Source organism: Tachyglossus aculeatus, chromosome 26 (genome assembly GCF_015852505.1).
Source record: "Tachyglossus aculeatus isolate mTacAcu1 chromosome 26, mTacAcu1.pri, whole genome shotgun sequence".
Taxonomy (NCBI): Eukaryota; Metazoa; Chordata; class Mammalia; order Monotremata; family Tachyglossidae; genus Tachyglossus; species Tachyglossus aculeatus.
Window position 1 is genome coordinate 15,166,356 of NC_052091.1, and position 139,097 is coordinate 15,305,452.

The 139,097-nt window shown below is 48.2% G+C and overlaps 3 protein-coding genes and 1 non-coding gene across 9 annotated transcripts in view; 2 read left to right on the forward strand and 2 right to left on the reverse strand.

Moving 5' to 3' along the window:
* Positions 1-16,420: 16,420 nt before the first annotated feature.
* On the forward strand, positions 16,421-16,558 carry LOC119946256. Its single transcript, XR_005456362.1, has one exon. It is a non-coding gene; the product is annotated as a small nucleolar RNA SNORA7 (small nucleolar RNA).
* Positions 16,559-59,505: 42,947 nt separating this feature from the next.
* On the reverse strand, positions 59,506-91,237 carry PPCDC (phosphopantothenoylcysteine decarboxylase). Of its 4 annotated transcripts, none has more exons than XM_038767316.1 (6): positions 91,227-91,237; positions 75,717-75,926; positions 66,083-66,178; positions 65,135-65,263; positions 61,034-61,202; positions 59,506-60,183 (listed from the first exon to the last, which is right to left on the reverse strand). In XM_038767316.1, the coding sequence occupies exons 2-6, from the start codon at positions 75,873-75,875 to the stop codon at positions 60,098-60,100; spliced, it is 639 nt and encodes a 212-aa protein (XP_038623244.1). In that variant the 5' UTR covers positions 75,876-75,926; positions 91,227-91,237; the 3' UTR covers positions 59,506-60,097. The 4 variants fall into 4 exon arrangements, with proteins under 4 accessions (XP_038623244.1, XP_038623242.1, XP_038623243.1 ...); XM_038767314.1 differs by lacking the exon at positions 91,227-91,237 and adding an exon at positions 78,588-78,640; XM_038767315.1 differs by lacking the exon at positions 91,227-91,237 and adding an exon at positions 77,509-77,526.
* A 3,451-nt stretch (positions 91,238-94,688) lies between these two features.
* On the reverse strand, positions 94,689-121,504 carry SCAMP5 (secretory carrier membrane protein 5). 3 transcript variants are annotated; one of them, XM_038767153.1, is made up of 9 exons: positions 121,383-121,504; positions 119,860-119,928; positions 116,742-116,754; positions 109,796-109,868; positions 108,959-109,087; positions 104,571-104,727; positions 103,338-103,439; positions 101,322-101,439; positions 94,689-98,751 (listed from the first exon to the last, which is right to left on the reverse strand). In XM_038767153.1, the coding sequence occupies exons 4-9, from the start codon at positions 109,800-109,802 to the stop codon at positions 98,557-98,559; spliced, it is 708 nt and encodes a 235-aa protein (XP_038623081.1). In that variant the 5' UTR covers positions 109,803-109,868; positions 116,742-116,754; positions 119,860-119,928; positions 121,383-121,504; the 3' UTR covers positions 94,689-98,556. The 3 variants fall into 3 exon arrangements, with proteins under 3 accessions (XP_038623081.1, XP_038623080.1, XP_038623082.1); XM_038767152.1 differs by lacking the exon at positions 116,742-116,754; XM_038767154.1 differs by lacking the exons at positions 116,742-116,754; positions 119,860-119,928.
* Positions 121,505-137,919: 16,415 nt separating this feature from the next.
* LOC119946140 (cytochrome c oxidase subunit 5A, mitochondrial) overlaps positions 137,920-139,097 on the forward strand; it is a 14,263-nt gene continuing 13,085 nt past the window's right edge. Inside the window, exon 1 of the mRNA XM_038767570.1 lies at positions 137,920-138,079. Coding sequence (XP_038623498.1) covers positions 137,992-138,079 — 88 coding nt within the window. The 5' untranslated portion in view covers positions 137,920-137,991. The remainder of the gene's footprint in view (positions 138,080-139,097) is intronic.

Here is a 139,097-nt window from a genome sequence, read left to right on the forward strand (position 1 = left end):
CCCTGGAAGTGTTCTGTGATTCCTGGCCAGATGGAATGCAATATCCGTACCCTCTCTTTCGGTCCTTGAAGGAAATGGGCAGCAGAAAGAGGAAATAATGAGAGTAGTGATAACAAGTGGGAGATTCAGTGTATCGACAAGTAGGGTGCGAAATAGGTTAGCTCGGTGTAAATCGGCCTATTAATTCTCGTTAATAGGGAGGTAAATTCTCGTTAATAGGGAGGTAAATTCTCGTTAATAGGGAGGTAAATTCTCGTTATCTATGGATGGGTGTTCCTTGATGGCCTTGAAGGTATCTGATGCAGACTTGTTCTCTCAGCCTGCACAAATGGAGGGTTACTGTCAGCATACACAAAATGGAGTCAGTCATGTCAAGTCTGCTAGTGGACAACATTCAGAAATACATCTGCCTGACTGATTATCAGGGTGAGGTCCAGCCCCCTGGTCCTTTGTCTTATCAATCTTAAAAACTAAAACTAACAAGCGTCCTTGTGGACAGCCATAAGAGGAGGAACCGGAAGAATGCTGGTTTCCTTGACCCTATTCCCCTACCTCCCTACCAGACTGTCTCTTTCTGAGGTTAAATGACCAATTCTGTTGTATTGCACTCTCCCACATACTTAGTACAGTGCTCTGCACGCAGTAAATGTTCAACAAATACCACTGATTGATTGGATGAATCTTTCACCTCCTTGAGTACCAAGGACTGGATGAAGAGCTCATTGTGGGCAGGGAATGTGTCTGTTCTATTGTGTTGTACTCTCCCAAGTGCTTAGTCCAGTGCTCTGCACACAGAAAGTGTTGAATAAATACAATTGACTGCTGACATTTCTGAATGGGGACAGGCAGCAGCCCCAGAAAGAAACCTGAGCAGTGGGGATTAAAAAAAAATGATGGCCAAGACTGGGAACGGGAAGTTGGAAGGGGAAAAAGAGGGAGGGAATCATCTGGCCAGAAGCAAGGCAAAGGACTCCAGGCTAGGTGAAATTTCCCTTGCAAAGTGAATTCAAATGGGCCTGGGGCAGGAGCAGGCTCTGACCCATGAAGAGAAACAGAAAGATTGATGGGACGGATGAGGGTAAGGCCTGGGGGCCAATAATGGGCCACTGCACTAGGCTGAGCTAGATGCGCAGACCCTGGAGTCCAGTCCTCTGTGGTCAGGGTCTTCCTTGGTGGGGCTCCCCACTTCTAGGGCAGGCAAGGGAGGTGAGAGCAGGTGAGAGAAGGCCCCCTGGGAGGCTAAGCAGTAAGATGTGGCCCGGTGCGGCCACGTCCAGATGATGAACTTGGTTGGGATTGACTTGGGAGGGGCCCTGTGGCTGGGCTCACCTTTGTTTTTCCAGAATCCTTTTCCCTCCTGGCTGCCGGAGACCCAGACTCTCCCTGAAGGCTGGGATCCTGCAGGGAAGAGAGATGGGGCACAGACATGGAACATCAGGCTATGAGCAGAACCTTGATGAGAAGGGAGGACGGGAGATGTCAGGAGGAGGTAAAGGGGACAGGAGGGAGAGGGCAGGGGCGGAAAGGGCCAGCTGAGACAAAGAACAAGTTCCAAAGCCCACCTGGGGAACAGGGAGCTGCTGGACCCACTCCCAGGATAAGCTGGCAGCGGATGCCAGTCGATACCATAGCCCTGATTAAAGAGAACAGCAAACAGCACTGGGGCGTGGTGGCTGGGAGTGTTTCTGCTATAGCCGAAGCAGTCGAGCCCGACCCCTGGGGCGATGGCAGCAAAGGCAAAGGCCAAGTTAAACCCAGGTCTCGGGCACCCCAGCAACAAGACTGGCACCCAGCGTGAAAGCAGAGGTGGTGGCCTGGGAAGGGGCTGTCCGGCCTGGTGGGCAGAGTGGAGAGGGAGAGCGGTACAGGTTGTAGGCTCCATCTGCCAGAACCACAGAAGAGGGGAGTCTTTGCTTCCCGGGCTGGGGGGTCTGGGTAATAACAATAATAATAATGGCATTTGTTAAGCGCTTACTATGTGCAAAGCACTGTTCTAAGGGCTGGGGGGATACAAGGTGATCAGGTTGTCCCACGTGGGGCTCACAGTCTTAATCCCCATTTTCCAGATGAGGTAACTGAGGCCCAGAGAAGTTATATGACTTGCCCAAAGTCACACAAGAGACAAGTGGCAGAGCTGGGATTTGAATCCACAACCTCTGACTCCCAAGCTCGTGCTCTTTCCACTGAGCTACGCTGCAGTAGATAGAAGATGTTAGGATTGGACAGAGTCCATGTCATTCATTCATTCATTCAATCGTATTTATTGAGCGCTTACTGTGTGCAGAGCACTGTACTAAGTGCTCGGGAAGTACAATTGGCGGGGCCGGGATTTGAACCCATGACCTCATGGGACAACCTAATCACCTTGTATCCCCCCAGCAGTTAGAACAGTGCTTTGCACATAGTAAGCACTTAACAAATACCATTATTATTATTGCAATTCCTTGCATATTCATTCATTCAATCGTATTTATTGAGTGCTTACTGTGTGCAGAGCATCCTAAGCGCATAACAAATACCATTTAAAAAGTATTATGATAATAGTAATTATTAAGTATTATTATATCTGTGATTTATGTTTTAATACCTGTGTCCTTGTGCACAGGGATCGTTCTACCAACTTTATTGTATTGTCCTCTCCTTGTGCTTAGTACAGGGTTCTGCATAAGGTAAGCACTCAATAAATACCATTCATTGATTGATTCTCCAGGTAAGATGAAATTGCCCCCAGATTGAAAAAGAGCAGCTTCTTCTAGATGCGGGGGGAGGGAGGGAATGGAGTGGGTTGTGGGGTTGTGGGGATGTGGGGTTGTGGAGTTTTTACGTCCAGGGTTCTCTCTAGGTTTGCAAGCCACTGGTTTTAGCCTAATCGAAGCTAGTGGATCTGTCCTCGTGGAAGGTGAAACCTCCATCCAGCTCTTTATCAGGGCAGGTCTGCAGAAATACACATCCTTTCCCTCCTGCAAGTTAACCTTGACAAGCCGGTGAGGAAATCCCTTTATCTGAGTCGTCAGATAGCGCTGTGCTCTGAGGCAGGAAGAATTGGGCTCTAAGGCTGTTGACCTGCCGCGTGACCTTGGGTTAATGTAAATTTCCTGGGCCTCATCTGCACAATGGGAGTAATAATCCTCGTTCCTTCTAGCCTCCGGGTACGCCGTGAGGATAAAAATAACAACAGAGATAATAACAATAATAATACCACGATAACAATAGCATTTGTGAAGTGCTAATCATGTGCCACCCACTGGGGTAGATGCAAAATAATGAATCCATCAGTGGTATTTATTGAGCACTTACAGTCTAGAGGTGGCAGTCTAAAGGTTGAATGCTCCGTGTCGAGGATGGCCAAACCCTTGAAATTTCAGCATTTAAATAGTAATAATTTCGGTATTTGTTAAGCGCTTACTATGTGCCAAGCACTGCTTTAAGCGCTGGGGGAGATACAAGGTAATCAGGTTGTCCTACGTGGAGCTCACAGTCTTAATCCCCATTTTCCAGATGAGGTAACCGAGGCACAGAGAAGTTAAGTGACTTGGCCCAAGTCACACAGCTGACAAGTGGCGGAGCCGGGATTTGAACCCATGACCTCCGACTCCAAAGCCCGGGCTCTTTCCACTGAGACAAGCTGCTCTTAAATCTTGGCTGACTTTCAGGATGAGCCCCCAGCAAAGTTCTGGGCAACTAGACCGTAAGCTCGTTGTGAGCAATCAATCAATCAAGGTCAATCAATTGTATTTATTGAGCTCTGCCTATATTCAGAGCACTGTACTAAGCACTTGGGAGAGTACAATATAACAATATAACAGATTCCCTGCCCACAACGAGCTAATAGTCTAGAGGGGGACACAGACATTAATATAAATGAAGTTACAGATATGTAAATAAGTGCAAGAAATATGTCTACCAACTCTGTTGCATTGTCTTCTTCTAAGCATTTAGTACAGTCCTCTGCACCGGGTAAGTATTCAATAAACACCGTTGATCCTGGCTGTCATCACCTCTTGTTGTCAGCCAATCTTATTGGGACGCGGCTTCTCTTCTCATTGAGGTCCCATTATCAACCTGAAAGCCATTTACTTGACTTCTTCCCCCAAGGGTTTTGATGCAGTCACTCAGCCTTTTCCATGGATGAAGGACTTGATAGTCACCCCTGAAGGACTTAATTAATTAATGTTGGTATTCGTTGAGTGCTTACTATGTGCAAAGCACTATTCTAAGCGCTGGGGAGGTTACAAGGTGATCAGGTTGACCCACGAGGGGCTCACAATTTTAATCCCCATTTTACAGATGAGGTAACTGAGGCACAGAGAAGTTAAGTGACTTGCCCAAAGTCACACAGCTGACAGTTGGCGGAGCCGGGATTTGAACCCATGACCTCTGACTCCAAAGCCCTTGCTCTTTCCACTGAGCCAATAGTCACCCCACCCTCAGCACTTACTTATCTCTGTAGTTTATGTATTTGTATTAATGTCTGTGTCCCCCTCAAGACTGTCAGTTCCTTGTGTGCAGGGAATATGTCTGTCGATTCTGTTGTATAATAAGAATAATTTTGGTATTTGTTAAGCGCTTACTATATACCAAACACTGTTCTAAGCACTGGGGTAGATACAAGGTAATCAGGTTGTCCCACGTGGGGCTCACAGTCTTAATCCCCATTTTACAGATGACGTAACTGAGGCCCAGAGAAGTGAACTGAATTTGGGTAGCTCCACAGGTTGAGTCATCCTGTTTTTAAGACAACAACAACAGAGCACTGTGCACATACTAATCAGATCAGACTGACATCTTAGATAACAAACGTGGCACCCAGGAAGTTTGAAGCAGTAAGCCATCCACTCCCTAAGAAGACAATAAGGACAGGAAGAAAGATCTATTTTCTGAGGACCCACTATCTTAAGCTAGTCTATAAAAAGACAATAGACCCAGGAAGTAAACTGTTTACCTTGGCAAACTTTCCCAGTGCTATGCTCATTATCCAAGGATGACACTCACTCATAATGCCCTCTCTCAAGGGGAAAGTCAATCACCTAGGGGATATTCCATTAGGGAAGCAGCCAACAGGAGGAGGTTCAGGACAAGGGGTGTGGTTAGCACACAGGAAAGACACGCTTTAAAAGAGGGGGGACCTTCTTCATTCAATTCATTCCATCTATTTATTAAGCACTTACTGTGTGCAGAGCACTGTACTAAGCACTTGGGAAAGTGCAATGCAAGAAACAATAAACAGTGACAATCCCTGCCCACGGCGAGCTCACAGTCTTGGGGTTGGGGGTAGGGGGGACGACAGACATCAGTAAAAATAAATAAAATTACAGATCTATACATATGTGCTGGGGGCTGTGAGGTGGGTGGAAGAGAAAAGAACGCGTGGAAGAGAAAAGAACGCAAGTTAGGGCAACACAGAAGGGTGTGGGAGATGAGGAAAAGTGGGCCTTAGCCTGGGAAGGCCTCTTGGATAAGGCTCTGAAGCAGGGGGAAGAGTAATTGTCTGGCGGATTTGAGGAGAAAGGACATTCCGGGCCAGAGGCAGGACGTGGGCCTGGGTCAGTGGTGAGGCAGGGAAGAACGAGGGACATGGAGAAGGTTAGCCCCAGAGGAGCTACGTATGTGGACTGAGTTGTAGCAGGAGAGAAGCGAGGTGAGATAGGAAGGGGCAAGGTGATGGGGTGCTTTAAAGCCAATGGTGATGAGTTTTTGTTTGATACAGAGGTGGTGGGCAACCACTGGAGATTTTGAGGAGGGGGGACATGTCCTGAACCTTTCTGTAGAAAGGCAATCCGGGCAGCAGAGTGAAATTTGGACCGAAGTGGGAGAGGCAGGATGTTGGGAGGTCAGAAAGGAGGCTAATGCGGTAATCTAGGCGGGATAGGATGAGTGATTGTACTAATAAGGTAGTATTTGGATGGAGAAGAAAGAGTGGGGTCGTGGGGACAGCACGGGCTTGGGGGTCAGAAGGTCATGGGTACTAATCCCAACTCCACCACGTGTCTGCTGTGTGACCTTGGGCAAGTCTCTTCAATTCTCTATGCCTCAGTTACCTCATCTGTACAATGGGGATTAAGACTGTGAGCCCCACTTGGGACAACCTGATTACTTTGTATCCACTTCAGCGCTTAGAACAGTGCTTGGCACATAGTAAGCACTTAACAAATACCATCATCATTATTATTATAATTATAGGAAATGGGGGCTGAGTTGCTGATTCAAAGAGAGTAGATGCTCATTTGTTGATTATTTTGGATGTCATTGAATTTAAAGGGAATTTTAAAGGGATTTTAAATATCCCTTCTATTATCTACCCCCAAACCTTCCATCCCCACCGCCAGCTTCAGCCTTGTCAAGTTGAGTTGGCTTGGTGGTGTTAGGAATAAAATGATCTCCGCGTGACCAACGGTGGCTGGGTGACTACGGCGGGCGGAGTGAGGCAAAGGTTCGTACCCATGACTGGGTCAGGAACGACTCGAAGACAGTGAGTCATAGATCAGCGAAAGGAGGAAAGGTGGCTGTCTGTTCACCCCGGGATGGGGTACGAGTGACAAAACAGCCCTGTTGCCAGCCGCTTCTTCCTCTTTTATTTGATTCCCCCTCCGTGCTACACAAAGGATTCCCACGCAGGCAAAACCTTGGCATTCCTAGATCCTGAGTTAAGTTAACCCTCCTTTGTTTATCACGGTCTGGTTAGTGTCAGAGTCCCTGTTATCAGGATGTTATCGGAGATAACGGCCCGCACAGGATGGAGGCATCCCAGGCAGAGTGGAGCCGCGTTGATTAATATAGGCCCTCTTCCCTGTGGCCAGCGCCTATTCCTCAACAGCAGGAAGTAATTTCTGACGATCTATCAATCAACCAATGGTATTTGTGACATGTTTACTGTGTGCAGACCACTGTACTAAGTTCTTGGGAGAGAACAATATAATAGAGTTGGTAGACATGATCCCCACCCACAAGGAACTTGCAGTCCAGAGAGTGAGGCAGAAGCTAACAGAAGCAAGACTCTTCAATCCATCAATTGCATTTGTCTCTATATGTTGCCAACTTATACTTCCCAAGCGCTTAGTAATAATAATAATAAGAAGAAGAATGGCATTTGTTAAGCGCTTACTATGTGCAAAGCACTGTTCTAAGCGCTGGGGAGGATACAAGGTGATCAGGTACAGTGCTCTGCACTCAGTAAGCACTCAATAAATACGATTGATTGATTGATTGATCAATCAATAGTATTTATTTGTATATTATAAATATACTAATTATAAATTATACTAATTATAAATATAATATATACAGATATAATAAATACATAGTATTTATTACTCTATTTTACTTGTACATATTTACTATTCTATTTATTTTATTTTGTTTATATATTTTGTTTTGTTGTCTGTCTCCCCCTTCTAGACTGTGAGTCCGTTGTTGGGTAGGGACCATCTGTATATGCTCTATATAGCTTCTTTGCTGTGTGACTGTGGGCAAATCACTTGAGAAGCAGCGTGGCTCCGTGGAAAGAGCACAGGCTTTGGAGTCAGAGGTCATGGGTTCAAATCCCGGCTCCGCCACTTAGCTGTGTGACTTTGGGCAAGTCACTTCACTGGGCCTCAGTTACCTCATCTGTAAAATGGGGATTAAGACTGTGAGCCTCCGGGGGGACAACCTGATTACCTTGTAACCTCCCCAGCGCTTAGAACAGTGCTTTGCACATAGTAAGCGCTTAATAAATGCCATCGTCATCAAATCACTTCACGTCTCTGTGCCTCAGTTACCTCATCTGTAAAATGGGGATTGAGACTGTGAGCCCCATGTGGGACAGGGCTGTGTCCAACTCGATTTGCTTGTATCCACCCCAGCACGTAGTACAGCGGTTGGCACATAGTAAGCGCTTAACAAATACCATCATTTACATGAAACTGTGAGCCCTATGTGGGACAGGGACTCTGTCCAACCCAACGATCTTGTATCTACCCCAGCGCTTAGAACAGTGCCTGGCATGTAGTAAGTGCTTAACAGATTTCATAGTTATTATTATATTATAAATTATTCATGTATATTCATGTCTGTCTCCCCTGGACGTAATCAGTAAATACTGTTGATTGATTGACTGACAGACTCTCTTTTTTAGGCAACAAAAATAGTGATATGTGGGCTGGGGGGAGAGGTGTGATGATAGCACCTGCCTATTCTTTGCATTTCAGGTGTGTACCCTCCATGGAGGCCCCTGCCTTATATGAGGCTAATTTGACATGTAAATGTACAAACCCACTGGTGGAGAGCTAGCTGAGATAAACTCCCCCTGCTTGGGGTCACTAGGGTGACTGCCGATAACAATTGCTGCAGGCCAGCCCTCCAAAGCTGTCTTAGCTGTGGACCCAGATAGCATCATCATCATCATCAATCGTATTTATTGAGCGCTTACTAGGGGCCCATTCCTGTTTGAGGTTTCCCTGGAGACCCCAATGTATAGGAGACCTGCCCCAAGCAGAACATCACAGACAAACCTACAAAACACACCCACCTTGGCTCTTTGGGCCCATTTTCTAACCAGGGAAAGCATAATCCATTGGGTGACCTCCCCATCAAACCACCCCCAATAATAATAATAATGGTACTTGTTAAGGGCTTACTATGTACCAAGCACTGTTCTAAGCAATGGTTCAGATACAAGTTCATCAGGTTGAACACAGTGCCTGTCATTCATTCATTCATTCATTCAATCGTATTTATTGAGCGCTTACTTTGTGCAGAGCATTGGACTAAGCGCTTGGGAAGTACAAGTTGGCAACATATAGAGATGGTCCCTACCCAACAACAGGCTCACAGTCTAGCTTGTTCTTACTCCTTGAAATTTCCTGAATCAGTCCCTTTCTCTCCACCCTTACAGCCGGCTGTATGGTTCACCATGGTGCATCAGCCTCCTTACTGGCCTCCCTGCCTCCAGCCTTTCCCCTCTTCATTCTTTCCTTCCCTCTGCTTCCTGGATCTCCCTCCTACTTAGACTGTGATCTCCAGGTGGGAGGGACTGAATCTGACATGATTATCTTTTCTCTACCTTTTGGAGTGCTTGGCACGAAATAAGTACTTTACAAATGATGCTATTATTAATAATAATAATAAGCATGGTAGTCAGGTGCCCTGCCCACCTCAACCTCTGGCTCTAAAAAATTGTGGGCCACTGCTTAAGCACTTTTGGGTCACCTAATCAATCTGTAGTATTTATTGAGCACTTACTGGGTGAAGAACACTACACTAAGCACATAAGTACTCCACCCCTCTTCCTGTTTCCCCCCACTCCACATTGCTTTACACTCTATTATTACTCCTTGTAATGTATTTTTGTGTCTGTCTTCCCCACTAGATTATAAGCTCCTTGATGGGAGGATTGTGTATACTAACCCCGTTGCATGCTCCCAAACACTTAGTACAGTAGGCAATCAATCAATACTATTGATCAGTTTTGCTCTCTCACTTCTCAGAACATGATCCTGGCTACCTGGAAGACTCTAAGAACCCCAGCCACCTGAGTCAATCAATCAATCCATTGCCTTTATTGATTGTTTACTTGACGCAGAGCACTGTACTAAGGGCTTGGGAAAGTACAATAGAGTTCATAGAAAAGATACCTACCCTTGAGGATCTTAGAGTTTAGCGGGGGGGAGGCAGATACTAAAATAAATGATCAGGAGGGGAAGCAGCCAAATTAAAAGACCTGAACTCACCAATTAATTCATCAATTAAATGTATTTATGGAGTACTCACTATGTGACTTATTGTACTTTCCCAAGCCCACTGTTGGGTAGGGACTGTCTCTATATGTTACCAACTTGTACTTCCTAAGTGCTTAGTACAGTGCTCTGCACACAGTAAGCGCTCAATAAATACAATTTATTGATTGATTGCAGAAATGGGATTAGAACCCAGCTACATTCTATCTCCTCCAAGAGGCCTTCCCTGCTTCCCTGCCCCCTTATTTATTGAACGCTTACACTAAATCAGACATTGGACGAGTTTACTAGACTTGGTAGACATGATCCCTGCCCTCAGGACCTTTCAATCTAACAGAAGAGAAAGATGCTACAATACATTACAGATATGGGAAGTAGCAGAGTTTAAAGATCTGTACATAAATGCTGTGGGGCTTGGGGCAAGTACCTAAAGGCTTCGTTGACACAGAAATGCCATGGCAGCTAAAGTTGGGGAATGGAGAAGAGGAGAGAGGTTAACCAGGGAAGGCCTCTTGGAGGAGATGGAATTTCTAAAGGACTTTGAAGTTGGGAAGAGAGATGGGAGAGAAAAAAGTGGGAGTGAGCTGGGAGAAGGAAAAGAAGGGCCTGGGAAGAAAGGGGTGGAGGTTGCCCTTCCCATGGGCATGTCCCGTGACCACTCCTAACAAGGTAAAGTGAGGATCCAGGATGGGAAGGTTGTCTATCTCTCCATCAACCCATAGCTCACATCCTGCCTCTGACCTGGAATATCCACCCTCCTCAAATCTGACAGACAATTAGTCTCTCCTGCTTCAAAGTCCTACAGAAGGCACAGGTCCTCCAAGAGGCCTTCCCAGACTAAGCCCCTTCTTTTCCCTTCTCCCACTCCCTTCTACATCACTCTGACTTACCCCCTTTTCTCTTCCCCCCTCCCAGCCCCACAGCACTTATATACATATCTGTAATTTATTTATTTGTTCTGATATCTGTCTCCCTCCCGCTAGACTGTAACCAATTGTGGGCAGGGAATGTGTCAGTTTATTGTTGTACTGTACTCTCCAGAGTGCTTAGTACAGTGCTCTGCACACAGTAAACACTCAGTAAATACGACTGAATGAATAAACGAATGATGGTAGGACCTGGTGACTGAGTCGACCAAGGAAGTCCTGTCGGCAGCGTCGCACTTGGGTGTCAGCTGTTGGAGATACCTGCAGAGCGGAAGCTGACCGCCCCTCCGAGCTCACGAGGCAAGGCTGTCCCTGGACCGCAGGGCGATCGGCTGCCCCTCTGAGGGTAGCCCGGGCTGGAAGCCCTGCACCAACTCTAATCTTTCCCCAGGGCTGGCACCAAAGGTACCTCTGTCCACCCAACTGCTCATCCTCTGGGGGCAGAAAGGACTTCCCAAACAGGGACTGTGTCTGACCTGATCATCTTGTAACTACCCCAGTGCTTGGCACACAATAAGCGCTAAACAAATGCTGGGGGAATAACAAAGGATTATTAACAAACAAATGATTCTAAAATGATTGAAAAGCATCACGGCCTAGTTCATTCATTCATTCAGTCAGTCAGCTGTATTTATTAAGGCTTACTGTGTGCATTCATTCAATCGGATTTATTGAGTGCTTACTGTGTGCAGAGCATTGCACTAAGCCTTGGGAAAGTACAATACAACAATAAACAGTGACTTTCCCTACCTTCAGCGAGCTCACAGTCTGGGGGAGGGAGAGGAGTAATAGGACCAATCCTTTCTTCACCATTTTCCACCACTTGCCAGCTATATGACCTTGGGTGAGTCACTTCAGTTCTCTGGGCCTCATTTCCTCAACTGTAAAATGGGGATCCAATAACCGTTCTCCCTCTTTCTTTGACTGTGAGCCCCTTGAGACCTGATGAACCCCAGCACTTAGTACAGTGTTTGGCACATAGTAAGTGCTTAACAAATTCCACAATTATTTTTATTTATCGTCATGATTCCCACAGCAAAATTGACCCTCACATGGGTCGACTCTGTCTCAGTTACTTTCTCTTCGTCTCTCACTTCTTCTGGTGCTCTAGCCAGCAGGTGAGGTTGCTTTGCCCAAGGTGGTGGGGTCCAATGCCTCTTATTCCAAACCCTCTCTCCCGCCCGGCAGGAATCTTGGAACAGCCCCCAAACTGGAGGCAACAGGCAGAGTCATTCTGGGAATAATAGTTGTGGTATTTGTTCAGAGCTAACTATGTGCCAAGCACTGGGCTAAGTGCCAAGGGAGATAGAAGATAAATCCATTGGACACAGTCCCTGTCCCACCCAGTGTTCACAGCCTCCAGGGCAGGGAGAACAGGTATTTTTAATCCTCATTTTAGTGATGAGAGAACTGAGGCCCAGAGAAGTGAAGTGACTTACCCAGGGTCATATAGCTGGCAAGTGGTGGGCCAACGATTATAACCAGGCCACCTGACGCCCAGGCCCACTAGATTGTAAACTCCTAGAAGGCAGGATCTAAACTACTCTCCCTCTCTACACTGAAAACTCATTGTGGGCAGGAGACATTTCTACCACCTCTGTTGTGTTGTACTCTCCCAAGAGTTTAGTACAGTGCTCTACACAAGTAAGCGCTCAGTAATAATAGTAATAACAATTGTGGTATTTGTTAAGTGCTTACTCTGTGCCAAACACTGTTCTAAGCGTTGGGGTGGATAGAAGGTAAACAGGTTGTCTTACATGGGGCTCACAGTCTTAATCCCCATTTTAGTGACGAGCCCACTTTTAGACTGTGAGCCCACTGTTGGGTAGGGACTGTCTCTATATGTTGCCAACTTGTACTTCCCAAGTGCTTAGTACAGTGCTCTGCACACAGTAAGTGCTCAATAAATATGATTGATTGATTGATTGAGGAAACAGAGGCAGAGAGAAGTTAAGGGACTTACCCAAGGTCAAACAGCAGACAAGTGGTAGAGCTGGGATTGGAACCCATGTCCTTTGACTCCCAAGCCCAAGCTCTTGCCACTAGGGCATACTGCTTCTATTGATTGATTTGATTGATTATTGTACTCTCCCAAGTGCACAATATAGTGTTCTGCCCGTACTATTTTCTCAACTAATACTGTATACTGACTAATACCATGGGAATAAACTGAGAAGGAGGGGGAGAGAGGTACGAGGAGAAGTATGAAAGGACTATATTGCTGTAAAACCAAGGTTAGAAAGCGTTCCGGGAGAAGTGGTCCACAGTATCAGAGGCAGCAGAGGTCAAGGGGGACTTGTAGAGAATAAAGTCCATTAAATTTGTCCAAGATGAGATCCTGGAGATGTAGGAGAGAGTGGTCTCAGTGGAGTGGAGCGGGTGGAAACCAACTATGAGTCAAGAAATGAGTTGGGAAAAAGGAGGCAGCGGACATAAAAATCTCATTGGAGGAGTTTGGATAGGAATGGGAGATGGGACATGGGCGATAACTGAAAGGTTATGAAGCAGTGTGGGCTAGTGGATAGAACATGGGCCTGGGAATCATAGGACCTTGGCAGAGACCTTGGCACAGTCTTCTAGACTGTGAGCCCACTGTTGGGTAGGGACCGTCTCTATATGTTGCCAACTTGTACTTCCAAGTGCTTAGTACAGTGCTCTGCACACAGTAAGCGCTCAATAAATACGATTGATTGATTGATAGAGAAGCAGTGTGGCTTAGGGGAAAGAGCATGGGTTTGGGAGTCAGAGGTCATGGGTTCCAATCCCCGCTCCGCCACTTGTCTGCTGTGTGACCTTGGGCAAGCCATTTAACTTCTCTGGGCCTAAGTGACCTCATCTGTAAAATGGGGATTAAGACTGTGAGCCCCAGGTGGGAAAACCTGCTTACCTTGTATCTACCTCAGTGCTTAGAACAGTGCTTGGCACATAGTAAGTGCCTAACCAATACCATAATTATTATTATTCTAATACCAGCTTCACCATTTGTCTACTGGGTGATCTTGGGTGAGTCATTTAACTTCTCTGTGCCTCAGTTTCCTCATCTGTAAAATGGGGATTAAATCCTACTGCCTCTATTTAGACTGGGAACCCCATGAGGGACAGGGACTGTGTCCAATCTGAATATTTTGTATCTACCCCAATGCTCAGTATGGTGGTTGGCACATAGTAGCGTGGCTCAGTGGAAAGAGCTCGGGTTTAGGAGTCAGAAGTCATAGGTTCTAATCCCGGCTCTGCCGCTTGTCAGCAGTGTGACTTTGGGCAAACCACTTAACTTTTCTGTGCCTCAGTTACCTCATCTGTAAAATGGGGATTAAGACTTTGAGCCCCCCGTGGGACAACCTGATCACCTTGTATCCACCCCAGAGCTTAGAACAATGCTTTGCACATAAGCGCTTAACAAATGCCATTATTATTATTATTTTTAGTAAGTGCTTAACAAATGCCTTTCAAACTAAAAGAGGAGCTAGTGGGATCCAGGGAAGACTCTTATGATAAGGAAGGCTTGAATATGTTGAAGGGAATGCATCTACCCACTCTGCTGTATTGCACTCTCCCAAGTATTTAGTACAGTGCTCTGCACACAGGAAGCACTCAACAAATATGATTGTTTGGAAGGGGCCACTGGAGTGCAAGCGATTAACGATGGTCATTGGGAAGGCAGAAGCAGCAGCAGAGAAGCAGCATGGCCTAGTGGCTAGAGCAAGGGCCCAAGAGTCAGAAGGACCTGGGTTCTAAACCTGACTCCTCCACTTCTCTGCTATGTAACCTTGGGCAAGTTACTTAGCTTCTGTGCGCCTCGGTTCCCTCATCTGTAAAATGGGATTAAGACTGTGAGCGCCACGTGAGACAGGGACTGTGTCCAATTCTTGTATTTACAAGAATACAAGAATAGCTTGTATTTACCCCTTAGGGCTTAGAACAGTGCCTGGAACATGAGTAAGTGCTTAACAAATACCACAATTATTATTATTGTTTTATTCACCTTTAGACTGTGAGCTCCTTATGGGAGTGAGAATGTGTCAGCATTATCATCATCAATGGTTTTTATTGCGCATTTACCATGTGCAGAGCACCATTCTAAATGCTTGGGAGAGTTCAGTACAAGAGTTGATAGATACATTCCCTGCCCACATCGAGCTTACAGTCTAGTGGTTAGAGACAGATATTAATATAAATAACTCATTATATATAGTTTATAGATATGTACCTAAGTACTGCATCCCATCTGATCTACCCCAGTGCTTAGATCAGGGCTTGGCACATAGTAAGAGCTTAACAAATGCCTCAATTATTGTTTTTTGGATTCTTTTTTTTAACCAAGCCCCCCAAGACTCTATTATTCTGGGGTCCTGTGACTCTAAGGCCTGATTCTGCCTTAAAGAAGGTTAACCCAGGGCACAGGAAAGAATCAATCCCTGGTATTTATCGAGTGCTTACAGTGGTCTGCACATAGTTCTGAGCACTGTACTAAGGGCTTGGGAGAGTACAAAACACAAGCTTAAAGTCTGTAGGGAAAAGGAGAGTCAAATCACCTCTTTCAATCTCCCTTTACAGTATTGCTCGTGGCTTAGAGGAAAGAGCACGGGCTTGGGAGTCAGAGGTTATGGGTTCTAATCCCGGCTTTGCCGCTAGTCAGCTGTGTGACTTTGGGCAAGTCACTTAACTTCTCTGTGCCTCAGTTATCTCGTCTGTAAAATGGGGATTAAGACTGTGAGCCCCATGTGGGACAACCTGGTTACCTTGTAATTACCCCAGTGCTTAGAACAGTGCTTGGCATATAGTAAGCACTTAACAAATACCATCATTGCTGTTATTATTCCAGATGGGTTTTACCTCAATCCCTTCTGCTGCGATGGAAGCCATTTCCCTCAGGTTTTGACTTCAGTGGAGGCGGAGGCACAAGCTGCTTCTTGTCCAGCAGTGGTCAGAAAGCTCTGAATCTCTCTGACCCTTGTCTCCCCCAGGGCAGCTGGATGGCCTGGCCTGGAGAAAAATGCCTGGTGGGAATCTCCTTCTGGGCGAGGTGACTGAAGAAGAAAAGAGGATAATTATTATTCCTATTAATGTATGCTCCCTAGTCTATTCTGTAAGCAGGGAAGGAGTCTACCAACTCTACTGTATTCTCCCAGGTCCTTAGGAGAGTGCTCTGCACACAGTAGCTCTCAATAAATACCACCGAAGATCATGATGATGATGATGATGAGAAGCAGGTGAGGGGACTCTCATTGCTTTGGCTAGATGAAGGAGAGCAGGATAGCTTTCCTGAGAGGATCTGCCTGAAGATGGTCTTCTCCTTATATGTCAGCACAGTGGCTTCCCCATGAACAGTAAAATGCAGGCTTGGGAATGTCTCTCTGCACATCTCTTGCCAACACGGGGGTTTCCCAGCATCTGTTCATATGTGGGGCAGGAAAATCCCCGCTGTTTGAGATTGATCTTATCTTTCGGAAAGTTGCTGGGAATTTGGACTCTAAAACAGGATAAAACACCACCTGCCTCCTCACACTGCCTCTCCATCCCTCCGCCCCCTCAAAACTCCTCTAAAACCCGTCCAGGTTCATCTCAACCTACCTCACCCTCCACCCCCCAAACTCTCCAGCGACTTGGTGGTATTCATATTTACCTCTGCAAATTGCATGCTCACATATTTCTGTTTGGGCTCTCATGGGTCTTTCATATGTTTTATGTTTCTATCACCATTCTACATTTATTTGTAGGGTTGCAAGTTTGTGTCTGACTTTCTCTAGTAGTAGTAGCAGCAGCAGTAGTAATAACAATAGCATCCTCTCAGGGTCACACCTGGAGAGTTTCCGGTACTCTACCAGTCACAAGTACAGGAGGGAGAGTCAAGGAGAGGCCTACGTATTCCATTCCTAGCTTGGGCAGTGGCTAGTGAGTGGAAGGCAATCTGCTACAGGTCAAAACTCACCTCGCCGGGCAGCTGTGGCACTGGAGAGAGTCGAGAGCAGAGACTCATTGACTGCGAGGAAGGAGGCAGTGGTAAACCACCTCCATATCTGTACCATGAAAACTGAATGTGCTACCAGAACAATTGCAGATGGAAGTGGGGCGTTCTGGAAGAGATGTGTCTATGGCATCGCTGTGGGTTGGATATGACTCGACAGCCTAAGACAACAACAACAAGTAACAATAGCAGTAGTAGTAATAGTTACAGAAGTGTGGCAGACCTAACATTTGGGCCTAAGTAGTAAGCCAGGCCCCCCGGCCTTCCGTGCTCACAGGAAGACCTACAAGGAACAACGAAGGAAGTCAGGCTGCTAGATAAATAACTTGGTGCTGTTCTGAGAATTGCCTTAGGAACATGCCAATCTAAGCATGAGCTCAGCCTTGCTGATAAGCTCAGCCTTGCTGATAAGTTTGCAGTCATCCGCCTGTCACCTGACTCCCTTGAAGCTCCTCACTGTATAAAATCCTCCACGGTGTGCTGAATAAACAGTCTCCTTGTCCACCTTGAGACTCGCCTGGCCTGTGTTCTTCCATTGCGGTGCCCATCTCCCCACAGCGCCGGACGCGTAGAGACAGACGGCAACACAGAAGCAGAAGTAGTAATAATAATAATAATAATAGCAACAGCAGCCCTTGTTGAGCTCCCACTTGGTGATGTGCACTGTACTAGGAACTTGAGAAGTAGAGAATAAAGAACTAACCTGTTCCCTGACTCCAAGAAGGTTTACTATCAGTGAATTGACACCCTCCCCACCAATTATATAATTATAATTATATAATAATTGGATAGCCTATGGCTGAACTTCAAGAATGTTTCATCTACAGAAGGAATAGTCTAATTAGTACTGGGGACACTCAGCTTCTGTGGTGATGGGAGGCAGAGAGGGCATGGATAATTGAAACCAACAATTCACAAGCTTCATTTTAACCAGAAATTTAGCCAGAAATTACAGGGTAACCAAGAAGGTTACACCCTAACGGGAGAGACAAACCTAAAAATATTCACAACTCAAGTGTTCTAAATAAATAAGTTTGGCTGACATATAGGCATGAGAGCTGAGGAAGGTGAAAATGAGCTCAAAAGTGTTAGGGATAGCTGAATGGAGGATTGTACTTTCCAAGCGCTTAGTACAGTGCTCTGCACATAGTATTTGCTCAATAAATACTATTGAATGAATTAATATAGCTCAGGGGGCTGGGAAATCGATCAGGGCAGACTTTATTAGAGGAGGTGGGAGTTTAAGAGGGCTTTGAATCTAGGAGATTGCAAACTTCTTGAAGGCAGGGAGTTTATCTTGCTCCTGCTTTGAGGCTGCTTTATTCCTTCCTGGCTGATGACTAATCTGGACCCTGCCATGCTTTCACAGCTGGGCTGGTAGGGAAATCATAATTAGTAGTAGTAATAATAATAATACTAATAGCATTAGTCAAGCACTTACTGTGTGCTAAGCACTGGGATAGATATAAGATAGTCAGATCAAACACATTCCTTATACCACATGGGTGAGGGTCACTGTCTAAGCAGGAGGGAGAGTGGGATTTAATTCCCATTACTTATTTATTCATTCAATCATATTTTTTAAGCACTCACTGAGTGCAGAGCAATGTACTGAGCACTTGAGAAAGTACAATACAGCAATAAAGAGTGGTAATCCCTGCCCACATGGAGCTCACAGTCCCCATGGGGTGCGGGGGTTCAGGAAGAAAGACATCTATAAAAATAAACAGACATCAATATGAATAAATTAATTATACAGAAGAGGAAACACTAAACTTGTTGTGGGCAAGGAACAAATCTACTAACTCTGCCGTACTGTGCTTTTCCAAGCCCTTAGTTCGAAGCTATGCACACAGTAAGCGCTCAGTAAATACCAATGATTCATCAATTGATGGAAACTGAAGCATAGAGAAATGGAATGATTTTCCCTAGGTCACGGAGCAGGTAAGGGACTGAGCCATGATTAAAATCTAGGTCCCCTGACTCCTGGACATGGGCTTTTTCAACTAGGCCAAGTAAACAGCCCAGATGTTTCCAAACAGATCCAAACAAGAAGGGGGCATTTTCCCTCCTTTCTCTGTGCACCTGCCTCTGGGCTGGGAGGTAGCGATTTCTGTCCTCAGGGAGTGGCACCAATTCACATAGGCCTCGCCATAACTTCTTCCCAACAATCCGACAGCAGCAAGGGCTCAGAACTCCAGGTGTGCTACAGAATACAGCATAGTCTAAAGGAAAGAGCACATGCCTGGGAATCAGAGGTCCTGGGTTCTGACGACTTGACACCCGTCCACGTGTTTTGTTTTGTTGTCTGTCTCCCCCTTCTAGACTGTGAGCCACTGTTGGGTAGGGACTGTCTCTAGATGTTGCCAACTTGTACTTCCCAAGTGCTTAGTACAGTGCTCTGCACACAGTAAGCGCTCAATAAATACAATTGATTGATTGATTGCTTGAATGCCCACTGTTTGCGATGCATTGTGCAACGCACTGCACTAAGTACATGAACTTCCCCAGGAGACTGTCAACTCTCCCCTGAGGGACTTTATGAACAAGAGAGGTTGTCATTTGCCTGTGATAGTCTAGGAATGTTCTTGATTGGAAACAGAGGGACAGAGGAAATGACCTCATCCTCCAGTCCTTTCAAGTTACTGTGGGAACTGAATTAGCTAATAGTAATAACTGTGGTATTTGTTAAGTGCTTACTACATGCCAAGCACTGTACTAAGCACGGGGGTAGGTACAAGCTAATCAGCTCCCACATGAGGCTCACAGAGAGAGTCTTGTCTTGTCTTATGCCAGGTATTGAAACCTCATTTTTGCAGACAGAGAAGTTAAGCGACTTACCCAAAATCACCCAGCAGACTTTGGGCAGGGATTAGAACCCAGGACCTCTGATTTCCAGGCATGTGCTCTTTCCTTTAGACTACACTGTATTCTGTAGCACACCTGGAGTTCTGAGCCCTTGCTGCTGTCAGATGGATTGTTGGGAAGAAGTTATGGTGAGGCCTATGTGACTTGGTGACACTCCCTGAGGACAGAAATCGCTACCCCCCAGCCCAGAGGCAGGTGCACAGAGAAGGGAGCCCCCTTCAGCCCCCACAAAGTCAGCTGTGTGACCTTGGGCAAGTCACTTCACTTCTCGGTGCCTCAGTTGCCTCATCTGTAAAATGGGGATTAAGACTGTGAGCCCCCCGTGGGACAACCTCATCCCCTTGTATCCTCCCCAGTGCTTAGAACAGTGCTTTGCACATAGTAAGCACTTAATAAATGCTATCATTATTATTATTATCCTCAGCAGGTTCCTGGGGGCCATGGGAGAAGAGTGGGACTCATTCAGGAGGCTCCTGACATCTTCACATGGAGCAACTCCACCGGTGAAAACATGGGGCCGACTGCTGGTTTGGTCTCCCCACTCTCAGCGCCCAGCTGGGTGGACGATCACCTACCCCTTTTGAAATAATAATAATAATAATAACTGGCATTTATTTGCTAAGGACTACGTGCCAAGCGCTGAACTAAGGACTGGGACAGTTGGATGATAACCAAGTCAGATCTTTCCTCTCCCCCTCGTCCCCCTCTCCATCCCCCCCATCTTACCTCCTTCCCTTCCCCACAGCACCTGTATATATGTATATATGTTTGTACATATTTATTACTCTATTTATTTATTTATCTTATTTGTTCATATCTATTCTATTCATTTTATTTTGTTAGTATGTTTGGTTTTGTTCTCTGTCTCCCCCTTTTAGACTGTGAGCCCACTGTTGGGTAGGGACTGTCTCTATATGTTGCCAATTTGTACTTCCCAAGTGCTTAGTACAGTGCTCTGCACGTAGTAAGCGCTCAATAAATACGATTGATGATGATGATGATAATCCAATCTCTGCCCCGCATGGGGCTCACAGTCTGAAGAGGAGGGAGAACAGGTATTAAATCCTCATTTTACAGAGGAGGAAGCTGAGGCACAGAGAAGTGACTTGGCCAAAGGTGCATAACAGGCGAGTTGCAGAGCTGGATTAGAACCCAGGTCCTCTGCCCGTGCTCTTTTCACTAGGCCATGCTGTCTCCTGGTGGATAGCGTTTTAGGACCTGGGGGCAGGAAGGGGTTTAGAGGGAGACCAAGAGCCCTGGTTCTTACCCTGGGCCCCCCAAGCCTCCTTTGAGCTCCCTGGGATTGTGAGCCCACTGTTGGGTAGGGACTGTCTCTATATGTTGCCAATTTGTACTTCCCAAGCGCTTAGTACAGTGCTCTGCACACAGTAAGCGCTCAATAAATACGATTGATGATGATGATGGGAAGAACAGAGTGAGCAGGCTGGGTTGGCTGAGATCTCCTCCCCTCCCCGCCCTCCTCAAAGAGGAAGCAGCTTGGGGCTACCAGTCGGGTGCAGGGGTCTCCTGGCGGTCTCAGTGATGGGGACCCAGAAACCTCCTCTCATCATTCTCTTGGCTGCTGCTTCTTCGTCTTTGAGCTTAAGAACAACTCTACTACCTCTAACAATAGTACTAAATTGAGGTATTTGTTAGACACCACATGGAACTTACAGTCTGAGAGGGAAGGGAGACCCAGGCCCCATCTTACAGGTGAGGAAACCAAGGCTCAGAAAAATGAAGTGACTTCCCCAAGGTTTCACAGCAGGCAACCTTGTAACCTCCCCAGCACTTAGAACAGTGCTTTGCACATAGTAAGCGCTTAATAAATGCCATTATTAGTAGAGAAGCAGCGTGGCTCAGTGGGAAGAGCACGGGCTTTGGAGTCAGAGGCCATGGGTTCAAACCCCGGCTCCTCCAACTGTCAGCTGTGTGACTTTGGGCAAGTCACTTCACTTCTCTGGGCCTCAGTTCCCTCATCTGTAAAATGGGGATTAAGACTGTGAGCCCCCTGTGGGACAACCTGATCACCTTGTAACCTCTCCAGCACTTAGAACAGTGCTTTGCACATAGTAAGCACTTAACAAATACCATCATTATTATTATTATTATTAAGGGGCAGAATCAGGATTGGAACCCAGGTCTCCTGATTGTCAGGCCTGAGTATTTCCCACTAGTCCATGCCGCATCTTCTGCTGCTTCCAGATCCAGTTGCCTTTATGAAGTAGGCTGGCCCAGAGCAAACCTGATCGGTCACCAGACCCAAGGGCTTCCTGGGACACTTATCAAAACAGGTAGCGACTCGCCAGGACCTGCCACAAAATTATCTCTCATATGTCCAATTTCTCATTCCAGAGCTGGGGGGAAGGAGGCTGGAGACAGAAACGGGAGGCAGTCTGGCTGGAAAGATTTTCCCGGCTTGTTTTTTATTGTTTTTTCTTAGCAGATGCCTTTAAATAAATTCATTTATTTATTTATTTTACTTGTACATATCTATTCTATTTATTTTATTTTGTTAGTATGTTTGGTTTTGTTATCTGTCTCCCCCTTTTAGACTGTGAGCCCACTGTTGGGTAGGGACTGTCTCTATATGTTGCCAAGCGCTTAGTACAGTGCTCTGCACACAGTAAGCGCTCAATAAATACGATTGATTGATTGATTTACCGTTTGCTCAAGTTAGAAGGGGAGTAAAAAGCCACAATAGAACAATGACTCCCTGCTTAAGTGGAAGAAGCCAGGACCAGTGGTGAGCCCCATGTGGGACAGGAAGTGAGTCTGATCTAATTAACTTTTATCTACTCCCAGAGCTTAGAACAGTCCTTGGCACAAAGTAAGCGCTTATCAAATACAATAATAATAATAATAATAACAATGGCAATAATGATAAAAGGAAGGCTGACATCATTCCTAGCTGGAAGTTAATCCCCCTGATCCCTTCTGTACCCAAATCCCTCAACCTCTTCTCTATTCCTCTGGCTCGCCCCCGCCCCCCCAACTCCCACACCTCCTTTTAAGCATGTGGATTTGACTCTTCAGGAAGGGGTGTGAGGGCAGAAGCCAGAAAGCCGAGGGGCTGTCAGACAGAAGCGGGCAACCTCAAGTTCTCCGAAGCTGAGCACTGCTCACTTTCAGCATAGCTAGAAAATCAGCACAGGAGGCTGGTCAGTGTGTTCAAAAATTGACTTTCCCTCTAAGCCGCCAACTCTATTCTCCTAATTCTAAGTCAATCAATCAATCGATTGAATTGATTTAACACTTACTGTGTGCAGAACACTGTACTAAATGCTTGGAAATACATAAATATACATATATATGTATATATATATAGAATCTCGATGGACAACTATATATTTCATATATAGCTAGGTATAATTTAATATATAAAATATATAGTTGTCCTTCAGGATTATAAATATATTTTATATATGATTTCGTAATTTATTTTAATGTCTGCTTTCCCTTCTAGACTGTAAGATTTCTGAGGACAGGGAACTTATTATTATTATTACTTTTTCATCAAAGTGCCTACCTACTGTGTGTTTAGCATTGCTCTAAGCATTGTTTCCCAAGTGCTTAGTACAGTGCTCTGCACACAGTAAGCGCTCAATAAATACTATTGATTGATTGATTGATTGGGGTAGATACAAGTTTATCAAATTGGACATAATCCCTGCCCCACAGACATTTCAAACTTAACCTGTCCAAAACAGAACTCTTCATTTTTCCACCCAAACCTTCCCATCAGACTACGCCACCATCCTCCCTGTCTCACAAGCCTGGCGTTATCTACAATTCATGTCTCTCATCAACCCACATATTCAGTCTTACCAAATCCTGTAGGTTCTACCTTTGCAACATCTCTGGAATCAGCCTCCTCTTCTCCATTCAAAGTGCTATTACGCTGATCCAAGCACATATCACATCCCACTGATCTAAGCGTTTATCATATCCTGCCTGGATTACTGTATCAGCCCCCTCACTGACCTCCCTACCTCCTGCCTTTCCCCACGCTAGCCTTGCTGCCCAGATCATTTTTCTTAAAAAAAAAATTCAGCCCACATCTTCCCACTCCTCACAAACCTCCAAAACCTTCAATGGTTGCCCACATACCTCAGCATAAAACAGAAACTCCTTACCATTGGCTTTAGGGTACTCAATCAGCTCTCCCTTTCCTACTTCACTCTGCCGATCTACTACATCCCAGCATGCACACTCCACTCCTCTACCACCACCAACTCTACCTCGATTTCGACTTTTTTGCCACCGTCCCCTTTGCCATACCCTCCCTCTGGCCCAAACTCTCTCTCTTTTCATACACAGCAGATCATCACTCTTCCTACCTTCCTAAAATCACACCTCCCTCAAAGCCCTCATTTCCCCATCTTCCGGTTCCCTTCTGCATCACTTATGCACTTGACTGTATGCCATTTAAGCACTTGATATTCATTCCATCCTCAGCCCCAAGCACTTATGTGCTGAACAGAGGAAGTGAAGTCAGGAAAGGATTCTTGGAGGAGACATGATTTTAGCAGGACTTTCAAGTTAGAGAGAACAGTAATCTACTGGATATGAAGGGAAAGGGTGTTCCAGAAAAGAAAGAGGGTGTGCTCAAGGGATCGCCGATGACAGAGACAGGGTGTCCCACACAAGGCTCCCAGTGTAAGAGGGAGGGAGAACAGGTATTTTCTCCCCATTTTACAAATGAGAAAACTGGGGCACAACCATGGAAACCCAAACAAAGTGAAACTTTTGCCAGCGCCTCTGTTCCCCAGACCTCAGGCTGTGTCCCACATGACTCTTACAACATCTGGTTGCTTCAGGCTGGAAGACCAACAGAATTGGCATTTATCAGATAGGAGATAAGGCCTGGTCATAAAGGTCAGAGGTGAAATGGAGGTTGCTTTTTAGACAACTAATCGTTATCTGACCGAGAGAAGGTCCTTGCCCTGGGACTGTTGTGAGGACCTTCGGTTTGATCTTAGGCAAACATGGGTGGCTATGCTGTGGCTCCATATTGTCAACTTTGGAAGTCCGGAGATACGGGGATGATTGGGCAATCCTGTTTCCTAAGAGTTCCGGGATGGCTCCTGGATGCCAGAGGACAGGGCAAAGACCGGTCAGTGGATGCACCTTCCAGTTCACCCTCTGGCTTCTCTTGTCCACCTGGGTTACCGTGGCTTTAATAAGGTCTCTGCCCCCAGGAGACCTTATGCATGGGGTGGGGCATGCAACTATCAGAAGCAACAACGGGCAGCAGGAGGAGGAGCCGATTGGGAGCTCAGAAAAAGCAGCTCATGTCCCCTCGTTTGGGGGGCAGCCAGGTTACCCAATCGCATTGGGGGCTGTCCACCTCTGACAGAGCAGGGAGGAAGCAGGAAGGTGCTAGGGAGAGGGGGAAGTTGGGCTGACCCTTCTACTCTTCCTCGGGGGTCAGGGCAGGTCAGGTGATGAGGTGTGCCCTGAAGTCTCTGATAACAAGCCAGCCAACATCCTTGTTCTACTAGCGAAGCAGCTGCGGAGCCCTCTTCTCTCCACCACACAGCTAGAGAGGATACTGGGGATACCGGACTTTGAGACGGACAGGATGGGCCGCGCATGTAGCGAGACGTGACTTCGTCGTTCGCACAGTTTGGCGGAAGGACGTTGAGAGCACCCAAACTCCTGGGGGATCTCTGTTCCTCTCTGGCTTGCTCCAGAGACTGGCGGGGGGGCCCTTCCCAGGTCCTGAGAACCGAGGCACTGCGTCCAAACCAGGAATCTCAGCAGCAAGAGCTGAGGCAGCTGGAGGCTGGGGTTGGAAAGCAGAAAAATATTTGCTGTATCCAAACCAGACGGGGGCAGGCTGGTCGGCAGCTGGACTATGCAGTTTCAAACAGGGTGACTGGTCACCGTAACTGCCGCTGCTGCTTCCGTGGTTACACTGTGTGTCCAGGCTGAGACCGATGTGGGCAGGGATTGTCTCTCTTTATTGCTGAATTGTATTTTCCAAGCGCTTAGTACAGTTCTCTGCACACAGTAAGCGCTCAGTAAAAATGATTGAATGAAAGAATGGATGGAGATGGAGGCAGGCTCTCTGCTGCAGCACTCATCCTGGCATTAAGCAAACCGCTGTCCTCTGCCCAAAGGGTCTGACAGCTGGTACTTCTGAGCCTACCCAACAACACCTGCCTAGTCCGACTGACAGAGATGGCTGCTTCTACCACACAGTAATATCCTGAATTTCCTAGTGTTTTTTCCTCCAGAGAAACTGGAAATGCCCCTTCATCTGTCATCTCCTTTATCATCCCTGAGGGGAGGGATGACCTCAAGGGTCATCTGACCCGATCCTCTGCCTCAGGACAAATGGTTGATGCCCCATATTTATAGATCTCTAAGTACCAAGACTTCCTAACCTCCGGCAACTAGGTTATAAGTTCCTTGAGGGTAGGGATCGTACCTACTCATTCTACTGTTTTCTCCCAAGCACTTAGCACGGCGCTCTCCACAAAAACTCCTCACTATTGGCTTCAAAGCTCTCCATCACTTTGCCCCTTCTTACCTCACTCCCCTTCTCTCCTCCTACATCCCAGCCCGCACACTCTGCTCCTCTGCCACTAACCTCTGTGCCTCAATCTTGCCCTTCTCGCCTGTCCCGCCGTCCACCCCTGGCCTACATCCTACCTCTGGCCTGGAACACCCTCCCTCCTCAAATCTGCCAAACAATCACTCTTCCCCACTTCAAAGCCCTACTGAAGGCTCACCTCCTCCAGGAGGCCTTCCCTGATTAAACCCTCTTTTCACTAGCTCACTCTCCCTCATGCGTTTTCTATGCACTTCAATCTGTGACATTTGGACACTTGATATTCCCTCTCCTCCAACCCCTCAGCCCTTATGTACGTATCTTTAACTTGCATATTATAAATTGTTTATTTACTCATATTAATATCTGTCTCCCCCTCTACATTGCAAGCCCGTTACGGGCAGGGAACGTATCTGCTAATTCTGTTGTATGGTACAGCACTCTGCACATAGTAAGTGCTCAATAAATACCATTGATTGATTGATTTAAGGAGCTTACAGCCTAATAAGGGAAATGAGCCAGGCCCACCTACCAGTAACATAGATACGTCCAGGAGTAGTAAGGTAACATAAATACTGGACGGGGCGAGCGGGGGCCAGGGGGCACTTATAGATTGTGCTGGCAGTGAGGAGAAAATGTGGCATTAGTTGGAAGCTTAAGGGAGGAGATGGAGATGGTTGGGCTCTCTATCCCCACTTCCTCATCATCATCATCATCATCAATCGCATTTATTGAGCGCTTACTGTGTGCAGAGCACTGTACTAAGCGCTTGGGAAGTACATCTGCCCCTCCCCAGGACAGAGAGCCCCCAAGCCTGGGAACTACAGGTGACAGGGTCGGCTCTTTCACCCCGATCACCGCCCTGCACCGCCAGGCTGACCGGGGCAAAAATGGGATGGCTTGGCAGCACAGGCTGGCCAAAGCCTCCAGCTTGCCAAAGAACACAAGCCCGGCGGGAGACATCACAAGACACCAACGGCCGGATACCGCTGCCAGGGGCCCGGTCGTCTTGGCCCTGGAAGCCCCGGAGTTTCACGGGACGGGTCACCCGCAGCGTCGAGGGGGAAGGGCAGTGTTTCATATTGGAGAGCAACCGCAGGTGGCTCAGAAACCGGACACGCCACGGCCTGGGCTTATAGAGGCAGGAGTGGCTCACTCTGCAGATATCACTGCACACCGCACTGTATATATGTATATATGTTTGTACATATTTATTACTCTATTTATTTATTTATTTATTTTACTGGTACATATCTATTCTATTTATTTTATTTTGTTAGTATGTTTGGTTTTGTTCTCCGTCTCCCCGTTTTAGACTGTGAGCCCACTGTTGGGTAGGGACTGTCTCTATATGTTGCCTTCTTGTACTTCCCAAGCGCATAGTACAGTGCTCTGCACACAGTAAGCGCTCAATAAATACGACTGATGATGATGATGGCGATTACGTTCTGTCAGCCCCGCGCCTCCTGGCTAGCTGGAGAAAGGTTTGTTTGGGAACTCACTGCCCCCCTAAATATTCAATCAATAACGGTATTTGTTTCGCACTTGCTAGGTGCAGAACATCGTACTAAGCACTTGGGAGAGTACAACACAACAAAGCCGGTAGATACGCTCCCTGCCTACAACAAACTTGGAGTGTAGAGAAGCATTCAGAACAATTTGCTTGCTCAAGGCCTCCCTTAAGAGAAATCCTCGCCCCAGCAAAGACACAATTAAGTCCTTTCCTAACATAAAGAGCTCCCCGGACTCAGTTGCTGCCTATGAACTGGAACTTCCTCCCCACCAACCAGGGTTTGTGTAGCTAGGAGGTTAACTGCCTAACATCAAAGCCAGCAGAGCAAACACCAGTAAAGAATTATAAAGCCCGGGAAACAAACAAGACCTGAAATAAATCTCTCTGAGACCTAAATAAACCTCCCTGGGGAATATCCGTCCTTTGGGGAAGGATATGCTGTCCAGGTCTTTGACCCAGGCTCCTTGACCTACAAAGTCAATCTCTGCCTTGCCTTTCCCTTCTCTGCTGCCCTTGCTAACTTGGCTGTGCTTGTGGGGAGTCAGAGCTAGGGCCGGAGGGCTGGGAACCACGGTTCTTTGAGCCTATGACTCAGTTGCCAATCTCCCTGTAATAATAATAATAATGATAATGGCATTTGTTAAGCTCTTACTATGTGCCAAACACTGTTCCAAGCGTTGGGGTAAATACTAGGTAATCAGGTTGTCCCACGTGGGGCTCGCAGAATTAATCCCCATTTTACAGATTAGGTAACTGAAGCACAGAGAAGTTAAGTGGCTTGCCCAAGGTCACCCAGCAGACAAATGGCGGATCCGGGGTTAGAACCCACATCCTCTTAGTCCCAAGTTGGTGCTCTTTCCACTAAGCTACAAGCGGGCACTACCCACACTCCCTCTCAGCATAAGTGCTTAGTACAGTGCTCTGCACACAGTTAAGTGCTCAATAAATACGATTGAATGAATAATGGGACCCAGAATCACTGCCATTGTCCCAGAAGCTGAGCGCCATCCTAGCTAGCATCTGGGGCCATTATGGTGTATCCATCTTCCAAGAACCTAGGGGAGATGAGTGAGGATGTGGTGGAGTGATTTTTTAAAAAAATGGTATTCTTTTCAGTGGTTGCTTTGTGCCAGGCACTGTACTAAGTGCTGGGGTAGATATAAGCAGCGTGGCTCAGTGGAAAGCGCACGGCCTTGGGAGTCAGAAGTCATGGGTTCTAATTCCGGCTCTACCAGCCATGGCGCTTCGGTGAGGTGGAGGTGAAGAGTGAGAGGAAGTGGGTAGGTTGCAGGAATAATCTATGTTTTTTTCTATAAAACTGGGTTCAGTTTGCACACACACACACACACACAGACACACACACAGACACACACACACACACCACACACACACACACACACACACACACACACACACACACCCCCTACACAACTCACAAGAGACTGAGATGGTGTCTAATACCCACTTGCGTATTTTGTCCCGGCACATAATACAGCGCTCTGCACAAAGTAAATGCTTAATAAATATTATTACTGCTATCAATCAATAAGTCAATGTCATATTTATTGAGTGCTTACTGTGTGTACAGCACTGTACTAAGCACTTGGAAGAGTACAACAAGCTATATATACAACAAATACTGGTACTACTATACACATACGTACATGCACGCACATGCTTGCACTTGATCTAAATTGACAGGATCAGGTTAATAATACTAATAATGGTGTTTGTTAAGCGCTTACTATGTGCAAAGCACTGTTCTAAGTGCTGGGGAGGTTACAAGGTGATCAGGTTGTCCCACAGGGGGCTCACAGTTTTAATCCCCATTTTCCAGATGAGGGAACTGAGGCCCAGAGAGGTTAAGTGACTTGCCCAAAGTCACACAGCTGACAGCTGGGATTTGAACGCGTGACCTCTGATTCCAAATCAATCAATCAATCAATCGTATTTAGTGAGCGCTTACTGTGTGCAGAGCACTGTACTAAGTGCTTGGGAAGTACAAGTTGGCAACATATAGAGACAGTCCCTACCCAACAGTGGGCTCACAGTCTAAAAGGGGGAAACAGAGAATAAAACCAAACATACTAACAAAATAAAATAAATAGAATAGATATGTACAAGCAAAATAAATAAATAAATAAATAGAGTAGAGTGAGCCACACTACTTAACTCCAGTAGTGGGAGAAAGTGATCTGAGGAGACAGAGGACTGAGAGGGAAATCCCACAGAACTGCTCCCTTGATAACTCGGTAAGAATTGGGGCTGTCAAATCACTGAAATCAGAAAGGGAAAGAAAGCAGGGGGAGGAGGGGAACAACCCTCTTCTTTCTTCTGAATAGATAACAGATAATGCACTGTAAATACAGATAAGGGGGAGCCCACTAGGACATTCAAGGTTCTTTTTTTCTTTCTTTCTTTCTTTAAGCATTGGGGAGTAAAAGCTTCAGCTGTCTGTGGCAGTGACAAGGATTCTGTCAAGTTGCTAGGGCAGCCAAGCCCAAGACTCAAGTAGTTTACAGGAGAACTCCCCTCTTGACCTTCCGCGGCCCTCCCCCTGCACTGAAACTTATGGATCAAGAATATCATTCCCCCAACCCAAGCGCCAATCTCCAATCAATCATTTTTACAAAGCCCTTACTTTGTGCAGAGCTCTGTACTAAGCACTTAGGATTCTACTATACAGTTGGTAGGCACCACCCCTACCAACCAGATACCAGATAAACAGCACGGCTCAGTGGAAAGAGCCCGGGCTTTGGAGTCAGAGGTCATGGGTTCAAATCCCAGCTCCGCCAATTGTCAGCTGTGTGACTTAACTTCTCTGTGCCTCAGTTACCTCGTTTGTAAAATGGGGATGAAGACTTTGAGCCCCCCGTGGGACAACCTGATCACTTTGTAACTCCCCCAGTGCTTAGAACAGTGCTTTGCACATAGTAAGCACTTAGTACATGCCATCATTATTAGTCATTCATTCATTCAATCGTATTTATTGAGCGCTTACTGTGTGCAGAGCACTGTACTAAGCGCTTGGGAAGTACAAGTTGGCAACATATAGAGATGGCCCCTACCCAACAGCGGGCTCACAGTCTAGAAGACTATTATTATTATAAGTGATTGGATTAATGTTGTAGCAGTTTGGATAGAGAAGAAAGGACACATTTTAACACTGTTGTGAAAGTTGAACCAACAGGAATTAGTGAAAGCTTAGAAAAATGGATTAAATGAGAGAGAGGAGTCAAGGATAATGCCAAGATTATGGGCTTGTGAGGCAGGAAGGATGGTGGTGCTGTCTACAGTGATGGGGAAGTCTAAGCTCGTTATGGGCGGGGACTGTATCTGTTTGTTGTTATACTGTACTTTCCCAAGCACTTAGTACAGTGCTCTGCACACAGTAAGCACTCAATAAATTCAATTTATTGAATAATAATAATAGTAATGCTGGTATTTGTTAAGCACTTACTATGTGCCAAGCACTGTTCTAAGCACTGGGGTAGATACAAGGTAATCAGGTTGTCCCATGTGGGGCTCACAGTCTTCAACCCCATTTTACAAATGTGAGAACTGAGGCCCAGAGAAGTTAAGTGACTTGCCCAAGGTCACACAGCTGACAAGGGGTGGATCCGGGATTAGAACCCATGACCTCTGGCTCCCCAGCCCGTGCTTTTTCCCTTGAGCCACGCTGAATGAATGAATGAATGAATGAATGAATGAAAGTCAGTGGGAGGACAGAGTTTGAGGGAGAAGATAAGGAGTTCTGATTTGAATATGTTAAGTTTGAGACTGAACATTCAAGTAGAGATGAACAGCTGAACATTCAAGTAGAGATGTCTTGAGGGCAGAAGGCAGAGGTAAAGAGGTCAGGGCTGGAGTTGTGGATTTGGGAATCATCTGCATAGAAGTGGTAGTTGAAGCCATGGGAGCAAATGAGTTCTCCAAGGGAGTGGGTGTAGATGGAGAATAGAAGGGGATCCAGAACTGAACCTTGAAGGACACCTGTAGTTAGGGGGTGGGAGGCAAAGGAGGAGCCCACCCAAGAGATCGAGAATGAGCGGCTAGAGAGATAGGAGGAGAACCAGGAGAGGACAGTGTCAGTGAAGCCGAAGTTGGATAATATTTCCAGGAGAAGGGGGTGGTTGAAAGTGTTGGAAGGACCTAAGAGGTTGAGGAGGGTTTGGATGGAGTATTGGCTGATGGATTTGTCAAGAAGGAGATTATTGGTGAACTTTGAGATGGTGGTTTCTGTGGAGTGAAGGGACGGAAGACAGATTGGAGGGGGTCAAGGAGAGAGATGGAGGAGAGGAACTTGGGACAGCAGGTGTAGACAACTTGCTCAAGCAGTTTGGAGAGAATAGTAGGAGGGAGATGGGGCGATAACTGTAGGGACCCGTGGGGTCAAGGGAGGGTCTTTTTTAGGATAGGAGACACATGAGCATGTTTGAAAGCCATGAAGAAGCCAATTGAGATTGAACAGTTTAAGATGGTGGTCAGGGAAGGAAGAAGGGAGGGGTAAGTGTTGTGATAAGGTGCAAAGTGATGGGGTCAGATAAGCAGGGGGAGGGGGAGGATTTTGAAAGGATGCAGAAGATTTCTTCTTGAGATACTGCTGGGAAGGATGGGAGAGTTGAAGAAGGGGAAGGAGAGGGGAGGGACTGAAGAGGAGCAGGGGAGATTTTAGGGAGATCATGCCTGATAGTTTCAATTGTTTCAATAAAGTAAGAGGCCAGGTCATTAGGGGCAAGGAATGGGGGGAGGCAGGGAGTTTGAGGAGGGAGGTGTCATATGGACCAACTGGTGAGGACAATAGGCATGGGCATCATTAAGGATCATTGTTATTATTGTAATAATTGTTATTCTTGTTAAGCTCTTACTATATCCCAAGGACATTATTAAGCACTGTGCTGGATAAAAGCTAATCAAGTTGGACTCAGTCCCTGTCTAATTCCCAGTCTAAATCCCCACTTTACAGATGAGGTAAAAGAGGCACAGAGAATTTAAATTAAGGGATTACAACCCGGGTCTTCTGATCTGATAGTATTGTATTTACCTCAGCACTTAACGCATAGTAAGTGCTTAACAAATACCAGCATTATTATTATTACTAGTAGTAGTAATAGTAGTAGTAGTATTTATGGTGATGCTCATGGCTTGTGTGTGGCCTTACCTGATGTGGTTCCCCAGGAAACCTCCATATTCTGAGTTTTGGGGAGGGGAGAGGATGTCCCACTTAGGCTGCAAAGTTGTAGCTATGCCCTTTACAAAGGCAGACTCAAACTCATCGATGACAGTAAGACTCCTCATAACCCACTGTCTTTTTGCTATTTTTAGTGTCAGCTTTGAAGTGAATCTTCAAAAATTCCTTCAGCTCAACCTCTTTCTTAGCCTTTCTCTCATTCCCAGACTCCCAGCGAAAATGTGTCTGAAGGCAGAGAACATCAGAAACCCAGAGAAAGGCAGCCTCTGGGCCTTGGAATGAACATTCAATTCTCAGCCAGATCTTTTTTCTCACCCATAGCCTGATTTTTTTATTTTTGATCCTGAGGTGCACCCTTGTTTTCTTGGCCTGTGGAGTTCTGCAAGCCCAGCAGATTCAACTGGAGAAGCAGAGTAGCCTAATGAAAAGAGCATGGTCCTTGGAATCAGAGGACGTGGGTTCTTATCCCAGCTCCACCACTTGCCTACTGTGTGACCTTGGGCAAGTCACTTGACTTTTCTGTGCCTCAATTCCCTCATCTGTAAAATAAGGACTCAATCCCTGTTCACTAAGTCCCTTGTGTCCGATATGCTTACTTTGTGTATACCGTAGCATGTGGAACAGTGCTTGACATCTAGTGTTTAACAAATACCACAGTTCTTATTATCGAGACTGTTATTATTTGCAGCAATGTCATTTCTCCAGTTGGTGATTCCCAAGAGCGAGACCATGTAGGGGAGAGGTTAGAGTTTAGAGGTTAGAGTCAGGCCGCCAGCGATGGGAGAGCCCACCAGCTGTTTCACATCTGCAATTTTCACAATCACGACTCTCACTTCTCCCTCCTCCTCCTCCTGCCTCCTCCTCTGGTTCCCCTGAGCTTGGCTCTTGGTTCCTCTCCCAGGGCCAGCGCTTCCCCAGTGGTTGAGGGCTGTCTGGTCATCTCCTGCATCCCTCCCGTCCCTCGTGTCTGGCCTCACGGGCCCCGGCCAGGGTATGACTGCTTGCCACCCAGAGTGGCTCTCTGCGGAAATTCGTGGTGACTTGGAGCCCCTCTCAGGGGGATGGACAGAGGGGCCTGTGGGCTGAACCTAGCGGGAAGCAGAACCCCAGGAGCGGAAAGTCCCAAGGCTTCTGGAGTCCAGAAGCAGCTGGTCCCCAAAACCAGTCTGGGAAGTTTGCCAAGTTCCCCAAAGCACTGGGCACCATCGGGGAGGGCAAAGAAAATCAAAGCGAGGGTGGACTTTTGCCAAAATCAGAAGCCGCTACAGGGAACTAGAATGGCCATTTACCCAGTGTTATTCTGGGCAATCTCATTTCCAGCAGGCCTGTTAGCTGCCTGTTAGTAGTAGCAGTAGTGGTCATCATAATAGTAACAGTAGTAGAAGTAGTACTATTTATTAAGTGCCTCCTGTGAGCAGAGCACTGTACTAAACACTGGGAAAAATTACAGGGGAGAGAAGCAGCATGGCCTAGTGGATAGAACATGGGCCTGAATAACAGAAGGACCTGGTTTCTAACCCTTGGCTCTGCCACTTGTCTGCTGTGTGACCTTCGGCAAGTCACTTTACTTCTCTGTGTCTCAGTTACTTCATATGCAAATTTGTAAGACATGAGTCCTATGTGGGACAGGGACTATATCCAGCCTGATTAGTTTATATCTACCCCAGTGCTTAATTCAGTGCCTGGCACATAGTAAGTGCTTAACAAATAAAGTTAAAAAAATTAAACGGGTTCTTGGCCACCCAGGAGCTCACGATCTCAGAATAAGATGGGTGGAGGAGATGGGGAGAGTTTGGTGACAGACACCTAAGGGAAAGATGAAAACAAAAGAAACGTAAAACCAAGATAAACAGCATTAACACAGCTGTAGGTCAAACAGATCTGGTGGCAAGGGGGCCAATAGGGGCTTCAGGCTGCTGTCCCCCAACTCACCTGTGCCTTCCCACCCTCCCATCCCCACTGTCCACTCTAACACTTAAATACATATCTCTGTTCCTTCCCACTATCGTTATTTCATATCTGTATCCTCTGCTAGACTGTAAGCTCTTTGAGACCAGAGATCATAAGCATGGCCTAGTGGCAAGAGCCCGGGTTTGGGAATCAGAGGACATGTGTTCTAATCCTGGCTCTGCCACCTGTCTGCTGTGTGACTTTGGGCAAGTCACTTAACTTCTCTGGGCCTCAGTTACCTCATCTGTAAAATGGGGATTAAGACTGTGAGCCCGACGTGGGACAACCTGATCATGTTGTATCCCCCCAGGGCATAGAACAGTGCTTTGCACATAAGCACTTAATAAATGCCATAATTATTAGCACTCCTTAAATACCACTGATTGATTGATTGATTGACTGACAGAGCCATCCCTTGAGGGCTTTCAGCAGCAAAGAGTCAGGACTACTGCCGGGAATGGTTACTTGCCCAACTCATCTCTCAGCTGGAGGGTTGTGGTGGGAGTACCGTTGTAACACACACAAGAAAGAGAGCTTTCCTTCCAAAAAAACTTCCCTTGCCACACTCCTGTTAGGAGGTGCCAACTTTTCATTTTGAGCTTGATTTGGGGTTCAGGGGTGCAGATTAGGACTGCGACGGGTAGACTATAGAGAGTCAATGAGCAGAAAGCCAACATTTGGGTCCATTTCAGCCCCAAATGGAAATCCTCACATGTCAGCTCAACTGCTTGGCTGACTACAGAGAGGCATGAAGGAAGAGGAGGGCAGGAAGCAGGAGAGCGGCAGGAAGCAAGAAGCAGAAGATGGCAGGAAGTAGGGGAGAGGCAGGAAGCATGAGAAGGCAGAAAGTGGGGGAGAGGCAGGAAGGAGGAGATGGCAGGAAGTGGGATAGAAGTGTGAAGTGGGAAGCAGGAGATGGCAGGAAGTGGGGGAGATATGTGAAGCAGGAGGCAGGAAGCAGGAAAGAGCCTGGAGACAGGACAGAAGCTGTAGGATGTTTGCTCCTCTCTCAGGACCCTTCTGGCCATTTCCCTAACCATCGCCGTAACATCTGCAGTTCAGCCCAGTGCACCAGGAGCAGAACTGCAGTAGAGGGAGAGTCTCTGCCTCAGGTTAAAAGACTTAAGGTTCACATCCCAGAACCAGCATAAATCCAGCTCTAGAGGTGTACCACAGAGACCAGACACAGGATCCCAAATCAGGCCCTGTGAGGTTCTTCCTCCTATTCGAAGGACAGGACTCAGCGTCGGTGCCTCAAAGTGTAGCCTTCCCCACCCACAGTCATCATCCCCGCGGCCCCCGTCTCCCGAGAGCTCAACAACTTCCAGACTTCTGTGCAGCCAAGCCAGGCCTCACAGGGGGATCGTCTAGCTCAGAGCCCCATGTCCGCTAGGCAACAGCCAGCAAGACAGCCTGCAGTGCCAAGGAGGAATCAAAGGGCAGCTTGGAGAGACGTGAGGAGCCTGGGGGTGGTGGCGAGGAACAAGGAAACAAGAAACCACCACACAGAGAAAGAAGGTCCAGCAGACCACTTGGGCTTCCCCAGTCTGGGACATAGCCTTAGGCATAAAACCTCCTATCCTCTTGGCAGATAAGGATTGTGATATTTGTTATGTGCTTACTATGTGCCAATCAATCAATCAATCGTATTTATTGAGCACTTACTGTGTGCAGAGCACTGTACTAAGCGCTTGGGAAGTACAAGTTGGCAACATATAGAGACAGTCCCTACCCAACAGTGGGCTCACAGTCTAAAAGAGTGGGCTCACAGTCTAAAAGCACTGTAATAAGCGCTGAGGTAGTGGACACAGCCCAGGATTGGAAGTCAGAAGGTCATGGGTTCTAATGCCAGCTCCGCCACTTGTTTCCTGTGTGACCTTGAGCAAGTCACTTCACTTCTCTGGGCCTCAGTTACGTCATCTTTAAAATGGGGATGAAGATTGTGAGCCCCTTGTGGGACAACCTGATCACCTTGTAACCTCCCCAGTGCTTAGAACAGTGCTTTGCACATAGTAAGCACTTAATAAATGCCACTATTATTATTATTATTATTCTCTGGGCCTCAGTTACCTCAGCTGAAAAATGGGGATTGAGATTGTGAGTCCCATGTGGGACAGGAACTGTGTCCAACCTGATTTTCTTGTATCCACCCCAGCGCTTAGAACAGTGCCTGGCACATAGTAAGCGCTTAACAAATACCATCATTATTATTATTAAGTTAATCAGGTCCCACATGGGGCTTACAGTTTAAGTAGGAGGGAGAACAGGCACTGAATCCCCATTTTACAGATAGAGAATTGAGGCACAGAGAAGTGACTTGCCCAAGGTCACACAGCAGGTAAGTGGCAGAGACAGGATTAGATCTCGGGTCCTCTGACTGCAGGCCCATGCTCTTTCCACCGGGCCATGCTACTTCCCTGATCAATCAATCCATCAATCAGTGGTATTTATTGAGCACTTACTCACTGCAGATCATTGTACTAAGCTCTTGGAAAAGTACAATCAGAGACCCATCTGTAGCTGGGGCAGGCTCCCATGTTCCCCCGACTGAACTGGGGCCGAAAGCCAGGCCAAATGTTGGCAGTTCTCTGGCTCCTAGAAGGCAGGTCCCCATGAGAGCGTTGGAGTGTAATCTCCCTGTGGGCAAGGAACACGGATGGATTGCCTGCTCCTAAGCGCTCAGTGCAGGGCTCTGTATTCAGGCTGGTTGAGAACAGCCCTGGGTGACAGAAGAACCAGTGGAAACAGAACTTCAGCTTCAAGCGTACTGGCCTCCTGTTAGTGGTCCAATGCCCACACAAGTCATGATGCCTCAGAGGTCCTCCATGCCCTTATGCCAGCCCCTCTTACTTCCCTCCCCACCTCAGCAGACATGCAGCTGGCAGAGATGGGAGAGTAAAAGTGGCACCACACAAACCACCACTATTAAATTCAGGACAGTATAGACTGGGATGCACGGGTGTGCCAGCACCCTGGGGCAGATCTCTGTCCATTCTGTACCTCAGTTTCCCTCCCTCAAGATCCTGGTGATTGTTGTCTTTGGCCCCTATGGTACTGGCATGCACTTGACCACCCTCTGAAGCCAGAAACTCTCCACAGACTGAAGCACGGAGGCTACCAACATCCCAGTCCCAGCTCCACGAGGTCCCTGGCAGGGAGAAAGGAGGCACGTGGAGGGGAACGGGAAACAATAGGGAGCCTGACATGCTCTGAGTACACAGCCCAGGCTGGTGCTACTTAGGTTCACTGACCTTTGACTCTCCCCCCTGGCCACCCCAGAGTCGGCTTGACCTCTCCTGGTTTCCTTCCCAGTGCTGCTTTGCGGACAACATGTCCTGTAATCTCTAAAGAAAAAGCAGAGCTGGGAGAAAACTGCTGCATCGGAGGATGACTGTCTGAGGGGGTCACTCTGGGTGCAGAAATTAAAGCTCTCTGCTTTCCAACGACCTGGGCCTAGTTCAGAAATGGGATCACATTCCAATGCCGAGAACCATGAGAATTCCCAGGCCAGGAGGTCATTTCTCCCATCCCTCTGCTTGCGGCCAGAATAATAATAATAATGATAATAATAATAATAATAATAATAGTAATAATAATAATAGCATTTGTTAAGCACTTACTATGTGCGAAGCACTGTTCTAAGCACTGGGGCGATACAAGGTGATCAGGTTGTCCCATGTGGGGCTCACAGTCTTAATTCCCATTTTACAGATGAGGTAACTGAGGCCCAGACAAGTTAAGTGACTTGCCCAAAGTCACACAGCTGACAAGTGGCGGAGCTGGGATTAGAACCCATGACCTCTGACTCCCAAGCCCATGCTTTTTCCATGGAGCCACACATGCACATGCATGCACACAAATGCACACTCACACACACACACATATACACACACATACACCCTTCCCCTACCCCCCATCATCCCAGACAGATATCCATCTCTCCTGTTTCTAAACGTCTTTATAATCTCCCTTAGATCACCCATTTCATGGTCTGTTAGCATTCACGGTCTGGAGCTAAGTCCTTACGTCTAGCCTAAATCCCTCCTGCTGTAGCTTCAGATATTTCCCCTTGTTCTGTCCTGATTAGAAACGGAGAGCCACTGGTCACCCGCCTCCGCTCTCAGCCCAGATCCTCTTGAAGATCGTGGCAGTTGGCCCACAGCCTTCTCTTTCCCACGCTAGAGGAGTCCAGTTCCTCTCGCTTTTCCTCCGAGAATCTGTTTCCTAACCATTTATTCATCTTTCTGCCTCTCCTCTCACTTCTCTAAATTCTCCATGTCTCTTCACAATTGGGGACTAAGATGGAGATCTGCCAAGACAGCAAGGCTGTTGGCTGGTTATCAGAAGCAGTCCCTGACCAGTGAACTCGCACCCAGGCAGAAGGGAGGAAAGAGACTCAGCCAGGGCCGGGGTGCCCAAGGGAGGCAGTGGCCAGAAGAGCCTCAGAAACCTCTGGCTGACTGGGGCAGTGATTAGCTCACACCAGCTCTCCTGCCTACTTCTTCCAAGGCTGATTCTTTCCTGCCCGCTCACTTTGACTCCCACAATTTCTGCCATCAGGATCCTGGCTCCCTCCTCTTCTTTCTTCCACTTTTCTTCTTTCCCTCCTCTCATTCCTTCATTCCCTCCTTCCTTTCCTTTATTTCTTCCTTCTTTCTCTCTGTCCTCTCTTTCCCTCTTCATCAATCGTATTTATTGAGCGCTTACTGTGTGCAGAGCACTGTACTAAGTGCTTTCCCTCCTTTCCCTCCATCCTCTTTCTCTTCCTCTCTCCCTCCTTTCCTTCTTCCCTCTCTTCTCTTTCCCTCCCTCTCTCCCTGCCTCCCTCTCTTCACTCTCTCCTTCATCGTCTCTTTCCCTCCTTCCCTCATTTTTTCCTTCCTTCTCTCCTTCTTCCCTTCCTCCTTCCCTCCTCCCTGTGCCCCTCCTCCTTCCTTCCCACCTCTGGCGGGGATCTCTGGACTAGTCTAACCTGAAAGTCTATTTACATTTATTTATAGCTCACGTTGGACAGAGTCAGCACACATCACTCTTTCGCCTGTGGAAAAATGATCTTATCTTCATTAAAATCTGAAAAGAGGGATGGGAGAGCCCTGAGGCGGGGGCTGGCCTGCTTCAGTAGACTGTAAGGGGAGGTAGTGTCCAGAGGGACTCTCCTTCACTGCTGCCCTGGCCTCCCAGCTGTGCCCGTGCCCATCCAGTCGGACACCGGGGTCCAGGGTGCCGAGGCCTCCGCTTTCATCTCATCTGGTGCCCCCCCGCCCCGACTTCCCTGGTTCTGCAGGCCCAGAATCAACATCCACCCATTTCAGGCCCTCCTGAAATGCATGATTTGCATGCGGTGTTGCTATTTGCAAGCGCAAGTTTCCCCTGCGTGTCAGACCTGGGGCGCTTGCATCCTGGGACCGATATAAAACCTCATCCCACCCCCGCTCTGCTCAGTCTGACTCTGCAGCTGCTGCCCAGCCCACTGAGGTTTGGCTCAAAAAAGCTTCAGGTGGACTGATTAGTGCTTCTCCCCGTCCCCCCACACCTCAGGGTCTTACATTAGAAGAGCAGGGTTGTCTTCTCCTTCCTACCTCGTTCCAGGCCTGGGGAAAGCACCAGCAGGGTCCCTTGGAAGGACAAGGAAGAAAAGCATAGGAAATGGTGGGATTCTTCAGAGCCAAGAAATAAGTCAGCTCGCCCTGGGGGATCCAAGGGGGTGCTGGAACATCCTGGCTCATCCTGTACCCAGGAGGCCCCCGACCCCAGATCAGCCTCGGAGGAAGACCACATCTGAAAGCCCCTCCTTCCCCTTCCTCTGAGCAGCGTCCCACCAACCTACCCCTCCCACACTCCTGTCCACCCTGACTCTTGCCTGTCTCCAGACAGGGAACACAGAGAGGGAGGCAGCAGGGCCTGGCAGATAGAACCTGGGCACGGGATTCAAAGGATCTGGGCTCTAATGCTGGCTCTGCCACTTTCCCGCCACGTGACCTTGGACAAGTCACTTCACTTCCCTGGGCCTTGATTTCTTCAGCTATGAAATGGGAATTCAATACCTGTTCTCCCTCCCCCTTAGACTGGGAGCCCCATGTGGGGCTGTGTTCGATTTGACTAGCTTGTATATACCCCAGCGCTGGACATATAGTGCTTAATAAATGCCAAAATTAATAGTGTTATTATCATCGACTCTGCAGCATCCCTTGGGAATGCATTACCCCGGGAAATTCTTCCTAAGATCCCACCTTTCCTTGGGCACCTCTTTATCCTTGTCTCCTTCCCTCTAGAAGTTCTGGGCTCTCACCTGGCTCAGACCCTCCCTAGCCTCTTCAGCTGATGTTTACTGTGCCCGAGCAAGGTAGCGGTGCTGAAGAGGGAATATAAAAGGGAAGATGCCAACCTTCTCAAAGACTGGGGGCTCGGCTCCAGACACAGGAGTGAGGGTTGTCAGGGTTGGCTCAATTACCCATGAGATCCATCGTAAGGCTGCATCTGAGTCAGCCCCAAAACGTCCGCACTGGGGTAGTTTCAAGGTAATCAGGTCGGACACTGTCCCTACCCCATGTGGGGCTCACGGTCTAAGGGGGAAGCCTGCTGAACCCCCATTTAACAGATGAGGAATCTGCAGCCCAGAGAAGACAAGCGACTTGCCCAAGATCACACAGCAGGCAAGTGGCTCTTTCCAGTAGACCTCCCTGCTTGTCAAAGCAGAGCCACAGCATGGCAGTTTCTCAGCTGGCCTAGAGGCCCAGGCAGGGATCAGCAGGCACTGTGTAGCTTGCTTTCTGGACTCCCAGACATCACTCAGCCCCAAGAAACCCTGAATCATCTCATTCCTATGAGCTTGCTCTTGATAAAAATGACAACTTAAGCATGTATAAGCTCCTTGTCTACCCGCTCTGTTGCACTGTACTCCACCAAGCACTTAGTACAGTGCCCTGCATACAGTAAGCGTTCAGTAGTTACCAATGACTGATGTGAAGCTTCCTTGCTCCTGCCCGCCATGCCATCTACCTGAAAAATCAATAACACAAGGTCACCTCCTTCCCAGAGTACTCCTTAATGCATTCTCCATTCATTCATTCATTCATTCAATCGTATTTATTGAGCGCTTACTGTGTGCAGAGCACTGTACTAAGAGCTTGGGAAGTACAAGTACATATAGAGACGGTCCCTACCCAACAGTGGGCTCACAGTCTAGAAGTCCAGGGCCAGACTCAGACCTTTAATCGGATCACTGCCTCCATTCCCCTGTCCCATCCAACCCCTTGGACCCTCTACCCTCAGCGCTTAGAACAGTGCATGGCACATAGTAAGCGCTTATAATCTGCTTCACTCTGACCATGCTAAGCATTGGTCTGATCTCTTCCTACACATTTAAGCAGGGCCCATTTCCTATATCTGTCAGCTCGAGATGGGGAAATCTGCCACCCCGCCAGTCTGGTCCTAACGGCATCACCATGTAAAAGCTGCACCTACCTGTGCTGTGTTCCAAATGGCATCACCCAGTGACCCTGCGTGCCCCTGAAGAATGACTTGTTGAGTTCATCCCCGAAGACTGGTGTTTCTCCAGGGGACCCTAACCCACTCTGGCCCCCCTACTCCCCATTACTCCAAAGCCATGCCAGACCCTTTCCATCCATGCTAAAACAGTTGCCTCTTCTCGCCCTGGCTGTGCCCCTTGCCATGACTTCCTATCTGCCCTTCCCAAGCGCTTAGTACAGTGCTCTGCACACAGTAAGCGCTCAATAAATACGATTGATTGATTTAGCTCTGAGCTGGTGGCTCACCTCACATACCACCTGAAACCAGCTCTGAGGTTGTCCACCATAAAAAGAGTCAGTTCTCTTTTTTTACTACAAACAGTAGCATTTGTTAAGCACTTACTACTACTAATAATAATGGCATTTATTAAGCGCTTACTATGTGCAAAGCACTGTTCTAAGCGCTGTGGAGGTTACAGGGTTATCAGGTTGTCCCACGGGGGGCTCACAGTCTTAATCCCCATTTGACAGATGAGGTAACTAAGGTACAGAGAAGTTAAGTGACTTGCCCAAATTCACACAGCTGACAATTGGCAGAGCTGGGATTTGAACCCATGACCTCTGACCCCAAAGTCTGTCCTCTTTCCACTGAGCCACGCTGCTTCTACTATGTACTAAGCACTGGATAACAATCAGTGCTCACAACCTATCCTATCCCTATTTTACACAAGAGGAAACTGAGGCCCAGAGAGACTAAGTGATTTGCCGAAAGTCCCACAGCAGTCAGATGCTGGAGCTGGAAGCGAGGCCTTGGGTTCGCGATTCCCAGCCCCAGGCTCTCTCCGCGAGACCATGCTGCCTTTCTTCACTCTCACCTCGCCTTCACTCTCATCTCCCAACTCTCCCGATATCCTCCCCCTGAAAACTGCTAGAAACAGAACGCTTTGATCCGCTCCTTACCCAACGTCTTCCTGGGGAGAGCGTTTTTCTGAGTGTGCTGAGTACTCCAGGAATCTTGAGCCACAGATTGAGTCCTTGGTGGAAAACAACAGAAGGAATCCATGACTGTGGAAGAAAAGAGGCTGGGGCCAGTGTTATGGGAAAATCCTTGGGGCGGCAACTGGAAGCCCGAAGTTCTGAATGGGGGAGCAGCCAAAGGGGAGTCCCATTTCCAGGCCCTGATCCTCTAGACTGTAAGCTCGTGGTGGGCACAGAATATGTCTGTTACATTGTTGTACTGCACTATCCCAAGTGCTCACTAAATATGATTGACTGACTCACCTATTCAAGCTGAATCATCATCATCATCATCATCAATCGTATTTATTGAGCGCTTACTATGTGCAGAGCACTGTACTAAGCGCTTGGGAAGTACAAATTGGCAACATATAGAGACAGTCCCTACCCAACAGTGGGCTCACAGTCTCAAAGGAGTCACAAGGTTTGCTGCCACTTGTCTGCTGCATGGGAAATGGGTCTGACCTGATCAATCAGTCAATCAATCGTATTTATTGAGCGCTTACTAAGAGCACTGCAGAGCACTGTACTAAGCGCTTGGGAAGTACAAGTTAGCTGAATGATTCAAGCCATGCAGCTTCGGTGCCTTGCTAACCTGGGACCAGCTCTAGATCCCCACTAGTCAACTCAATCCCTCTAGAGAGAATCTAGAGGCTGGATTTCCCACTTGTGGGAAAGACACGTGGCCTCGTGAGGACCTGGGTTCTAATCCCGGCTCTACCACTTGTCTGCTGTGTGACCTTGGGAAGGTCATTTAACCTCTCTATGCCTCAGGTACCTCCTCTATAAAATGGGGACGAAGGTTGTGAGCCTTATGTGGGACAGGGACTGTGTCTGACCCGATTATCTTGCATCTACCCTGGCGCTTAGTGCAGTGCCTGGCACATAGTAAGCACTTAATAAATACTCTTGTTATTATTAGTGGTTAGAGCTTGGGCCCAGGAGTCAGAAGGACCTTGGTTCTAATCCTGGTTCCACTATTTGTCTGCTGTGCATTCTTTGGAAAGTCACTTAACTTCTCTCTGTCTTAGTTACCCCATCTGTGAAATGGGGATTAAAACTGTGAGCCCCTTGGCAGGGAATGTGTCTATTTATTGTTATATTGAGCTCTCCCAAGTGCTTAGTACAGTGCTCTGCACACAGTAAATACTCAATAAATACAATTGAATGAATGACTGAATGAATGAGGGACATGGACTGTGTCCTACCTCCTTATCTTGTATCTATACCAGTGCTTAGATACCTGGCTCACAGTTAAGTGCTTAACAAATACCACAAAAAACCAAAACAGAACCAGACAAAAAAAAACTTGCGCAACTGCAGAAGTCCAGTCTCCCTCGGCAGTGTAGATGCAGACCAGACTGCTGCTTTGTGACGCAACTGCCCCTTCTAAGGCAACACACTGGAAGATTGGAGTCACCTCTTCAAAGAGAAGCCAAAATGCTGACGGAGGAGCTGGCAAAGGAAATGTCTGGGGGACATCTCCCAGTCCCTCGGGCCCCGGATTCCTCCAGGCCCAGCCCCCACCTAGTTCCCTCATTCCCGTTTCCCTTGGTATCCTGAGATGACGTTCGGGCTGTCCCTCCCACCAGAAGAACCAATCCCTCGCTGCTCTCTGAGAGGTCAACGATGGGAAGTCTTAGTTTCCAGGTGGGGAACGTGAACTGCAGACAGGCACAGACGCTAAACTCCAAGGCCACAGGCTCGCGCCAGTCAGTCCAGAGCTGTCCTTCCCTGGCTGACCCCATTATCCCTTTGCTCACCTGCTGGCCTCTCCCACCCCACGGTCTGAGGCTCCTCTGGGCTCCTCCCCGTGACCCCGGGGAGCCTGGGAGCTCAGGGGAGGTCCCCACCCACTGTGTCCGGTCCTTCCTTCTCCCTCCCTCAGGGGTGGCCTCCTCGGGGCTGGGCAGGAGGCCAAGGTTGGCCAAAGGACAGGCTCTCCCTGTCCGGGGGCCGGGGAACAGGGGCCAGGCCCGAGTTCCCAGATGAATGGGGAAGATCTCAGGGGCAGGGTGGCCCGTTCTGGTTTCAGAGCATTCTGTACCATCTGGACCAAGATCAAAGGCCTGCAGAGAGTTGGCGGATATCTTCTGGCTTTCAGAAAAGCCGCTTTATCCCGGCGCACACTGCACGTTTCCCACCATGGGCAGTTCAGCCTGCCCTCCCCCCGGACCGGAGACACATCCCCCACCACCCCGGCGACTCCTACGTCGGCCCTCCCATCTCCGGTCTATCTGGCCTCACATCTCTGGCATGTCCAGTGGGCACCCCCAAAGGACAGGCGGCTGGGCTGGGCGTTCCTCCCCGTGCAATAGGAGTTTCAGTCAACTCTCATTCAGGTCTCCAAGGGCAGAGTGTCCTTCTCTCAGGCCTTCTTTTGAGAATGCTTAACCGTCCATCCAGACTGGGGGCTTTGGGTGGCTCCCTGCCAGCTGGAGGAAGACTGCCAGGAGAGGTGGCCTGGATGCCACCCCCTTCTTCCGAAAGACTAGAACAGTCTCAATCTCTCAGGATGTGCCGGTCTGCAGGCTTGGGGCTGGACAGCAATGTGGCTTAGTGGAAAGAGCATGGGACCGGCAGTCTGGCTATCTGTACTCTAATCCCGGCTCCACTGCTTGTCTGTTGTGTGACCTTGAGTAAGTCATTTAACTTCTCTGGACCTCAGTTACCTCAGGGAGGTAGGAGGAGGAGAAAGGGACTGTCTCCAAAATGATTAGTGTGGCAGACCTAACATCTGGGCCTAAGTAGTAAGCCAGGCCCCCGGCCTTCCCTGCTCACAGGAAAACCTACAAGGAACAATGAAGGAGGTCAGGCTGCTAGATAAATAACTTGGCGCTGTTGTGAGAATTGCCTTAGGAACGTGCAGATCTAAGCATGAGCTCAGCCTTGCTGATAAGCTCAGCCTTGCTGCACCAGCCTTCTCTCTGATCTCCCATCCTTGTGTCTCTCTCCACTTCAATCTATACTTCATGCTGCTGCCCGGATTATCTTTGTCCAGAAACGCTCTGGGCATATTACTCCCTTCCTCAAAAATCTCCAGTGGCTACCAATCAATCTGCGCATCAGGCAGAAACTCCTCACCCTGGGCTTCAAGGCTGTCCATCCCCTCGCCCCCTCCTACCTCACCTCCCTTCTCTCCTTCTACTGCCCAGCCCGCAACCTCCGCTTCTCCACCGCTAATCTCCTCACTGTGCCTCCTTCTCGCCTGTCCCGCCGTCGACCCCCGGCCCACGTCATCCCCCGGGCCTGGAATGCCCTCCCTCTGCCCCTCCGCCAAGCTAGCTCTCTTCCTCCCTTCAAGGCCCTGCTGAGAGCTCACCTCCTCCACAAGGCCTTCCCAGACTGAGCCCCTTCCTTCCTCTCCCCCTCATCCCCCTCTCCATCCCCCCATCTTACCTCCTTCCCTTCCCCACAGCACCTGTATATATGTATATATGGTTGTACATATTTATTACTCTATTTATTTATTTATTTATTTTACTTGTACATTTCTATCCTATTTATTTTATTTTGTTGGTATGTTTGGTTCTGTTCTCTGTCTCCCCCTTTTAGACTGTGAGCCCACTGTTGGGTAGGGACTGTCTCTATGTGTTGCCAATTTGTACTTCCCAAGCGCTTAGTACAGTGCTCTGCACATAGTAAGCGCTCAATAAATACGATTGATTGATTGATTGATGAGCTCAGCCTTGCTGATTAGCTTGCGGTCATCCGCCTGTCACCTGACTCCCTTGAAGCTCCTCACTGTATAAAATCTTCCACGGTGTGCTGAATAAACAGTCTCCTTGTCCACCTTGAGACTCGCCTGGCCTGTGTTCTTCCATTGCTGGTGCCCATCTCCCCACAGCGCCGGACGCGTGGAGACAGACGGCAACACAGAAGCAGAAGTAACCTCTCTGTGCCTCAGTTCCCTCACCTGTAAAATGGGGATTAAAACTGTGAGCTCCATGTGGGACAATCTGATCACCTTGTATCTCCCCAGTGCTTAGAACAGTGCTTTGCATTTAGTAAGTGCGTAACAAATATCATCATTATTATTATTACTTAATAATTGTGGTTTTGCCAAGTGCCTACTATGTGCCAAGCACTGTACTAAAGCTCAGCAATAGATCCGAGATCACCGAGTCCCATATGAGGCTCACAGTCTAAGTATCGAATTCCCATTTTGCAGATGAGAGAACTGAGGCACAGAGCACTTAAGTGACTTGCCTAAGGTCACAGAGCAAGCAAGTGGCAGATCCTCTGATTCTCATGTCCGGGCTCTTTCCAGTAGGCCACGCTGCTTTTCAAGACCTACTTGTCAGAGGGAGTTTTGGGCCTGCAGGGATGATGCCTTCAGAGGCAGGATTCACTAGCCTTGCCCTGAGCCAGGCCTAGGATAATAATAATAATGGCATTTATTAAGCGCTTACTATGTGCAAAGCACTGTTCAAAGCGCTTCTCTCCCCCTTCTAGACTGTGAGCCCACTGTTGGGTAGGGACCGTCTCTATTTGTTGCCAACTTGTACTTCCCAAGCGCTTAATACAGTGCTCTGCACACAGTAAGCGCTCAATAAATACGATTGAATGAATGAATGAATGTATGTGATATAGGGGCAAGGGAACACCCAGTCTCCACCCTCTGAGTCATCAGATGATGATTTAGGGAGACTTGTCAATGTGGCCCAAGCAGGTAATTAGGTCTGCAGATCTACAGGCTTCCACACATATTCTCCAAGGTCACCTCTAGCCCAAGACAATGATCCAGGCCACAAAAATGGAAAATGAGTCTACCGTGAGGTTCGATCTCTGCTCCCAAATAATAGTTATCACAGAGAAGCAGCACGGCTTAGTGGAAAGAGCACAGGCCTCGGAGTCAGAGGGCATGGCTCCTAATCCTGGCTCCGTCAACTGCCTGCTATCTGATCTTGGGCAAGCTGCTTCAGTTATCTGTGCCCAGTTTCCTCATCTGTAAAATGGGGACTCAAGACTAGACGCCAGGATTAGAACCCAGGTCCTCCGACTCCGACTTCCTACTACACTTGTCCATCCTCAAATGGGGCCCCTAACCTTAGGAGGAGAAGCAGCATGACCCCGTCCGGAGGGATCGGGGTAAAGAAAGGTCCAGGTAAAGCATGGAGGCACCAGATGGCCAAAAACAAACAGCTCCACTTCTCTGGGAGCAAGATAGAGGCTGGTCTGCCTCCCAGGGATGATGTGATATATATGTATATATGTATATATGTTTGTACATATTTATTACTCTATTTATCTTACATGTACATATCTATTCTATTTATTTTATTTTGTTAGTATGTTTGGTTTTGTTCTCTGTCTTCCCCTTCTAGACTGTGAGCCCACTGTTGGGTAGGGACTGTCTCTATATGTTGCCGACTTGTACTTCCTAAGCGCTTAGTACAGTGCTCTGCACACAGTAAGCACTCAATAAATACGATTGATTGATTGATTGATGTGAGGGTGTGTGAGATCCCAGGAATGAACTGAGCCTGCTGGGAAGAAAAACAAGAGTCGCAGCATTTTATAATGATAATAATAACTGTGTTATTTGTTAAGTGCTTACTATGTGCCAAACACTATGCTAAGCACTGAGGTGGATGCATGATCATCAGGTCACAGGGCTCACGGTCTAAGTAGGAGGGAGGATAGGAATTGAATTCCCATTTTGCAGATGAGGGAACTGTGGCACAGAGAAGTTAAGTGTCTTGCCTAAGGTCACACAGGAGGTAAGCGGTGGGTCTGGGATTAGATTCCATGTCCTATGACTTTCCAGACCTGTGCTCTTTCACTAGGCCAAGCCGAGGGCATTGGCCCCTAGTTAAATCATTATAAATACCAATCAATCCATTAGTGATATTGACTGAGTGCTTACTATGTGCAGAGTACTAAGAACTTGGAAGAGTGCAATACAGTTGATAAACATGATCCCTGCCCTCTAGGAGCTATCAATCTAGCGGGGGAGACAGACGCTGAGAAAGATATGAGAAGCGGTGTGGTCTAGCAGATCAATCAATCAATCAATCAATCGTATTTATTGAGCGCTTACTATGTGCAGAGCACTGTACTAAGCGCTTGGGAAGTACAAATTGGCAACACATAGAGACAGTCCCTACCCAACAGTGGGCTCACAGTCTAAAAGATAGAGCATGGCCCTGGGAGTCAGAAGGAACTAGGTGTGGCAGAGCCACTTACGTTTCTGCTGTGTGACTCTGGGCAAGTCATTTCACTTCTCTGTGCCTCAGTGACCTCATCTGTAAAAGGGGGATTAAGACAGTCCCATGTTGGACATGGACTGTGTCCAACTGAATAGCTGGCATCTTCCCGAGGACTTAGTACAGTGCCCAACACATAGTAAGTGCTCAACAATTTGGGCAAGTCACTTCACTTCTCTGGGCCTCAGTTCCCTCATCTGTAAAATGGGGATGAAGACTGTGAGCCCCATGTGGGACAACCTGATTCCCTTGTATCTACACCAGCGCTTAGAACAGTGCTTTGCACATAGTAAGCGCTTAACAAATACCAACATTATTAAGTACCATAAAAAAATAGCGGAACCAACCATGTTTATTACCATTTTGGAAAGGGAAACTAAGGCCCCCCCCATATGGAAAAGGATTTGACTAATGGATCAGAAAATGGGAATTCTGCAGAATACTTCAGAGTACAGGAAGTTAAATTTTCTGCTGGCCCCAGCAATTCCCTGGGAAAATTAAGTAGTTCCTGAACCAAGAGTTCCAACATGACAGAACCCCGCCCCCACAAATCAGTCCCTCCATTGCATTAAAATGAAGTTTCACTGTATTTTTCCTGGACAAGCCTGGGGGAGGACTCAACTGTCCTGTTGCTAAAGGACTACTTAGACCCAAATGATGACTTGCTGTTTTCTGTGGTCACAGTCTTTTTAATTTGAAGCAGAGAGAATTTAGAGAAATAGTGTGGCTTAGTGGATAGAGCACTGGCCTGAGAGTCAGAAGAACCTGGGTTCTAATCCCACATCTGCTGTGTGACCTGGGGCAAGTCACTTTACTTCTCTGGGCCTCAGTTAACCTCAGCTGTAAAATGGGAATTAAGAGTGTGAGCCCCATGTGGGACAGGGACTGTGTCCAACCTGACATCCATTCATTCATTCATTCATTCATTCAACCTTATTTATTGAGCACTTACTGTGTGCAGAGCACTGTACTACGCGCTTGGGAAGTACAAGTCGGCAACATATAGAGATGGTCCCTACCCAAGATAACCTACAAGTCTGGGACAACTGAAGGTACTGTCAGCCCATTGTGGGTAGGGACTGTCTCTATTTGTTGCCAAAGTGTACTTTTCATTCAATCGCATTTATTGAGCATCTACTGTGTGCAGAGCACTGTACTAAGCACTTCCAAAGTACAATTTGGCAACATATAGAGACAGTCCCTATGCAATCACGGGCTCACAGTCTAGAAGAGGGAGACAGACAGCAAAACAAAACACTGCAAGCACTTAGTACAGTGCTCTGCACACAGTAAGCACTCACTAAATACAATTGAATGAATAAATACTGTTTTCCCAACTGAGCCCCAGAAGCAGTGGCTTCCGAAGTCCAGAACCCTTCTTCCTCCCCTTCCAATCATCCTAGCTTTGGATCTCCCTCCTCTACTCTACAGACGCCGGGTCAATAAGAATGGGTGGGTAGGAGAGAAGATCAGAGAAAAATCCATCAATAAATGGTATTTATTGAGCACCTCCTATGTATAGAGCCTTGAGACCAGGCCCTTAGCATTTTAAGACAGTTTTATTGTGACTTCCAACTTGGAAGTGGCACGGCCTAGTGGAAAGAGCACAGACCTGGGAATCAGAGGACCTGGGTCCTAATCCTAGCTCCGTCACTTGTCTGCTGTGTTACCTTAGATGAGTCGCTCAACTCCTCTATGCCTCAGTTCCCTCGCCTGCAAAATGGGGCAAAATGTACTCCCTCCTACTCCCACATGAGCCCCATGTGGGATCTGATTATGCTGTATCTACACCGGTGCTTAGTACAGTGCTTGGCACATAAGAAGTACTTAATACCACAATTTATCATACTTTTAATTTTCATTAGAAAGCTGAGTCCAGGCAGGTCGGGCAAACATTTATAAAGCAAACGGCCATATCCGGTGACACTGTTCTTTCCCTTTTCTGGATAAATTCCTAGTGGAGCCCACCGGCTTGGGGTAATCTAACGGGCAGGGGGCTCAAACCAGACCTTTTTCTAGCTCGAGGAGTCTGTGATTCAGTCACATAGGCAGCTGACCACAGAGACAGAAAAAGATTGCAGAAGTCTTCAGCCTCTCCCCAACCCAAGTCCACTGTTCTCACCACAAAACCGCACGCTCTTCTCCAGGGACCGGTAGCAAATAGATGAGTTAGAAGCACTCATTTGAACAGGAGGCGAACGGAAACCAAGGTGGGGAGCCCCCATTAACTGCCTCTTGGGGCCTTCCCGTACTCAACTATGTCATCCTGACCCCCTTAATGCTTCTCCCTATACCGGACCACACCCAGCCAGGCAGCGATCCATCTTTTGATTTTTCCAGGAAGGAGCACTGAAGTGATGACATAAAAGCAGGAGACACCCTCCCCTGTCAACTGACCTTTCTCCTTTATAGCGTCATAACTGTTTACCTAGTTCTGCAAGCCACACGTCAATCGGCACTCTTTCGATTTAAAACCGAGTTTATTGATTTTTTTATGTTTTTTTTTTTTTAAAAAAAAGATATTTAAGCTTTTCTTCTTCTTCCCCCCAAGAATGGCTTAGTGGAAAGAGCGTGGGCTTGGGAGTCGGGAGACCTGGGTTCTAATCATCATCATCATCATCATCATCAATCGTATTTACTGAGCGCTTACTGTGTGCAGAGCACTGTACTAAGCGCTTGGGAAGTACAAGTTGGCAACATATAGAGACAGTCCCTACCCAACAGTGGGCTCAATCCCAACCTGCCACTTGCTGGCTGTGTGGCCTTGGGCAGATCACCTACCTCGGCAGGGCCTCAGTTGTGTCATCTGTAAAAACCTGTTCACTCTCCCACTTAGACTGTGAGCCCCATGTGGGACAGAGGCGGGGTCCAGTCTGTTTTTAGACTGTGAGCCCAATGTTGGGTAGGGACTGTCTCTATATGTTGCCAATTTGTACTTCCCAAGCGCTTAGTACAGTGCTCTGCAAATAGTAAGCGCTCAATAAATGTGATTGATTGATTGATTGATTTACAGTGCATCTGTTGCCCACATTTAGTACAGTGCTTGGCACACAGTAAGGGCTTAACAAATGCCACTCTTGTTATCCCTCGAGTCACTTCCTAGGCATCGCTCGCAACCCGTTATCAGAGCCCTTTTCAGAAGTTGCTGAACCACGAGGGGTCCCCTCATGAGCCAGAGGGAAAGAATTCCAATCTCCAGGCTGAATATTCCCAACAACCCCCAACCTCTGAGCCCATCGGACGCCCGAGCGATTTTATCTTCCTTTCACGGAGCCTCCCGTGCCCTCTCCCAACGTGGGCTACTCCTGACCTCCCTGTCAATCTCACATTCGATATGAGGCATCAGCAGTCCCTACCTCACCCACGTAAAGGGCAGGGAACTTTTGAACTTACATCATGCTTCCAGGAATCCACATTACCGCCCGGGAGAGTTCCCTGCAGCCTCTGATCCCCAAGGACCGGTTATCTAAGTTAGCAGGAGAAGGGGGGCCGTCACCTGATCCAGAGAGAGATAGGGCCGGCGGGAAATTAGTGCATCTCAGGGAGAAGGCCACGCTTGCCCAAACTGTGTTTCCGCTAGGATGGGTGTGACTGGCTACGTCTGTTCCCCCCAACCCATCCCCCCTCAACCGTTATCAGGCTCCAGGAATCAGGCTGGCGGAGATTCTAAGTCCCGTGAAATTACAAGACTAAACCAGTCCGTCCTCTCCCTGGCCACAGCACATTCCTTTAGTGTCGGAGAGCTCAGAGCGCCACTGGCCAGAGCCCTAGGCTTTGCTTTAGGTGGTAACCAAAACGGCTCGGGTTCGGGATCCATCGGGAAGCTTTCAGCGTAAACAACCCGGCAGTCGCCAAGGATATCTGGTCTGACTTCATGTCTCTTTACACAGATGCAATCTGTCAACACTTTTGATTTTTCTATTGCATTGGAAACCACAATAATGCTCGAAGAAGGCTTAAAACAATACACACACACACCTGTCTTAATCAGGACCTAATAACTCAGTAACTTGGAGGTCAAATTTAATGGGTCCCCTGGGACTGCCTTGGCAAGAAGACCCCGTGTCTGGGAGTCAGAGGATATGGGTTCTAATCCCCGCTCTGCCACTTCCCTGCTATGTGACCTTGGGCAAGTTACTTCACTTCTCTGTGCCTCAGTTCCCTGCCTGCAATAACTCTTCTTCCCCTTACTTAAACTGTGAGCCCCGTGTGGGAATCCGACAATCTGTAGCTACCCCAGTACTTTGATACATAGTAAGTGCTTAACAAATACCACGGTTCTTATTATTATTGTAACCAAGAGAGGCCCAGAAAGGGGAAGTCTCCATGCACCCAGGATCTTGCCTCCAGCCAAGGTCCAGCTGGGAAACCCTTTCCCCATATCCCTCATTTGTTTCTGCAGAAGCAAGTTGCGATGGGTCTGCCCTCTTGGAGGCTCTTGCCCAGATTTCAGAGAAAATATTCTCCCTCATGGTCAGATCTCTTTGGTATGGCCCATAGGAGATCAAAGATTCCACTTCAGTAAATTATATACTTCTTCAGGGCAAGGTATGTGTGACTAGCTTCTGCTGCATTAATCACAGTTACGGAGCACTTAATCTGTGAAGAACGCTGTATTAAGTGCGTGGGAGGGCACGATACAGTAAACAGACACAATCCCTGACCTGAAGGAGCTGACAATCAAGGAGGGGGGACAGACATAAAAGTTATGGGTACTAAAAAAGCACTTGGCGCATTCGCCCAAGCCTTAAGTACAACGTTGCGAACTCGGTAGGGTCCCAATAAAAATTACTAGCTGAATGATTAAGGGGCTTGTTTACAATGGTTTTTGAAGCCCGCATGGCTATAACTGATAGGTTGGTCTTGAATAAAGTCTATTTTCCTACCTGCAAAATGGGTGAGGCAGTACCAGAAACCGGTGCAACAACTGCCCCCACATTTTGGTGGTAACCCTTTGGGAGACTGAGGCCAGGATGGAGGAGAATCCTGACCATCAGAAGCCCTTTACCCTGGATGGTTAAATAAGCCCTGGGAATCATAAGCTCACCTTTCCCTCTGAAGCTCTTACGCCCGAGCCAGGATGCTCTATTACTATATTGTTATGGTATTTGTTAAGCATTATCGAAGAAAACTTGACAGGGATTCAATAAATGTTCTCCCTCCTACTTAGACTGTGAGCCCAGTGTGGGACCTGATGATCTTTTATCTACCCCAGCACTTATACCCGTTGTGTTCACGCGGGTATATCAGAGACAAGTTTATTTCTACTAGTGCTAGTAGGGAGTGGTGGTTGATGGACAGGGTTTCCCCTGCCAAACATGTCCATGTCTCCCCATCTGAAAAAACCTTCCCTTGACCCCATTGCTCCCTCCAATTGTCGCCCCATCTCCCTCCTATCGTTCCTCTCTGAACTGCTTCAGCAAGTTGTCTACACCTGCTGTCTCAAGTTCCTCTCTTCCATTTTTCTTCTTGCCCCCTTCAAATCTGGTTTCTCTCCTTCACTCCACAGAAACCACCCTCTCAAAGGTCACCAACGATCTCCAACAGCCTCTACTCCATCCTAATCCTCCTCAACCTCTTAGCTGCACCTGACAATGTCAACCACCCCCTTCTCCTGGAAATGTTATCCAACCTCGGCTTCACTGCCACTGCCCTATCCTGGTTCTCCTACTATCTCTCTTACTGCTTATTCTCAGTCTCCTCCTCGGGCTCTGGCTCTGCCTCCTACCCCCTAGCTGTGGGGTGTCCCTCAAAGTTCAATTCTGGGTCCCCTTCTAGTTTCCATCTACCCCCACCCCCTTGGAAAATTCATTTGCTCACATGGCTTCAACTTCTACATGGATGAGACCCAAATCTACATCTCCAGCCCTGATATCTCTCTCTTTCTCTCTCTCTTCTCACATTTCCTCCTACTTTCAAGACATTTCTTCTTGGATGGCCTCCCATCACCTCAAACTTAATATGTCTAAAACAGAACTTCTTATCTTCCCACCCAAGCCCTGTCCTCCCCTTGATTTTCCTATCACTGTAGATGGCACCACCATCCTTCCTGTCTCACAAGCCCTTAACTTTGGCATTACCCTTTACTCCTCTCTCTCATTCAACTCACATAATCAATCCATCACTATATCCTGTCGGCTTGAGCTTTACAACATTGCTAAAATCTGCCCTTTCCTCTCCATCCAAACTGCTATCACGTTAATCCAATCACCTATCCTATCCCGCCTTCATTACTGTATCAGCCTCCTTGCTGATCTCCCTGCCTCTCGCCTCTCCTCACTCCAGTCCATTTCACACTGCTGCCTGGATCAGTTTTCTACATAAATGTTCAGGCCATGTTTCCCCACTCAAGAAATTCCAGTGGATGCCCATCAACCTCTGCATCAAATTCTTCACCACTGGCTTTAAAGCACTGAATAACCTTACTCCATCCTATCTCACCTAACTACTCTCCTACAACACAGCCCACCCACTTCATTTCTCTAATGCTAAACTCGTCACTACTTCGATCTTGTCTAGCTCGCCGCCGACCTCTCGCCAATATCCTGTCTCTGGCCAGGATCACCTTCTCTCCTCATACTCAACAGACAATTACTCTCCTGCCCTTCAAAGCCTCACTGAAAGCACAGCTCCTCCTTTCCCTGACAAAGCCCTCCTTTCCTCTTCCTCCACTCCTTTTGGCGTCACCCTGACTTGCTGCCTTTATTCATCCCCGCTCTGTCTCACAGCACTTATGTACATATTTTAAATTCATTCATTCAATCATATTTATTGAGCACTTACTGTGTGCAGAGCTTGGAAAGTTAAGCGCTTGGAAAGTACAATTCAGCAACAAAGAGAGACAATCCCTGCCCACAACGGGCTTACAATCTAGAAGAGGGGAGACAGACATCAAAACAAGTAAACAGGCATCAATAGCATCAATATAAGCAAATAAAATTATAGATATATATACACATCAAAACAAGTAAACAGGTAATGTATTTAATGTATTTACTAATATTAATGTCTCTTCCCCCTTTAGACTGAAAGCTCATTGTGGGAAGGTAATGTGTCTGTTTATTGTTATATTGTACTCTCCCAAGTGCTTAGTAGAGTGCTCTGCACACAGTAAGTGCTCAATAAATATGACTGACTTACTGTCAACCAAAACCAGCTCAGTACCAAACAATAGTTTCTTTATATATAGTTGGTACAGCATCCAAGCTTCACATGCCTACATCTCCAGCCCTATAATCTCGCATTCCCTCCTACCTTCACGACATATCAACTTGGATATCCCGCTGACACTTCAAATTAAACATGTCCAGAATTGAACTCCTTATTCTCCCCCCCAATCACTGTCTTTCCCATCACTGTAGACAACACCACTATCCTCCTTACCTCCCAATCCCGAAAACTTGGTGTTGTCTTCGGGTCATTTCATCCACATATTCAATCTGTTACCAAATCCTGTCAGTTCTACCTTCACGACACTACTAAAATGCACCCTTACCTCTTCATCCTAAGTGCTACCATGCTGATCCAAGCACTTATCCTATTCCACCAGAATACTGTATCAGCCTCCTTGCTGACCTACTGGTCTCTTTCCTCTCTAATCCACACTTCACTCTCCTGCATGAACCATTTATCAACAAAAACGTTCAGTTCACGTCCCCCCACTCCTCAAGAAATTCTGATGGCTGCCCATCCACCTCTACGTCAAAGTGAAATTCCTTACCATACCTTTACCCACCCTACCTCACAAATTTCCAACTATAGCCCAGCCGCACACTCTGCTCCTCTAGTGCCAGCTTACTCATTGTGCCTCATTTTCATCTATCTCACCACCAACCCCTCTCCCACATCACCACCTCCAACCTGGAACTCCAACCCACTTCATCTAAGCCGGACCACCACTCCCTCCACCTTCAAAGCATTACTAAGGTCACATCTCCTCCAAGAGGTCTTCCCCGATTAATCCCTCCTTTCCCTCACTTGCTCTCCCTTCTGCGCCTTCTATGCACCTCAATCTGTGACTTTTGGACACTTGATTTACTCAACCCCACAGCACTTCTGTACATTTCTAGACTGTGAGCCCGTTGATGGGCAGGGACCGTCTCTATATGTTGCCGACTTGTACTTCCCAAGCGCTTAGTACAGTGCTCTGCACACAGTAAGTGCTCAATAAATACGATTGAATGAATGAATATCTTACATTATATATTATAAATTATTTATTTATTCATATTAATGTATGTCTCCCCCTCTAGATTGTAAGCTCGTTTTGAGCAGGGAACATGTCTTCTAATTCTGTTGTATTGTACTCTCCTATGCACTCAGTACAGCGCTCTGTAAGCTCTCAATAAACATGAGCAATTGATTGATCGGAGACATGATATAAGATACCCTAAGACAGGCAGCAGTAAATTTCTACTCGAGTTAATTGCTCGGCCCTGCCTGTTCTCCTCTTATGGAGGTCAGGTGGGCAAATACCACTGATAAGCCGGCCAGGGGTCGTGACCTTGCTAAGGGGAGGAACAACTCTATCCTGTCGCAGGACCTTAACATGCCAAGCTCACTGAAAAGGGACAGGATGAGCAAAGGAGGGGAGGATACGTGATGTGCCCGATTTGAGTAAATAGTGGTTTGGCCAGACACAATGGAGTCCAGGCCTAATGGAGTCCCTTGGAATTCTACCATTCCTAGGGACCCTAGTCACCGGAGTTACTCTTGTTCAATTAAATAAGATGGTTACGAGGCAATTAAGAGGGTCTAGAGGAAAAACAGCTCAGAGGGGATGGTCTGAAGAGAAGGGGCAAATGCAAGGTCCCGATAATAATAATAATGGCATTTATTAAGCGCTTACTATGTGCAAAGCACTGTTCTAAGCACTGGGGAGCTTACAAGGTGATCAGGTTCACTGTGTTTCCTCAGAGCTTACTGAGTGTGAGGCACTGTTTTAAGAGCCGGGATAAATACAAGTTAATCAAATACAAGTTAATCGGGATGGACACGGTCCCTGTCCCACATAGGGCTCTAGCTGGCTGCTCCCAAATTTCTTCTAGAAGGAGTTTCCCGAAGAGAAGCCCCTTAATGGAAGAATTCCTTAACGGAATTCCTACCCGCTGGAATTGAGCAGACCAAACCTCTTGCTTTAGTGGCATTTATGAACTGATTTTAATCGTCCAATTTGGGAATTGGTTACCTAGTTTAGAGATCACTCAGGCCGGTCCTCCTCTGCTTCTGCTCTCTCCCTCTTTCGGCCTGTCAATTGCTCTCAAATGCCACTTCCAGCATGTGGGGAAGAAGAGAGAGTGGGAGCTAAAATGTAAATGTATCTATTTGGCTGCTTTGTCTGCCCTGTGACAGAGCTGGAGTAAGGTAGAAAGCAGCAATTGGCGATGAAATTGGTTTGGGGAGTATCTCTGAATTCATAATAATACTGGTGGGATTTGTCAAATGCTTACAATGTGCCAAGTGCTGTGCTGAATGCTGGGGTAGATATGTAATAATCAGGTGGCACCCAGTCCCTGTCTCACATGGGGTTCCCAGTTTCGGTAGGAGGGAGAATAGGTATTTAATCCCCATTTTAGAGATGAGGAAAATGAGGTGCAGAGAAGTTAAGGAGCTTGCCTGAGTTTTATCCCTGCCCACAGAAAACCCAGGAGCCGGGGATCCACGCTGGAACATTTCTCGGCTCTCCAGGTTTTAAACATCATCTCTGGAACCCGAACCCAGAGATGAGTTCCCCACAAAGGGGACAACTTAGAACGGAGTTTGACACATATAAAGAGCTTAACAAATATAATGAAATAACAATAATAATGATAAAAACTGTTTATATCAAAGAAATACATGAAGTTACGTAGAGGAAGTAGCACAGGAACAGCATGACCTACTGGAAAGAGCTTGGGCCTGGGAGCCTGAGGACACAGGTCCTAATCCGACTCCACCCCTTGTCTGCTGTGTGACCTTGGGCAAGCCACTTAACTTCTCTGAGTCTCAGTTACCACCTCTGTAAAATGGAGATTAAGACTGTGAGCCCCATGTGGAACGTGGATTGGGTCCAACCTTGTATCTACCTCGGTGCTTAGTACAGTGCCTGGCACATAGTAAGCACTTTACAAATATCATTAAAAGAAAAAAACAAAAAAAGACCAAAGGTGGGGGCTGATGGGGGCTTAGTGCACACCCACTTCTGAATCTGGTTGTGGCGCCTGGGCCCAGGGCATTGACCAACTTGTACTTCCCAAGCGCTTCGTACAGTGCTCTGCACACAGTAAGCGCTCAATAAATACGATTGAATGACTGAATGAATGACTCCGCTCTTGGCCAACACATCTCGTGACCGCAGCTCCTTGCAGCCAGCCCCATCTCTGTCACCGGACCGGCTGTGGCCACCACAGATCCCACCTCCGTGACTGGGAGGCAGGAAGCCAGCAGTTGAGCTGAGATAAGAAACTGAGACCCCGCCAGCAATGAGGATAAAAGGCAAGAAGGACACGGACTGCCGGGGTGGTTTTCAGGCCGATCGGCGTCGAGGTCTTTACCGAGCTCTCCTCCCTGCCAGAGTTGAGTTCCTGGCGGCTGGGGGGTGGGCAGGTCACGGATCTCGGGCCTCAGCTCCCGAGCGGTGGGTGAGAGGAGGGCAGAGGGAACGGCTTGCTGCGGCTCTTCCCGGAACGGGTTCGAATCGCCGGGGGATGGAAAGGAGACGAGGAATCCGACGCCAGGATCAACTCTGCCGGAGTAAATTCAGTTCCGAAAGGATCTCCTTCACCTTTTCCAGGATGGTTTGGACTTCTGCCATGGCTCCCAGACCTGGAGAGCAGAGACACGTATGGATGAAATCCTGGGGCCTGCCACGGGCTTCTCTGAGCCGACTAGTTGCGAATGCATCTGCAGCCCTTCTGCCTTACTGAAGGCTAGACTATCAGCTCCTTGATCGCATCCTCTCCCTAGTGCCCAGTACAGTGCTGTAAATAGAGTAAGCACCCAAAACAGAGCACCGACTGACTATTCATTGAGATGCTGACACAAACTAGCAATGTCTTTAAACTGTACCGAAATCCTGTTAACCCAGGGAGGCCAAAACCAAGAATTCCTCCTTCCATCACAAACTCACAAATCCAGGGACTCTATGAATGAGGTAGGATCCGTTCCTGACCAAACCACCTTGGCCTTTTTTTTTTTTAACGGTATTTGTTAAGCCATTACCACATGCCAGACACTGTACTAAGTGCTGAGATAGATAAATGCTAATCAGGTTGGACGCTGTTACTGTCCCACACAGGGCTCACAGTCTTAACCCCCACTTTACAGATGAGGTAACTGAGGCGCAAAGAAGGTACGTGACTTGCCCAAAGGCACACAACAGACAAATGGTGGAGCAGGAATTCGAACTCAAGTCCTCTGACTAAAAGGCCCATGCTGCTTCCTAAAGAACTGGAGCAAGGACCTCTGGCGAGGCACAAACCTGAAATGTACTCCCCCTGCTCTCACCCCCCTGTTCCTGGGTATTTTCCAGCCTTCCCAGCTTCCGCTTTCAGTGATCCTCTCCATTTTGGAGGTTCTGGCTCTTCCCGAAACAGGGTGGAGCGGTTTTGCCAGCTCTCCAAGGGGAGGAGGTGGTCATGGTAAGGAAGTGGACTTGAGCTTTGCGAAGACTCACCTTCATCCCCACACACCAGCCTCTTTGCCACACAGGGGATTTCTGTATAGCCAAAGTCCTGCAACTGCTTCACCTGCTGGGCTGTAATGGGATGCTCCCACATGGCGGTGTTCATAGCGGGGCAGAAGAGTAAGGGCTTCTTCCGATCCCAGGCTCGGATGACACAGGTCTGCAAGGGAAAGGAGAGACCGGCCTTCCCCACTCACTCCCATTCCTTCTTTTCTCCTTCCTGCCAACTGATCCCTTGAAGTGCATTCCTAACTCCAAGGCTTGGGAAGGGGAAGGGGCTCAGGTTTTTCTAGAGAGAATAGTGATTGGGAGGAGGCCCGTTTGAAGCTCACAGCGACTGGAATCGCACTACCCTTCAGCTGACCAAAACTCCCAGCGTTTTGGGACACTAAGCCCCGCGGCTGCCATCTTTGTAAATGGCCGGCATTGGTCCATCCCGCTGAGCGCTTCTGAGGGGTCCCCTAAGCTGCCGCTCTGAACTAGAGACAAAAGTAGAGGATGGGGAGAATGATCACAAAGGAGAGGAGGGTCTCCTCGGGGAGAGAGCTGGGACTTCCTTATGAGGTTAGTTCCTGAAGCCCTTTTCGTCCATGCTCGACACGAAACGCATGTTGGAGCTGGTGGGGCCGCGAGAGGCCACGCTGACCTTCGGGGGACCGGCTGGCCAGCGGAAGAAGCAGGGAGCTGGACCAAGCAGTGCCCAACCGGTCCTGAAAAGGGCAGTGGCAAAATAGTCTCATCAAATAATCGGTAATAAGCAGCTTCTTGGGCACGTTGCTAGGCTAGGTACCCCCGGACCTTTCCCCTGAGGAGAACTGGAGAACATGGGATGCTTGGAAAGCTGGCAATCAGCCGTGGCCCTGGCATTTCCCCCTCGCCACCTCCCATTTAAGGCAACTGAGAGATGGGCAGTGAGTGGGCAGTGTGGGTTGTGCTTCTGCTTGGCTCTCTGCCACAGTTTCTTACGCAGAAATTGCGGGTGGAGTAGAAGAGTCCCTTTCAATTGCACTGGCAGGCAGCTGGGAGGGGGAAATGAGGGACCCCAACTTCTTAAGTGACCCTGATAGTCAAGATCTGCAAAAGGTGGGCACATCCAGAACACCAGAACTCTTTAATGCTGTTTACATGGAGTCCAGTTGTGGCTTGAGATCCTGAAAGCCCAGACGCCTGCCTGTCAGTCCAATCAATCAATAAATGGTATCTGTTGAGCGTTTACTGTCTGCGCAAACCACGGTACTGAGCGCTTGGGCAGAGATGAAGTGACTTCCATATCTTATGGCCTTCCAGGTGTGTTCAGAGGGAAAAAGGCCGGTGTTCTTAACCCACGTGGCCCTTCGGATGGAAAGCAACATGGGGAAACCGCTTCCTTCATCATCAGGAAACCTGGGCCCTGTTTCCCACTATGCAGCTCTCTGCTTTGTGGCCTTGGGCAAGGTGCTTCCCCTCTCTGAGCTCAGTTTCTGCCCGGAGAAGCTATGTGACCTAGTGGAAAGGGTCTGGGCTTGGGACTCAGATGTACTGGGTGCTAATCCCAGATCTATCCGCTGTTTGACCTCAGGCAAGTCACTTAATTTCTCTGTGTCTCAGTTTCCTCATCTGTAAATAGGGAATTCAATACCTGTTCTCCCTACTCCTTAGAGTGTGAGTTTCACGTGGGATACGATTATCTTGTATAGTGCCTGGCTCATGGTAAGTGCTTAATAAATACTAAGAAGAAGCAGCATGGAAAGAGCATTGGTTTTGGAGTCAGAGGTCATGGGTTCAAATCCCAGCTCCGCCAATTGTCAGCTGTGTGACTTTGGGCAAGTCACTTAACTTCTCTGTGCCTCAGTTACCCCATCTGTAAAATGGGGATTAAGACTGTGAGCCCCACTGTGGGACATCCTGATTGCCTTGTAACCTCCCCAGTGCTTAAAACAGTGCTTTGCACATAGTAAGTGCTTAATAAATGCCATCATTATTATTATGACTACAATTATTTTATTAACAAATTCCACGATTATTATCATTACCTAAGCAGTGATGATTAAAAGCCTTATTTTTTTTCCTCCTTTTGGGAGAGTTCATTTAAGGTGAGCAGCATATGAAGTATTAGACATCTTTCATTCATTCATTCAGTCGTATTTATTGAGCGCTTACTGCATGCAAAGCACTGTACTAAGGGCTTGGGAAGGTACAATATAACAACAGACACATGCCTGCCCACAATCAGCTCACAGTCTAGAGGAGGAGACAGATGTTAATATAAATTAAAATAAATAGATAAATAAATTACAGATATCACTGGGCACTTATTCTATACAGAACACTGCACAAAGCACCGGGGTGGGGGTGGGGGATACAATAATAATAGTATTTGTTATACCATCAATAGAGTAAGCAGACACATAAAAAATACTATTGATTATCCCCAATTTTATGTTTGGGGAAACTGAGACGCCAAAAGGCCAAATAATCAGTGACAGAAACCAAATCAGAACCCAAGTCTTCTGATTTAAGTAGAGCCTCTGTAATTATGAGGGGCAGCTTCCAAGTGGAGCAACTAGGAGTCTTTTGGGACTTCTGCCTAGCCAGGTCATTTAAGCAGGAAGAAATGAATCTATAATAATTGGTGTACTTGTTATGTGTTCACTGTGTATGGGCCAAGCACTGCGCTAGGAGTTGGGGTAGAAAAAATAATAATATCTGTTAAGACCTTATTATGGACTAAACACTGTGCAAAATGTTAGGGTAAACCCAAGATAATCAGGTCAGACCCAGCCTCTGTCCCTGTACCATGTGGTTCACAGTTAAGACTAATGTCTTTCATTATATCTTGTATCTACCCTAGCGCTTAGTACAGCATTTGGCACATAGTAAGCGCTGCCATTATGTATTATATCCTTCTGGCTCCACAAACATACATACTCCCCCGTGGAAGCTTCCATCCCACCATTTCCTTCTGGGTTCTAACTGTTTAAACACCAAGGCACCCCTCCCTGTCATTTCAGCAGCTGATACCCCTTTTTCTTTCCTTCCTTCCTCTATCACCTCAAGACTACTCTGTGGGTCAGAAAAGTCGCACCTCAACCCCGTGGCTGAGGCGCTGATACAGATGAGTGTGCTTGTGTGTGTGTGTGACGGGGAGAGAGCAGTTGGGCTTTTGATGGTGAGAGTGAGGACTGGCAGGAAGTAAACACGCTTATCTGATATCACAAGTGTATTTCCAGACTATACTGAGAAAGTGGAGATCAAGGAAACCAAAGGGGTGGGGGGGGCGAGGATGGAAAAAATGAAACTGGGGGAGTGTGAGAAAGGCGGGGAAGAGAAAGAGACGGGGAAAGGAAGAAGTGAAAGGGGGCAGTCAGAACCCGGGAAACAGGGCGTGGAGAGGGAAGAAAGAAGGAGGATTCCTTTAGCGGTTTGGAGCTGGAGTTACTTCATCAAAAGGAGTCATGTATCTGGGGACCAGTAATTGGCCTAGCGATCCAGGAAGCGGCATGGCCTAGGGGAAGCGGCACGGCCTAGGGGTCAGAGGATCTGGGTTCTACTCTCAGCTCCGCAACTTGCCCGCTTTGTGACCCTGGACAAGTCACTTCACTTCCCTGTGCTTCAGTTTCTTCATCTGGAAAATGGCGATTCAATACCTGCTCTCCCTCCCAGTGAGACTGTGAACCTCAAAGGGGACAGGGACCCTGTCCAGCCTGATTATCTTGTATCTACCCCAGTTGCTTAGCACACATTAAGTGCTCAATAAATGCCATGGATTGATTGACAAAAGTAGGTGCTTAACAAATATTAACAAAAAAAAAAAAAAAATGGGCCTGCTCACTCCATCAGCCCACCCGCTTAGGTCTACTGTGGTGGAACAGGGGCTTTGGGTAAGTCCTTCAGGCAAAAACTCCCATATGGCACCAGGAATGGGCGATTCTCAGAGTTCCCAGCAAAAGGAGCACCCTAAGCTACCATGTGTAACGGTGGGAACTTTTGGATGGCATGACTTATAGGCCCGAAAGGAGGCACCGAGTTGGCCCTGGAAGAAAGAGGTACAGGTCACGGTCCTAAGGCTCTACCTTACAGGGAGCAGAGGATGGGGAGACAAGCCATACTCACCAGCAGGTTGTCACAGATGCCACTGGCCACTTTCCCCAGGGTATTGGCATCCAAAGGGGCCACCACCATGAGGTCGGCCCATCTCCTCAGGTCAATATGCAGGACGGGATCGGAGCGGCCCTTCCACATCTGCAATCGGGGGAGATTGAAATCCCCGACCTTACATCTTTCCCGGACACTCCCTGCCCCTACCACAGCTGAGCTCCCCCAAATCCTTCAATGGACAAGTTCCTTGGCCCTTAGAGCCAAAGCCTGATGAGAAGTGAATGAACTCTGAATCTCCCACCCTGGTCCTCTCTGTTTACTTTTCAGGGGAATCTGGGTGTGAGAAGCAGGGGTGGGGGTCTGAGCTTGGCTCTTGGGACCCGCTTGTGTTCTCCTTGTTTAACAACGGGAGGAGCCATAAGGAGCAGGACAGTGACATTGGGAAATGTGGGTGAGGCAGAAATAGAGTTACTGTGAGTCCTGGTGATTTCTAAAAACACTCTGAAAGGTTGCCCAGGGGCCCATGCTTTATGGCTGATGAATCAACCTGTGGAATTCATGGCCGCAGGAGAGCTGAACCGAATTTCAGCCCAGCCACGGAAGACAGCTGGATGATCTTGCCACAGTGGCCATAGGCAAAAGGAGCTGAGGTCATCCGTGGCTTCATCAGCCACGGTGATGATTCTGAACCTCCGGACTTGGGCATAAACCCATCTCTGATAGGGGCTGCAGTGGGGCCTTCCCTCTAGCCTCTCTCTGCCCAGTGCAGCGGGATGAATGCCAGGCCGCCGGTTTCCTCCTTTCCCCTCTTCCCAGGAGATATCGGCCACTGGTCCCAGGCCGGACCATCGGATCCGGCCTGGCAGGGCCTGGGTCGAGAGGTGTGTTTGGACGCCTCAAGGGGAAAGGGAAGATGGTATGGGTGACCACGTGCAAAGCGGGACCTGTTCTAAAAGCACTGACCTCCCATTCATCAGCGTCGCTATAGAGAGTGGTGGGAATTGCCTCGGGGCTGTAGAAATGCTTGGCCCTTTCCGTTGTTACCACTGCCACTTCCAGCTGCCAAGAAGAAAAGGGGAAGAGGAGGGACAGAGATGGAGAAAGAGAGACAAGTTATTGCAGGTTCAAAAAGAAGGCCCTGGGGCCCCAGAAGGGACCTGGTTGGGAAAATAGTTCATTTCAGCCCTTACCCTTCTGAGAGGACCTCCCCACCAGCCCATTTCTCGTATTTACATAGCCACTTCCTCCGTCACTGAAAGGTCAGATCCAACCAGGTGCTTGCGGTTTCAGTTCCTTGTCCGAAGGGTGGGTGGCGGGGGAGGGGGTGCTTTGGGGCTGTTGAAGGGTGAGTCATTAGGCTCCCAGTATATATATCTCAGCAAACTCTGGTCAGCCTGACAGAGAGGAGCTGAGAAGCAGAGACGAGAGGAGGAGGGGAGAGGGGACCCGGGGAAGGACGACAGCTCCTCGGGGGGAGGTTTTAGAACCAGAGTCAGGCAGACAGATGGTCCTTGTAGGGTCAGAGTTGGCCTTGTTCTCGGGACTTGGAAATTGCTCAGAGAGATGGGGACAGGCTACTGGACTTGATCACCCAACTTTCCCTTTAGACTGTTCAATCATTCAATCGTATTTATTGAGCGCTTACTGTGTGCAGAGCACTGTACTAAGCACTTGGGAAGTACAAGTTGGCAACACGGTCCCTACCCAACAATGGGCTCACAGTCTAGAGACAGACATCAATACAAGTAAACAGGCAACAATATAAATAAATAAAATTACAAATATACACATAAGTGCTGTGGGGGGGGGCGGGTTCATTCAATCGTATTTATTGAGCGCTTACTGTGTGCAGAGCACTGTACTAAGCGCTTGGGAAGTCCAAGTTGGCAACATATAGAGACGGTCCCTACCCAACTGTGGGCTCACAGTCTAGAAACTGTGACGAGACTGCGGGTTGCGGGGAGAGCAAAGGGAGAGAGGCAGGGTGATAGAGAAGGGAGGGGGAGATGGGGAAAAGTTGGGCTTAATATGGGAAGGCCTCTTGGAGGAAATGCCCCTTTGAAGTTGTGGGGGAGGAAGAGTGATTGTCTGGGGGATTTGAGGAAGGAGGGCGTTCCAGGCCAGAGGTAGGACGTGGGCCAGGGGTCCGCGGCGGCGAGGCAGGTGAGATGGAGGCCCAGTGAGGAGGTTAGCAGCAGAGGAGTGAAATGTGCGGGCTGCATTGGAGAAGGAAAGAAGGGAGGTGAGGTAGGAGGGGGCCAGGTGACGGACTGCTTTAAAGCCAACAGTGAGGAGTTCAAGTGCAAGGATGGATACAAGCAATTCATGTTGGACACAGACCCTGTCCCATGTGGGGCTCAGTCTCAATCCCCATTTTCCAGATGGGATACCTGAGGCACTTAGAAGTGAAGTGACTTGCCCAAGGTCCCACAGCAGACAAGTGGCGGAGCCAGGATTAGAACCCATCCACTACCTCATGCTGCTTCCTAGTAGTCAGTCAGTCCGTCAATCACATTTATTGAGCGCTTACTGTGAGGACAGCAGTGTACTGTGAGCACCCCCCCGGGACAACCTGATCACCTCGTAACCTTCCCAGAGCTTAGAATGGTGCTTGGCACATAGTAAGCGCTTAATAAATGTTAACTGACTTGCCCAAAGTCACACAGGTGACAGTTGGCAGAGCCAGGATTTGAACCCACGACCTCTGACTCCAAAGCCCGTGCTCTTTCCAGTGAGCCACGCATCATCATCATCATCATTTGTATTTATTGAGTGCTTGGGGCAGAGCACTGTACTAAGCACTTGGGAGAATACAACAGAATTGGTAGACACGTTCTCTGCCCACAGTGAGCTCGCAGTCCAGAGGGGGAAAATCCCAGACTTCACAGTCAACCCCAAATTGGGGAGTTTTATGCTTTTTTTAAATAATGGTATTTGTTAAGAGCTTACTAAGGACCAACACTGTTCTAAGTGCTGGGGTAGACACAAGATAACCAAGTCGGATACAGTCCCTGTCCCTCCTGGAGCTCCCAGACGAAGTAGGATAAAAAACAGGTATTGAACCCCCATTTTGCAGCTGAGGAAATGGAGGCAAAGAAAAGTGAACTGATTTGCCCAGGGTCTCGCAGTAGACAAGTGCCGGAGCCAGAATTAGAACTGAGGTCTTCTGGCTCCTGGGCCCCCGTCCTTCCCATTACGACACGCTGCCTTCACAAGTGTCTAGTTTTCTGCCAACAACTACGGAGGAAACAGCTTCCTCCAGACACACATTCAGTTGAATGGGTGAGTTGTCAAGATCTCCCTCTCAGACCTCCTCTTCTTGCCCCCTCCCTCCCATTTTCTTCCTCCTGCTCTTCTCCCTCCTCCACCTCAGCCCCAGAAAATCCTGATGTGAATGTGAGAGAGTGGGGAGAGGAGTGTGAGGCTGAATCAACTCCCACAATCAGTCATCCTACTGGCTTTCCGTCTGTTTACTGGGACATCTCTGTCTGGTCTAGATCCTGGAGGATATGGGAAAATGCTCTGCAGTCTTTGCTTCACTCCCCAAGGAACGGCAGTAAACCGCCACCCACACATCTCCCCACTCTTCAGAACACTCCAACGGCTTCCCGTCCACCTCTGCATCAAACAGACACTCCTGACCGTCTACTTTAAGGCATTCAATCAGCTCACGCCTTCCTATTTCTACACTCCTCTCCCACTACATCCCAGCTCATCCGCTTCCCTCTTCTCAAGCCAACCTACTCACTGGGCCTCACTCTCCTCAAGCAATGCACTAAGCGCTTGGAATCAGTCTGCTGGATTGCTTTCCATTTGGCGGACCACCACTCTCCTTAACTTCAAAGCCCTTCTGAATTCCCATCTCCTCCAGGAGGCCTTCCCAGGTTAATATCTCATCTCCCCACCCCATATTCCCCTCAACTACCATTTCAGTGTTTCCACACTACCTAAGCATTTGGGTACTCTTTCCCTCTCTCCCTCTCCCCACCCTCTATAGCTCTATGTACTTATCTTTATATTCTATTAACACCTCTCATATGCATGTAATGAGTCCTTTCTGGGTAGGGACTGTGTTAATCAATCGTATTTATTGAGCATTTACTGTGTGCAGAGCACTGTACTGCTTGTTTTCAACTCCCCGAGCACTTAGTATAATGCACTGCACTGGAGTGGACACTCAATGCCCCTAACGCTAAAATTTATTTTAATGTCCATCTCCTCCGCTGAATTACAACCATCTCGCTCTATTAGTACTCTCCCAAAAGCTTAGTACAATGCACTGCACATGGTAAGTTCTCAACAGATTGACTGATCCACTTCCCTGGTCATCTACTACTTATCATTATTCCCTCAGAAATATCCTCCCCAAACTACCTCTTTAGAGACCCCTGGGTCCCAGTTTTGAACACCCAGGAGGCATTATCAATCCACCAAACCCTAGAATTGGATTATAGGTTTGCCCATCCCGACAGTATATTTCACCAGTTGCCCCTTTGTTTCTCCCTCATCCACCTCGTGTTCATCCTTGCGTGCTTTAACTCTGCCCGGCAAAATTATTTCTCCATCCCTACTGACACCCATGCCAGTTGCTGCAGACTTTTAACTCCCTCCTCATACTCCCTTTCCCCCCACCTCCCCTAGCAACTAGTGATCTGACCACCTACGAAATTGAAAATTGCGAAAATTGAAACTATCAGGCACGATCTCCCTAAAATCTCCGCTGCTCCTCTCCAGTCCCTCCCTCCTCTTGCCCCTTCCTCAATTTTCCCTTCTTTCCTAGCAGAATCTCAAGAGGAGGCCTCCTGCCTTCTCTCAAAATCCCCCCCCCCTCCACCTAGGCATCTGAACCCCTCCCTTCACACCTTATCAAAGCACTTGCCCCCTTCCTTCTTCCCTCCCTGACTGCCATCTTCAACTGTTGACTCTCCAATGGCTTCTTCTTCTTTGCTTTCAAACATGCTCATGTCTCCTCTATCCTATGAAAACCCTCTCTTGACCCCACAGCTCCTGCCAGTTATTGCCCCATCACCCTCCTACCATTCCTCTCCAAACTCCTTGTTTGTTTGCTTTTATGTTATTTGTTAAGTACTTACTATGTGTCACGTACCATTCTAAGCACTGGGGTAGATACGTGTTTATCAGATTGGACACGGTCCCTGGCCCACACGGGGCTCTTAGTCTAAGTAGGAGGGAGTAGGATTAAATCCCCATTTTACAGGAGAGGAAACTGAGGTATGGAAAACTTGAGTGATTTAGCCAAGGTTGCACAGGTTTAGCCAATAGGTAGAGCCAGGATTGTCTACACCCATTGTCTCAAGTTTCTCTCCTCCAATTCTCTTTTATATATTATATATAATTATAACATTACATAATTCAATTATATCAATGCCTGTCTCCCCCTCTAGACTGTGTGCTCACTGTGGGCAGGGAATGTTCTGTTATATTGTTGTTTGTACTTACTCTTTCAAGCTTTTAGTACAGGGCACCCTGTACCCAGTAGGCACTCAATAAATATGACTGATTGATTGATTGATTCTCTCCTTGACCCCTTCCAAGCTGGCTTCCATCCCTTTCACTCCACAGAAAATGAACTGTCAAAGGTCATAAATGATCTCCTCCTTGCCAAATTCAATTGCCTCTACTCCATCCTAATCCTCCTCGACCTCTGTATTGCTTTTGATGCTGCTAACCACCCCCTCCCTTGGAAATACTATCCAAACTCGGCTTCATTGACACTGTCCTCTCCCGGTTCACCTCCTATCTCTCTGGCCGCTCCTTCTCAGTCTCTTTGGTGGGCTCCTCCTCTGCCTCCCACCCCCAAACTGTGGGTATCCCTCAAGGTTTCGTTCTGTGTCCCCTTCTATTCTTCACCGACACCCACTCCATTGGAGAACTCATTCGCTCCCGTGGTTCCAACTAACATGCCTATGCAGATGATTGCTAAATCTACATCTCCAGTCCTGATCTCTCTCCCTTCCTGCAGTCTCGCAATTCCTCCTGCCTTCAAGACATCTCCATTTGGATGTCCTGCCGACACCTCAAACTTAAAATGTCCAGAACGCAACTCTTTATCTTCTCACCCAAATACTGTCTTCCACCGATTTTCCCATCACTGTAGACAGCACCACCATCCTTCCCATCTCTCAAGCTTGTAATCTCTCTAATTCAACACACATATTCAATCTACCACTAAATCCTATAGGTTCAACCTTCACAACATCAATAAAATCTATCCTTTCCTCTCCATTCAAACTGCTACCATGTTAATCCAAGCACTTATCCTAACCCCGCTTTTATTACTACATCAGCCTCCTTGCTGACCTCCCTGCCTGCTGTCTCTCCCCACTCCAGACCATACCGAACTCTGCTGCCCAAATCATTTTTCTACAGAAACATTCAGGACATGCCAACGCGCTCCTCAAAAAACTCCAGTGGCTCCGCATCCAACAGAAACTTCTTACCTTCGGCTTTAAGGCACTCAATCATCTTGTCCCCTCCTACCTCAATTCACTGCTCTCTTATTACAACCCAGCTCGCACATTCTCTCCTCTAATGCCAATCTATTCACTGCACTTCAATCTCATTTATCTTGCCGCCAACCTCTCACCCACATCCTGCGTCTGGCAAGGAACCACCCTCCATCTTCATAACCGAAAGACCATCACTCTCCCCACCTTCAAAGCCTTGTTGAAGGTACATTTCCTTCAAGAAGCCTTCCCAGACTAAACCCTCATTTCCCCTTCTCCCACTCCATTCTGTATCACTCTTATTTGCTCCTCAGCCCTACAACACTTATACATATCTATAATTCATTTATTGATATTAATGTATGTCTCCCCCTCTAGACTGTAAGCTCGTTGTGGGCACATTGTGTCACATCGTTAGCAATCCTTCCTATTGTACTCTTCTATCCCACCTGGATTACTGCGTCAGCCTCCTGGCTGATCTCCCAACCTCCTGTCTCTCCCCACTCCGGTCCATATTTCACTCCACTGCCAGGATCATCTTTCTATAAAAAACATTCATGACATGTCACTCCCCTCCTAAAAAAACTCCAGTGGTTGCTCATCCACCTCCATCTCAAACAAAAACTCCTCACCATTGGCTTTAAACCACTCCATCACCTTGTCCCCTCCTACCTTACCTCGCTTCTCTCCTTCTACAACCCAGCCCGCACACTTTGCTCCTCCGTGCTAACCTTCTCACCATGACCCAATCTCACCTGTCTCACTGCCGACCCCTGATCCAGGTCTTGCCTCTGGTCTGGAACACCCTCCCTCCTCCAATCTGACAGACAATTACTCTCCCCCCCCCATTCCAAGCCTTATTGAAGGCAGATCTCTTCCTAGAGGCCTTCCCAGATGACGCCCCACTTTTCCTCACTTTTCCCTTCTGCGTCACCCTGACTTGCTCCCTTTTCTCTCCCCCCCCATCCCCAGACCCACAGCACTTACGTATATATCTGCAATTTTATTTATGTGCATTGATGTCTGTCTCCGTGCCTCGTTGCGGGCAGGGAATGCCACTGTTTATTGTCATAGTGTACTTTCCCAAGCGCTTAGTTCAGTGCTGTGCACACAGCACGTGCTTAATACGATTGAATGAATGATTAAGCACTCAATAAATACCATTAATGATGATGATGCTTGGTTGATTGTTTCTGCAGATTATGCTTAGCTTTTCTGGGGGATGAAATCAATCAATCAATCAATCGTATTTATTGAGAGCTTACTGTGTGCAGAGCACTGGACTAAGCGCTTGGGACGTACAAGTTGGCAACATATAGAGACAGTCCCTATCCAACAGCGGGCTCACAGTCTAAAATGAAAGAGCTGGGGAGCGCAGGAAAGGCAGGCAATGTTTGAACCAAATGGACTTGTACTTCCCAAGCGCTTAGTACAGTGCTCTGCACACAGTAAGCGCTCAATAAATACGATTGAATGAATGAACAAAAGTTTTTTGCGGTATTTCAGAGACGAGGTGCAAGCCCAATGGCAACACCGCCACCTACTGGACAAAGTCATTATGGCCGGCAGGGAAGGCAACTAACTGCAAGAGCCCTCCTCAGTAATAATAATAATGATAATTATTATTGATAATATTATCATCAATAAAACAATATTATTGATCAACAATTAATAATTTCACCAGTTAAATCGATTAATAATATTAATCAATATTATTGATCAACAATATTATTAATAACGATTATTATAGTTAGTTATTAATAATGATAATTAATGATAATTATTATTATCATTCTTATTATTATGGTATTTGTTCATTCATTCAATCGCATTTATTGAGCGCTTACTGTGTGCAGCGCACTGTACTAAGCTCTTGGGAAGTACAAATCGGCTACATATAGAGGCGGCCCCCACCCAACAACGGGCTCACAGTCTAGAAAGGGGAGACAGACAACAAAACAAGTAATAATAATTATAATGTCGGTATTTCTTAAGCGCTTACTATGTGCCAAGCATTGTCCTAAGCGCTGGGGTAGATACAAGGCAATCAGGTTGTCCCATGTGGAGCTCACGGTCTTAATCAGCGTGGCTCAGTGGAACGAACCCGGGCGCTGGAGTCAGAGGTCATGGGTTCAAATCCTGGCTCCACCAATTGTCGGCTGTGTGACTTTGGGCAAGTCACTTCACTTCTCTGGGCCTCAGTTCCCTCATCTGTAGAATGGGGATTAAGACTGTGAGCCCCACATGGGACAACCTGATCACCTTGTAACCTCCCCAGCGCTTAGAACAGTGCTTTGCACATAGTAAGTGCTTAATAAATGTCATCATTATTATTATTATTAATCCCCATTTTACAGATGAGGTAACTGAGGCCCAGAGAAGTTAAGTGACTTGCCTAAAGCCACACAGCTGACAAGTGGTGGAGCCGGGATTAGAACCCTCGACCTCTGACTCCCAAGCCCGTGCTCTTTCCACTAAGCCACGCTGCTTCTCATAGACAGGCATCAATACCATCAAATTAGATAAATAGAATTATAGATACATACACATCATTAATAAAATAGAGTAATAAATATGTACAAATATACACACCCCTGCACTCCCCCAGTGACCCCAACATCCCGCAACCCCTGACCCGACTGCTCTCCCAGGCATTGTTCTCACTCGTCCTGGACATTTGTTCAGCGCTTACTATGTGCCAAGCACTGTTCTAAGCGCTAGTAGTAGTAGAATTTATGAAACACTTACTGTGTGCAGAGCACTGTTCTAAACTCTGGGAAATAATATGCAGATGGGAAACAGACAGGATCCCTGGCCCTCCTTGGGCTCACAATCTAAGAACAAAAAGGAGGAGAGTGAGCAGGCGACAGACATGTAAAAGCTTTCCCTGCTCCCTAGGAGCGTCTTATGACTGAAATGAAGAACTTCCTGAGTCATTTCAATCAGTCAATCAATACTGTTCATTGGGCACTTATTGTGTGCACAGCACTGTGCGCAGGGAATGTGTCTGTTTATTGTTATACTGTACTCTCCCAAGTGCTCAGTACTGTGTTCTGCACACAATAAACACTCAATAAATATGACTGAATAAATAATTGAGTGCTTGGGAGAGTACAATTGATTCAATCATATTTATTGAGCGCTTACTGTGTGCGGAGCACTGTACTAAGCACTTGGGAAGTACAAATCGGCAACATATAGAGACAGTCCCTACCCAACAAAGGGCTCACAGTCTAGAAGGGGGAGACAGACAGCAAGACAAAACATGTGGACAGGTGTCACGTCATCAGAATAAATAGAAATAAAGCTGGATGCACATCATTAACACAATAAATAGAATAGTAAATATGTACAAGTAAAATAAATAGAGTAATAAATCTGTACAAACATATATACAGGTGCCGTGGGGAGGGGAAGGAGGTAGGCTGGGGGGTGGGGAGGAGGAGAGGAAAAAGGGGGCTCAGTCTGGGAAGGCCTCCTGGAGGAGGTGAGCTCTCAGTAGGGCTTTGAAGGGAGGAAGAGAGCTAGCTTGGCAGATTGGTAGAGGGAAGGCATTCCAGGACAGGGGGAGGATGTGGGCCGGGGGTTGACGGCGGGACAGGCGAGAATGAGGTACAGTGAGGAGGTTAGCGGCAGAGGAACTGAGGATGCGGGCTGGGCTGGAGAAGGAGAGAAGGGAGGTGAGGTAGGAGGGTTTGTACGCCTTAAGCCCTTGATATTCACCTTGCTCTCAGCCCCAAAGCACTTAGGTACATATCCTTACGCCCTGCCATTTCCTCTATCTGAAACTGATTTTACTGTCAGTGTCCCCTTCTAATAATAATATTATTATTATTGTATTTGTTAAGCGCTTACTGTATGCCTCTAGACCATGAGCTCCCTGTGGGGCTGATTATCTACAAACTCTGTTGAACTGTACATTATGATCGATTACTTGATTGGCCCACAGTTAGCACTTAACAAAGGCCATAATTATCAGGGTTATTATTCATTCTTCTAGAGCCTCGAGAGCACGGGGCCCTCTCCTTCCCTCCCTCAAAGGGACCACCACGCTTCAGACCAGTACCTGGCACATTGTAAGCGCTTAACAAATACCATCATTAATGAATTCCGTTGGGTGGTGTACTCACCATTGGGATCTCCAAAAGGCCAGAGACGAGAAGGGGCAACTTCAGGGCAGCCACACTCCCGGTGACCCCTACGAGGATGTGGACCGTCCTGGGAGGCGTTTCTGACTTGTCGGGCGGCAGGAGAACTGCCTTTGGATGGGTGACTCGGGATTCAGACATGAAGGAGACACCCAAGCTGCACCCTTGTGTTTCCTCGGTGGGGGTGAGGGCCTAAAGACAGAACAGAAACCATCTTCTGGTGGGCAGCGCCAGCTGGTAGGGGGGATCGCCCAGCAGGCTGAGAAACTCCACGGTAACGATGGCATTTGTTAAGGCACCGTACTAAGCGCTGAGATGGATACAAGCAAATCGAGTTGGACACGGTCCCATGTGGGGCTCACGGTCCCAATCCCCATTTTACAGATGAGGGAACTGAGGCCCAGAGAAGTGAAGTGACTTGCCCAAGGTCATATAGCAGCCAAGTGGGGGAGCCGGGATTAGAACCCATGACCTCCAGACCCCTAGGTCCGTGCTCTTTCCACTAGGCCACGCTGACCCTGCATGATTTGGCCAAGAGGAGTGAAGACGGTCCCAGGAAAGAATGAGCCGGAATGAGCCGGATCCGTTCTGTGGTAGGGGAGATCAAATGTTCAGCTTCCATCTTTTCCTTTGTAATAATAATAATGATGGCATTTATTAAGCGCTTACTATGTGCAAAGCATCTGGCACAAAGGAAGTGCCTAATAAATACCGCAATTATTATTCCTAGTAGAAGTATTATCATACATTTCTCACTCAGACATCAATGCAAGTAAATAAAATTACAGATATATACATAAGTGCTCAATAAATAGGTAGTCAGGAGACTTGGATTCTAATTTTGGCCCCACCACATGCCTGCTGTGTGACCTTGGACAAGTCATTTTGCTTCTTTTCATTAACCATAAAATGGGGATGCAGAAGGGAGTGGGAGATGAAAAAAAGTGGGGCTTCGTCTGGGAAGGCCTTTTGGAGGAGATCTCCCTTCAATAACGCTTTGAAGCCGGGGAGAGTAATTGTCCGTCGGATTTGAGGAGGGAGGGCGGTCCAGGCTAGAGGCAGGATGTGGGCTAGGGATCAGCAGGAACAAAGGTGAGTTCGAGGCCCAGTGAGAAAGTTAGCACTAGAGGAGTGAAGGGTGAAGGTTGGGTTGTAGAAGGAGAAGCAAGGTGAGGCAGGAAGGGGCAAGGTGATGGAGTGTTTTAAAGTCAATGGTGAGGAGTTTTTGTTTGATACAGAGGTGAATGGGCAACCACTGGAGTTTTTTGGGGAATGTTTTTGTAGAAAAATGATCTGGGTAGTGGGGTGAAGTATGGACTGGAGTGGGGAGAGGCAGGAGGCTGGGAGGTCAGCACGGAGGCTGATGTAGTAATCCAAGCGGGATAGGATGAGTGACTGTATTAACGTGGTAGCAGTTTGGATGGAGAGGGAAGGGCAGATTTTAGCAATGTTGTGAAGGTGAGACCGACAGAATTTGGTGACGGATTGAATATGCGGGTTGAATGACAGAGAGGAATCAAGGACAACGCCAAGGTTATGGGCTTGTGAGACAGGACGGTAGTGCCATCTACAGTGATGGGAAAGTCAGGGGGAGGACAGGGTCCGGGTGGGAAGATAAGAAGCTCTGGTTGGGACATGTTAAGTTGGAGGAAACGGGAGGACATCCATAATGTTGCTTGTTAAGTAATTACTCTGTGTCAAGCACTGTTCTAAGTGCTGGGGCAGATATGAGTTATTCAGGTTGGAAACAGTCCCTTTCCCACGTGGAACTCACAGTCTAAGAAGGAGAGAATAGGATCATCTTTGTGCAGAAACGCTCTGGGCATGTTACTCCCCTCCTCAAAAATCTCCAGTGGCTGCCAGTCAACCTACGCATCAAGCAAAAACTCCTCACTCTCAGCTTCAAGGCTGTCCATTACCTCGCCCCCTCCTACCTCACCTCCCTTCTCTCTTTCTCCAGCCCAGCCCACACCCTCCGCTCCTCTGCCGCTAACTTCCTCACTGAACCTCATTCTCACCTGTCCTGCAGTCGACCCCCGGCCCACGTCCTCCCCCTGACCTGGAATGCCCTCCCTCCGCACATCCACCAAGCTAGCTCTCTTCCTCCCTTCAAAGCCCTACTGAGAGCTCACCTCCTCCAGGAAGCCATCCCAGACTGAGCCCCCTTTTTCCTCTCCTCCTCCTCATCCCCCTGCCCTACCTCCTTCCCCTCCCCACAGTACCTGTATATACGTTCGTACAGATTTATTACTCTATTTATTTTACTTGTACATATTTACCATTCTACTTATTTTGTTAATGATGTGCTTCTAGCTTTATTTCTATTTATTCTGATGACTTGACACCTGCCCACATGTTTTGTTTTGTTGTCTGTCTCCCCCCTCTAGACTGTGAGCCCGTTGTTGGGTAGGGCCCGTCTTTATATGTTGCCAACTTGTACTTCCCAAGCGCTTAGTACAGTGCTCTGCACACAGTAAGCGCTCAATAAATACGATTGAATGAATGAATTTAATCTACATTTGACAGATGAGGAAGCTGAGGCCCAGAGAAGTGAAGTGACTTCTCCAAGGTCATGGAGCAGATAAGTGGCTCCCAGGTTGTGCATTCCACTAGGCCATACTGCTCCTATTTTCCCAAGGTGACAAATGGACAGCCCAGAAATGAGCATCCCGCACCGATCCTAAGCGACCCTGGACGTCTGTCTCAATGGCCCGTTTATTCCAGGGTTAAACAGAAGAGGGTGAGGCCCCTATTTGTTTTTCCCAGAGAGTCAGGCCATTCTGTCCCACAGGTGGGTGGCAGGATCAGAGTCTTCCTGCCAGTCACATCCCAAACCCAAAGTCGGAGGCTCACCGTGTGTCCAACAGACTGAGTCCGGCACGGAATGTCCCGGCGACTTAATCGGAAAGCTTGTTTTTCCTTGGCTCTGGGAGACAGGTGCCTCTGGGAAAATGATTATCCACGCTGGGTCTCAGTTTCCCCATTTGTAGAATACCTCTGTAGTCCACAGGGGTAACATTCCGGAAAAAGGAGTTCAGAGAGGCGATGACCGCAAGTCAGGTCCCAAACCCAGGAGTCCCACCTTCTCCATCCACTCATCTAGAGACCAGAGTCCCCCCCCACATCATTTACACCTCTGCTTCCTTCACCCCTCTGCTGTCCAGGGCAATGGAAAGTCTGGGAAAATGGGCTTCGAGCCTGAAGTGGTACAGCCGTTCCCTTGTATTTGTTTTAAGCCAGGATTAAAACCCAAACCAGGACACGGGAATGTAAAACTGTCACTCTCTCCTGAATCTTCTAGACCCATTTATTTGCCCAGAGGGGTGGGCTGAAGATAGCACTTCCTGGTTTCCCAGGCTCCGTCCCCGAAGACAAGGTGGCACTGGGCATGCTAGCGGATTCTGCATTCTGATTCATTCACGGCCCTCAGACCTTCTGGTTCTTCTTTGCTCAGTTGGAAACTAGCTGGTGGGAAGGGTTCAGTCAAAGCCTTGATTTACCCACAAGAGTGAGGGGCCCTTCCCAACTGAGAATGCTACTGGCAATGAACTTGCTGTTCTTAACTCCCAAGGGAAAATATCCTGCAATAAGAGAGACAGTAAACAACATTTTATTTCCCACAAAGACCAGCCAAGAGGGAATAGTTTAACATTACAGCCAAAGAAATCTAAGTTTGCTACACTGAAGACCTTCCTGAGGTCCGCGAAACAATTAATTAATCCACCACATTTACTGAATCCCTGTGGGAGGAGACCACTGTACTAAGCATTTGGAAGAGTTATGTCAGAAATTAGTATCTGTGGTCCCTGCCTTCTAGGAGTTTATAATCTACTGGGGGAGACAGACATCTCAATTAGAGATCATACAAACAATTGGGATGAGTATGGCCCTGGAGTAGATAAAATCCAATCAGATCGGACACAGTTTCCGTCACCGACGTGAGGCTCACAGTTTAAATGGCGAGGAGGAGACTTAGGTATTTTACAGATGAAGGAAGTGAGGCCCAGAGAGGTCGAGTAACTTGCCCAAAGTCACAGAGCAGAAAAGAGGTGGAGGCAGGATTAGATCTCAGGTCTTTTGACTCTGAGACCCACGCTCTTTCCAGTTCTGCAAAATGGGGATTCGATTCCTGCTCTCCCTCCTACTTAGATTGTGAAAGAGACCTGATTATCTTGTATCTTACCCCAAGGCTTTGGAAGGAGGCAATGATAAACCACTTCCGTATTGTTACCAAGAAAACTCTAAGGAAACACTACCGGAACGATTGCAGATGGAGGTGGGGCGTTCTGGGAGAGATGTGTCCATGGCGTCACTACGGGTAGGAGACAACTTGATGGCATAAGACAAGTCAAGACCCCAATGCTTAGTACAGTGCTTGGCACATAGTAAGCCCTTAACAAATACCAAAATTATTATTAATATTTCCACTAGGTCACGAGTCTTTCTGTCACATCAAATACTTAAGGTACTCACAGCCACCAGTAGCATTTAAAAATATATCTTAATACTCTTATTACTTCCTCTTCTGCAGTGTGGCCTAATGAAAAGGGTCCTGGACTGGACAGGATCCATTAATCAATATTTATTGAGCACTTACTGTGTGCAAAGCACTCTACTAAGCACTTGGGAGAATTCATTCATTCATTCAATCGTATTTATTGAGCGCTTACTGAATACTATAGAGTTGTAGATACGATCCCTGCCTACAGTGACCTTAAAGTTTAGAGCGGGGAGGCAGACATTAAAATAAATTAAAGCTAGAGGAAATGGGAAAGAATAAGGATATGCACATAAGCACTGTGGAACTGAGGGTGCAGTGACTATCAATAACAATAATAATTATGGTATTTGTTAAGCACTTACTATGTGCCGGGGTACATACAAGAAAATCTGGTTGGACAACCCTGTCCCACATAGGGCTTACAGACTAAATCCCCATTTTACAGATGAGGGAACTGAGGCACAGAGAAGTTAAGTGACTTGTCCAAGGTAACACACCGGACAAGTGGCGGAGCAGGGATTAGAACCCAGGACCTTCTGCCTCCCAGGTATTTGAAGGGTCCAAGTGTTTCAAGGATACAAATCCAAGTTCACAGGCAATGCAGAAGGCAGGGCGAATAGTTAAAAGTGAGATAGGAGGGGGAGAGACGTTTGAGGGCCTTAAAGCCAACAATAAGGAGTTTCTATTTAATGCAGAGGTGGATGGGCAACCACTGGAGGTTTCTGAGGAGTGGGGAAGCATGGATTGAATCAATCAATCAATCAATCAATCGTATTTATTGAGCACTTACTATGTGCAGAGCACTGTACTAAGCGCTTGGGAAGTACAAATTGGCAACACATAGAGACAGTCCCTACCCAACAGTGGGCTCACAGTCTAAAAGGGGGAGACAGAACAGAACCAAGCATACCAACAAAATAAAATAAATAGGATAGAAATGTACAAGTAAAATAAATAAATAAATAAATAAATAGAGTAATAAATATGTACAACCATATATACATTGAACTTTTTTTAAAAAATGATATAGGTGGCAGACTGAAGTATGGACTTGACAGGGGAAAGACGATAGGCGGGGAGGTCAGTGAGAATGTTGATGTCCTTCCCAAATCCCTCCCTCTTCCTGCCCCTTCTGCAACTCTTCCATCTTTCCCAGCAGTATCTCTGGAGAAGATCTCCTGCCTTCTCTCAAAATCCACCCCCTCCACCTGCGCATCCATCCCCATTCCTCCACACCTTATCAAAACACTTGCCCCCTCCCTACCTCCCTCCCTGACTACCACTGTCAACTGTTTGCTCTCTAGAGAAGCAGAGTGGCTCAGTGGAAAGAGGCCGGGCTTGGGAGTCAGAGGTCGCGGGTTCTAATCCCGGCTCCGCCATTTGTCAGGTCTGTGACTTTGGGCAAGTCATTTAACTTCTCTGAGCCTGTTACCTCATCTGTAAAATGGGGATTAAGACTCTGAGCCCCACGTGGGACTACCTGATCACCTTGTAACCCCCCCCCCCCAAGTGCTTAGAACAGTGCTTCGCACATAGTAAGCACTTAACAAATGTCATCATCATTATTATTATTATTAATGTCTTCTTCCCCACCGCTTTCAAACATGCCTATATCTCTCTTATCCTAAAAAAAACCCTCCCTAGACCCCATGGCTTCCTCCAGTTATCGTCCCACCTCCCTCCTACCTTTCTTTTCCAAACTTCTTGAGAAAGTTGTGTACGCCCACTGTCTCCAGTTCCTCTCCTCCAATTTTCTCCTTGACCCCCTCCAATCTGCCTTCCTTCCCCTTCACAGAAACCGCCCTCTCAAAGGTCACCAATGATCTCCTTCTTGCCAAATCCTTGAAATTGCAACAGGATTTTGCCTATTAATATGCTTGATAGTTTTAAGGATTAATTAAAAACATAAATGAACTGTGTGTTAAGCAATTATGCTGAAAACTTTTACAACTGCTTAAACAGGTCCCTCTTGACCTAGAATGCAAGTAAATGTAAGTGAAACGAGTTATAATGGGAATCATGTGTTTGATATTTCTAAAAAGCGTGATGGTTATCTGTGGAGCAAGCAAGAAAGTCTAAACTCTAAACAAAAGATTGAAATGTAGGTCAACTAACATGCACAGGAAAAAGCTGAAACCCCATAATATTAATTAGATTGCATAATTTTTAACAATTTCCTTTCTTAGAAATCTTTGTTGGCTTATTTGATGGTCTAGCCCAAGGAATGTGCACAGATCTTAATATCACAGCTCCTTCCTTTTTATATGTTTCTGCTATAGCTCTGTATTTCAGATGTAAGGGCAGATGCTGTTGCATGCACAGGAAGGTCAGCATTTTCTATTGCTGTCTGTCTCCCCCTTCCAGACTGTGAGCCCGTTGTTGGATAGGGACCACGTCTGTTGCCGACTTGTACTTCCCAAGCGCTTAGTACAGTGCTCTGCACACAGTAAGCCCTCAATAAATTCATTCATTCATTCAATCGTATTTATTGAGCGCTTACTGTGTGCAGAGCACTGTACTAAGAGCTTGGGAAATACGATTGAAGGAATGAATAAATGACATCCAATGGCCTCTACTCCATCCTAATCCTCCTCAATTTCTCAGCCATCTTCAACACTGTCAACCACCCGCTTCTACAACCCAGTCCACACACTCCGCTCCTCTAATGGTAACCTTCTTACTGTACCTCGATCTCGTCTTTCTCACGGTCGACCCATCGCTCATGTCCTGCCACCAGCCTGGTATCTGACAATTACTCTCCTCCAAGAGGCCCTCCTTTTTTTCTTCTCCCCCTTTTTTTTTAACGGCATTTATTAAGTGCTTATTGAGTGCAAAGCACTGTTCTAAGCACAGGGGAGGTTACAAGGTGATCAGGTTGTCCCACAGGGGGCTCACAGTCTTAATCCCCATTTTACAGATGAGGGAACTGAGGCACAGGGAAGTTAAGTGACTTGACCAAAGTCACACAGCTGACAATTGGAGCTGGGATTTGAACCCATGACCTCTGACTCCGAAGCCTGGGCTCTTTCCACTGAGCCACGCTGCTTCTCTGCACTTCCATCTGCATCACCCAAACTTGCTCCCGTTATTCATCCCTCCCTCCCAACACCACCGCAATTTTGTACATATCTGCAATTCATTTATTTATGTTAATGTCGGTCTCACCCTTTAGAATGTAAGGGGGGGGGGGCCTTCCCTGACTAAGCCCTTTCTTCTTCTCCCACTCCCTTCTGAATCACCCTGACCTCCCTTTATTCATCTCCCCCCACTCCCAGTTCCACAGCACTTCTGTACATATCTGTAATTTATTTAATTATATTAATATCTTTCTCCCCCTCTAGAGTGTAAGCTCACTGTGGGTATGGAATGTGTCCGCTTATTGTGTATTGCACACTCCCAAGCACTCAATATAGTGCTCCGCACATAGTAAGTGCTCAATAAATATTACTGAGTGAAACAAGCTCATTATGGGCAGGAAATATCTGTTTATTGTTATATTGTATTCTACCAAGCACTTAGTACAGTGCTCTGCACACAGTAAGTGCTTAATAAATACAACTGAGTGATTGACTGACTACTAAAGGTGAGATATGCTAAATGCTTGGATCAGCACTGGAGAGGAAGGGGCAGATTTTAGTGATGTGAAGATAGAACAGGATTTGGTGATAGCTTCAAAATGCGTGTTGAATGAGAGGATAATGCCAAGATTTCAGGCTTGTGAGACAGGGAGGAGGGTGCTGCTTTCTTCAGTGATGGGAAAGTCCCAGCGAGGGCAGGGTTTTGGTGGGAAGATGAGGAATTCTGTTTTGAACATGTTAAGTTTCCAGTGTTGGTGGGACATCCAGGTAGTGTTGTCCTGAAGGCAGGAGGAAATGCAAAACTGCAGAGAACGTAGCCCTGTATTATTATAAGTGGCAGTTGGGGGATATCAAGTAGGGAGATAATTGGGGAAAGCTTCCCGGAGGAGATATGATTTCACTGGAATGAGGTTGTAAAGTTCTTTTCTGGAGATTTTTATGACCAGGTTCAGCCAGGGGAGACCCTATAGGCAACTGATGGCCTTAACCCAAGTCAGCCTCTGAACTTCAAACTGTTAAATCGTTTGCCCCAGTTGAATTTAGGCAGTATTGGTTCAGGGTTCTCTTGGCCTTCCAGTAACCAAACTCAAATCCTCTAGACTGTAAACTTGTTGTGGGCAGGAAATGTGTCTGTTTATTGTTGTGTGCTACTCTCCCAAGTGCTTAGTACAGTGCTCGGCACACAGTCAGAGCTCAATATGGTGAATGAATGAATGAAATAATAATAAGAATGATGGCATTTGTTAAATGCTTACTATGTGCAACTTATTATATGTTGCCAATTTGTACTTCCCAAGCACTTAGTACAGTGCTCTGCACATAGTAAGCGCTCAATAAATACGATTGATGATGATGATGATGTGCCAAGCAGTATGCTAAGCACTGGCGGGGAAACAAGGTAATCAGGTTGTCCCACATGGGGCTCACAGTCTTAATCCCTATTTTACAGGTGAGATAACTGAGGCACAGAAGTCAAGTGACTTGCCCAAAGTCACACAGCTGACAAGTGGCAGAGCCAGGATTAGAACCCATGACCTCTGACTCCCAAGCCCATGCTCTTTCCACCGAGCCACGCTGCTTATCCCAAAAGACACACAGTAAAAAAATATCCTGATGCTGTCTGGTGTTGGCTAGAGTTTCCTCCAAGTTGCCCAACTATGACATTCCCAGACTCTGGCATCGGAGATCTCTCTGGGATTGAGAGAGAGAAGGGAATCAACCCAACACTGGCTCAAGCTGTCACTCAACCAACCATATGTATTGAGTGCTTCTCCTGTGTTGAGCGCTGTGGTAAGTGCATGGCAAAGTTATTATAACAACAGTATTTGTATGGGGTTTTCTGTAAATCATTATTTGTTAAATGCTTTACTATGTGCCGAGCACTGTGTGACGTGCTGACTCTCCCCAAGCTGGTCCATACTTCGGTGTGGCTCAGTGGGAAGAGTCCGGGCTTTGGAGTCAGAGGACATGGGTTCAAATCCCAGCTCCGCCACCTGTCAGCTGTCAGGGAAGTCACTTCACTTCCCTGTGCCTCAGTTCCCGCATCTGGAAAACGGGGATGAAGACTGTGAGCCCCCTGTGGGACAACCTAATCACCTTTTAACCTCCCCAGAGCTTAGAACAGTGCTTTGCACATAGTAAGAGCTTAATAAATGCCATCATCATTATTATTATTATTATTATTATTCTGCTGCCCAGATCATTTTTCTACAGAAACATTCAGTCCATGTTCCCCCAGTCCTCAAGGGATTGCTCATCCATTTCTGCGTCAAACAGAAACTCTTGGCCATCTGCTTTAAATCACACAATCATCTTCCCCCTTACCTCACCTCACTGCTCTCCTACTACAACTCAGGCCCACTCACTTTGCTCCTCTAATGCTTCTCCTTGTACCTTGACCCCATCTATCTCACCACAGACCTCTCTCACCCTGCCCTGCCTTTGGCCTGAAACACCTTCCCTCTTCATGTCCGACCAACAATTACTCTCCCCGTCTTCAAAGCCTCGTTGAAGGCACAATTCCTTCAAGAAGCCTCCCCTGACTAAGCCCTCATTCCCTCTTCTCCCACTCCCTTCTGCGTCACCCTGGTTTGCTCCCTTTATTCAACCCCCGACTGTCCCACAGCCCTTATGTACATATCTGTACTATAGTTATATTAATGTCCGTCTCCCCCTCTACCCTGTAAGCTCATCGTGAGCAGGGAACGTGTCTACCGATTCTGTTACACTGCTATACCGTACTCTCCAAGTGCTTACTACAGTATGCTGAACACAATAAGCACTCAATAAATACGACTGATAGATGGACTGATTCAAGATCATCAGGGCAGACAGACTGTGAGCCCCAAAAGGGGCAGGGACTATAAGTAAGGAGGGAAAACAAGAACAGACTATCCATTTTTGCAGATGAGGAAACTGAGGTCTGGAGAAGTGGAGTGATTTGTCCAAACAAGGTCACACGGCGGACAAGTGGCAGAGCTAGGATTAGAACCCAGGTCCTCTGACTCTCAGGCCTGGGCTCTTTCCAGTAGACAACACTGCTTCTCTGGGCACTCTCTCTTCTGGAAACCTCATCAGGCCTCGCTTTCGTATTAACCTGGCTCTCCTCCTGACTGTTTCTTTTCGGCCTTGCTTGTCAGCCCCTCTTCTGCTTCATCACCCCTATCTGTAGCTCTCCCACAAGGGTCTGCACTGGGTTCCCCCCACACTACTCTCCAGCTCTCTCTCTTCCTCCCTCTCAAACCAACCTTCGAACTGCACGTCAATCATGTCTCTCCCACCTCCGGCAACTTAGTTGTGTTATTCCACCAGCTTCCCTTCCTTAATCCAACAAAAATCAGCTCTCCACCATCCAAGCTCGCCTAAAATATCAACGCCTCCAACAAGCCTTTTCTGATTAAGTTCCAACACCCCTTAGTTACATCAGCCTAGCCGCCACATTAGGCACTCAAGCATTGATTTACGTATTTATATACATATATCTATATATATATAGAGAGAGAGAGAGAGAGAGATATTCACATATATGTATATACTGTACAGTCAGTGTATTTCTTCTACTCACCCTATTTGTAAATATGTTTATTACCATGTACCCATTTAAAAGATAAACCTCTTGTAGACAGGGAATGCGTCCGATACTTCTTTTGGACTTTTCCAAGCATTGTACCCAATAGACGCTGCATGTATTCTCTCTCAGTGCTTAGTACAGTGTTCTACCCTCAGGTAAGCGCCTAATACACATGATTACTACTACTACTACTTTACTTTTCTACTAATGAGGCTCCCCCATTAGACTGTAAACTCCCTGAGGGCAAGGAATGTACGTCTTGCTTGTTTTCCTGTGTCCTTTATTTGAAGGCTGTGAGCCCTTTGCAGTGCAGCCTGATGGAAAGAACCCAGAGGTCCTGGGTTCTAATGCCAGTTTTGACACGTTTCTGCCATGTGCACTTGAACAAGTTGTTTCTCTGGACCTCAGTTTCCTCATCTGCAAAATGGGGATTAAATGTCTGGTCTTCCTACGTAGACTGTAAGCCCCAGAGCCTGTTTCCTACCTGATTTTCTTGTCTCTACCACAGCTCTGAATACAGTACTTGGCACCTAGTAAGAGCTTAACAAATACCAGCTATTATTATTATTATAGGCTGGGGGCCCTAATTCTCATATGTGTATTCTTTCCCAGGGCTTAGTACAGGTTTTTTTACACACAATAAGTGTTTAGTAAATATAACTAGTAATCAGGGCAATGCATCGCACTCCAGATGCACTCAATCAATGGCACTAATGATTAATTGGGACAGCAAGCTAGAATGAGGGGCTTCCCAACAGCCCCCACTATCCCACAGACAGACCCACCCCAGGACCCCATCTGCAGACTCCTCCACCCAGAAGGTCACATCTCTGAGTCAGAGAAGTCACTTCTCTGGGCCTGTTATCATCTGTAAAATGGGCATTGCGACTGTGAGCCTGACACGGGACAGGGACTATGTCCATCCTGATTTGCTTGGATCCACCCCAGCGCTTAGAACGGTGCCCGGCACATAGTAAGTGCTTAACAAATACCACCCCAGGACCCCACCTGCAGACTCCTCCACCCAGAAGGTCACATCACATCCTGCCCATATCATTTTTCTACGGAAACGTCTAGTCCGTGTTTCCCCACTCCTCAAGAACCTCCAGTGGTCGCCCATCCACTTCTGCATCGAACAGTAACTCCTTACAATTTGGCTTTAAAACACTCAATCCCCTTACCCCCTCCTACCTCACCTCGCTGCTCTCCTACTAAAACCCAGCCTCGATCTCCTCTATTTAGCCACCAACCTCTTTCCCACCTCCTCCCTTTTCATATCCAACAGATAATTACTCTCCCCGTACTGAAGGCACATCTCCTCTGAGAGGCCTTCCCTAAGCTCTCATTTCCTCTTTTCCCGCTCCCTTCTGCATTGTCCTAACTTACTTCCTTTACTCATCACCCACCCTCAGCCCCTCAACCCTTATGTATATATCCATAATTTATTTACACTAATGTCTCTCTCCCTGTCAGAACTGTAAGATTATTGTGACAGGTAATGTGTACGTTGCATTGTTGTGTTGTACTGTTCCAAGCGCTTAGTATGGTGCTCTGCACACAGTAAGCACTCAATAAATAGGATTGAGTAACCTCCTCCGAGAGGACTTCCCTAAAACCTCATTTCCCCTATCCACCCTCCGCTCTGCATCAACTACACAATTGGTTGCGAACATTTTAAACATGGGATACTCACCCCAGCCCCTCAGCACTTTCATCCATATTCTTATACTCTTCTATTTCCCCTATCTCCCTCCATGGACTGCAAACTTTCTTGTGCAGTCTACTAACTCTGTTGTCCTATATTTTGTCAAGCGCTCAGTTCAGTGCACAAACTAAGCACCTAATAAATACGAATGACTGACTGGAGAGCTAAATGGGGCTTTCAGATAGCTCCTGCCCTCACCTAGGGTGTAAACTGCTTGTACTCTCCCAACTGCTTGGTACAGTGTTCAGTATACAGTAAGTGCTCCATAAATACCATTAATATTTTCACTGATCTACTGCTTGGATGAAAAACTAGGGCCCAGATTAACCATGGGAGAGGAGGACTGGGTTCACTCCCTTCGGCAGCTGATTATGTATTTGTTAAGTGTTTACTATAATAATTAATAATTGTGATATTTGGTAAGGATTTACTATGTGTCAAACACTATGCTAAGCACGGAGGTAAATTCAAGATAATCAGGTCCCACACGGGGCTCACAGTCCACATAGGTGGGAGAACTGGCAGTGAATTCTCATCCTGCAGATGAGGAAACTGAGGTACAGAGAAGTAAAGTGACCTGCCCAAGAAGCAGCATGGCGTAATGGATAGAGCATGGGCCTGGGAGCCCGAAGGTCACGGGTTCTAATCTTGGTTTGGCCGCTTGTCTGCTGCGTGACCTTGGCCAAGTCACTTCACTTCTCTGGGCCTCAGTTACCTCATCTGGAAAATGGGGATTGAGATTGTGAGCCCACGTGGGACAGGGACTGGGCCCACCCCAATTTGCTTGTATACACCCCAGCGCTTAGAACAGTGCTTGGCACATAGTAAGTGCTTGACAAATACCATTATTATTATTATTGTTATAGTAAGTGCTTAACAAATACCGTCATCACCACGCAACAGACGAGCTGCACACCAATCAATCAATCAGTCGTATTTATTGAGCGCTTACTGTGTGCAGAGCACTGTACTAAGCGCTTGGGAAGTACAAGTTGGGATTAGAACCCAGGTCCTCTGACTTCCGAACCAGGCTCTTTCAAGTAGGGCACGCAGGGTGGGACCTTGGGCCTACCGCAGCGTTTACCACATAGTGCATTGTGGATAGAGCATGGCCTGGGAGTCAGAAGGTCATGAGTTCTAATCCTGACTCCACCACTTGTCTGCTATGTGACCTTGGTCAAGTCACTTCTCTGGGCCTGTTATCTGTAAAATGGGCATTGCGACTGTGAGCCTGACATGGGACAGGGATTATGCCCATGGTGATTTGCTTGGATCCACCCCAGCGCTTAGAACAGTGCCCGGCACATAGTAAGCGCTTAACAAATACTATTATTATTATTATTAACAGACTGGACAATTATGCGCAGTCCTTCTGCCCTAACAGTGCCCTGCTGGGAGGCAATTTTGGAAATTCCAGCAGTCCGCTCTGCCCGACTTTTCCTTGCCCCGCATTCATTCATTCACTCAACCATATTTATTCATTCATTCAATCGTATTTATTGAGCGCTTACTGTGTGCAAATCCCTGTACTAAGCGCTTGGGATGTACAAGTTGGCAACATGTAGAGACAGTCCCTACCCAACAACGGGCTCACAGTCTAGAAGGGGAAGACAGACAACATTCATTCATTCAATCGTATTTATTGAGCGCTTACTGTGTGCAGAGCACTGTACTAAGCACTTGGGAAGTACAAGTTGGCAACATATAGAGACGGCCCCTACCCAACAGCGGGCTCACAGTCTAGAAGGGGGAGACAGACAACAAAACATGTGGACAGGCGTCAGCGCTTACTGTGTACAGAGCACTGTACTAAGCGCTTGGGAACTACAATTTGGCGACATACAGAGACAATCCCTACCTAACAACGGGCTCACAGTCTAGAATGGGGAGACAGACAACACAACAAAACATGTGGACAGGTGTCAGCGCTTACTGTGTGCAGAGCATCGTACTAAACGCTTGGGAAGTACAAGTTGGCAACATATAGGGACAATCCCTACCCAACAACGGGCTCACAGTCTAGAATGGGGAGACAGACAACACAACAAAACATGTGGACAGGTGTCAGCGCTTACTGGGTGCAGAGCACTGTACTAAGCGCTTGGGAAGTACAATTTGGCAACATACAGAGACAATCCCTACCTAACAACGGGCCCACAGTCTAGAAGGGGGAGACAGACAACATAACAAAACATGTGGACAGGTGTCAGCGCTTACTGGGTGCAGAGCACCGTACTAAACGCTTGGGAAGTATAAGTTGGCAACATATAAAGACGGCCCCTACCCAACAGCGGGCTCACAGTCTAGAAGGGGGAGACAAACAGCAAAACAAAACATGTGGACAGGTGTCAGCGCTTACTGTGTGCAGAGCACCGTACTATGCGCTTGGAAAGTCCAAGTTGGCAACATATAGAGCCAATCCCTACCCAACAACGGGCTCACAGTCTAGAAGGGGGAGACAGACAACAAAACCAAACAAGGAGACAGGCGTCAATACCATCAAAATAGATCAACAGAATTATAGCTACATGCACCTCATTAATAAAATCAATAGAGTAATAAATATGTACAAACATACATCCTCCTGCGCTCCCACTGCGACCCCAGGCATCCCGCAACCCTTGACCCGACTGCTCACCCTGGCGTTGCTGTCAATCATCCCGGACTGACCCACCAACTCTCGCGAGTTTTGGGCCTCCCCGTCAACCGCCGCCGCGGCCAGAAGTCTCGCGAGACTTGCCGGGCTCGTACGGCCTTGTGGGAAATGTAGTTTTTCCCCCTCCCAAACACTGCCTCCAAATAATAATAATAATAACGGTATTTGTTGAGCGCTTACTATGTGCCAAGCACCGTTCTAAGCGCTGGGATAGATACAGGGTAATCAGCTTGTCCCACGTGGGGCTCACACTTTTTAAATCCCCATTTTACAGATGAGGTAATTGAAGCACAACCCAACTCCACCACATGTCTGCTGTGTGACCTTGGGCTAGTCACTTAACTTCTCTGAGCCTCAGTGACCTCATCTGTAAAATGGGGATTAAGACTGTGAGCCCCGCGTGGGACAACTTGATCACCTTGTATCCCCCCCAGCGCTTAGAACAGTGCTCTGCACATAGTAAGCGCTTAACAAATGCCGTCATTATTATTAAGCACAAGCACTGAAGCAGCGTGGCCCAGTGGAAAGGGCACGGGCTTGGGGGCCTGAGGTCATGGGTTCTAATCCCGGCCCCACCACTTGTCAGCTACGTGTGACTTTGAGCAAGTCACTTCACTTCTCTGGGCCTCAGTTACCTCATCTGTAAAATGGGGATTAAAAAACTGTGAGCCCCACGTGGGACAACCTGATCACCTTGTATCCCCCAGCGCTTAGAACAGTGCTTTGCACATAGTAAACACTTAACAAATGACATTATTACTATTATTAAGTTCATTCATTCATTCAATCGTATTTATTGAGCGCTTACTGTTTGCAGAGCACTATACTAAGCGCTTGGGAAGTACAAGTTGGCAACGTATAGAGACGGTCCCTACCCAACAGTGGGCTCACAATCTAGAAGGGGGAGACAGAGAACAAAACAAAACATATTAATAAAATAAAATAAGTAGAATATGTACAAATAAAATAGAGTAATAAATATGTACAAATATGAAGTGACTTGCCCAAGGTCACAGAGCAGGCAAGTGGCGGAGGTGGGATTAGAACCCACAATCTCTGACTCCCAAGCCCATGCTCTTGCCATAAAGCCACGATATAATGGCATTTGTTAAGCGCTTATTACATGCCAGGCACTGTTCAAAGCGCTGGGTTAGATACTAGGTTATCAGGTTGTCCCACCTGGGGCTCCCGGTCTTGATTCCCATTTTACAGATGAAGTAACTGAGGCTCCGAGAAGTTAAGTGACTGGCCCAAAGTCACACAGCTGACAAGTGGCGGAGCTGGGATTAGAACCCACGACCTCTGACTCCCAAGCTCATGGTCTTTCCACTAAGCCACGCCATGGTGGTATAGTACAGTGCTCTGCACATAGTAAGCGCTCAATAAATACGATTGAATGAATTTGTTAAGCGCTTCCTAAGTGCTTAGAACTATGAACTGTTCTAAGCGCTGGGGTCTTCTCTTATGCTGTCAAGTCATCTGCGACCCACGGAGATGCCATGGACACATCTCTCCCAGAACACCCCAACCTCCATCTCTAATCGTTCTGGTAGTGTACCTTGGTAGATACAAGGTAATCAGGTTGTCCCACGTGGGGCTCACAGTCTTAATCCCCATTTTACAGATGAGGGAACTGAGGCACAGAGAAGTTAAGTGACTTGCCCAAGGTCACACAGCAGACAAGTAGCGGAGTCGGAATTAGAATCCGTGACCTTCCAACTCCCAGGCCCGCGCTCCATCTATTACAGCACGCTGTTTCTATTATAATAATTGTGGTATTTGTGAAGCAGTTCCTGGGTGTCAGGCACTATACTAAGCGACATGGATTCAAAATAATCAGATCAGACACAGTCCTTGTTCCACACGGGGTTCACAGTCTACAAAGAACCGAGTCCCCCTTCTAGACTGTGAGCCCGCTGTTGGGTAGGGACCGTCTCTATATGTTGCCAACTTGGGCTTCCCAAGCGCTTAGTACAGTGCTCTGCACATAGTAAGTGCTCAATAAATATGACTGATTGATTGAAGAAGAGAAAACGGGTGTTTTTACCGATGAGGAAGAGAACACGGAGAAGTGAAGCGACTTACCCAATGTCACACAGCAGGCAAGTTGCTGAGCTGGGATTAACCTCAGGTTCCCTGTCTCCCAGGGGTGATAGATCTCGGTGGTGGAGTTCAGTTCAGCTCTTAACAGAAAAATGCGTCTGACAAACTGCCATGTGGCAGCATGTATGTGACTATAATGATAATAATAACAATAATAATGATGGCGTTTATTAAGCGCTTACTATGTGCAAAGCACTGTTCTAAGCACTGGGGTAGATACAAGGTAATCAAGTTGTCCCATGTGGGGCTCACAGACTTAATCCCCATTTTCCAGATGAGGGAACTGAGGCCCAGAGAAGTGAAGTGACTTGCCCAAAGTCACACAGCTGACGAGTGGCGGAGCCGGGATTTGAACCCATGACCTCTGACTCCAAAGCCCGAGCTCTTTCCACTGAGCCACGCTGCTTCTCTGATGCCTGCATTTCTCAGTATGTACAGGAGTGCCTCTGCCCAAAGACACACCCCGAAGCAGAAACTAATCTTTCGCCCTAGGGAGCAGAAGCCAACTCCCTCTCCTGAGGTTGGGTTGAAATTAATGTGTTACAGTTAACTCTGCATTATCCAGTTATAATTAGCCAGTACTGTATCAATCAAAGGCAATTATTGAGGGCTTTTTGTGTGCAGAACACTGTACTAAGCTCTTGGGAGAGTACAATACTAGGCAGACAGATTCCCTGCCCAAAAGGAATGTACAGTCTAGAGCGAGAACAGGTATTTCATTTTACAGTGGAGGTAAACGAGACCCAGCGTCTAGAGAATTAATCACTTTTTGTGATTAACCAGGCCATTGTCTTAGAGATGACAATACCAGAGATGGAAGAGACCCTCTAAAGGCCAGGAGGGCTCATTTCCCAGGCTTTGAAAACTGAGACTTTTTGGGTTCCCAGGAATTTTTCTCAGGGACGAAGGACCAAAAAAGGCATCTAGATTTCCTTCTCCCTCATGTTCCCCATTTGGCCAACTCTGCTTAAAAGGTTGGTCCTTCTTGGCTTAGTAGTTCTGAGGGCAGAAGGACTGGGAAAAGAATTTGGATAATAATAACTGCGGTATTTGTTAAGTGCTTAGCAAGTGCCCAGCACTGTACTAAGCACTAGGGTAGATGAGAGATAACCAGGTCCCACGTGGGGCTCACAGTCTAAGTAGGAGGGAAAACGGGGATTGAATCTTCACTTTGCAGATAAGGGAATTGAGGCCGAGAGAAATTAAATGACTTGCCCAAGGTCATACAGCAGACACACAATTATTAATGACTGGTAAGGTGTTCTCCTCAACCCCCTGCCCGACGGGCTTCTGGATACAGCGAATCCCACACCAATGCCGGCCAGGAAGGACAGACTGAGCAGCAATCAGGATTTTCATTTATTGTTAATCAGTTTCAAGAATTGACTGAGTTATCAGGAACAGATGCGGAATGGCTTGGAGGAAACAGCAGCCTTTCAGTTGACTCGTGAGAGTGGCCCCAAGTTACATAAAAATAATTTCCATCCAGTTTAGTATTTCCGAAAAAAAAAAAAAAAGGCATTAGTCTAGAAATAAAGAGACGTAACCATCCACACCACAGTGGGATTCATTCACGCTGGTTTCCCTACATCTCCTTCCTCCCATTTTCTTGCTCTTCTTTTCCCTGTTGGAAGGCAGGGGAGTCCCGAGTGAGTCCAAACTCCAGTCAGGCCTCATGCGGCAAGCAAACCCCCGCCAAAAGAGGGGTGTCCAAAGACTGGTCCCTAGAAATACACCCCCTCCCCACTGGTTAAGTTGGCTTGGCCTTCCCTTACAAAGCACAGGTGGGTTGAGTTGACGCTCAGCGTACATAGGTAACTACCCAGCAGTTCTTGGGACAATTCTTCCTCAAAATCACCTCCCCCCATACAGCAGGTGGGCCCGGGACCTGGAGTGGGTTTGAGTGGATTGAATTTGGGGAGAGAACTGGAGTCAATCCAGTCTGACCTCAAGTCCCAGTTGGAGAGAATGCCCTCTAGGAATGGGCAGAGAAGAGGGAGTTACCCCCATCTCGTGACTTCTTTCTTTTCCAGAGAAAAAGCAGATATTTCAGCTTAAAAGAAGAAAGTCAAACCAGTCGCACCCAGACCCAAATGAGTTATAATCAACAGCACCAGAGAAATCCGGGCCCTGACCTGGGCTCTTACTGCCATTTCCCAAGAGAGGAAGCAGAAGTGGGGCCGAAAACCGGACCAGTTTGAAAAGGAAATAGCCCTTTTCAGAGATCCAGGGAGAGAAAAAGAACAAGTTTTATCTACTGGCCTGTTTTCTTCACATCCAACAACTAACTGTATCTTGTTGCAGATATTACTTCGTGTTCCTGGCTCACGATCCTCCTTAGAGGAACTCAGGCAGGAAGCCCTACTGGACCTGCAGGGAAACGGAGACCCAGAAAAGTGAAGCGCTCTACCCTGGCAGCCCGTGATGAGAATCCAGGAGCTCCCATTTCCGGCTCAAACCGCTAAGCGAGGGGTCTTTCCTCGGATATCAGCTGGGGTTTCGCTGCTGGAAAGGGAGAAGGGGAACAAAAGGAAGGATCGAGAATGTCGGGAGATGGGTATGGCAACCGGGGCAGAAAAAGGCCTTTCAGAAGGTCAATGTCAGTTGACTTCTGACCCAGACAGACTCATCCAAGCTCTACCCAGAGACTTGTTGGACAACAAGCAGAATATGAGCTTGAGTGCAGGGAGGAGCTTAGGGAGAGAAGCATAGTTAAAGCCAACAGCCACATCTGACAATGGATGTCTTTAAATGCCACCTATGGAACTAAAACTCTGGATTTTTCCCTCTCCAAGGGTTTCCAGAGTCTGTCCCGGGGGCATACTAACCGGTACTATACAGAATTCAGTGCACGGTAGGGAAATGGAATATAGACATGAAGGGGAGGATGGAAGGGGATTGCTTTGCTTTCCAGTTCTAAAAGTTGTCCGCTGCGGTTGGCTGCACCCAAAACAGCACTTCCCCGAGGACCAAGTCCTTCCCCTGGGCTAAACGACAGGCCTACGTGCCCACGCCTGCCAGATGGGAAAATGCCTACATCTCTGGCGACCAGAGACTAGGTTTAGCTAGACCCTGCCCTCTGGGGCTGATAAACGATGGGCAGGTTGCACCTTCGGGAAGGTAGGATAGAAGGGGAGAGGCAGTGGGATCCAGGGGTATCCCAGGAGTGAAATTCAGAGAATCCGGAGTTTCCTTGGTTTCGAAAGAGGGAACAAAAATCGGGGAGATTTCCCAGGAAACATGCTCTTCTCCCTCCCCTGGGTTTCTTGGGATGAGGAATGTTTAGCTGGTGAGAATTCTCAGATGCGGAGAGGTTTCTATCTCACTCCCCTTGACAGTGTCAGGTTGACAATTCTCCCAGTGACTTTGGAGACCCAATCAAAGAGGGGTGGGTCCTGGGCAGGCAAGCCTTGGCAGGTCTCTGCTTCCTTTCACCTCCTCTGTAGAGATCTAATCCCTTCCAGAGAAGAAGCAGTGAAGCCCTCCTAGATCAGGCTCTGAGGCTTTTGGTAAGGACCAGGCCCAAAACCAATCTTTCCTGTTGCCAGAGGAACGGCATCCTGGCCTGTGGCACCATAACTAGAACTGGTTCAGCTGGTCAGAGAGGCCTAGTCTTCCCACATAAATTAATGATTACTAGATTTCCTTTCTATTCGAGATGCATTCTTCCAGGCTAGTCCCGAAGGGGTGTAGCGACTGGCAAGGAGTGATTCCATTAAAAGGAGAGTTTTTGCCCTGCTTAGGACTCATCACAAAGTCCTGCATAAGAAAGTCGGGATCAGCCTAAGGAGACGGTGGCAGGAGTGTCAACGGTTGCCAAATCTCAAAGAGGCCAGTGAGGTTCCCAGTCCGAGGCCTGACATCCAGCTGACAGACTGAAACTCTTGTAGGGAAGTTCGGTGGTTGGAGTGAAAAAGAAGGAAGGGAAAGAGATTGGGCAGGGGCTACTTTCTGGAAAAAAATTGGGAAGAACTTCCTTTCCAAAGGATCACTTTCCTACAATGCTGTCAGTTCCCACAGTGCAGTGGGAGTGTTCGGATGGCGTTTGCCAGTCAAAAAGCTGGGCTTTTATACACGTGTCGGTTAGAATGGCCGGAGGTCAACAACCAGCAGGATCCCTTCCCCTCCCACATCTGCACGGCCTGGATTCTCGCATCTGTACAAGGACGCACATGCTGAATCTAGCCTGGCTCCCGGGCGAACTCATCTCCACCCCCTTCCTCCCGCCAACTCCCCCACATCCACCCGTCCGTCCCCACCAAATTGGCTCCTCCCGATTTCCTCCCGATTCCCGTGAAGGGAAACATCACTCTCCGTCGTATGGCAGAAGACACCTGCCGCCATTCTCCGGATCAGAAGTCCCCTGTGAGCCCCAGGGAGGACAGCGAAGGGGGAGGCTGACCCCATTCCCCAAGGGGACAGCCACCACCCCTCCCTGGCATCTGTGCCCGCCGAGCTCCAGTTGCACTAACCAACTGCACTCTAATACTGACAGTACGTCAAGGGATAAAAGGCCCATTTACCAAGAGGGTGAAACTTATCGGCTAATGCCAGGAGACGAGGGTCCTGAGATCCCATTCCTCCCAGCCTCAGGGGGACAGGTGTCCTGGAGGGGGCCGTCGGCACACAGGCCCAAAGGGAAACTCCTGGGTTGGGATGGGTTAGTTCCGTTCTCCTCTCAGATCGGTCCCGGCCCCCGAGAAGACAATGCAAGCGGGTTGGCCTGATCCCTCTTCAAACCAGGAAGAGAGGTCCATTTAGCTCCTGGCAGATACAGCGTCCGGTGAGCTATACGTTGTTGGCTGTTTTGGGGGGTTTCTTAGTTGATATAGTCCTAAACACACACCTACCACCACGACAAGGTAAATCTCCACTGTACACTATTTCACAAGGAAACACAAACATACAGGCATTACCGCACAGCACAGTTGTCCTGCAGGTTGACTCACAACTTCTTCAAATGCCGAGAACTGAAAACCCGGGAGATGGGGGAGAGGGGAGAGAGAGGTGGGTGTGTCTGTGTGTGGGCGTGGTGGTGGTGGGAGGGGGGATATATAATATATATTTTTACAAAGTAGAAGGGAGATAAAAGAAAAAGAACGGACCTCTCCCCCCCACAGGCAATCACCGAGATGGTGCGAAGTGGTCTCAGCTTGGCCTCTTGCCCCCTTTTCCCATTCCCGTCAACGCCGCCGCTGTGTCGGGCGGCTCACATCTCATTGGAATAGGTGTAGTTGGGAGTGGCAGAGTACTGCGTCTGAGGCGGGTTCATGGCACCTTGGGCGGCCCCCACAGCCACGTTCTGGGCCGCCTGCTGCACGTGAGGGTTCTTCCAGGCCCCCGTGGTCCACTCCTCCTGGGCTTTGCTGAAGCTCCCTCCGCTTCCCCGGTAAAATTTATGAACCTAGGACGGGACAGAAACAAGACGGGTGTTGAGTGGGGTGGGGTGGACTGGCCCAATCCCACCCAACAACTCCAGAGACCTCAGCAGATGTGCACCCCTCTCTAGAGGGGGCTGGGGGGCCACAGTCCATTCTCCCCACTTCACTATTGGGAACTGGAGCAGAGAGGAGGGAAAGGGACCCGCTCAAGGTCACTCATGTCAGGGCCAGATTGGAAATGGGACAATGTGGGGAATTAGAGGAACCAGGGGGAGGATATAAGCTCGCCACCAGACTGTTCACTCGCTGTAGGCAGGGAATGTGTCTGCCAACTCTGTTGTAGTGTCCTCTCCCAAGTACTTAGTACAGGGCTCTGCACCCAATAAGTGCTCAATAAATACCGTTGCTTGATTGAGGGATGTAGGACTTGTCCATCCCTCCTGCCCACCCCCCCTCCATGGACTTTCCCCTCTATAAGTACGGGTCCCTCTTCAGGGGCTCATAGTGGGTACAAGAGTGGGTGGACAGAGGGTTCCCATTCCTGCCTCGAAAGTACTCACCCTACCCGGGCTGGACTCTCCTGAGGCTCCTGCCGCTGCAGGTTATTAATACTGGTCACTCCGGTGTGAGGCCGGTAGAGAAGCCAGATGCTGACGTGGGACCCTGACCCGTCCCATAACTATATCACTTTTCTGTCTGTGTCCCGTTAGAGGTAATGCTCCTTGTGGGCAGGTACTTCCCAAGGACCTAGTAGAGTGGCCTTCCATTAAGTGGGCACTCAATAAGCGTTACTTCTACTCTAGCACGAAATATGACCCTGAATAGGACACAAGAGTTCCAACTCCCAGCCCACACTTATACCTATTACAGTGGAACGATCATCATCATCATCATCAATCGTATTTATTGAGCGCTTACTATGTGCAGAGCACTGTACTAAGCACTTGGGAAGTACAAATTGGCAACATATAGAGACAGTCCCTACCCAACAGTGGGCTCACAGTCTAAAAACTATCACCATGGATTTCCTCCAAGAAGCCTTCCCTGACTGAGTCCTCATTTTCCCTTCAACCACTCCCTTCTGCGTCGCCCTTGCAATTGGATTTGTACCCTTAATCACCCCACCCCCAGCCCCACAGAACGTATGCACATATCCATAAATTTACTTATTTATTTATATTAATGGCTGCCTCCCCCTCTACATTATAAGCTCCTTGTGGACCAGGAACCTGTCTGCCAACTCTGTTGTGCTGGACTCTCCCAAGTATTTAATAACAGTGCTCTGCACACAGTAAGTGTTCAATAAACAGCATTGATTGATTGACTGGATCCCAATATTGAAATTTACCAAAGTTATCCAAAGCTCTTTGTAATAATAATAATAATTGTAGCAATAATAATGATGGCATTTATTAAGCGTTTACTATGCGCAAAGCACTGTTCTAAGCGCTAGGGAAGTTAAAGGTGATCAGGTTGTCCCACGGGGGGCTCACAGTCTTAATCCCCATGTTACAGATGAGGTAACTGAGGCACAGAGAAGTGAAGTGACTTGCCCAAAGTCACACAACCGACAATTGGCAGAGCCGGGATTTGAACCCATGACCTCTGACTCCAAAGCCCATGCTCTTTCCATTGAGCCACGCTGCTTCTCTTGTACTTGTCATGCACTGTTCTAAGCGCTGGGGTAGATACAAGGTAATCGGGTTATACCAAGTAGAGCTCACATTCTTAATCCCCATTTTACAGATAAGGTAACTGAGGCATGGAGAGGTTAAGTGGCTTGCCCAAAGTCATACAGCAGACAAATGGCCGAGTCCGGATTAGAACCCACGTCCTCTGACTCCCAAGACTGGGCTCTTTCCATTAAGCCACGCTGCTTAAACTCCTTATGGGCAGGGGTCAGCTATACCTAACCTTTTGTAACTACTCTCCCCCCAGTTTTGATCCCGGCTCCACCACTTGTCTGCTGTGTGACCTTGGGCAAGTCACTTCACTTCTCTGTGCCTCAGTTACCTCATCTGTAAAATGGGGATCAAGAGTGTGAGCCTCAGGTAGGACAGGGACTGTGTCCAACCTGATTACCTTGTATCTGCCCCAGTGCTGAGAACAGTGCTTGGCAGTAGTAAGTGCTTAACAAATACCATTATTATTACTATCGTTATTACAATTATTATTAAATTCCATTGATTGATTGAGGAGTCTTGGGGGCAGGTGAGGTACCCTGGGGTAATGCACCCATCCCAGAACTTTATAGGGCAGAAGGTTCAGAACCCACATCGGAGTTGACGATGATGATGATGATGATTGTGGCTCGGGGAAGCCAAGATTAGAACTAGGTCCCCGATTCCCGGGATCGGGCCCTTTCCACTAGGCCTAGCTCCTGCTGGCTGGTTCTTGCCCATTTCCCACCGCACCTATCAATCAATCAATCGTATTTATTGAGCGCTTACTGTGTGCAGAGCACTGTACTAAGCGCTTGGGAAGTACAAGTTGGCAACAGACAGAGATAGTCCCTACCCAACAGTGGGCTCACAGTCTAAAAGCGGGAGACTAGCCTTGGTCTCGCCCACCCCCGCCCCCGGGAACCACCTACCATGCTAAGGGCGATGAAGGCGAAGACGGCCACGACTGTGAACATGATGGTGGGGATGAGCATCACCACCGCGGCCCCGATGTTGGTCCCAAAGAAGGAGATGGTTGCGATCCAGCCGCTGCGGGGAGAGTCCGGAGAGAGTTCGACGGCTGCCCGTTCTTCACCGCATCCAGCAGAAACTCCCATCCGCCGGCTTTAAGGCGCCCACCCGCTCCCCCCTTCCCATTTAACCACTCTCTCTTCCCACTACACCCCAGCTCCCACTCTTTGTTCCTCCAAAGCTAAACTTCTCGCTGCACCTCATTCTCAAATCCTCTGCCTCCAGTCCCTTGTTCGTGCTCTCCCCTGGCCCAAACTCTCTGCCCTTACAAATATTCCACACTACAGCTCTTGCTATTATTTTTTTTCCTATGGCATTTGTGAAGGTCTTACTGTGTGCCAGGCACCGTACTAAGTGCTACGGTAGATACAAGATAATCAGGTTGGACACAGTCCCTGTCCCACGTGACCCTCACGGTCTTAATCTCCATTTTACGGATGAGGGAACTGAGGCACAGAGAAGTAAAGTGACTTGCCCAAGGTTGCACAGCAGACAAGTGGCAGCCAGGATTAGAACCCAAGTCCTTCTGCCTCCCAGACTGGGGCTCTTTCCTTTTCCCTGATTGAATTTTCTTTTCTCTGAGCCACACCGCCCCAACCCTTGGAAGCAGGCCCAATTCCCAATTGTGTATTCTTTCCCAGCACTTAGTACAGTGCTCTGCACAAAGTAAGCGCTTAATACTACTACTATTGCTTACTCTAGTACTTAAGCACTTACCTATCTTTCCATTCTCTTCTTCCTCCTATCTGTAAAATATTTTGTGTTTCTCCCATCAATCAATCTTGATTGATTATTGACTGAGCATTTACCATGTGCAAAGCACTGTACTCAGGGCATGGGAAAGGACAATATAGTGGAGTAGGTACACATGATTCCTTGTAAGCTCCCTAAGGGCAGGCACCACACCTTTTTATTATGATTATTATCATTATTGTGTTTGTTAAGTGCTTATTATGTGTCCAAGTATTGCTCTGAGCACTGGGGTAAACACAAGTTAATCAGCTTGGACAAGATCCCCGTCCCCCATGGGGCTTACAGTCTAAATAGAAGGAAAACAGGCACTGAATCCCCATTTTACAGTTGAGGAAACTGAAGCACAGAGAAACTAAGTGACTTGCCCAAGGTCACACAGCAAGCAACTGGCAGAGCGGGAATTAGAACCCAGGTCCTCTTACTCCCATACCCACGCTCTTTCCATTAGGCCACGCTGCTTCTCCTTTATTCATTCAATCGTATTTACTGAGCGCTTACTGCGTGCAGAGCACTGTACTAAGCGCTTGGGAAGTACAAGCTGGCACCATATACAGACGGTCCCTACCCAACAGCGGGCTCACAGTCTAGAAGGGGGAGACAGACAGCAAAACAAAACATATTAACAAAATAAAATAAATAGAATAGTAAATATGTACAAGTAAAATAGAGTAATAAATCTGTACAAACATATATACAGGTGCTGTGGGGAGGGGAAGGAGGTAGGGCGAGACTTTAGTACAGTGCTCTGTCCACAGTAGGTGTTCACTAAGTAAGCGCTACTGACTGATTGACAGGGAGGAACCGTGTCTCATCTACCTGGGGATTCCCTGCTCACTAGACCCTCCCTGTGCCCACCCCTCTCTTGCTGGAGATGAATTTTGGTCCTCCTCCTTTGCCTGTTTCTCTCTGCCCTCCATTATAAGCCCAGACTCTCATCATCATCATCAATCGTATTTATTGAGCGCTTACTGTGTGCAGAGCACTGTACTAAGCGCTTGGGAAGTACAAAGCTCACTTCCCCCGACTTTCTCTCACTTTCCCGACTCCAGACGGCTGCACCTTTGCCCCAAAATCCACCCAGTTGCCCACCGCGACCGAAAAGCCCCCCCCAGCCCAGCCGGGTGAATCTCCCATCCTGCCCAACCCCATTTCTTTCTCCTTACCAGACGCCCCAGCCTGGGATGCCCACAGCCTGGATGATGCTGATCACTAGCTGGGCCATGAAGGTGAAAAAGAAAGCCATGAAGCTGAAGGAGCTGTCCGTCCTGCAAGCCAAGACAGCCCTGTTGGTTCTAGGAGTTCCAAGCATCATCATCATCATCAATCGTATTTATTGAGCGCTTACTGTGGGCAGGGCACTGGACTAAGCGCTTGGGAAGTCCAAGTTGGCAACATATAGAGACAGTCCCTACCCAACAGTGGGCTCACAGTCTAAAAGGGGGAGACAAAACCAAACATACTAACAGAATAAACAAGCACCTTCGGATCGCTCCAAGAGACATTCTTGGAAATGGGTGGGGGCTGGGACGGACACCCGGGGAGTTCCAAGGAAATTGGGGGTTATAAAGCACCTCGGTAGCAGAGGCAGACACAGAGGGGGTCCCTCTTTTGGGTCTTCCCAAGCATTCAGCACAGTGCTTTTCACCCGTGAAGTGTTCAGTCTATACCGGGAATTGATCGACTGACTGCTCCTCTCCCCCTACTACCTCCCAGCTTTAAGATCCACTGCAACATCGACAAGATGACAAATCATGAAATCTCTTTGGCAGAGGGACAGGAGGTCATGGGGGTCCATTGTGGGAGAGGAAGAGGATGGTAGAAGGAAAGACTTATAAATTTCCTCCTTAAATTTAGTCCCAGGAAGGAAATCTGATGGGATGCTCTTCTCGGCACCCCACAAAGGATCTGTTCAGTGAAGCAGGGCCCACACGGCCTTTGTTTGGAGGGCTTCCAGGAAGAGGTGACTGGCCCAGAACCATGGCCTTTCTCCACCCAGAGGCTGAAGAGACCCGAAGTGGGGAGGGGACACTCTGAGCCAAGTTGGGACATGGCTGCCTTGTATTGTACTTGTATTGCACTTTCCCAAGAGCTTAGTACAGTGCTCTGCACCCAGTAAGCGCTCAATAAATACGACTGAATGAACGAAATGCCTTCTTTATGGCCATCCGCTCTTTTGATTCCTCAGGCTCTGAAAGGCTTAGGATCAGCTGAGAGGACAGACTGTCACTCTGTGTCATCACCACGAGGTCAAGGGATCTGGGGCGGGGGCAGGATGGTCGGACAGCCTAATAAAGAGAGACAGAGACACACATACGTAGAAACGGAGAGAGACAGAGAGAGAGAGAAACAGAAACCAAGAGACTGGGGGAGAGAACAAGGCTGAGCTGCTCACTTACTTGAAGGCTTTGTAAATGGGGCGAAACCAGCAGACATAGGAGCAGGGTGTAAAGAGAATGAGCCAGAGAAATGCCAGTCCAAAATTAACCGCTCCGCCGCCTCCAATCAGCCATGCCAGGCAACCTATCAGGTTCACTGCCAAGGTGATGCTGTTCACTGCAAACATACACAGATACACACGCACAGCAAGGGAGCACACAGAAAATGTGGGGAAATAAAAGTCAGGAGTAGAAATGACCTTTTCCAAGGCAGGGGGGTGAGAGAGATCAAGAACAAAAACAGAACCAGCAGGTTGGTAAGCTCCTAAGGCTAGGGGACATGGGGTGTCTCCTTCAGCCCATGGTTCCCAGCCTGAGCATGGAGGGGTGTGCCCATAATAGGAATGATAATAATCATTATGCTATTTGTTGAGTGCTTATTATTTGCCAAACACTGTTCTAAGGTCTGGGGAAGATTACAAGGTAATCTAGCACCCACAGTTCCTGTCCCACTTGGGGTGAACTGTTTAAGGGGGAGGGAGAATGGATATGAGAACCCCATTTTACAGATGAGGAAACTGAGATACAAGGAAGTTAGGTGACTTGCCCCAAGTCACATAGCAGGTGAGTGGCAGAGCCAGGATTAGAACTCAGGTCTCCTGACTGCCAGGCCTGTGCTCTTTTCTTCAGGCTTTTCCCCCCACTTCACATCAGCCTCTTCTGCATCTCAGGCCTGGTCAGGAGGCGGGGATAGGCACACTGCTTTTCCTCTCAAGCAGGTTCAAATCATCTCTGAGTTCACGGATATAGTCGCCAGCCTGTCTCGGCATCTTCTCAGCACAGCCCTGAAGCACCTGTCTTCCCAAGAACACCAAGTATCTTTAATTTCTCCTTGGAAATCTCCTCAACAGATATACTCCCGTCTAAACAGTAAGCCGGTTGTGGGCAGGGAACACGCCTTCCAACTGTTATACTGTACTCTCCCATGTGCTTAGTACAGTGCTCTGCACACAGTCAGGGCTCAATAACTACCACTGATTGAGCGATTGTTTAGGAAGGGGGACCCTAAGGCCTCCGGAGGAGAAGTGACTTTACTCAAGACACCTAAACTAGGACCAAAGGGAGGGTGAAAGAGGGCAAGAAGACAGGGCAGGTGCAAACTGCCAGCTGAGAGCGATGGAGGCGAGTATGGAGATGGGAGGCTGGAGGGTTCAGACCTCAGAGGGTGGCCGGCCTTGACGGGCCAGAGAGACGCAGTGAAGGAGGCTGCTGGAAAAGAGAGCTGGGGCATCGGCCCTAGTTTCTGGATCTTTGGCCCCTACACCCCTCTTTCCAGGAGCCTCCCACCCCTAATTCCTCCACAGTCCGAGAAGGCTGCCCATTCCTGGGACACTGAGGCAACGGGTTCCATTCTATCCAGTACAGTAATAAAAAGGAGACAAGTCATTGTGATACTGGTAAGTGCTTGCTAGGTGCCAAGCACTGTGGAAAGCGCTGGGGTAGATCTCCTCCGCTGCCACGGTCCACCCTCAGCCAGGGTGGGTAGGTGGGCACAGTGAGAGAGAGAGAGGGGAGAAGGCAGGACAGAGACAGAGGCTGGGCCCAGGCTCTGCAGCAGCAGAAGTTACTCCATGGGGTTTGGACTTCCTCCTCTCAACAAGGATCTGATGGTTTTAGAACTGAGCCATATGTGTTTGGGGTGGGGGGCTGTTGTCTTTTTCTTTTTCAGTGTTATTAACTAAGCACTTACTATGTGCCAGGCACTGTACCAAGCGCTGGTGTAGATACAGGGTAATCAGGATGTCCCACGTGGGGCTCACAATCTTAATCCCTACTTTACAGATGAGGTAACTGAGGCACAGAGCAGTTAAGTGAATTGCCCAAGGTCACAAAGCAGACATATCACAGAGCCAGGATAGAATCCAGGTCCTCTGACTCTCAGGTCCGAGCTCTATCCACTAGGCCACGTTGCTTCTTTCAGAGCCAATTTAGCTTGGGGAGAGGGGAATGAAAGCAGCAGAATGAAAAGCAGGGGGTAGCCTGCCTCTTACTTTGCCTCCTCTCCTGTTGGAGTGGCAGGAGAAGGAAGAGGAGACCTAAACTTTGGAAAAACAACAAAATCCCTACGTTTTCTGCTGCTTGGAGAGAGACTTCTAAGGTAGCCAAATGTTTTACGACACCTGAGATTCTCCCAATTTGGAAGTGTGCTTTAATTCCTTGAAGAAGAGATGGGCCATAGTATGGGCCCAGGGAGAAGTTAATAATAATAATTATTGTGGTAGTTGCAAAGTGCTTACTATGTGCCAAGCACTGAGGTATGTACAAGATAATCAGATAAGACACAGTCCCTGTCTCACATGGGGTTCATTGTCTAAAGGTAAGGGAGAACAGGTATTGAAACCCCATTTTACCGATGAGGAGACTGAGACCAGAGAAGTTAAGCTTGCCCAAGGTCACAGAGCAGCTAAATGGCAGAGCCGGCATTTGAACCCAGTTCCCTGATTCCGAAGCCCAGGCTCTCTCCACTTAGGTCACGCTGCTTCTCATCGGCTCCTAAGAGCTGCCCCAACCAGCACACTCAAGTCAGAGCCCTGCTCAGTGATTAACCTTTAACACGGCCTTGTAAATAAGGTCAATCAAAAGTATTTATTGAGCGCTTACTGTGCTGAGCACTGGACTAAGAAATTGGGAGGGTACAACAGAACAATAAAACTAACAAATTCAAGCTCAGCCAATTCTCCAGCTCCAGAGGAAAACTGAACAGTAAAGTCAATGAAGTCAGCTTTCTTTATTTCTCTCTCAGAAGGGTGGCAGGACACAGCTGGGGAGTCAGGCTCAGGAATTAGGTATACCCAGGGCAAAAAAAAAAAGTGTAGTTTTGGCAGAGAAGCAGTGTGGCCTAGTGGAAAGAGCTTGGGCCTGGGGGTCGGAGGCACTGGCTCCACCACTTGTCTGCTGTGTGATCTTGGGCAAGTCACGTAACTTCTCTGTACCTCAACCACCTCATTTGTAAAGTGGGGATTAAGGCTGTGAGCCCCAGATGAGACATGGACTGCGTCCAACTTGATTAGCTTGCATCTACCCCAGCACTTAGTAGACTGCCCCACACAAAATCAGTATTTTTTGAGCACTTACTGTGCACAGAGCACTGTACTAAGTGCTTGGGAAAGTACAAGTACATTCCCTGATAAGCACTTAACAAATACCATTTAATAAACAATCTGGTTAATTTGATTAATATAAATCAGGTTGGGGCTGTGAGTGATCTGGTTTGTCTCTCCACGTGGCACAGATTCACATTTAATTTCCAAACCTCCTCCCCACCCACTTCACTTTGTTCTGAACAGCTCCGGTCAGAGAGACAACCCCTCTCTCCCTCTGCTCTGTGATGCGGGGAAAGAAATAAACGGCCTCTCTCCCCCAGGGTCCCAAGCTCTCCGGCAGAACAGAAAAGGGGTACGCCACACAGAATGCAAGATATGGGAAAGCCAGAAATTGTTCCGTGGTTGGGTTGGTGGTGGGGGCCTGGGTCCAGGGCCCACCCTGCAGGGCAGAGGTGATTCCCCCCCGGCCCTGGAAATCCAAATCATGTCTCCCTGGTGGCTGTTCACCCCCAAACAGAACCTCTGGGCTTCCCACTGCAGGCGGAGAAATCGGCTTGAAAGACAAAGGGTCGGCCCAGAGTGGGCTGTGAGGGGCTGGCAGGCTGAGGGCCTCAGTTTGCCAAGACGGCCTGGGCCGGTTCTCTTGGGAGCAGTTTTTAGTAACAGGAAAACGCGACTGGAATAGGATGACTCCTTCCTCTCCAACCCATCTCTTTCACACACAGATTAGATTTCTGAGTTTGCCCCGGCAATAAGAGGTCAGGGCTGGTCCCTCGCCTTCCTCCACAGGCAGGAGGAGGAGGAAAGCGAGAGCAAGGAAAGCACTCAGGTGGGGAGAGACCATCTGTGCCCTCCACCCCATGCGGAGGACCTCTCCCCACTCTACCTAGACCCTGTCGGAGGGGCAAATCAAAAGAGAGGGCCTTCTGGGTATGGAAATGGGCCCTCCCCTGTTTCACACAGGAAGAAGGGTCAGGGATACTGACAATAAACAGGGCCCACTGCCTTTCCAGAACAGACCGAGGCTGGACATCGGAGCAGGGCTTACGGGAGGGAGCCAGGAAGTTCATCTCATTCTTTATGGGGAGGGAAACTGAGGCCGAGAAAGGGACACACAAGGAAGCTGGGGATTGGATCCAACAGTCCTCTTCCCCACTGGGTCCACTAGAGTATGGGAGTAGGGAGGGGGACCCCAAGACACCCCAGACTCCACAGGACCAGCTTTGAGGACCTGCAACCATTAAGGAGCAGAGCAGACCCAGAGGGCCCCAACCTCCCTCCCCAGGTCCCTGGCCTGTGACTCACGCATCCAGAGGTAGTAAAGACGCTTGGCCATGGTGAGATGCTGTGGGGGGATGTCGCCCTCGAAGTCCTGGTAGAAACATGGCTTCAGGGGGATGAACCTCGGGAGCGGGGGGAAGTTGTTCACTTTCTCTAGAGCAGCGGCAAAAGAAACGTCCAGTTGGGAAGGGAACGGGGGGTTCCCGGTGGCTCTTTTCACCCCCAGGGGTTTCCGAGAAGGGGTCCGTCGCTTGATGGTGAATCAAACAAAGCCAGGCCCCCGGTGAAATCCACGGGCCCAGGTGCCCAGCAAGAACAAGCCCCCCACAACTCCAGGCCACCATCTAGCCTGCCTGGAGGGGCAGATGGATGGTGGGGCAGGGCTGAGGAAGGAGGCAAGAGCCCACTAGGGTCAGTCTGGAGGTCCTGGAGTAGCTCAGTCAGCAGCACCCACCAGGAGCATCGTCGTACCTTCAGATCCCACTCCCCTTCCTGTGGGCAGCCCATCCAGAACCCAATCCTGGCCCCCAGGGACTGCCAGGCAAACCTGGGGCAATTCCTAAGCTACTCCCTGTCCAAGCTGGGCCAGTTCAGCAGGCCGAGTAGGTGAGAGCTCTTCCCTTCTCTAGGGGAGCCCAGGACACCTTTTGAGTCCAAATGACACAGAAGGAAGAACCCGGGTTTTCTACCCCTTGAGCTCACAAGGATGCCCGGACAAAGCTGGCTAACTTCTCCACAGAGGGCAAAAGGCAGGCTCAGAATTGCTTTGGATGAGACTTCGCAATGTCAGGGGACAGTAACAGAATTTCCGGTGACACAGGTGTGTGCCCAAAAGCTCCCTCTCCCCAGGTGTCTCCTCACCTGCCATGGTGGCGACGGCCCGCTAGTGCGCAGGTCAGCTGGTCCGCGACTTGCTCACCACTCCAGTCCTCAGCTAGAAGAGATCGGAGAGGTCAGGCCCGGGCATTCTGAAGTCCAACCTCGCCGACTCCACCCTCTCCCTCTGGGGTCAAAGCCCGACATCTCTCCTTCCCCAGCCTGGGCCCATCCACTTGACTGCCGGGTAACTGTGAATAATATATTTCCTTCCCGAGGGGGAGGGTGGGACAAGAGAAATTGAAAACAAGGCTTTAGTCACGCTCTGCCTGAAGGCTTCCAGACAGAGGGTTGTCCTGCCAGCTGGAACCTGATTTATAGGGTCTTCTGAAATCTCCCAAAGGATTTCAGCCAGCTGGATATAGTGCACTCTCCCAAGTGCCTAGAAGAGTGTTCTGCACATAGGAAGCATTCAATAAAAACCACTGATTGATTGATAATCATCATTGAGGCGGCTCCCAAGGTAACTTGGCCCCCTCAGCCATAGGGCTTCGCTAAGTTGGCCCCACCTGCATGTGACCTGCTCCGGCCCCGTATCGGGGGCTGGGACGCTGCCTCACTCTCCCTTACATACACACCCACCCAGTCGAGACATCAGAGAGTGGGGATCCAGAGGAGTGTTACAAAACCCCCACCCCGATCCCACTCTCCCAGCCACCCCCCTGAAGGAAGTGGCCAGGGCTCAGGGCCTGAAACATCAAGCCCCCAGCTCTGCTCTGAGGACCAGGGAGAAGGGAAGCCATGAGGCCTTAAAAGGGGAAGGGACAGCTTGGCCAGTTCCCAGGTAACACTCTGCCCCGCTCTCCTGAGGGTGTTCAAGTTATCTTCACTCCCAAGGATATCTTCTCCCCTACCCAATCAGTGGTATTTACTAAGCACTTGCTATGTTCAGAACACTACTAACTGCTTGGGTGAGTACAATTCGACAGAGTTGGTAGACGTATTCAATCAATCAATCATATTTATTGAGCGCTTACTATGTGCAGAGCACTGTACTAAGCGCTTGGGATGCACAGATTGGCAACATATAGAGACAGTCCCTACCCAACATTGGGCTCACAGTCTAAAAGGGGGAGACAGAGAAAAAAAACCAAACATACTAACAAAATAAAATAAATAGAATAGATATGTACAAAAAAATAAATAAATAAATAGAGTAATAAATATGTACAAACATATATACATATATACAGGTGCTGTGGGGAAGGGAAGGAGGTAAGATGGGGGGGATGGAGAGGGGGAACGAGGGGGAGAGGAAGGAAGGGGCTCAGTCTGGGAAGGCCTCCTGGAGGAGGTGAGCTCTCAGCAGGGCCTTGAAGGGAGGAAGAGAGCTAGCTTGGCAGATGGGCAGAGGGAGGGCATTCCAGGCCCGGGGGATGAAGTGGGCTGGGGGTCGATGGCAGGACAGGCGAGAACGACGTATTCCCAAGGGCTCCTACAGATACACGAGGAGGCCTCTGGGAAAATACCTATTTTGCCTATCAGATGCTAAGGCCCTGGCCAAGAAACTCCTTATAATAAAAATAATAATGATGGTATTTGTTAAGCACTTAGTATGTGCAAAGCACTGTTCTAAGCGCTGGGGGGTGATCAGGTTGTCCCATGTGGGGCTCACAGTCTTAATCCCCACTTTACAGATGAGGGAACCGAGGCACAGAGAAGTTAAGTGACTTGCCCAAAGTCACCACAGCTGACAGTTGACAGAGCCGGGATTCGAACCCTTGACCTTTGAGTCCCAAGCCCGTGCTCTTTCCACGGAGCCACGCTGCTTCTCCCAAATGGGACTTCTTCCAGCCAAGTGACAGAGACTTCCCTGTGGAGGCAGGGCTGCCAACTTTCCTTCCTAGGCCGCTTGGAAGGAAACAGCCGGGGGGGCTCGAGGCGTCCAAAAAGCCAGTTCAAGACCCCCTCGCTCCCGTGCCTCTGGTGGTTCCTGGCACCCTACATGCCAACGGCAGTGGTCCCAGAGTCAGTGGGGTGGGTTGCTGGATTTACCTCTCCTCAAGGATCTCCAAATCACTGTATTAAGCGCTTGGTAGAGTACAATACAACATCGGACACATTCCCTGTCCACGGCGAGCACACAGTCGAGAGAAGAAATGGTTTCAGCACAGCCAGGCTGAGTGGGTGGCAGGTGTACGGCTGAGAAAGCCCTGGGGAGGCCTCTCATTGGAGCTGTGGTTTTTAAACTGGAAGGAAATCGGAGCCTAATTGAAAGCACTTCAATACAAAGTCCCCCAGCTGACCCAGCCCCATCACTGAATATTAAGCGCTGGCTGGGGGAGGGGGCTATTACAAACATAAATGGTATTTATTGAGCGCTTACCGCGTGCAGATACCGCACTAAGCATTTAAGAGACTACGATTCAGCAGAGCATAAATACTATTAATTGACTGATTGACAGACACATCCCCTGCCTACAGGGAGCTTACAGTCTAGAGGAAAGAATTTGGGCCTGGGATTTCAGGAATTTGGGAGTCAGGGGGCCTGGGTTTCAGCGGTAGCTCTGTCACTTGCCTGCTATGGGACCTTGAACAAGTCACTTCACTTCTCTGTGCTTCAGCTTCCTCATTGAAAATGGAGATTTAATCCCTATCCTCTATTTTTCTTTAAACTGGGAGCCTCATGTGAGACAGGAACTGTGTCTGAATTGATTCTTTTCAATAAATCAATGGTACTGATTGAACTTTTAGTATGGCAGGTAATGTGTCCGCTAATACTGTTGTATTCTACTCTCCCAAGTGCTTAGTACGGTGCTCTGCACATAGTAAGCCCTCAATAAATGATTGACTGATTGATATTAAGTGCTTGGGAGAGTACAGGACAATCCCTGCCCCACAGGAGCTTACGCTTCAGCTTCCTCACTGAAAATGGAGATTACATCCCTATCCTCTATCTTTCTTTCACCGGGAGCCTCATGTGAGGCAGGAACTGTGTCTGAATTGATTCTTTTCAATAAATCAATGGTACTGATTGACCTTTTAGTATGGCAGGTAATGTGTCCGCTAATACTGTTGTATTCTACTCTCCCAAGTGCTTAGTACGGTGCTCTGCACATAGTAAGCCCTCAATAAATGATTGACTGATTGATATTAAATGCTTGGGAGAGTACAGGACAATCCCTGCCCCACAGGAGCTTACGCTTCAGCTTCCTCACTGAAAACGGAGATTAAATCCCTATCCTCTATTTTTCTTTAAACTGGGAGCCTCATGTGAGACAGGAACTGTGTCTGAATTGATTCTTTTCAATAAATCAATGGTACTGATTGAACTTTCAGTATGGCAGGTAATGTGTCCGCTAATACTGTTGTATTCTACTCTCCCAAGTGCTTAGTACAGTGCTCTGCACATAGTAAGCCCTCAATAAATGACTGACTGATATTAAATGCTTGGGAGAGTACAGGACAATCCCTGCCCCAAAGGAGATTACAGAGAGAAGGGGTGATACAGACATTACAAAGAATTACAGACGGATATGTACATAAGTACTGTTGGGCTGGGGTGAAAATAATAATAATAATAATAATAATGATGGCATTTCTTAAGCGCTTACTATGTGCAAAGCACAAAGTGCTCAAGGGATACAGACACAAGGGGGTAGGCGGCTCAGAAGGGAGGCTGAATAGGAAATGTACGGAGGGGCATTTTATTTTACTAGTACATACCTATTCTATTTATTTTATTTTGTTAGTATGTTTGGTTTTGTTCTCTTGTCTTCCCCTTATAGACTGTGAGCCCACTGTTGGGTAGGGACTGTCTCTATATGTTGCCAATTTGTACTTCCCAAGTGCTTAGTACAGTGCTCTGCACATAGTAAGCGCTCAATAAATACGACTGATGATGCTGAAACGTGAAAGCCAATCAGGGAGGGCCTCTTGGATGAGATTGGATTTTACAAGGGCACTGAAGGTGGGAAGAGTGGCAGTCTGCTGGATATGAATGGGGAGGGCCATTCCCTCAGGAAGGAAGGATGTGGGCAAGGGGTCAGCAGCATGAAACAGAAGTCTGAGGTACGGAGAGTAAGGTTGGCAAAAGGGGAAGAAAATGCGGGGGCTGGACTGTAGAAGATCGGTGAAGTAAGGTACGAGGGAGAGAGCCAAGCGCCTTATAGCTAACGGCGAGACGTTTCTGTTGGATGCAGAAGAGGATGGGCAACCACCGGAGATTCTTGAGGAGAGGGGAAATGTGGACTGAGTGGGGAGATGTGGACTGAGGAGTCCTTCCCTCCTCACCTCTCCTACCCGGGGCAGGATCAGGCTTAGTTCAGGAAGGGGCCGATCCTGAACCTGTCCCTGCTGTTCAGAGAAGCAGCGTGGCTCAGTGGAAAGGGCTTTCGAATCCCAGCTCTGCCAACTGTCAGCTGTGTGACTCTGGGCAAGGTACTTCACTTCTCTGGGCCTCAGTTACCTCGTCTGTAAAATGAGGATTAAGACTGTGAACCTCCTGTGGGACAACCTGATCACCTTGTAACCTCCACAATGCTTAGTAAGCGCTTAATAAATGTCATAAAAAGAGGTGGGTGGTCACTGCTGGGTGGAGAGAATGAGAAAGCTGAGCTTTACGGGCCTCTGAATCAGGTGCTGGGTTCAGAGGGGGCCAGGAGAGCACGGCTTAGCTGAGCAGCTCGCTGGGGAATATTGAGAAAGGGCTAGAACTGAATGAGTTTGCCACGAAGGTGCCATTGCATCTGTGACAGAGATTCTTATTTAATGGTATTTGTTAAGTGCTTACTATGTGCCAGGCACTGTACTAAGCACTGACACTAGATATTCAGGGTGGACACAGTCCTTGCCCTACAAGGGGTTCACCATCTTAATCCCCATTTTGCAGATGAGGTAACTGGAGCAAAGAGAAGTTAAGTGACTTGCCCAAGGTCACCCAGCAGGCTTGTGGCAGAGCCCGGATTAGAATTCCCAGGCCTAGAATTCCCAGGCCTGTGTTTCATCCACTAGGCCATGCTGCTTCTCAGGGTTCGTGGGTGGGGGCAGGAGCAGAGACGGTGAGGATAGCCATAACAGGAGTAATAGAGAGGGCTTGGAGTTCCATTTTAACAATAATTGCGGTATTTGTTAAGGGCTTAATATGTGCTAAGCAGTTGAATACAGACAAGATCATCACTTTTACCATGGTTTCAGAAGACCCCAGCCACCCTTCATTTCCAGGAGAGACCCAGTTCCTGCCCCCACCCCTGGTTTGTGGTCATAAAAGAGGAATGAAGAATCAGGGACAGAGGACGGAGGACTGAAGAAACAATGGTAACTTCCAGCACAGAAAGGAGGCAACATGGCAAACTGGATACAAAAACTCTGTCTCAAGGTGCTCTGTGATCCTGGATTAGACCCAAACCTCTCTGTGCCTCAGACGCCACCCCGCCATCTGTAAAATGGGGAGAAAACCAAATTGCCTCCCAGGGTTGTTGAACTGAATAGCTTTTGGGGTGGGGTGAAGTTCTTCCTCAACCGCTCTAAAGGCCTTTACAGTTAAGAAAAATGTGCTCAGCTAGCAGCTTTTCACTGGAGCTGAAAGTGCTTTCCGTGCATATCTAATGCATCCCTAGCCCATCCCTGCGAGGCGGAGGGCAGGTTTAGAGATGGGAAAGAGGCCCAGAGAGGGTAACCTTCCAGGAACTAGAATCCCGGAGCCCTGAGTACCCCCTAACATCTCCAGCCACCAACGAGGCGGGAAAAACCTGAAGCCAAGCAGAAGGAGCAAGACGACCCACCGCAATTTCCAGGGGAGCCCCCAAATGAGTCCATTTAACGTCTGCGTGCAGAGGGCCAGTGTGATGGGTCTAGGGACCCTCCTAAAATTACATCTCCTCCAAGAGACTAAACTCTCCTTTTCCCTACACGCCCTTCCCTCTGCATCGCCTATGCACTTGGCTGTGTATCCCTTAATTACGCTGATACTCACTCCAGCTCTACAGCCCTTATATACAGATCCCTATACTCTATTATTCCCCCTGTCCTTAATATCTGTCTCGCCTCCAAAGACCATAGGCTCCCGGTGGGCAGGCATTGTGTACCAACTCCACCGTATTGTACGTTCCCAGGCAGTGCGGTCTAGTGGATACAGCACAGGCCTGAAAGTCAGAAGGTCCCGGGTTCTAATCCTAACTCAATCATTCGTCTGCTGTGTGATCTGGGCGAGTCACTTAACTTCTGTGTGCCTCGGTGACCTCATCTGTAAAATGGGGGTTAAGACTGCAAGGCATGTGGGACAAGACTGTGTCCAACCTGATGATCTTGTACCTACCCCAGCACTTAGTACAGTGCCTAGCACATAGTAAGCGCTTAACGAATACCATTAAATTAAAAGCAAAACAAAAAACTTAGTATAGCGCTCTGCCCACAGTAAGCACTCAATAAATACCACTGATTGACTGGATGATGAGTCTCAATAAATGTTCCTGCTACTACCACTAAATACAACCTTGAATAGGACCAGAAGGGTTCCAGCCCACGTTTTCCCTACTATTATGAAAAAATCACACGGTTCTCCTCCAAGAGGCCTTCCCTGATTAAAACCTCATTTCCCCTGCTCGCACTCCTTTATGCATTGCCCGTGCACTTGGATTTGTACCCTTAATCTCCCCACACTCAGCCCCACAGCACTTACATACTTATCCATAATTTACTTTGTCTGTCTCCCCCTCTAGACTATAAGCTCCCTGTGGGCAGGAAAAGTGTCTACAACTCTGTTATACTGTAGTCTACCAAGCACTTAGTACAGTGCTCTGCACATAAGTGCTCAATAAATACAACTGATTGATTAATTGACCATGGGAGTCACTTAAAATACAAGAACTAATAGCAAAGAGAGAAGAACAATAAGGGCAAATAAAGAGTCAATGGAAGGACAGTGCTTTGCTCCATGCATGGACCTTGGAACAGCCTCCCAACATTCAAGGGGAGACGGGAAAAGACTTACCAACGTTCCTTGTCTTGGAGAAGACAAAAGAAAATAAATTAGAGGCAAGGTCAGACTACCTTCTCACAGCAGGCAACATTTCCAACATTCCTAAACCCTAGACAGCTTACAGGGGGGAAATGACCTTTACTCTTTTTTTTTTTTGATGGCATTTATTAAGCGCTTACTATATGCAAAGCACTGTTCTAAGTGCTGGGGAAGTTACAAGGCGATCAGGTTGTCCCTCAGGGGGCTCACAGTCTTAATCCCCATTTTACAGATGAGGTAACTGAGGCCCAGAGAAGTGAAGTGACTTGCCCAAAGTCACACAGCTGACAATTGGCAGAGCTGGGATTTGAACCCATGACCTCTGACTCCAAAGCCCGGGCTCTTTCCACTGAGCCACGCTGCTTCTCTCCAACCTAATCTTCCTCAACCTCTCAGTTGCCCTCAACATTGCTGACCATCCCTGTCTCCTGAAAACATTATCCACCCTCATCTTCACTGACACCATCCTCTTCTGGTTCTCCTCCTATGTCTCTGGCTTCTTCTTCTCCGTCTCTTTCGCAGGCTTCTCCTCTGCCTCCCACTCAGAGTTGGCAATAATAATAATAATAATGATAGCATTTGTTAAGCGCTTACTAGGTGCCAAGCACTGGTCTGAGAGCTGGGGAGGATACAAGGTGATCAGGTTGTCCCACTTGGGGCTCACAGTCTTAATCCCCATTTTACAGATGAGGGAACTGAGGCCCAGAGAAGTGAAGCGACTTGCCCAAAATCACACAGCTGATAAGTGGCAGAGCCAGGATTCGAACCCATGACCTATGACTCCAAAGCCCGTGCTCTTTCCACTGAGCCACGCTGCTTCTCTCTCTGCCCACAGGAACTTTAACAATCTAGAAAGGATTTATGTACATGGACAACCTGATTACTTTGTAACTACCCCAGTGCTTAGAACAGTGCTTGGCACATAGTAAGCACTTAAGTATGATTATTATTATTATCATTATCATCATTAACACTGGGTGTCCCTCAAGGGCCAGTTCTGGGACCCCTGCTAGTCTCCATCTATGCCCACTCCCTTGGAGAACTCATTCACTCAAATGGCTTCAACTACCACCTCTATGGAGATGATTTCCAAATCTCCGGCCCTGATCTCTCTCCCTTTCTGCCGTTTCTTGCATTCCCTCCTACCTTCAAGTCACCTCTACTTGGATGTCCTGCCATCACCTCAGACTTAACAGGTCCAAAACAGAACTACTGAACTTTTCGTCCAAACGTTGTCCTTTCTCTGACTTTCCCATCACTGTAGACATCACCACCATTCTTCCTGTCTCACAAGCCCATAACCCTGGCAGCATCCTTGACTCCCTTCTCTAATTCAACACACGTATTCAATCCATCGCCACATCTTGTCGGCTCCACCTTCACAACATGGCTAAAAGCTGCCCTTTCCTCTCCATCCAAACTGCTACCACATCAATCCAAGTACTTATCCTATGTCTCACTGACCTCCCGGCCTCCCGTCTCTCCCCAATCCTGTCCATACTTCAAGGACCTGCTTCTGTCTCTGTCTTTGTGTGTGCTCTTTGTCTCTCTCGCGGCGTGCAGCTCTCTCAGTCTCTTCCCGTAACTTTCTCTGACATTGTCCTTCACTCTTTCCATTTATTTCTTTGCCTTCTCTCCTCATATCACTCTACTCTGGCTGTGCCACTCTTTCAGTATAGGGGAAGCAGCAATCAATCAATCAATCAATCATAGCATGGCCTAGTAGAAAGAGTACAGGCCTAGAAGTCAGAGGACCTGGGTTCTAATCCTGGCTGCACCATGTACCTGCTGTGTGACCTTGGGCAAGTCACTTCAATTCTCTGTGCCTCAGTTCCCTCATCTGCAAAATGGGGATTCAATACATGTTCTCCTTCCACACCTGGATGATTTTTCTTTAAAAACACTCAGGCCATGTTTCCCCACTCCTCAAGAACCTCCAGTGGTTAAATATCCACCTCCCCATCAAACAGAAACTCCTGCCATCAGCTTTAAAGCACTGAATCACCCTGCCCCCTCCTAAATCATCTCACTACTCTCCTCCTACAATCCAGCCCACACACATCGCTTCTCTAAAGCCAACCTTTTCACTGTACCTCGATCTCATCATCATCATAATAATAATAATAATAATAATAGTATTTGCTAAGCACTTACTATGTGCAAAGCACTGCTCTAAGCACTGGGGAGGATACAAGGTGATCAGGTTGTCCCATGTGGGGCTCACAGTCTTAATCCCCGTTTTACAGATGAGGTAACTGAGGCACAGAGAAGTGAAGTGACTTGCCCAAGGTCACACAGCTGACAACTGGCGGAGCCGGGATTTGAACCCATGATCTCTGACTCCAAAGCCCAGGCTCCTTCCACTGAGCCATGCTGCTTCTCATCTATCTCACCGCTGACCTCTCGCCCACATCCTGACCCTGGCCTGGAACGGCCTCCCTCTTCATACCCAACAATTACTCTCCTCCGCTTCAAAGCCTTATGGAAGGCACACCTCCTCCAAGAGGCCTTCCCTGACTAAGCCCCTCTTTTACTTTTCTTCCACTCCTTTCTGCATCACCCCGACTTGCTCCCTTTATTCACCCCTCCTCCCAGCCCCACAGAACTTATGTACATATCTTTAATTTATTTAATTACATTAATGTCTGTCTCCCCCTCCAGACTATAACGTCGTTCTGGGAATGTATCTGTTATATTGTACTCTCCCAAGCACTTGGTACAGTGCTCTGCACACAGTAAGTGCTCAATAAATATGACTGACTGGTTGACTGAGCCTTCTGGGAATGATTGATATCCTATGTCTCACTGACCTCCCGGCCTCCTGTCTGTCCCCAATCCTGTCCATACTTCAAGGACCTTTTTCTGTCTCTGTCTTTGCTCCCTTCTAGACTGTATGCAGGGACTGTCTCTATTACTGAATTGTACTTTCCAAGCGCTTGGTACAGTGCTCTGTACACAGTAAGTGCTCAATAAATACGATTGAATGGATGAATGAATATCCAGAATGACATCAATGGGAGACAGAATTAGGGGCAGGCTGCTACCTCTCTCTTCCCTACCCACCCCCAAAATACTGCACAAAAGACCTTACCCCAAAAGCCACTGGACAAACACCCAAATGCTCTCTAGAACAGTCCAATCTGAGTAGAAAGAAAAGATCCTGGAGGAGAAAGTGGAAAGAGATCGGGAAGGAGGGAAAAAAGAGGAGAAAGAAGAAATTAGAAGGCAAGTCTCTTTCAGAAAAATCATAACACTGCAATTTCTTAGCAGGAGACAATGCACTGCTCTCCAAGAAGATCAGAATCGTTCAATCATTATCTTATACTCTCCCCCAAAATCGTTTGGGGGAGATGCTTTGAGGCCGACATAGAAGAAGCAACTTGTTCACAGTCACCCAGGTTGTCAGATAAGGAGAGCTGGGGGGGAACAACAAAAAATATAAAACCACCCCCGATCCAAGTGTCCCACACCTCGCTGCCTTGTCCTTTGCAGAGAGATTGACAGCGCTTGGCTAAACCGCCTAACTCCTAAATCCAGGACCTATAGCTGCTTGTTGGCAGTGAGCCCAAAGGAGAGGAAAAGATGGCATTCCCACCTTCCATAATCTCAATCACCACCTCCCCCTGTAGACTACAAGGTCCTGGTGGGCAGGATAGGGGTCCTCCGTTTCTGTCGCGCTGGACTCTCCTAAGTGCTTAGGACAGCGCTCCGCACCAAGTAAGCGCTCACCGAATACCCTTGATGGCTGGTCGTGACTGACAGGCTGGAAGAGGAAAGGCTTTAAAAAGCAGCCGGGCCCCAACTGGTGTTTCCTAAGTAACGGAGCAGGCTCTGGATCTATAAATCCTGACGTCAATAAGGAGTCACCATCTCCCTCCGGGGGAAGGTTGGGGCGGGCGGGGGCGCGGGTTTCAGCAAACTCCGAAGGCGGCCTGAGCAATGCACCCCTCGTCCCCCTCTCCATCCCCCCCATCTTACCTCCTTCCCTTCCCCCCAGCACCTGTATATATGTTTGTACATATTTATTACTGTATTTATTTATTTATTTTACTTGTACACATCTATTCTATTTATTATATTTTGTTAGTATGTTTGGTTTTGTTCTCTGCCTCCCCCTTTTAGATTGTGAGCCCACTGTTGGGTAGGGACTGTCTCTGTATGTTGCCAGTTTGTACTTCCCAAGCGCTTAGTCCAGTGCTCTGCACACAGTAAGCGCTCAATAAATACGATTGATGATGATGATGATGATGATGAATGCACCCCAATTAGCCTCCCCCTCCGCAGCGGGGACCCCAGGGTGGGAGGAATTCATCCTGGCTGCCAGCCCAGCATCATCATCATCAATCGTATTTATTGAGCACTTACTATGTGCAGAGCGCTGTACTAAGCGCTTGGGAAGTACGAATTGGCAACGTATAGAGACAGTCCCTACCCAACAGTGGGCAGAAAGCCGCCCTTTGGAGGGGGTGAAAGGCCAGGGCGCCTCGGGTTTCCCAGGCCAATGCCAGCCCCCTGCAGCGGTCTCTGGGCGCTTTAATACAGGTCGGCCGGGCTATGTACTGGACGCTTTCGGGTTCCCCCCCCCCCCACCCACAACTTAGGCTAAGGACTCACCGCCAGCGCGCGTCCTGAGGCAGGGAGACGGGTGCAACGCCTGGGGGAGGATGCACGGGTGCAGCTGCAGGCGCTGCAGGCGCTGCAGCAGCAGCACGAGCTCCTGCAGCTCCAGCTGCAGGCGCTGCAGCAGCTGCAGCAGCAGCACGCTATTCGCTTTCGCCGCCGCCTCTTGCAGCAATCCACCTCTCGCGAGATCTTCGCCCACCTTTTCAGGGTGGCCCCCTCAGTTCTCGCGAGACGACGGAGCCGGGCCCCCCCCCCCATGGTGCTGTCCGAGGTGCTGCGCGGGGGGGACCCGGCCGGAAGGGGGCGGTGCTGAGTCCCTGATGACGACATCGGTTCATCCATCAATCAATCAATCAATCAGTCGTATTTATTGAGCGCTTACTGTGTGCGGAGCACTGTCCTAAGCGCTTGGGAAGCACAACTTGGCAACATATAGAGACAGTCCCTACTCAACAGTGGGCTCGCAGTCTAAAAAGGGGGAGACAGAGAACAAAACCAAAGCATACCAACAAAATAAAATAAATAGAATAGATATGTACAATTAAAATTAGTATTTATTGAGCGCTTACTGTGTGCAGAGCACTGTCCTAAGCGCTTGGGAAGCACAAGTTGGCCACATATAGAGACAGTGCCGACCCAACAGTGGGCTCGCAGTCTAAAAAGGGGGAGACAGAGAACAAAACCAAAGCATACTAACAAAATAAAATAAATAGAATAGATATGTACAATTAAAATTAGTATTTATTGAGCGCTTACTGTGTGCAGAGCACTGTCCTAAGCGCTTGGGAAGCACAAGTTGGCCACATATAGAGACAGTGCCGACCCAACAGTGGGCTCGCAGTCTAAAAAGGGGGAGACAGAGAACAAAACCAAAACATACTAACAAAATAAAATAAATAGATATGTGCAAGTAAAATAAATAATAATAATAATAATAATAATGTTGGTATTTGTTAAGCGCTTACTATGTGCCTTTTAGACTGTGAGCCCACTGTTGGGTAGGGACTGTCTCTATGTGTTGCCAATTTGTACTTCCCAAGCGCTTAGTACAGTGCTCTGCACATAGTAAGTGCTCAATAAATACGATTGATGATGATGATGATGATGTGCCAAGCACTGTTCTAAGCGCTGGGGTAGATACAAGGTAAATCAGTTTGTCCCACATGGGGCTCACAGTCTTCAGCCCCATTTTCCAGATGAGGGAACTGAGGCCCAGAGAAGTTAAGTGACTTGCCCAAGGTCGCACCAGCTGACAAGTGGAGGAGCCGGGATTAGAACCCATGACCTCTGGCTCCCCAGCCCGTGCTCTGTCCCTTGAGCCACGCTGCTTCTCATAAATATGTACAAACGTATATACATATATACAGGTGCTGTGGGGAAGGGAAGGAGGTAAGATGGGGGGATGGAGAGGGGGGCGAGGGGGAGAGGAAGGAAGGGGGTTCAGTCAGTCAGTCAGTCAGTCGTATTCATAGCAGTCGTATTAGACAAGCAGCGTGGCTCAATGGAAGGAGCCCGGGCTTTGGAGTCAGAGGTCATGGGTTCAAATAATAATAATAATGATGGCATTTATTAAGCACTTACTATGTGCAAAGCACTGTTCTATGCACTTCTAGACTGTGAGTCCACTGTTGGGTAGGGACTGTATATGTTGCCAGCTTGTACTTCCCAAGCGCTTAGTCCAGTGCTCTGCACACAGTAAGCACTCAATAAATGTGATTGATTGATTGATTGGGAAGGTTACAAGGTGATCAGGTTGTCCCACGGGAGGTTAACACAGTCTTAATCCCCATTTTACAGATGAGGGAACTGAGGCACAGAGAAGTGAAGTGACTCACCCAAAGTCGCCCAGCTGACAATTGGCAGAGCCAGGGTTTGAACTCATGACCTCTGACTCCAAAGCCGGGGCTCTTTCCACTAGGCCACGCTGCTTCTCTCGGCTCCGCCAATTGTTAGCTGTGTGACTTTGGGCCAGTCACTTAACTTCTCTGTGCCTCAGTTACCTCATCTGTAAAATGGGGGTTAAGACTGGGAGCCCCCTGTGGGACCACCTGATCACCTTGTAACCTCCCCAGGGCTTAGAACAGTGCAATGCACATAGTAAGAGAAGCAGCGTGGCTCAGTGGAAAGAGCCCGGGCTTTGGAGTCAGAGGGCATGGGTTCGAATCCCGGCTCCACCACATGTCTGCTGTGTGACGTTGGGCAAGTCACTTAACTTCTCTGGGCCTCAGTGACCTCATCTGTAAAATGGGGAGGATGACTGTGAGCCCCACGCGGGACAACCTGATCAACTTGTATCCCCCAGCGCTTAGAACAGTGCTTTGCACATAGTAAGCGCTTAACAAATGCCATCATTATTATTATTAGTAGTAGTAAGCGCTTAATAAATGCCATCATCATCATTTATTGAGCACTTACTGTGTGCACAGCACTGGACTAAATGCTTGGAAAGCACAATTCGGCAACAGAGACAGTCCCTACCCAACAACGGGCTCACAGCCTAGAAGGGGGAGACAGACAACAAAACAAGTAGACAGGTATCAATAGCATCAAAATAGATAAATAGAATTATAGATATATACATATCATTAATAAAGTGAATAGAGTAATAAATATGTACAAATATACACAAGTGCAGTGGGGTGGGGAAACGGGAAGAGCAGAGGGAGGGAGTCAGAGCGATGGGGAGGGGAGGAGGAGCAGAGGAAAAGGGGGGCTCAGTCTGGGAAGGCCTCCTGGAGGAGGTGTGCTCTCAGTAGGGCTTTGAAGGGGGGTAGTGAGCTAGTTTGGTGGATGTGAGGAGGGAGGGCATTCCAGGCCAGAGGTAGGACGTGGGCCGGGGGTTGACGGCGGGACAGGAGAGACCGAGGCACAGTGAGGAGGTTAGCGGCAGTGGAGCCGAGGGTGTGGGCCGGGCTGGAGAAGGAGAGAAGGGAGGTGAGGTAGGAGAGCTTTGAAGCCAATAGTGAGTTTTTGCTTCATGCGAGGGTTGATAGGCAACCACTGGAGATTTTTGAGGAGGGGAGTCACATGCCCAGAGCATTTCTGTAGAAAAATAATCCGGCAGCAGAGTGAAGTATAGACTGAAGTGCGGAGAGAAAGGAGGATAGGAGATCAGAAAGGAGGCTGATGCAGTAATCCCGTCGGAATAGGATGAGAGATTGTACCAACAAGGTAGCGGTTTGGATGGAGAGGAAAGGGTGGATCTTGGTGATGTTGTGAAGATGAAACCGGCAGGTTTTGGTGATGGATTGGATGTGTGAGGTCCAAGTGCAGAGTCAAGGATGAGACCAAGGTTGCAGGAAGGATGGAGACGGGAGTGATGGTAGTGCCGTCCACGGTGACGGGAAAGTCAAGGAGAGGACAGGGTTTGGGAGGGAAGATAAGGAGCTCAGTCTTGGATATGTTGAGTTTCAGGTGGCGGGCGGACATCCAGGTGGAGATATCCTGAAGGCAAGAGGAGATACGAGCCTGGAGGGAGAGAGGACGGGGAGGAGATGTAGACTTGGGTGTCATCTGCATAGAGATGATAGTTGAAGCCATTTATTCAATTTTGCATTCAATAATTCTTTTTTATTACTCTGTTTATAAATCCTTTTTCTTTCTGTCTTCCCCACTATAGTGTAAGCTCCTTATGGGCAGGAAATGTGTCACTTGCCTCTTTTGTACTTCCCAGATGCTTAGTACAATGCATTACAACCAGTGATTACCCAATAAATGCTATTATTACTTCTACTTGAATTATATTACAGAAAATCACAGCGGCAAAAAAGGAAACATGCAGAGGAACAAGAAAAGAGAGAAAGAGCATGATGTGAGGAGCCAAAGGCCATAAATGGGGATGAAATATACCTGTTCTCCCTCCGTCTTAAACTCTGAGCCTGTGTGGGACAGGGACTGTGATTGTATTGTATCCATCCTAGCACTTGGCATAGCTCTTGGGCCAGAGTAGGGCCTTAACAGATGATAATATTATTATTAATAATAATAACCATTATTATTTATCTTAATATCGATCATTTTGCATGAGGTGAACCCACCAAAGCGCTTAGTATAGTGCTCTGCACACAGTAAGCACTCAATAAATACGACTGAATGAACCACAGGTTGAACAACCTTTGCAAAACGTATGATTCTGGTTCTCTCTAAGAATATTTCACTTGTTAGCCAAATAACATTAGGATGATGCGTTGCTTTTTTTCATTTAGCATTGCGCAGATATGAGCTCAGAATGGAATTGCATAGAGGAAGATTAATTTCAGAAAATGTACCGCTGAGAGACAGAAACAAAAAGCCGATTCTTGGGTCTGAGGTGAATCAGTCTGGGCCCAACTCTCATCAAAACTACCCAGCCAGCACGGCGCAGAGAGCTGCCAGGCTAACTAGCTAATCCACCCTCTGCTCATTCAAGCTTCGGGCCTGTCTGCTGTGCCCAGAGTCTGAAAGAAGGTTTTCTTTGGGAGAGAGACACTGGTGGGGTTTATTTGCCTGGAATAAAGGCTGATTGTTTGCTGCTGGGTTGGCACCCCGCTCCTGCAGCTGTGAGGGCAAGGCAGATGGGCGGGCAGTCAGCCCTAGAAAAAGGTAGGCAGACGGTGCCAGTGGTGGCCTTAATAGGGGCGTGAAGAAGGGGTGTCCCATGACCTCCACCTAGGGAGGGAAGGGAATCAACCAATCAATCAATCAATCAATCAATCAATGGTATTTATTGAGCACTTATTGGGTGCAGAACTCTCTGTCCTGGCTGGGCCAATCTCCTGCTATGAGATCTTGGCCCAGTCAGTGTAGGGGAAGCAGTCTGGCGTAGTGGAAAGACTGCAGGATAGGAAGTCAGAGGACCTAAGTTCTAATCCTGCCCCCCAACCATATACCTTGGGGAAGTCACTTCAGTTCTCCGTGCCTCAGTTCCCTCATCTGCAAAATGGGGATTCAATTATACACCTGGGAGTGTATAATTCGACAAAGCTGGTAGACTAATTCCCTGCCCTCAAGGAGTTTACGGTCTAGAGGGGGAGGCAGGTATTAAAATCAGTTATGGATAGGTATGTAAGTACCGCGGGGCTGAGAGTGGGGTGAATAAAGGGTACAAATCCTCCAAGTGCAGGAGTGACACGGGAGGGAGAGGGATTAGAGGAAATGAGGGCTTAGTCGGGGAAGGCCTATTGGAGGAGATGAGATTTTAATCAGGTTGTGAAGGTGAGGAGAGCGGTGGACTGTAATATATGAAGGGGAAATTCCAGGCCTTAGGGAGGATAATAATGGTGGTATTTGTTAGGCGCTTGGTATGTGCAAAGCACTGTTCTAAGCGCTGGGGGGGATACAAGGTGATTAGGTTGTCCCACTTGGGGCTCACAGTCTTAATCCCTATTTTACAGATGAGGCAACTGAGGCCCAGAGAAGTTAAGTGGCTTGCCCAAGGTCACACAGCTGACAAGTGGCGGAGCCGGGATTTGAACCCATGACCTCTGATTCCAAAGTCCGTGCTCTTTCCACTCAGCGGTGAGGTATACGAGATCGAAGCACAGTGAGTATTAGAGGAGTGAAATGTGCTGACTGGGTTATAGTAGGAGATCACAGAGGTAAAGTAAAAGGGGGAGAACGGGTGTTTTAAAGTGAATGGTAAGGAGTGTCTGTTGGATGTGGAGGGAGATGGACAACCACTGGAGGTTCTTGAAGCATGGGCAGATGTGGACTGAATTTTTTTCTTTTTAGAAAAGTGATCCAGGCAGCAGAGTGAAGTAGGGACTGGAGTGGAGAGAGGCAGCAGTCAGGGAGGAGGCTGATGCAGTGGTGATGACGGGAGATGATAAGTATAAGTGGGATGTGGTAAGTGCTGTGGGGCTGAGACGTGGTGAATATCAAGGGCTTAGAGGGTACAACTCCAAGTACAAATAGGTGATGCAGAAGGGAGTGGGAGTAGGGGAAATGACAGGTTAGTCGGGGAAGGTCTCTTGAAGGAGTTGTGATTTTAGGAGGGCTTTGAAAATGAGGACTATGGTCCAACAGATATGAAGAGGGAGAAATTCCAGATGAGAGGGATGTAGTCAAGGAGTTAGTGGCGAAATAGAGGATCCCCTCTAATCCCAACACCCCAGCCTGACTCTACCTGGCTCATGCCCTTCCCCTAGAGCCTGAGTTTTCCCCTAGCCTCAGCATCAGTTGGGAGAGGGATTCTGTTTCTCTTTCCACCCTGAGGGGAGTACAAAGGGAACCTGAAAAACAGCAGAGAAGTAATCCCCTTTCCACCAAACTATAAATTTAGCTCAAGTTGGTCCACAGCCTTCAAGATCTTGTGGATCCATTAAAACATAGACTTGGAAGGGTTTTCCAGAGGTCATACTGTCCATTCCTCTGTCTCCAGAGGAGATTGTTTCTGAGCCCTCTGAGGCAGGTGGGCCTCTCTCCTAGCCTTTCAAAAACTCCATCCAGCTTGTGAAATGAGCCCCATTTACCTGAACTCCTTTTAGGTGGGAAATATGTCTATTAACTCTGTTGTACTGCACTCTCCCAAGTATTTAGTACAATATTCTGCACATGGTAAGCACTCAGTAAATGTCAATGATTCATTGATTGATATTTCCCAGTATCAGCTTCCCTCCTCCAGCTCCCAAATCTCATTACAGAAGCCTCTCCCTGCAGAAATCCCACAGTCGCCTCCGACTCATAATTCCAAGTGAAATAAGTGCATAGAATGTATCAAGAGTTATTTATGCCCACTGCTTACTTTTTTTTTTAATGCTGGCCTTATTCTTTAAGACCCTGAGAAATGGGCTAGTGCATATTGCCTAGCAGATCTATCCTTGACTTAAAGAACTCTAGGAGACTTTGCTCTTTCCATTAGGCCACATGGCTTCTCTTTTTCTTAAGACACGGACCTTCCTGGGACTCTGTAAATAAGGTTGGAGGAAAAGAGAGGAAGGGATAAATGTGCAGTAGGTACCCAGTAAAGTCAAGAGCAAATGGAGGTTTTTTCACAAGCCTGCCAACCCCCCCTCTCCCAAACTACTCCCCAGAGGCCCCTGCTCTGGAGTCTCAGGGAGTCAGGCTTCATTCCACAGCCAGATTCCGACCTGGAATTCCACATCTCCAGGACCCAGCATTTTTGTAACTATCTCTCTTTGTCTCTTTTCTGTCCCCTTCCATCTCTGTCCTTGTTTTCTTGTTTCCGTGTTAGCTTGCCTCCAGAGTTTCGCCAGACAGGGCCCTTACAAAGCCATTCTGGAAATCATTTTAACATAGCTTATTATTATTATTATTATTTCAAGCACTTACTGAGTGCCAGGGACTGTACTAAGCACTGGGGCGAATACAAGCAAATCCTGTTGGATACAGTCCATGTCCCACGTAGGACTCACAGTATTTATCCCCATTTTACAAATGAAGTAACTGAGGCACAGAGCAGTGAAGTGACTTTCCCAAGACCACACAGCAGACAGGTGGAGGAACCGGGATTAGAACCCGTGACCTTCTGAACCCCCACCTGTGCTCTGTCCACTATGCCATGCTGTTAGAGGTGCGAGCCTAATGGGGTCTGCTGTTGCTGAGGTTTTGGAAACATCCTGGCCCCAATCCAGACTGCACCCATTCTCTCTACCAGTTGCCTCACGGTGCCGTCGTTCCACTTCTCCATTGGCAGAGAGCATGTGGATGGCTCTACACCAACCATCCCCTCTCCCACAAAAAAACATTCCAAATACATCTCTCACTGGCAGTGGGACATACCTTTCCCCTTTGTTATCTGTGTCTGGGTCTGTGTAGTGCCCACCCTGACTAACAAGAAGCCGCAATACCCGCGACTGTAGCCTCCTGGGCAAAGCGGCACTGGGCTAAAGAACTCGGTGCCATTGACACTCATGGATACAGTCTTTCTGTAAGCAGCGACAGCGTCAGTAATTCTAATATCCATTACCTCCCTCACTCTCCTTCCCTTCTCTCCTTTCTCTCTCTATACCTTGTTAAACCATCTGTCTGGGCATCAAGCCACCCAGCTCTCAGAATTGTTCTCTGCCTCTGCTGGTTTCTCCCTCCTCCTCCCTCTTGCTTTCCTTGATCTCTTTTCCCCTGCAGCGAGAACTTGCCTCCTTCCCGGACCCCGACAGTCATCACCCCAAAGCCGCCAGCCTTCCTGCTCCAGGCCGGTCTTGTCCTTCACCTCCCCCGGCCCCCAATAACTCCCTCCACTGCCTCTCTCCGGGCCCCACCTCCCGGCCCTTCTGACAGGATTTGGTGATTTCTAAAGCAGAGAACAGGCTGGCACTCCTGCCGGTAGCTGCTTTGGGTGATGATGCTATTTCAGGAGATTGTTTTCAGTTAATTCAGGGCAGACGAGAGGCTCCAGGACGGTAGCCAGGAGTCCCAAAAAGAGAGTCGACACCAACGCCGGCCAGGCCAACAAGCCTGGCCCCCAGAGCAGAACAGCAGCTAGCTCCTGACCCACAGGCAGATGGGCCAGTTTGGCTTTCAGAGCAGTGCAGGATCCAGACCAGCGTGGCCTAGCAGAAGAGCCTGGGCGTCAAAGGACCTGGGTTCTAATCCCAGCACAGCTGGGTGTGACCTAGGGCTAGTCACTTCATTCAATACCTGCTCTCTCTACCCAGCAAACTGTGAACCCCCAGGTGGGACAGGGACAGAATCGAACCTGATTATCTCGAAAATCCCCCAGTGTCTAGTACAGAGCTTGGCATTTAATAAATACTACAATTCTTATTATGATTGGCAACTGCGCTGTTTGCTATTTGCTATTTTATGACAGCGATGGGATTTAAACTGCAAAAGCCCCTGGCTACCTGGGGTTATAACCAGGAGCCCACACCCCGCATTGTTCTAGGAAGTTGATAACTGCACCCATGGCTGGCTTGTAGCCAGGTAGATTCCAGAGGCCGAAGCGGTGGGCTCAGAACTGTACCAGAGCTGGCCCTCGAACTGAATTAAATCCACTGCATCTGATCCATGGGCAGAAATTTGCTTGATCTAGGAGAGTCCTCCCTGCCTCTGGTCTCTCCCCACTCCTGTATCGTTCTTCACTCTCCTGCCCGGATCATTTTTCTACAGAAACGTTCAGGCCATGTTTTCTGACTCCTCAAGAAACGCCAATGTTTTCCCATGCTCCACGGCATCAAATAAAAACTCCTCACCATTGGCTTTAAAGCACTCAATCACCTTTCCCCCTCCTACCTCACCTCACTATTCTCCTCCTCCTCCTCCTCCTACTACTATTACTAATAATGACATTTATTAAGCGCTTACTATGTGCAAAGCACTGTTCTAAGCACTGCAGAGGTTACAAGGTGATCAGGTTGACCCATTTTACAGATGAGGGAACTGAGGCCCGGGGGAAGTTAAGTGACTTGCCCTAAGTCACACAGCTGACAATTGGCGGAGCCGGGATTTGAACCCATGGCCTCTGACTCCAAAGCCCATGCTCTTTCCACTGAGCCACGCTGCTTCTACAATCCAGCCCACACACTTTGCTCTTCTAATGCCAACTTTCTCACTGTACCTCGATCTCACCTATCTCTCCGCCAACCTCTCATCCTCATCCTGCCTCTGGCCTCCTCAAATCCGAAAGAATTACTCTCTCCCTATACAAAGCCTTACTGAAGGCACATTTCCTCCAAGAGGCCTTCCCTGACTAAGCCCTCCTCTTCTCTCACTCCCTTCTGCGTCGCTCTGACTTGCTCCCTTTATTCATCCCCCCCCACACAGCCCCACAGCACTTGTGTACATACCTGTCATTTATTTATTTAAATTAACGTCTGTCATCCCCTCTAAACTGTAAGCTTGTTGTGGGAACGGAATGTGTCTGAGCACAGGGCTCAGACAATCCGATCAGACCCAATCCCTGTCTCCCAGAGAGCTCATCATCTTAGAAGGGAGAACGGGTATCTTATCCCCATTTTACAGATGAGGAAACTGAGGCACAGAGAGGTTAAGGAGAAGCAGCATGACCTAGTGGAAAGAGCACAGGCTGGGGAATCAGGGGATCTGGCTTCAAAAACCTCCTCTGCCACTAACCTGCTGTGTGACCTTGAAAAGTCACTTTACTTCTCAGTGCCTCAGTTCCAACATCTGCAAAAGGGGAACCGATGCCTGTTCTCCCTCCTGTTCATGAGGTGAGCTCCATGAGGGACCTGGTGAGCTTGAATCTACCCCAGCGCTTAGTACAGTGCTCTGTCCATAGTAAGGGCTTAACAAATACCACAGTTGTTAAATATTTCAATTAAGGGACTTGCCCATGCTTGCACAGAACAGGTCAGTGGTACAGTTTGGATAGGAGCCCAAATCTTGGGACTCCCAGTCCCAGGATCTATGTGCTGGGTCACGCCTGGGCATCTTGCAGTCAATCCTGTCACAGACGGGGGGGCTTGAAATCCCAAAAGATTATAGGTAGATGGCCCCTAAACCCCTTCAGACCCTGGGACAGCTCTCCCCATTATCCTCGCTGCTTTCTGCCTCTCTTTCTCCTACCCACCTCCTGTTCCTCCCCCTTGCAGGATGCAGAAAAGGCAGAATACAACATCTGCGGTTCCTGCCAAGTCCTACGTAAATGTTGGCAGCTCCCAAGTCCTCCCTTTTCTCAGAGGGCTTCCTCTTCTCCCTCTTGCAGCCACATCCTTCCCGCATGTTAAGCAGTTTAATTTCACGCAAGATTAACGAGCATATTATCGCTCAATGGAGTTTCTCTCCTCCCTCCGATGCCAAGTGGCGCACGGTTATCTGTCAAATCTTGTTTGTATGAAACCTTTGAGCCCCCAAGTTCCACTTCTGTGGATGGGGCCTGGTCCAGAGGACAGAGAAGTCATAATCATCATCATCATCATCATTATCATCAAAAGGCTTTACTAAATTCTTCTAAGAAACGCTGGGCATTGTACACAGGAAGATGGTACAGATGCTACCCTTTCCGTCAGAGAGACGACAGTCTAAGAAAGAAGCCTGAAGGCAGTGATGCCCGTAATGCCCCTAATCACTGGGCCTGGAATTAGATGCCAGGACTCCTGGATTTCTTTCTTAGCAGCATCTCTGATCAATCAATCAATCAATCAGTAGTAATTTATTGAACACTTACTCTGCACACAGCATTCTAAGAGCTTGGGAGAGTACAACAGATAGGAGACCTAACAATAATAATAACTGTGGTATTTATTAAGCACTTACTATATTTTCTTCTCCCACTCCCCCAGACTCACCGGAAAAGGAGGAGGTGTCGGCTTCCTTCTAGCAACCCAGTGTCGCTTTCGCGCTATCCCTCCTCCCCCTTCCCTTTCCTTCCCCTCCTTTGAAGCCCATATTATTCGCCTCTACCATCCCCTCCAGATTCTTGTAGCCATCATCTACCGCCCCCCCGGCCCCACCTCCAGCTTTTTTAACGATTTTGACCCCTTTCTCACCTTTCTTCACTCCTTTTCCATGCCCACTCTGATCCTCGGAGACTTCAACATCCACGTGGATGTTCCTGGGGACTCTTCTGCTGCCCGCCTTCTATCTCTCCTTGACGCTGCCAACCTCCTGCTCCGCCCCACCTCGCCCACTCACCAACTTGGTCACACCCTCGACCTCATCATCTCCTACCGCTGCACTACCTCCACCCTCACCAACTCCGAAATCCCTCTCTCTGATCATACCTTCTCACCTGCCTCCTCACTCACACTCCTCTCCCCTGTAAATCTATATTACTACCTCACAGAGACCTCCGCTCTCATGACCCCATCCATCTTTCTCAGCGCATCACACCCCACCTCACCTCCCTAAGCTCTCTACCCACTCTTGATGACCAGACTACTGCTCTCAACTCCACCCTCTCTACTCAACTCAGCTCGCTCGCTCCCCTTTCCCTTCGCCGCTCCCACACCACTGGTTCTCCCTTCTCCTAGGACTGTGAGACTTGTGTGTGACTATTTCGCGTGTATCCTTGTGCTTAGTGCAGGGCTTGGCACACAGCCTGGCCTAGTGGAAAGAACAGAGGACCTGGGTTTTAATCCCGGCTCTGCAACTTGTCTCCTGTGCTTGGGCAAGAAATGTAACTTCTTTGTGCCTCAGTTCCCTCATCTGCAAATGGGGATTCAATACCCCATTTGTCACTCCTACTTAGACTGTGATCCCCATATGAGACCTAATTATCTTGTATCTATTCCAGCACTTAGTACAGTGCTTAACCAAATAAATTTTCATTATTATTATTATTGTTATTGCCATCACTCCAGCCCCAACTGCCAGCCTGGCAATGAAAAGCAGGCCATTTACAGGGAACGTAAACCCTGGGACTCTAACATGGCTTCACTGATCTACTCCAAGCTATGACCTGGGGCCCCTGCTGAGTCAACATCACCAACATCTTCACCTCTTCCTGGTGGGGTGGAAGGTTCTCCCTTCTCACCCTCACTTATTATTATTACTACTATTATTAGGCAGTTACTATGCAACAAACACTCTTCTAAATGCCGGGGTAGACACAAGTTAATTTGGATGGTTACAGTCCCTATCCCACATGGGGTTCGCAGTCTAAGTGTAAATTTCGACTCCCACCTGCTGGCTCCACGGTCAAGGACGAGCAGACCCCAGCACTCTGCACAATTGGCGCAATTACCTTCCAGCCTCGCCACTTCTCGGGGGCACGTCTCACTTCCTGGAATCGGGCCCTCTCGCCCGTGGAAGAAAGAGGGCTGGTGGCTTCAGGTGAAACCTGGGATCTAGAGAGCTGGGCAGTGAGAAGAGCAAGAGCCCAATTAGACTCTAGAGTAGTAATAACAGTATTTGTTAACGACTATGTGCCAAGCACTGTATTAAGCACTGGGTGCATGCAAGATAACCAGGACAGACACAGTCTCTGTTCCACATGAGGCTCACAGTCAGAGGACAGATCTTCATTTTACAGATGAGGAAACTGAGGTCCAGAGACATTAACAGACTTACTTTTCCAAGGTCACCCAGCAGGCCTGTGGCGGAGCCGAGATTAGAACTTGGGTCCCCTGACTCCCAAGCCACAGGGCTCTTTCCACTAGGCCCCGCTGCTCTGTGATACAGGGTGCAATTTCCTGCAGAAGGGTTGATTCATTACCAGGAGGACAGAGCGATGAATTCACTGAGATTCAGTGCTGCCGGCGAGCAGTGTCTCAATTAATCACTCTGGGGAGGCGCGTGACCCTTACCGACCTCCGACCTCTGTGTCTATTCCGTCCCCCAGCCCTCTGCATCTTGTCCCAGGCCCAATCCCCAGGGACGGAGATGTCCATCTCGGGGTCAAGGGCAGCTGGGCCAGGTTTCTGCCCTCACCACAACTTGGAGCTATTCGAGACTCCTAGAACAGCTCTGCAGGGCAAGGGTCAGGCACACAGGGCTATTATTAAAGGCTTCTTGGGCTATTTTTAGCATCCCTAGTAATTACGTTAGCTGGAGTTCTGGTTGGTGGCTGGGGGACGGCCTGGGAACCAAGGGCTTTGGCTCCCCTGGGTCCTAGACATGTCTGGATTGGGAATCACCTCTTTGGAAAGCCGAGCTCCCTGAGGACCAGGGACCGTGTCTAATTCCCACCTCTGGATATTCTTTCCCAGCGCTTAGTACAGTGCTCTGCACACAGTAAGCACTCAATAAATGCTATTATAACTTTGGGGAACAGACTATCCAGGAGAAGCAGAGTGCCCTAATGGAAAGAGCACGGGCCCGAGAGTCAGAAGACCTTGGGTTCTAATGCCGCTCTGCCACTTGTCTGCTGTGTGACTTTGGGTAAGTCACTTAACTTCTCTGTGACTCAGTTCCCTCACCTGCAAAATTGGGGGTTCAATTCTCCCTTCTACTTAGACTGTGAGCCTACGTTGGCTCTGATGATCCTTTATCTACCCCAGCACTTAGTTTAGTGCTTGGCACATAGGAAGTGCTTAACAAATGCAATAATAACATTGTAGATCACATTATTATGACATCATATTAACATCATCAATATTAATTAACATTAATAACATTAACATTATATTATTATCTTGTCTTTGTTGTTATTATTCACTAACCAGGAACAGCCATAGCCATACCGAGGCTTAGGAAATTTCCCTACTGCCAGGTGGGAGAGCAGTTACAATGTTCCTTTCTCCTGAGAGGCTGGGAGCAGGTGAGGGGTTTGAGAGGAGGGTCTTTGCTGGGACCCTAAAAATAGTCCAAGGAAGGCAGGTGCATGCTTGGGGTGATGCACAATTGCCAAAACGCCTAAATATTGCTCCCCCGACAGCTGCAATTCTAACCTGAAAGCCGGCATGCAGATAGTGTGGGACTGGGGGTCTGGATGACTGGGGGGTCTTCATCTCGATCTTTGGATTTCTTTGTGTCCACTGAGAAGTCCTCCTCCACCTCCTGAAACACCAGCTTCCTCCTCTGTAAAAGAAGAAGAAGGGAGTCCAGTGAAAGAAGAACATTGTCTGTCCACCAGAGTCCTGAACAGTCCAGGGCCTCAGTTTTCCCACTGGGAAAACGGGACTCATGTGATCAATGGTCGGAATTGAACGCAGAGCACTGCACTAAACACTTGGGAGAGAACAAGACAGTAGACAGGCAAAATCCCTGCCCTCAAGGCGATTACAGTCCAGCAGGGGAGGCAGACATGAAAAATAAATATCCGGTAGGGGAAGCAGCGGAGTAATAAGGCAATATGCATAAGCGCTGTGGGGCTGGAGTGAGTATCAAAGTGCTTAAGGAGCAAGATTCAAATGTATACCTGATGCAGTAGGGAGGAAAAGAGGTGGGGAGATGAGCGATCAGTCAGGGAAGGCTGCCTAGAAGAGTTGTGATTTTAGAAGGGCTTTAAAGATGTGTCCATGGCGTTGCTACGGGTCAGAGACGACTCGAAGGCATAAGACAAGATTGAAGTTGGGGAGAATAGGGATCTGCCATATGACGCATTCGGTATTCGCCCCTCTCTCAGCCCCACAGCACTTAATATATATTTTGTGAATTATATTGTATAAATTATTTATTTATAGGATGTTTGTCTCCCCCTCTATAAGCTTGTTATGGGCAGGGCACGTGCTCACCAACTCTGTTGTACTCTCCCAAGTGCTTAGTACCATGTACCTAGTAAGTGCTCAACAAATACCACTGAATAATTGATTGATAACGCTTGATGAATTCTGGATGTTTAAAGTCTCCTTAGTACAGTGCTCTGCACACAGTAAGTGCTCAATATGATTTAATGAATTAATTAATGAATACAGTGCTTGGCATCAGCCTGGTGAAGGAATGAACATGGGAAGCCTAATGGATAAGCCCGGGCCTGGAAGCCAGAGGACCTGAGTTCTAATCCCAACCCCCACTGCCTGTTGTGTGACCTTGGGAAAGTCTCTTAACTTCTCTGGGACTCAAATTCCTCACCAGTTAAATGGGGATTCAACACCTGTTCTCCCTCCTACTTAGACTGTGAACCCCATGTAGGACCGGGACCGTATCCAACCTAAGCTTGTGTCTTCCTCAGGGTTTCAGTGGAAAAAGCCTGGGCTTGGGAGTCAGGGGTCATGGGCTCTAATCCCGGCTCCGCCACGTCTGCTGTGTGACGTTGGGCAAGTCACTTCACTTCTCTGAGCTTCACTTACCTCATCTGTAAAATGGGGATGAAGACTGTGAGCCCCACGTGGAACAACCTGCTCACCCTGTAACCTCCCCAGCGCTTAGAACAGTGCTTAGAACATAGTAATTGCTTAATAAATGCCATTATTATTATCTCGGCTCCGCCAACTGTCAGCTGTGTGACTTTGGTCAAGTCCCCTCACCTCCCTGGGCCTCAGTTCCCTCATCTGTCAAACGGGGGATGAAGACTGCGAGCCCCCTGTGGGACAACCTGCTCACCTTGTAACCTCCCCAACACTTAGAACAGCGCTTTGCACATAGTAATCGCTTAATAAATGCCATTATTATTATTATTATTATCCCGGCTCCGCCAACTGTCAGCTGTGTGACTTTGGTCAAGTCCCCTCACCTCCCTGGGCCTCAGTTCCCTCATCTGTCAGACGGGGGACCAAGACTGGGAGCCCCCTGTGGGACCACCTGCTCACCTTGTAACCTCCCCAGCGCTTAGAACAGCGCTTAGAACATAGTAATTGCTTAATAAATTCCATTATTATTATTATCCCGGCTCCGCCAACTGTCAGCTGTGTGACTTTGGTCAAGTCCCTTCACCTCCCTGGGCCTCAGTTCCCTCAGCTGTCAGACGGGGGATGAAGACTGGGAGCCCCCTGTGGGACCACCTTTTCACCTTGTAACCTCCCCAGCGCTTAGAACAGTGCTTTGCGCATAGTGAGCGCTCAACAAACGCCACCGTTGTTATTATCATGATTATCATTACTCCAACCGCGCTGGACTGAGAGGAAGCAGGCCGTCCAAAATGGCGGCGCCTGGTGAGGAGGGCGGGCGCGGACGGGCGTGGTTTGGCCGCCGGGGGCCGCCGTAGCCCCGCCCCCGCCCTCGTGGTGCCCTTCAGGAGCGCGAGCGCCGCAGTGGCTGGCTGGGTCGCGCGCGCGCGCGCCGCCGGCTCCTGCTCGAGCCCCCTTCCCTCCGCGCGCGCGCGCACTCGTCCGCCCGCGCGCCCCTCGGCCTCTCCTCAGCCTCCACCGCCTCAGCCGCCATCATGCTGGGCGCCGCTCTCCGCCGCTGCACCGCCTCGGCCGGGCCCGGGCTCCGGAGCCTGCTGCGGGGGGCCCGGGCCCCCATTGCCGGTAAGAACCGGCCCCGGCTGACCCCTGACCCCGTGGGGGGGGGGGTCCTCCCGTCACGACTCCCGGGGCGCGGTGTCCTTGCAATGACCTGAGCGGGCGCCACTCGAGGTCAGGCTCCACCTGCGGCCTACCTTCCTCCTCAGGTGTCCCCCCCCTCACCCTGCCCACCGACAGGGAGTCTGGGAGGCCTTGTGTATATGTTTGTACCTATTTATTACTCTATTTTACTTGTACATGTCTATTCTATTTATTTTATTTTGTTAATATGTTTGGTTTTGTTCTCTGTCTCCCCCTTCTAGACTGTGATACCACTGGTGGGTAGGGACTGTCTCTATGTGTTGCCAATTTGGACTTCCCAAGCGCTTAGTACAGTGCTCTGCACATAGTAAGCGCTCAATAAATACGATTGATGATGATGATGTTGGGTAGGGACTGTCTCTATATGTTGCCAACTTGGACTTCCCAAGCGCTTAGTACAGTGCTCTGCACACAGTAAGCGCTCAATAAATATGATTGATTATTACTCTATTTTACTTATACATGTCTATTCTATTTATTTTATTTTGTTAATATGTTTGGTTTTGTTCTCTGTCTCCCCCTTCTAGACTGTGAGCCCACTGGTGGGTAGGGACTGTCTCTATGTGTTGCCAATTTGGACTTCCCAAGCGCTTAGTACAGTGCTCTGCACACAGTAAGCGCTCAATAGATACGATTGACTGATTATTACTCTATTAATTTATTTATTTTACTTGTACATATCTATTCTATTTATTTTATTTCGTTAATACGTTTGGTTTTGTTCTCTTCCTCCCTTCAAGGCCCTGCTGAGAGCTCACCTCCTCCAGGAGGCTTTCCCAGACTGAGCCCCTTCCTTCCTCTCCCCCTCGTCCCCCTCTCCATCCCCCCCATCTTACCTCCTTCCCTTCCCCACAGCACCTGTGTATATGTATATATGTTTGTACATATTTATTACTCTATTTATTTTACTTGTACATATCTATTCTATTTATTTTATTTC

What these genes read in the sequence shown, in the direction of transcription:
- PPCDC (XM_038767316.1), bottom strand. Translation starts at nt 75,875, where the DNA reads ATGTCTGAATCCCGAGTCACCCATCCAAAGGCAGTTCTCCTGCCGCCC. An exon ending in GCGACGCTGATGAATGGGAG is followed by an intron (nt 65,264 to 66,082) that starts GTCAGTGCTTTT and finishes CCCCGATTGCAG; the next exon opens with ATGTGGAAGGGCCGCTCCGA. An exon ending in GCTGGTGTGTGGGGATGAAG is followed by an intron (nt 60,184 to 61,033) that starts GTGAGTCTTCGC and finishes TCTGCTCTCCAG; the next exon opens with GTCTGGGAGCCATGGCAGAA.
- SCAMP5 (XM_038767154.1), bottom strand. An exon ending in TCTTTACTACCTCTGGATGC is followed by an intron (nt 104,728 to 108,958) that starts GTGAGTCACAGG and finishes GTATGTTTGCAG; the next exon opens with TGAACAGCATCACCTTGGCA. An exon ending in CCCATTTACAAAGCCTTCAA is followed by an intron (nt 103,440 to 104,570) that starts GTAAGTGAGCAG and finishes CTTGGCTTGCAG; the next exon opens with GACGGACAGCTCCTTCAGCT.